The sequence below is a fragment of the Macaca thibetana genome, chromosome 2 (genome assembly GCF_024542745.1).
Source record: "Macaca thibetana thibetana isolate TM-01 chromosome 2, ASM2454274v1, whole genome shotgun sequence".
Lineage (NCBI taxonomy): Eukaryota > Metazoa > Chordata > Mammalia > Primates > Cercopithecidae > Macaca > Macaca thibetana.
In genome coordinates, this window is record NC_065579.1 from 14,920,765 (window position 1) to 15,034,642 (window position 113,878).

General features: G+C 42.8%; 2 protein-coding genes across 2 annotated transcripts; one reads left to right on the forward strand and one right to left on the reverse strand.

Moving 5' to 3' along the window:
* The first annotated feature begins 5,931 nt into the window (after positions 1-5,931).
* On the forward strand, positions 5,932-74,518 carry SUSD5 (sushi domain containing 5). Its single transcript, XM_050779417.1, has 5 exons — positions 5,932-6,138; positions 10,670-10,847; positions 16,939-17,057; positions 48,210-48,398; positions 70,514-74,518. Exons 1-5 carry the CDS (start codon positions 6,027-6,029, stop codon positions 71,803-71,805), a joined length of 1,890 nt encoding a protein of 629 aa, XP_050635374.1. The 5' UTR covers positions 5,932-6,026; the 3' UTR covers positions 71,806-74,518.
* A 2,232-nt stretch (positions 74,519-76,750) lies between these two features.
* CRTAP (cartilage associated protein) lies at positions 76,751-108,624 on the reverse strand. The gene is given in 8 exon segments (XM_050779405.1): positions 76,751-82,101; positions 88,774-88,857; positions 90,339-90,484; positions 92,919-93,047; positions 99,016-99,187; positions 101,809-101,828; positions 101,831-101,957; positions 108,042-108,624. Coding segments are annotated over 8 exon segments (1,203 nt in total). The 5' UTR covers positions 108,513-108,624; the 3' UTR covers positions 76,751-82,047.
* Positions 108,625-113,878: the final 5,254 nt, after the last annotated feature.

Sequence of the window (113,878 nt, forward strand, 5' to 3'; positions counted from 1 at the left end):
TAAATGAAAATGGTACATACAAGAGTAGGCTTGGAATGAACATGTAAATTGCATGAGCAGGAGGCTTAGACTCTGTGGCACTTGCTTCCACTGCTTTTCTGCCTTTCCCTCAACCCACACCTATGGCCTCATGGGGAGCTTTACTTAATGGAAGAGAAAAAACTTGAACCTGCTTTATGCTTGGGTGTCCATGGGGTAGCACTAGTTAGTCTCACACTGGTATAGCACTAAAAACAGTGGCATGAAAAGACAAATATTATGTGATTCCACATATAAGAGGTACCTAGAATAGTCAAATTCATAGAGGCAAAAAGTAGAACAGTGCTTACTAGCCACTAGAGGGAGGAGGGAATAGGGAGTTATTGTTTAACGGGTACAGAATTTCCGTTTGAGATGATGAAAAACTTTTGGAGGTGGCCGGTGGTGATGGTTGCACAACAATGTAAGTGTTCTTAAGGCCACTGATCTGTATACTTAAAATGATTACAATAATAAATGTTATGCATATTTTATTAGAGTAACATTTTTCTGTTGAAAAGTAAAAACTAGCAAAAGAGAATCCTCCCAATGGGTGGAGCTTTGTTCCACATGAAAGGAGAGATGGCCTCATTTATGGATCTTCACTGATGTATGGACAATGCCTAATCATCAGTCAGTGACTTGAAAAGTTCAGAACTAGGAGACCGATAGCAAGGATGTCAGTGTGGTTCTCTTGGGATGGGCACAGCCTGTGTGTGTGTGTGTCTGTGTGTAGAGAGAAAGAGAGAGAGAGAGGGAGAAAGAGCGAGCACACACCGTGAGTCTTCACATGGCATTGTTCCCCAGCCAGCCTCTCCTGGTGGCTACGTAGAGAAAGGTTATTTAAATTGGATCTTTTTTTTTCCACAGAGACTGCAGTTATTTGTCCTTATTGGAATAAATTATTTTATTTTCTTGCTTTATTTGTTGAAATAAATTCTTATCCTAGATCTGATGTTGCCTTCCTTGTCTGGCTTTCTTCTACTAGCACCACTATATGTAGATGTATATAGAACGTCTTCTCACCTGTGGCCATAGCAGCACACATTACAGCATCTCTAATCAAGAAGCTGATTGTGTAGAAATCAGTGGGACAATAGACTCATTTCATGATATTTACCTAGAAGCAGGTGGCTTGATAGAAAGATAAGTCATAGTTAGGATACCAGCTAGAATACAGCACTGTGGGAGTTTGGGGCACTCACTCAAGTTACAAGATATGCCTTAAACCAGTAGCCAATATGTAGTCTAATTTTTCTTACAGACATAATAGACTGGTTTAAGGACCAAGGTCGAAGTAGGACCTCTCTATTACATATAATAACCCACCTATCAAAGTTTTGCATAATATCCCTACATCCTTTAGATTGGTGAGCTGGGATACAACTCTTAGTGGTGGATGAAACAAGAAAAAAAAGTTGGTGAGTTGGGAGGTTTGGGTGCCCATGACAGAAATGCTTCCACCAGTAAACAACAGGAATGGCCCTTGTAAATTGGAAGCTGAGACCGCTCTCTGGCAATTTTGTAGTCCTCATGTGGAAGAACAAAGACGCAGAAAAGAAGGTTAGTTTGCTGACTGGGTGATTGATCCTGATTACCAAGGGGAAATTGGATTCCTGCTTCATAATGGGATGACTATGTCTAGACCTCAGAGGACTCCCATATCCAATAATTATGGTCAGTGGCAAACTAATAAAGATAAGTCTTTGGCGAGAATGAAATTTTAGGCCCCTCTCATCAGTTAAAAAAAAAAAACTATTCATGCAGGCCAACATGCTCAGAGAGTAGAGGAGAACATTGGAATGATTGTCAAATAAGGCCTCATGACTAGTTACAGAAGTGGGGACAGTAGAATCTATATTTTGTGACAACTGTTTACTTCTCCCCTTTTCTGTTTATGTGAAACAGTATTTATGTGAACGTAACCGCTGAAGGTTAATTTCACAGTTTAGCTCCAAGTGGAAATTTGATTGAGTTGACATTATTCCCAGGTAATACAAGAGAGGACTGACAGGATTTTGTGTTTCTCCTGTTTTATTTCTAGTTATTCTTATTCAAATGAAAGAAAAAAGTAGATGAGCTGTGCTGATTGTTTCTCATTTGCCATTCCAGATCCACTCTTTATCCTTCTTTGGCCAACTCTGCACCCTAACAGGGTGACTTCTAAGGACCACTGCACCTGTGCTTCTCTACCCTTTAGCTTTTAAACGGTTCCGCCAATGGAAGGCATAAAGAGGAAGATGAAGGATAGAAGGAGAGAGAAGTCAGGGTCTTTCTTCCTCACTCCCTCCCTACCAGACCAGTGGCAGCATCTTGATTCTTCTACCTCTTTCACGGCCACAGCTATTGCTGGTTTGGTAACACCTCAATCTTCCCTCACACCTTCAGGCCTCAGCGTGGCTATAGCTTCCAGCTGTTGCTAGACCCAGGAGTTACACCATCCCTTATCGGTTCTCTTAGTCCTGTCCACATCACTGTAAGTGGTCCTTTCATCAAACTCTCCTCTGTTAAACCTTTTTTTTTTTTTTAAAGACAGAATCTCGCTCTGTCACCCAGGCTGGAGTGCAGTGGAATGATCTTGGCTCCCTGCAATGTCTGCCTCCCAGGTTCAAGCGATTCTCCTGCCTCAGCCTCCCGAGTAGCTGGGACTACAGGCGCGTGCCACCACGCCTGGCTAATGTTTTGTACTTTTAGTAGAGATGGGGTTTCACCATGTTAGCCAGGATGGTCTCAATCTCCTGACCTCTTGATCCACCCACCTCCCAAAGTGCTGGGATTAAAGGTGTGAGCCACCACACTCGGCCTTCTATTAAACCTTTTTTATTTTTTAGGGCAAGGACTGAAATTCCAATTTTTAAAGTATTTGTTACTGAAGTATAAGTATTCAACGAAATGCAAAGATTTCAAGTGTACAGTTTAGGGATGTTTGACAAACATATACACTCACGTGACCACCATCCCCAACAGGATACAGAACATTTTCATCACTTCAGCTGTTCCCTTGTGTTCCCTTTCCGTCAAAGGCAACCACTGTGTTGACTGTTGTCACCACAGATTAGTTTTGTCCTTCTTGAACTTCATATAAATGGAATTACACAGTATGAATTGTTTTGTGTAAGGCTTCTTTCACTCTGTATGCTATCCTTGAGATTAACTCATGTGTTCAGTAGTTCATTCAGTAGTTCATTCCTGTTATTGTTGAACAGTATTCCATTGTGTGAATATGACAGTTTTTCTATTCATCTGTTGATATCTGACTTGCTTCCAGTTTTTGATCATTGCAAATAAAGCTGCTACGAACAGTTGTACACAAATATTTTTGTAAATATAGGTTCTCATTCTTTCGGATATACTCCTAGGAGAGGAATTTCTGGGTCCTAAGGCAGGTATATGTTCAGATGAAACAGCCGGTCTTCTAAAGTAACCATACCAATTACCCTTAGAGCATGCCATCTCCTCACATCAGAACAGGCCAAGACAATTGTGAATAAACATACTCTTTAAAATGTCAGTAGAATTAAGTAGTAATACTCAATTGACTTTTTAAAATGTTATGGTCTGGAGCGGTGGCTCACGCCTGTAATCCCAGCACTTTGGGAGGCTGAGGCGGGCGGATCACGAGGTCAGGAGATCGAGACCATCCTGCCTAACACGGTGAAACCCTGTCTCTACTAAAAATACAAAAAATTAGCCAGGCGTGGTGGGGGGCACCTGTAGTCCCAGCTACTTGGGAGGCTGAGGCAGGAGAATGGTGTGAACCCGGGAGGTGGAGCTTGCACTGAGCCGAGATTGCACCACTGCACTCCAGCCTGGGCGACAGAGTGAGACTCTGTCTCAAAAAAAAATAAAAATAAAAATAAAAATAAAAATAAAAATAAAAATGTTACTAGGCAAAGCTCCTGAGTGAGTTGGTAGCTCTGGCAGGTACCTTCTGATCCCTCCCCTCTGTTCTCAGCACTAACCAGGCTTTAAAATGTCCCCTGCAGTCCAGACATGTAAAGTCTCACTCCTTAGGTTACCAGCTAACTGTTAAAAGGGAAGGAGCTGGCCAGGCGTGGTGGCTCCTGCCTGTAATCCCAGTACTTTGGGAGGCCGAGGTCAGTGGATCACGAGGTCAAGAGATAGAGACCATCTGGCCAACATGGTGAAACCCCATCTCTACTAAAACTACAAAAATTAGCTGGGCATGGTGGTGCACACCTGTAGTCCCAGCTACTTGGGAGGCTGAGACAGGAGAATCGCTTGAACCTGGGAGGCAGAGGTTGCAGTGAGCCAAGATCGAGCCACTGCACTCCAGCCTGGCCACAGAGTGAGACTCCGTGTCAAAAAAAAAAAAGAGGGAAGAAGCTAAGTAAATTCATTTATACTTGTCAGGCCTCACTGCATTTAATGCCTCATTGCATTAATAGCTACCACGCCCGGCTAATTTTTGTATTTTTGTAAAGATGGAAATTTCACCATGTTGGCCAGGCCAATCTCCAACTCCTGACCTCAGGTGACTGGTCGGTCTCCGCCTCCCAAAGTGCTGGGATTACAGGCGTGGGCTACCGTGTCCGGCCAGTATTTGTATTTTGAAAGCAAAGTTTAATTATCCAAAAGAATTACTCACTAATAGTAGCCCTTGTAGTTGATGGGAAGTAATAAGGAGAGAAGAAATCTTTTCAGTACATTTTGACAATTAATGTAAGCTGAAAAATGACACCTGTAGTAAATCAAATGTGGATTCAAATCCAAGTTCTTACCGTGAAAAGAAAGTAAATTCTTTCAATGTCTATGTCCTGGTTCGTTAAATGAGGATAATCATCTGCGCCTTTAGCATCAATCACTTGTTCAATTGTAAGTATGTTTTACTTAAGTGTGAACATTTTTAGGACAGATTGCAGCCACATTCAGGGTCTAGCACAGGGGCAGGCATGTTGTGGACACTCAATAGATGTTTGTTGACCCATACATGAATATAAAAGGGATTTGCAAATTGTAGAGCACCACGCATGCCTCAGTTATAACAATACTTATCTTTATTACTCCACCTATGAAGAAAGCAAGTTCTTCTCTCACTGGAAGTGCTGGTGGTGGGGAGACAGGCTGGGGGCAGCAGGAAGAAGGAATGAAGTCAAACTGGGACCCCTGCAGCAGAATCCACTGGGACACTTACTTAGAATGTAGATTCCCAGACCAGACCGATAAGAGTCCGAATCTCAGACCCTTTCGAGGTCAAACAGCCCTGATTTGGGAGGTGGGTGATAATGGTGACAACCTCATTAGCGCTCTTACTGCTCCTTGAGAAATACTAGTACCAGGCAAAGTGGTGAAGGAAGCCTTCCTGAAGCTGTCCTTTCCTCAGTGACTCTCAAACTACGCTTTTACGAAAGAGGAATTTCGCTCTTCCACGCGTTTCATACCTTAGAGTGAGGGTGGTAGGTAAGTTAAGATTTTCCTCTCTTCATTAAAAAAAAAAAAAAAAAAAAAAAGTGATGGTGGGGAGGGGGAGAAGGCCAGCTGAAAAGTAGAGGCTGAGGACAGAGTTAGACACCCGTTTTCTAACGGTCCTGCTGGAGGGGCTCGGCCTCTCAGACTGCGTCACCCTTTCGCCAAGGGTCCCCAAGACGGGCGGGGGCTCCTTGCGGCCGGCTCGCTACTCTCCCCGCCTCCCTGCGCCCTCACCCTCCGCCCCGCTGTGCCCGCGGAGAGCGCGGTCCGGCGCAGCCCCTTTTGGCACCGAGGTTTCCAGGTGCCCAGCGCGAAGGCGGAGCCGGGTTACAGCCGCCTCCTCGGCGCCACAGAGAAGACCCCCGGGAGTTCGGCGGCCCAGGCGCTCCGGCTCCGCGTCCCGAGCCTCCCCCGGCTCTCCGCGCTCCTCCCTCTCGGCGCGCCCGGCGCGAAGCCTGCGATTCGCGAGCCGAGCGCAGAGCGCAGAGCCGAGTGGCGCACGCTGGGCAGTGGCCTGGGCAACCCCAAGCGCAGCCAGAGCCCTCACCCGAGCCCGCTGGCCCGCGCACTCCCGGACCATGACTGCCGAGGAACCCAGCCCGCCTGCCCGTTGGCACAGCCGCCTGCCCGGGCTCTGGGCGGCGGCGCTGCTCCTGCTCGGTCTGCCGCGCCTTTCGGTGCGGGCGGATGGTGAGTGTGCGGGAGGCGGCGGGGCGGGGGGTGGAGCGTGGGTTCCGGGCAGGGAAGGCGTAGCTCGCCGGGGCTGCTCCGTCTGACCAGCCTGGCAAGCGGCAAGCGCAAGTCTGAGAGGAACGAGCAAGCGGCGGTCCTGGGACCCGGCATCCCTCTCCTGGCCCACCAAGTCTCCTCGTGCCCGTGCGCCCAAACGCCCGCCTGGTGCCTGGACCTCCCTTAGTGCGGAGCGCGCAGGTCCCGCAGTCCCGCCGCTGGCTTTCCTAAGGTCTCCAAGAAAGCTCGAATGAAATCACCTCTAAGGTACCCTGGAACCTCCTCTGCTAAGGAGTGATTTTCCGCAGTCCCTCAGTTTCTCAACGTCTATTTAATGTGCCCCCGAGGACACCGCCGATGGTTAGAAAACTCCCTCGGATATTTTGGCTTGGTCCAGGAAGACGTGAAAGAAGTGGGAATCAACGAGGCAAAGAGAGAGAGAGAAGAATAGCCTGGGCAGAGGGAATAGCACGTGCAAAGGCTGTGACAGGAAAAACGGGACAAATGATAAAGCAAAGTACCTGGAGGAGAGGGGACGCCTTGAGACATGAGGTAGAGAAATGGGCAAGGGCCAGATTATGGCAGGTTCTCTGAGAATTTATCCACTTTTTGTTTGTTCGCTTGTTTTTTGAGCCTGAATTTAGCTTTTAATACCTGCCCTAGAATGAGCAGGATTGGAACTCTGTATCCATTCCGTTTTGAAAAGCTAATTCAGCTGTGTTTTCCTATTGGAACAAAATCCCGCTGACATGGTACAGGAGCATCTGAAGGAAGCAAGCTTAAAACCAGCAGTTCACACACCCATGAGGGAGTTCTAGCTTAGGACGAATTAGATTGATAAAAGAGAAAAGCCCTCCGTCGATTTAGGATGCGTTGTGTATTTTAAAATGTGATTCTTGTTTAGCCAACGATATTGGGTGCAACTAGAAGACACGAAAAAGAAAAGAAAAGAAAAGAAAAGAAAAGAAAAGAAAAGAAAAAAAAAGCATGGTTGTCAGGGAAAGGGGAAAGCCAAGGAAAAAACCCTCTAGGTCTTAATTTTTAGTGCTCTCTGGTGTAAGTGCAGGCTTGAAAAGCTCTTCGTTCCTAATTAAGGATGAATGTCTTATTTCTCCATATCCTCAGAGACTGTTAGAGACAAAACAGTGTTAACTTTGAAGGCTGTTAGTAACCACTGTTAATTTTTTAAATTGACATGTATTTCACATAAAATTCGTCATTTAAAAATGTACAGTTAAGTGGGTTTTAGTACATTCATTATGTTGTGAAAACCATGGTTTGCATGCATCTCATTCTGGAACGTTTCCATCACCCCCAAAAGAATCCCATACCTACTAGCAGTCTGCTGATAATTCTTCACTGTAGTGTTTTTTGACTGACATTGAACCATGAAAATTAAGCTGATTTTAAAGAATGCAAGTAGAATAAATTGGAGCTCATATTAACCTTTGAACAAGATATATTGTGCCAATTTTAATTCCTTTTAAGTAAATATTTTTGTCATCCGTAAGGTTTTAGAGTTTCACCCCATTATAACTGTTTAAGTGGAATGCCATGTGGATAAGGATCAATATTTTGTGCCTCTCTAGCTTGATACGGGTCATAGAAAATTAAAGGCAGAAATGTCACTGGTCAAAGAGAAAGTAAGGACAACACCAGAGGACATGATTCTTTGTCTCCTTCCTTTTCTTTCCCCGCTTCCTCAATGGACAATTATAGGTATATTTCCTTTAAAGAAACTCAATTTTCTGAGCCCCAACATTTATACTAAAACCAGGAAGAGTTATAAGCTATATTATCAAAGGATTCTTTTTGGTACTAAATTCTTAACTACCACCAGTTCCTACATTTAGTTATTTGTGTGCTGTGGTGATGGGAGGAAGAAGAAGAAATGCTCAGCTCAAGTATGATGAATTACAGATATTTGAAGAGAGAGATTTGGAGAGAAACTATTTCTAAAAACATGTCATCTGTATAAGGATGATCTGTGAAATTGTATGCGTGGGCAGAATCCTAAGGAAAAATTTTACAGCAAGAAGACATAGAACTGAGCCTGGAGTGAGGGAAGCTGGTTTGGGATTATTGAATCTATGTTCATGAAATATATTGGCCTATAATTTTCATTTTCTATAATATCTTTGCCAAGTGTTGATATCAAACTTATGATGGTTCCTAAACCAAATTGGAAAGTTGTTCCCTCTTTAACTCTCTGAAAGGGTTTCTGCCGGTGAGGGCTTTTGTTTGTTTGTTTTGGTGTGAGATCATCTGTGTCTGAAGGTTTTCTTGTAGGAAGATTTTAAATAATAAATTTAATTTCTTTAGTAGATAAAGAAATATTCAGATTTTAAAATTAATTTTGTGTCAATATTGCTAAGTTTTGTTTTTTAAAGTTTTTTCCCCACTTCATCTAGATTGTCTAATGTGGCATATGCAATGTAATAATTTCTAATTATCATTTCGGGGTCCACGGGATCTGTAGTGATGTTCCCTTTCATTCTTGATATTGGTAATTTGTGTTTTTGCTATTGGTAATTTGTGTTTTCTTTTTTTGTCTTGATCAGTCATACTAGGGGTTTATCCATTTTATTTTCTCGATTGTATGTCTGCTTTCCATTTTATTGATTGCTGCTCTATCTGTATTATTTCCTCTTCCTACTTTAGAAGATTTGATTTTGTGGGACTTTTGTGTTAGTTTTTTGAGCTAGAAACTTAGATCATTGATTCTCAACCATACTTTTTTTTGTATTAATAATATGAGTTCTGAGGCTATAAATTTCTCTTAAACTACTTTAGTTTCTCCATAAGTTTTTGGCCCTTGAATTGACATGTTTTATTTCAGTTGTGATTTCTTCTTTGAACACAGTTTATTTAGAAGTATATTTTGTAATTTCGCACAAGGAGATTTTCCTAGTTATTGCTTTGTTATTGATAGGCAGTATAACCAAGTGATTGAAATCACTAACAGGGAGCCATACTGCCTGATTTTGTATCTCTGCTGTGTGATCTTGGACAAGTATTAATACTAAACCTTAACTATAAAATGAGGATGATAATACCACATATATCATGGAGTTGTCATAAGGATTAATATAATGAGTATTTGTAAAGCAATTTGAACAACATCTGGCTCATAGTAAATACTATGTAAGTGTGTCATATATAAAATCAGTGATTTTAGCTTTGTTGTAGTCTAAAAGGCATGGTTGGTATGATTTTTGTCTTTCAAGGTTTTTTTAGATTTGCTTTATAGCTCAGTATTTAATCAGTGTTACAAATATTCTGTGTGTGCCTAAAATGAATGTGTATTCTGTAGTTTGGTATGCAGTACTGCACGTAGGTTCTTACATCAAGAGTGCTAATTTTGTTTTCTGTTTTAACAATTACTGAGAGGGACAGTAGTTTAAAATTTCCTCAAGGATTGAATTTTTTTGTTTTTCCTTGTAGTTTTGTTGATATTACCTTTTTATAGTTAAATGTAGGAGTACCAGTCACCTATGGATATGTTTGTTTAATTTTTTGTATTATTATAACTTGTGGTTCCAAAGCTGGGGAATTATTATATTTATTATAATAATTTTGCAAGTAGATGGCTTGTCTTAGTCTTTTGCAAGCAGATGACTTGTGTCTTAGCTGTGTCTTAGTCTAATAACTGATGTATTATGAAAAAGTTGGTGACGTAAAGATGTAAGTAAATGGTCTCATTCTAAGTAGGTGTTTTCTCCCCCTGCCTTTACCTTAACTTGATAGGGCCACCCAAGGCATTGCTTCATTCCTCCAGGAGGCTCCTGGGGACCTCAGCGCTCCCTCCGGTACCATGGTTTTCTTGCCTAAAATTCTCATCTGCTTTCAGCCTGGGCTTTCACCTCTGCCTGAATTCATGTTCCCATCCCCCCATTGATCACACATTCTTTAAGGCTCACTACATGTCCATACATTATTGTGCTTAGGAAGCCAAGGTGTACCAGACATCATCTCTGTTTTCTTGTCCAGTAGGAGAGAAGTACAGCAGACACAAATGAATGAATTGTGAAAGGGGCCTGGTAGTATACTAAGGCAAGGGACAGAGAGAAGGGAAGCAACCTGTTGTATAGGGGGTCATCCTAGGGCTGAGGGAGGCAGAAGAAAGCAGAGCTGAGGCCTAAATCAGTGCCTTAGACATCAAGTGACCTAACTTAGGGAAGCCCAGGACACTGAGCCTTGACACATGATATTTGTAAAACACCATTTTAAAAGAAAGATTTGAAGGGCTTTTCCAGATCGACACGCCGGAGCAGATGGTTAATTTTGGGAAAAAAAAAAAAAAGAGGGTGAAAATGCTAGTGTAATTGTCATCACCTGATCCCAGGGATGGTGTGCAATGTGGTAGCTGCTGCACTTTGAACTTCAGGGAAGGCTTGCAGTTCTAACTGGCGTCTGCCAGAGGATGAGTTTGCTGAGACTAACTTCCCGTGGATCCTGAAATCCACATGTGTTTGTGCTTGTCCCCACACAGGAAAGCTCTTTGTGCTGGAGTCTCAGAATGGCTCTCAGGGCCTAGAACTGGAGGCTGCTCGGCTTTCCTGCAAGAGCAGGGGCGCTCACCTGGTGTCTGCAGACGAGCTGCGGAGAGTGGTACAGGATTGCTCCTTTGCGGTGTGTGCCACTGGCTGGTTAGCAGATGGCACTCTTGGGTAAGTCAGGCGAGCGCTCCTTTTCCAACTCACCCTAATTGCACCACCAAGGCTTATATAGGGCTCAGTGATTGTTCTGTTGAGATACCAGTACAGGGAGAGTACAGTGGGCAGTAGCCTCCAGTGTGTTCATGTTTTGCTTTCTTTTGTGTGAGATGGAGTCTAGCTCTGTTGCCCAGGTTGGAGTGCAATGGTGCAATTCTAGGCTCACTGCCACCTCTGCCTCCCAGGTTCAAGTGATTCTCCTGCCTCAGCCTCCCGACTAGCTGGGATTACAGGCATCTGCCACCATGCCCAGCTAATTTTTGTGTTTTTAGTAGAGGTGGGGTTTTACCATATTGGCCAGGCTGGTCTCAAACTTCTTACCTCAGGTGATCCACCTGCCTCGGCCTCCCAAAGTGTGAGCCACCGCGCCTGGCGTGTGTTCATGTTTTGAGTTTGCTTATAAAAGCATTTTTCTGGAGTTCTGTCAGAATTCTTTTATCCTCTTACTTCGTTATGTTGAATTTTCTTTTTTTGTTTTAGACATAGGGTCTCACTCTGTCAACCAGGCTGGAGTGCTGTGGCATGGTTACAGCTCACTGCAGCCTCAACCTCCTGGGCTCTAATGTTTCTCCTGCCTCAGCCTTCTGTAGCTAAGACTACAGGCATGTGCCACCACACCTAGCTAACTGTTTATTTTTATTTTTTATAGAGATAGAAAATGCTTGCTATGTTGCCCAGGCTGGTCTCGAACTCTGACCTCAAGCAATCCTGCTTTGGCTTCCCAAAGTGCTGGGATTACAAGCATGAGCCACCCTGCTTAGCCTTGAATTTTTTTAAGTAATAAAAATAATACATGCTTATTGCAAAAATTTCAAATAATGCATATATATACATAAAGTACAAAGTAAGTTTCTCTCTTCTTCTCCATCTCAGAGATAATGACTATTAACTGTTTGGTATGCATTCTTTATCCCTTTTTTTCTGTGGACACTCATCTGCATATATATATATATATATATATATATAGAAACATGGCATGGAGGTTTTAAAATATGGCCACAATTTTTTTCACACCACTGGCATCAACAGGTGTGTTCACCTCTACAGCGAAAGTGAAATTACTTGACTTCTGAAGTTAGGCTGGAAAAATCCATGCTGCATCTGTCTAGATTTCTGGGGACACTCACTTTTGTAGCCTTGAGATGCCATGAGGAGTCTGACTGTGCTGAGATGGGTGTGCTGTGAGGAAGGCCAGATCACATGGAGATATCTCCGTTAGGGGCTCTTGCCAACAGCCGTAACCAATGTCCTAGCCCGTGGCCAGCATTGACTGCCAAAAATGTGAATGAAGATGCCTCTAGGTGATTCTAGTCCCCAGCCATTGAGTTATTGTCAGCCTATGAGTCTTGCCAGCTCAGCCCCTAGACCTTAGATGCAAGACAAGCCATTCCTACTGTGGCTATCTGAGTTCCTGACCCGTGGAATCCTTTAGAGAAATAATTGTTATGGCCAGCTAGGAGAAATCTTTCCAATAGTGCTGAAACCTGCTTGGTTTTACATTTTTATTTATTTATTAATTTATTAATTTTTTTGTAGAAACGAAGTCTTGCCATATTGCTCAGGTTGGTCTCAAACTCCTGGGCTCAAGCAGTCCTCTGGCTTTCATCTCCCAAAGTGATGGGTTTACAGGTGTGAGCCACCATGCTTGGCTTAATTTTATTTTTTAAATTGACAGATAATCATTGTATATATTCATGGAGTACGTAGTGATGTTTTGACACACATAATGGAGAGTGATCAGATCAGGGTAATTAGCATGTCTGTCATCTCAAATATTTAGCATTTCTTTTTTGCTGGGAACATTCAATATCCTCTTCTAACTGTTTGAAATGATGTTATTGTTAACTACAGCCATCCTACAGTCGTATAGAACACTAGAACTTAGAACTCTCATTGGGGAAAGGATAGTATCTTCAATAAATGGTGCTGGGAAAACTGCATATCTATATGCAGAAGAATAAAACTAGACCCCCACCTCTCACCTCATATAAAAATCAACTCAAAATAGATTATAGACCGAAATGTAAGACCCAAAACTGTAAAACTACTAGAAGAAAACATAGGAGGAATGCTTCTGGATATTGGTCTGGGAAAATATTTTAATAAGATCTCAGAAACACAGGCAACAAAAGCAGAAATAAACAAACACTTCTTTAGTCATGCTCAGAGAAGGCAGGAGCCACTTCACTTTTTCCTTCGTGCCACAGGAAATGTGAAAGCAAACAAGGCACCAGGAACTACTTTGGTAGATGATTATCCTAAGATGTCTGGCTGGCAAGTGGCCATGGAAAACATAGACAGCCATGCTGACTCATGTCTCCAAATGTGCCTAGTATGAAGCAGCAACTGAATAAAGGGACAACTGAGGCTACATCCAAAGCCTTTTGGTGAATCTGGAACTGTGGTCCTCTCTGCCTTACGTTTTATATCCATGCTCTTGAATAGACAAAATATACCCTGTGCATGCATTTCCATAATGTAGTCAAGCAGGAATATTTTTTCATAATTCTGTTACTATAAAATTTCATCAGATAACCAGAGTATTCGCAGATTCTGAAGAGACAGCTTGCAACTAGGCTTAGGTCTCTCAGGCATTGTATGCCAGGACTGGACAATTACAAAGGTCCATCTTCTGTGGGTTTACTATAAGGTGTTAAGGCATATTAGTGGATCTCTGCAGGCTGAAATGATATTACCTTACAAAGAAAACATACAGCTGGGTGCAGTGGCTCATGCCTGTAATCCTAGCATTTTGGGAGGCCACGGCAGGCAGATTAGTTGTGGTCAGGCGTTCAAGACCAGCCCGGCCAATTTGGCGAAACCCAGTCTGTACTAAAAATACAAAACTTAGCTGGGCATGGTGGCGGGCGCCTGTAATCCCAGCTACTCGGGAGGCTGAGGCAGGAGAATCGCTTGAACCAGGGAGACAGAGGTTGCAGTGAGCCGAGATGGCGCCATTGAACTCCAGCCTGTGCAACAGAGCTAGACTCCGTCTCAAAATAAATAATGAAAGAAAGAAAATAAAGAAAATATACTTGTTATATTTACTACAAAATGTATTAAAAATCGTTTTTCTATCCCTTTTTTATTTTTTAAAATATATTACTCTCTTTTCACCATTCCTATTCAATATCCTTTCATTTTAATTTTCTGGAAACAAGCATCTGACCATTAGTATGTCCATTCCACTGTGGGCCTTTCCTGCATAATTCTCCACTCCCTCACCACACACTGAAAAGCAATAATTAAATGTGTGGTGCATCTTGTAATTGATGGCATAGTAGACATCTAGCACATCTGCCCTATATCTCTATGAATTTATGTTGAGTGTACACGTAAATCCAGAGAATGATAAAGGCCTAGAGTGATGAATTTAGACTTTTGGGCCACTTGTCTCCTGGAAACTTTTGCAGATTCCCTAAAGGGTGACTAAAAAGCTGAACAGCAGTTTTAATAGCCACATGGGACTAGGAGGATGGAGATTTGAATTCACCTTCTGTGTAGGAGAGGACCCAGTGAGCCGTTTTGTTTTGGGTTGGGACCTTGCAGGGCTATGCCCTAAGGGTAAGCTGGACACAGTACACTGTACAGTGAACTGGACGCAGCCCCTCCTGGGAGAAGCAGCACATCTTCAAATACTCTATAGCCATGAATTTGGATTGAGATGACCCTGAATTTCCAGTGCTCCAGATATCTAGGAGAATCAAATAAAAATTATCTTTTGAGGGAGATAGTATCCTAGACCTCAATTTATTTTAACAAACAATTTAGCCAATGTAGGATTTGTCTCACAATATAAAATAACTAGTTGCGTGAGGAGACAAGGCAAGTAGAATAAAATTCAGAAGAAACAATAGGTAATAGAAACTCCAGACATTAGGATTAGTAGGTGCAGACTTTAAAATAACTATCCTTGACATGTTCAAAGATATAAAAGATGAGAAGGAGAATTTTGGCAGAGGGTGGAAACTGTAAAAATAACTAAATGGAAACTCTAGACATGAAAAATTCAGTAGCTAAAATTAAGAAATTAATGGATAGACCTAATAGCTGATTAAAAAGAGCCAAAGAGGGCTGGGCATGGTGGTGCATGCCTGTAGTCCCAGCCACTTGGGAGGCTGAGGCAGGAGGATCACTTGAGCCAAGGAGTTCAAAGTTTAAATACAGTCTAGACAACATAGTGAGACCTTGTCTCAAAAAGAAAGAAAAGAAAAGAAAAAAAAAGAAAACAAAGAAAGAAGAGAGAGAAAGAGAAAGAAAAGAAGGAAGGAAGGAAGGAGAAAGAAGAAGAAAGAAAGAGAAAGAAAAGAAAGAAAGAAAAAGAAAGAAAGAAAAAGAAAGAAAGAAAGAAAGAAAGAGGAAGGGAGGAAGGGAGGGAAGGAGGGAGGAAGGGAGGGAAGGAGGGAGGGAGGGAGGGAAAGAAAGACTTTAAAAAAAAGAGCCAAAGAGAAGATTAGTGAACTGGAAAATATTTCAGAGGAGGATATCCAGAATCAATAACGGAGGGAAAAGGATGAAAAATTATACAACAAAGGGTAAAAGACAAAGAGGATGCAATATAATTTGAATTATAAAAGGGGAAGAGAAAGAAAAAAGAAAATAGAATAAAAGTAATATGAAAATGATCCACAATTGAAGAAAAACATCCAGACACAGACTCAAGAATCACTGCAAAGCTCAAGTAAGACAAATACAAAGAAGTTCACAGCTAGGCACATCATGGTAAGACTGGAAGAATCATATATGAAGAAAAGAATATTTTTAAAAATTAAAAATGCTGAGATTGTCTTTAAAGGAGGAACAATAAACTGACAATGAAACCCCAAAGACTTTTGATATTTTGAAGGTACAGGAAGAAAATTACTGCTAACCTAGAATTTTATCCCCCAATGAAAAATATCTCCCAATAATAAAGGTGAGATAAAGAAATTTTCAGACAGATGAAAGGTGAGAGAATTCATTGCATCCAATCTGCACTTAAACAAGTGCTCTTCAGGCAGGAGGAAAATATTGCATGAGGAAGACTGGAAAGGCAAAAAGGAATAAATGGAAGGAGTAAATATGTGGACCAATTGAAATTATGTAATTTTCTGAAGCAGTAATAGTAACACTGGATGCTAAAAAATGATTTATATAAGTGGGAAGTGTTTTAAGTGTATTCATATGTAGTGTTTTAAGTATTCAAGTTGTATTATTAGGGGCAATGATAAAAGTAATATTACATTTCAATAAGTAAAAGAAGTTGTAACTTCTGGGTACCACTGAAGAAAATAGTAAAAGGATATTTAACTTCCAAATCAATACAGAGAAAAAAGAGAATACTGCCTCCAAAAATGAAGAAGAAGAATTCAGATAATCCAAAGTGGGAAAAAAGAAAGAAGAGGAAAGGAAGAGAGAATGGGCAGAACTAATAAAAAGCAGATTTCAATTAATTGATGATTAAATTAAGTATAAATAGACAAGAGGCTCCAATTAGAAAACAGAGATTGTGAGATGAACTTTTAAAAATTCAAGTATTTGCTGTTTAGAAAAAATATTCTTAAATAAATTATGGGAAAAAATTATAATGGAAATTATCATGTATTTAGAACTCAGTGATATTAAAAATATACATAACCAAACTCATGGGGTGCTGCCAAAACTATAGAAGGAAATCTAAAACATTAAATGTTTGTTAGAAAAGGAAAAAAGCTGAAGGTTCATGAACTAAAGATCTAAAGAAATTTGAAGAACAGCAAAATAAGAGAAAAAGAAAAGAGCAGAATTTTATGAAATAAAAACCAACATAATCTAGAAGAAATCAACAATATATTGCCTTTGAAACTCGAATTGATACCTATTGCTTCAACTGAAGCATCACCTGTATTTCTGAATTTAGACTTTTTTGCAGAGAATGTGTCCAGATTTATGCTTTTAGACAGAGCTCATGAATTCGGAGCTCATGAATTCAGAGCTCACGATTCGGAGCTGACAACAGAAGAGAATTATTCCTTATTATTTTCAACCCAGAGTTCTCCTCATTCAGTGCCTTTTTTGTCTGTTTCAGAACAACCGTGTGTAGCAAAGGAAGTGGAGAACAGCAAATCATGAGAGCTGTCGATGTGAGAATTGAGAGCAACCCAGTTCCTGGTGGCACATACGGTGCCCTTTGTATTAAGGATGAAGGTCAGTGCCAGAGTCTTCTTGAAGGTGCTGGAGGGTGTGCTCTTGGGGGTTGCTATATTAGGTTGATTTCTCTAAAAGAAAACCTTGAAGTGAGGATTTACTGGACATGGTTTATCAGGAAGTCTTCCAAAGAAAAGCCAGTAGTATGGTGGGGAAGTGGACAAGACAGGGAAGGGGGTCAAGCATCGGTGCAATATTGAGTGAAATTCACAGTGGTGGTGAGGCACTGGGTAACTTTGGCTCAATCTCTCAGGAAACCCCTGGAGATAGTGTATGTATGTAACCCCCGTTTTTCCAATTGGGGTGAGGGAGCTGCAGTAGTTATACCACACCTGTCAGGCATGAGTGAAGGCTTGCTTTAGGAGATATAAATTCCGAGGTTCTTCTGTTTTTTGCGTGTGCACAGGCAAAAGGTTCCAGTAGCCTGAGTGCCACCTTCCAAAAAGAGGCGAAGATGCCTACCAGGAGTCCCTGTGCATGGGAATGGTAAAGGTGTCTAGAGAATATGGGTAGAGCCCTAGCAGCATCTGATACAGCGGCTGATGTTCAAAGCTTGCCCTCCAGTCTCTCTTCGTATTGGACAGTACGCTGAAAAGAAAACAATATGTTTTTCCCAAAAAGGAAATGTATAGGATTTAGGAAACTGTTCACAGGAAGGAAAATTCAAATTCCTATTGGGAAATCAGCTGAGTGGTGAGGAGAAAATCATAAAGAAGCCTCAAGGGCAGCATTTTGTATGCACCAAATAAGTACACCTCTGTTATCAGAAACATGTGTGGTTGAAAAAGGAATATTCGTGTGAATGGGGAAGGGGAAGCAAGCTTCTTACTGATCAGTCATAGCAAGGAGCACAGGTTCTTCTTGGCTGCACACTGGACTCATGGGGGGGGTGTTAAAAAATACTGATGCCTCAGTGCTAGCGCTAAAGATTCTGATTTAAATGTTCTGGGTTTTTTTAAACTCCCCTGTGATTTTAATGTGCAGCCCAGGTTGAGAACTCCTTCTGTAATGTAGTGTTTCCCAGACTCCCCTGATAGTGTGAAATACCAGAAGGACTTGTTGAAAATACAGATCATCTGACTGCATCCCAGAGGCACCAAATCCTTATCTCCAGGAAAGGGGTCAGAAGAGTTGGTAAAAGTAAGAGTCATGGTGATCCCTAAGGGCCTTCTGCTCTGGGGTCCCTCTCTAGGAAGGGCTCTGCAGCTGCTGGTTTCTATGGAAGGGTGTTGGGAGAGTCTCCTGTCATCATTGATCCAATCAAGCAACTGAGAGATGTGACTTGGTTTTCAAAAAATCCAGGGAGAGCAGTATCTGTGGTTTATTTTTTTTCTTAAAACACCCACCCACACACACACACACACACACAGACACTCACACATTAGTAAATTTTTTATTTTTATTTATTTATTTATTTTGAGACGCAGTCTTACTCTTGTCACCCAGGCTGTAGTGCAATGGTGTGATCTCAGCACACTGCAACCTCTGCCTTCCAGGTTCATGCGATTCTCCTGCCTCAGCCTCCTGAGTAGCTGGGATTACAGGTGCGTGCACCACCATGCCTGGCTAATTTTTTTTGAATTTTTATTAGAGACGGGGTTTCACCGTGTTGGTCAGGCTGGTCTTGAACTCCTAACCTCAGGCGATCCGCCCGCCTCGGCTTCCCGACATGCTGGGAGTACTGCGCCTGGCTCACATTAGTAAATTTAAATAATCTTTTAAATTCTAAACATAAACAGAGGGTCATATCCCTGAGGGAGACAGGACAGAGCCAGAAGAAAAACAGGACAACATTTTTTCTTCAGTAATGTCAAAGAAATACGTAGGGTTTCTGAGTCTTATTTCTTTCTCCAATAAACAAGATGTATTGGTTAGCTTTTGCTAGCTAACATATCACCCCAAAATGTAGTGGCTTAAAACAGCAACTATTTATTTAGCTTACAATTTTGTGAACCACCGATTTGGCTGTTTTTCTGCCGGTCTTGGTGGGACTTCTTCATAAGTCTGTGGTCAGCTGCTGTTAGCTAGGTACCCTTGCTTCTAGGAGTTGGCTGGCCTTTGGCTTGGGTGACAAGGGCAACTGAACCATGTGTTTCTCCTCACCCAACAGGCCAACCTGGGCTTTCTACCTCACAGACCATCGAGCAAGTTATGTGTATGCAAGTGTGTGCCCCTTTTGCCCACAACTGTAGTGCATGAAGTCAGAGGTTGAGAACATCCATTCATGTCCTATAGGACACCAAAGTCAGCATCATGATAGTGACTCCAGATTAGTCATGGGTAACTCAATATATATGATACATTGCACTCAGAGGAACACATTGATTCAGTGATTCATTTTTTGCATATTCCTTCCAAAAATGTGTAACTGAATCTAATCACAAGGAAACATTAACCGAACTCAAATTGAAGAACATCCTACTCTTTTAAAAAAAATGTCAAGAATAAGAAAGGCTAAGCAACTGTTCTAGATTAAGATAGACCAAAAAGACTTGTCAATGAAATGCAATTCATGATCCTGGATTGTATCCTGAACTAGGAAAAAATAGTTATAATTGATGAAGTTTGAATATGGATCATGAATTAAATAATAGTATTGTATCAACGTTTAAATTTTCTGATTTGGATAACTGTACTGTAGTTATATAAGAGAATATCCTTGTTTTTAGAAATGCACACCAAGGTTTTTAGGGACGAAGGGACATCCTATCTACAACTTACTCTCCAATGGTTCAAAAAAGAATTATAGATACACATATATACATATTCACATATATATGTATACACACATGTATGCGTGTGTGTGTGTGTGGTATGGAGAGAGGAAGAGAGAGAAGAGAATGATAAAGCAAATGGGAAGATGAAAACACATTGGTGAACCTGCAAGAAGGGTGGGTTCCTTGCTTTTATAATGTTTATATAACTTTGAAATTATATAAAAATTTAAAATCTCGAAAAGCTCAGGCTGTAGCCAGATGTAGTGGCGCATGCCTGTAATCCGAGCCACTCAGGAGGTTGAGGCATGAAAATCACTTTAACCCGGGAGATGGAGGTTGCGGTGAGCCGAGATCACATCACTGCACTCCATCTTGGGCGACAGGGCAAGACTGTCTGAAGAAAGAAAAAAAAAAAAAAAAGAAAACCGAACAAACAAACAAAAAAAGCAAAAAGCTCAGGCCGGCATGGTGGCTTATGCTTGTAGTCCCAACACTTTGGAGGATAACTTGAGCCCACAAGTTTGAGACCAGCCTGGGCAACATAGCAAGATACGTATATATACATATGTGAATATGTATATATGTGTGTATCTATAATTTTTTTTGAACCATTGGAGAGTAAGTTGTACATATGATACCCTTTGTCCCTAAAAACCATCCCTTTGAAAAGTAAAAAAATTCGCCGGGCATGGTGGCACGCCCTGTATTCCCAGCTACTCTGGAGGCTGAGACGAGAGGATCTCTGCAATTCAGGGGTTTGAGGCTGCAGTGAGCTATGATCATGCCACTGCACTCCAGCCTGAGCAACAGAGTGAGTCCCTATGTCTCTCTCAAACAACAACAACAACAACAACAACAACAACAACAACAAATGGTCTACATACTCCTCCAAAAACAGCAAAAACAACAGCAGCAGACAAAAATAAACCTAAGACACAAAATAACACTGAGTCATGGGGAGCCGGTTGGAGAGAGCCAGTGGAATGGGAGGGTGTGGAGACCCGGGCACAACGAGAGCACGCTGCCAGAAAGCTCGGCAGCGAACTGTCCGGATGTGTTCCAGAGGCAGAGTATCCATGTTGCTGTCGGCTTTTGGGCTTCCTGAGCTCATCATGGCCATGCATGAGCCTAGCAGAACGGCAGGCTTTAGATGAGGCATGTGCTGAGGCTCCCGTGACACCTGTTGGCATGTGTGTGAAGACTGGATGCCATTTGAAAGGAGCGGGCATTATGTGTGGTTCATCGCTGTTACAGTGCTCGAGGGCCCTGTATCCCAGAGCAGCTCGCCCTAGCCTAGCCTGGGCAAGAGCTGCAAAGGGCAGGGGTTACAGGGAAGACAGGAGCCTTGGTCCTGCTGGGCCTACTTGGTGAGGAAGCTTCAGGTGAGCCATGAAGAGGACGCAGGAATGCATGCGGAGATGGCACGAGGACCACAGGACTGTTCTCCTGGGGCCTAACAGAAAAGCAGGATGGATTCCCACAGTTACTCAGAGAGAGTTCTATCCCTGCCCCTCTGCCTTTTCTCCTTTAGAAAGAGCTTGTAAACGGCTCCTGCAGGGCCCTCCGCCCTTCTCAGCAGAGTTGCTGCTTTTCCTCAGTAGAGCCTTTGTTGACAGCACAGTCAACAAGGGAAATCTGTTTGCCCAAGGAAGGTGCAGTGCCTTGGCGGAAGCAGAGGAGAACAGGCTGTGCTGTGAGGTTCCCGTGTGAGTGTAGGTGAGGTCCAGCTCAGCAGATGCCCCCGTGCAGCGTTCCTCCAAAGCTTGCCTTTTTCCCCGTGATGCTGCGTGGCGCTAAGCTGCTTCTCTCTGGCAAGACTGGAAGAATGAAGAGTGCTAATTCCAAAAACGGCAGACATGTGCCTCATAAAGAGCCCAGAAGGAAAACAGAGCCTGTGGAATGTTGAGGCAGCTTCCTCCTGTGTTTCTTTATAGAAATAAAGTTCATCGTGAATGTAGACTTTTCTCAGTTTCCTTTCAGTATTTTTGTTTCAGTGACAGTGAATTTCCAACCCTGTGGTGATCTCACTTAAACTAATAAGTGAAGTTATTTTTAACCGACTGGATTCTGATGAAATAAGCTGCCTCCTCTTGGGTCTTCTGGCGTTGCTGCTCTTGGCAGCTTGTCTGTGGGGTCTGCAGCTTGGGGTCTGGAGGCTTTGATTTTCCTCTGACCCTCTGTTGCCCTGATAAGCCTCCACTGAGTATATGCTTCTGTTTCTCCTGATCTAAGACAGGTCTGGCCTTGCTTCCCTCTTCCTAGCCCACTTCACCTTCTTAGTACTGCATTCCTCCTCCCCTGCATACTTTATGATTGCCTCTATTGCCCTTGAAAACAGGAGTGAAATTATTCCCGTCCTTTATGTCATTAAGAAGACAGCTGGATGCTCCCCTGTCTTGGTGAGTGATCAGGAATTTTTGAAAGGAGCTAATTTCCGGGACTGCCTGGAGAAGGCCCGGTGTCTCAGGAATAACTTTGGGGAAATTCTCCAGCTGTAATACCAGATTGGAACCAGTTAATTGCATTGGTTGGTACAGCTGATAGAGAACACTTAGTTCAGGGTCTCCCAGGGAAGTGTGAAAGCCTCTGAGCTCATTACCATGGACCTGCTGTCAGTCATTTATGTGTTCATTTATTTGTCCAGGGTCAGGCAAAGTTCAATGCTGAGACTTGTGGGTGCTTCAGATAGATGATAGATAGATGATTAGATAGATAGATAGATAGATAGATAGATAGATAGATAGATAGATAGATAGACAGACAGACAGACAGACAGACAGACAGATAGATAACTCCTCCCCCCTCTCAAGGAGTTAACAGTGTGTCGGGATAGGTAAGAGAGGAATATTTTTCCATGACACAAAGGAGAAAGTTTATTAGGGAGACTTCCTAAGCAGTGGCATTTGAGATGGATAAGTTGAGGGGATAATAGGTAGGGAAGAGAGGACAGGACATTGAGGACAGGAAGAACAGGGGTAGCAAGGGCTAGGAGTCTAAAGATCCCAATGGCTTTGGGAGACTAGCTGTGGGTGAGCCATTGTACTGGAGCTCTGGGAGAGTGGGCTGGGTCAGCACATCCTTGGGGGCTTGAGTAGTTGTTGGCCAAGGCTGAGGTGGCTGCAGAGGGCAGCCCAAATAATTCCCACACAGTAAGCAGTGATGCCCTTTCTCCTGCCACCCACACACCCAGGCCTGGGTGGGCATCAGGTCTTGTTTTCTCAGACCTGAGGTCTTCTGCTCCAAAAATGTGGGCTAGACCAGTCCTGATGCACCAACAGCCAGTTTCCATGAATGCCAGGTGTCTGGGCAGCCAGAGAAATGTTGCCAATGGGTCTTTTGGCCCCAAAGGCAGATACCTCTGTGGTGTCTTTGTGGCCTGGGGCCGTGGGCACCAGCAACCCAGACAGACTTCTCCACTTCTGTGCTACTCAGAAGAACTGGGGCTGTACATCTGGACCTGTCGGTGTGGTCAGGGACTTGTGGTTTGGTTTTCTGGCGTGTGGTAAATGTGAGGAGTTCAAAGCCCTTCCTTGCAGACACATACATGTGTGCCCAGGGCTAGATGCGCCCGGGGACAGCTTTATTTTTAAGCCTCTGCTGATCCAGTGAGGGTCCACATGATCTGTGAGCATGGACTTGGAGATATCTGCCTACATGCTGTTCTACGGCAGCCTCTGGACCTGCAAGCACCACTTAGTAACAGTCTGTTATTTGCCTTTTTAGAAAGGGCCTTGATGCTGTTCTTTCCAAGACAGGCTTTCTCATTGTTTTCAATAACGATAAGCTAAGAATTTTCCAAATGTTTTAGTTCTGGTTCCTTTTTGCTTAACAATTCCATCTTTAAGTCATTTATTTCTTCTCAAATTTTACTGTAAGCAACAGTAAAGGAGCCAGGCCAGTCCTTCAAAACTTTGCTTAGAGATTTCCTCAACCAAATATTCAATTTCGTGGCTTGCAAGTTCTACCTTCCGTAAAACCCTAGGACACAAACACAACTCAGCCAAGTTCTTTGCCATTTTATAACAAGCATTCCTTTTCTGCTGATATTCACCAACATGTTCCTCATTTCCATCTGAGACCTCAGCAAAATGGCCTTTATTGTCCATCTTCCTATCAGCATTCTGTCCAGAGTTATTTAGGTATTGTATAAGAAGATGAAGACTTTCTCTACAGCTCTCTTTTCCTTCTGGGCCCTCACCAGAATTGCCCTCAATGGTCCATTCATGGCAATGTAGTCTTCTTCTAGCATGCTTGACATTGACATGGCTACCCAGCCTGGTCTTATCTCCTAGACCCGTAACACTAAGGCTGGAGGACTGGAAAATCCACAAGAGATGTGATGCACTGCAGAAGAAGCACCTAAAACATTCTAGCACCTCAAAACTTTTCTAGCTTCTACCTGTTAATTCCAAAGCTGAATCCACATTTTTAGGTATTTGTTACAGCAAACCCCCCACTTCTTGTTACCAATTTCTGTTTAGGCTGCTATTTAAAAATAACATAAATGGGGTAGCTACAAATGACAGAAATATATGTCTCACGGCTCTGGAGGCTGGGAAGTCCAAGATAAGGTACTGGAAGGTTCAGTGTCTGTGAGAACCCACTTCCCAATTCACAGATAACTCTCTTCTTGTGGAGCCTTCACATGGTAGAAGGGGTGAGGCAGTTCTCTGAGGTCTCTTTCATAAGGGCACTAGTCCCATTCACGAAGTTTCTACCCTCATGGTCTGTCTTGTACTGCTATAACAGAATGCCTGAGACTAGCTGATTTATAATAAACAGAAACTTATTGGCTCAAAGTTCTGGAGGTTGATGAGTCCAATATCAAGGTGGCAGCATCTAGCAAGAGCCTTCTTTACGTGGCAGAAGGTGAGAGGAACCGAACTCACCCTTTTATAATGGTACCAGTTCCACCTAGGAGGGTGGAGCCCTCCTGGCTTAACCACCTATTAAAGGTCCACCTCTTCATACTGTTACAATGGCTATTAAATTTCAACAATGAAGTTTGGAGGAGTCAAACATTCGAACCATAGCATGGCCTAATCGCCTCCCAAAAGTTCCACTTCCAAATAGCATCACACTGGGGATTAGGTTTCAACATATGAATTTTGGGAGGACACAGACATTCAGTCTATGGCAGAGTGACAGCTATGACATGAAAAATCTTCTAAGACATATTATGCAGATCTCAGAATATGTGTAGTATAATCCAATTTATTCTTTAAAAAACTTATTTTTATGTATATGTGTAAACGTGTGTGTGTGTTTGTGTATGTGAAATTTCCCCCCAAGAAAAAAAGACATCTGAAGGAGAAACACCCTAGAAAGGGAGTAGCAATGAGACTGAAGGGAGATGTTTATAGTTCATGCTCTATATTTTGTATATTTTGATTTTTTTTAATAGTGCACATGCATTATTGCATTTCTTATGTAGCTTTAAAATATCTCCCTTCTATGTGTCTGTTCTCAGCCTGTCTTTTATCTTTTACGTGGGCATTCTTGAGGCCAGGGTCTGTGCTTAGAACAGGGCCTTCTTCAATATTTTGGGTGTGCCATGTTCACACTCCTGTGTCTGCTGACTCCAGTGTCCCAGCAGTGGGTAAAATATGGGTGATTCTTCCTAACTCTCTTTCCCCCAAGTAAAAGGTTTCCTCTGCAGTGCACCACATCTCTTGTGGATTTCCCAGTCCTCTGGCCCTGTTGTGGGTCTAGGAGATGAGACCAGGCTGCATAGCCATGTCAGACAGCAGGCAGGAAAGAGCTTGGTGTGTTTGAGAAAACAGTGAGCCTAGATGGTTTCAGGTGAGAGAGAGCGGTCCAAGACCGGGCTGAACAGGTTGGGATAACAGCTGGATATGCAGGGGTGAGAATATTGGATTGAATTTTTAGGAGAAACAGGAAACCATTGTAGAACCGGTTCTCAGCTAGGATGCACGCTTTGAACATTTTCTGAAAATCGTTGTGGCTGCTAGTGGTGCAGTCCAGTAGATCAGGAACCCCCAAGCTTGTCCTTTATGCAAATTCCTCCAAGCCCCATGTTTATGACAAGAAAGTGAATCAGAGCTAAACCAAGGTGTTCTCAAAGGAAACACCTGGAACACAATAGGTTAGAACCATGGGCTCTATACCCAGAATACCTGGGCTTGAATCTTGGCTCTACCATTTACTTGCCTTGGGAATAGTATTAGAACCCATGCCATAGAGTTGTCAAGAGGACAGAATAGGATAATACAAGTGAGCCACTTAGCCTAGTGCATAGCACAGAGTAACACGTCAATAAGTACGAGCTATGACTGTGATTAGTATCTAGCACCACATAACTCTAACAACATAAAGTGATACTAATAGTACAGTTTATTCACCTTGATGTTATACTGTTTTCAATAAATCAACCCATAATTTCTTTCAAAATAATTCAGCGAAGTTTAATATGCATATATATATTTATAATGCATACAGCTAATATGCATACAACCAAGTAATTCCATGCCTGGGTATTGATCCAAGAGAAGTGTATGACCACACAAAAATGCGTACACAAATGTTCATAGCAATTTTATCATAAAAGCCCAAAACGGGAAGTGACTCAAATGTTCATCAACTGATGAATGGATCAAAATATGTGGTATATCTATAGCATGGATTAGTATTTGGAAATAAAAAGAATGAAATATTAATACGTGCAAAAACATGGATGAAGCTCTATAACATTAAGCTAAATGAAAAAAGTCAAACACGAAATATACATACTATATTATTCCATTTGAATGAAATTCTAGAAAAGGTAAAACTACCAGTGAGAGAAAGTAGCTTAATAGTTGCTTGGGGTAGTATGGAGTAGGGGAGGGTGTCTAGGGCCAAAGGCAAGTAGAATATGGTTTATGAGAATTGTTCTATACCTTGATTGTGGTGGTGGTGGTGGTTATACAATTGGATACATTTAGCAAAATTGACTAAGCTGTACAGTTAAAACTGATGAATTTTATTTATATAAATAATACCTTAAAACACACAAAAAACGAGAAAAAAATTATTGAGCAGCTTTACAGTTACATAACTCCAAAATTGTATTTTTTCAGTGTTCCCACAAATGTTATCTCATTTAATCAGCGAGGCAATACTGTAGGCAGGGTGTTATCATTCTCTCTATCCAGATGAGGAAACTGAAGAACAGAGAGATTTGGTGCTTTGTCTCAAGTGACACAGCTCCTGGGAGATGCAGATGAGACCTCTCACCCACGCACCTTCCTATTCCTGTCCCCACCCATCCCAATCCTGTGCAGCAAGTCTCAAGATCCAGCTAAACCTGATGCAAACATCTCCACCACTTTTTTTTGACCCTGAGGCTGCAGCTCTAACTGTGGGCTTTGCTTCAGATTCTCAACCTCAGGAGGAAAATAGTAATAGCTAACACCTGCTATAGTACCCAGTGTTCACTCATTTAATCCTCACAACAACACTGCAGGAATTTACTATTATCCAAATTTTACAGATGAGTAACTGAGGCACAACAAAGTTAAGTAATTTATCCAAAGTAAGCAGGGGAGCAAGGACTCAAACCCAGACTCTATAGGCTTTTTGTTTTCTGAGATGCTCCTTTCTTCTTACTCTTGAATATCTTACCTTCACAGGCACTGCTGTTTGGGCCGGGATGGACGATGCTCATATTAGGGTGCCCTGCCTTCCAATTTGCTCAGCATTGTTCTTTCTTGTGCTGGTAATTATTAACCAGGGTGCTACTCATTTTCAAAAGTGTCCTTATATGGGTGATAAACTATACGGTCAGCCTACCCTGTTGCTTAGAAGAAAACTTTCCCAGGGAGCCCTGCTTACCAAAAGTAGAGCGTGTGAGAATGGTAGCATAGTTACATGTGGATCTGTGCTTTCCCCTGCTCTCTACAGAAGTTCTTTTTTGTTACAACGAAGATATCCTTACAGATCCAGAGACGCAGCCATTGTCTGTGTTAGGGCAAGGGGAACCTTTGTCTGTGTCAGGGAAAGGAGAACCTTCCAGCAAATCACCATTGCAAATTAAACTGATTCTTTGCTGCATTCATGGACCAGAGCCCAACCCTGAGAATCCGTCAGTAATCCTCTGTGTTCCCAATTCTACTGGCTTCTTCTCACCTTGAACCAAGCCTCCATCATTGACCATTATTGCTCTGTCAATAGTGGGCAAATACAGGTTCATATCTGGTTTTATCTTTTTATGAGCATTTTCTTTTTCCCCTTTTCATGGCCCCAGGTGGCATTCAATTCCAATTTAGCCATGGTGTGGTTGGCTTTATTTGGTTTAAGGACAATGGGTATTCAATTACCATCATTACTTGAAGATCTATTCAGGGCCATTCAAAAGACCATCAGTCTCCAACTATTTATATGGGAAATGGAGCTTGTTTTTATTCAGGACCTTATTAAGTTCCAGGCATGTGGTAGGCACTGGGAAAGGCATACGTTCATTTAATTCTAGTAACAACCCTATGAGATAAATGTCATTAGCTCCATTTTTACAGTTATAATAGATTTTTCTATTATAAATATGAATATGTGGTCATTTTAGTGGAAAGTATAAAGAAAATTAAGGTCTCTCATAATCAGTCTTCCCTAATATAAGTATTTTAGCATCAGTCTTTTGTGTTCCGGACATGGTTTATTTAGTTTACTAAATTGGGATTATATGAACAACATAAAAGATTGCATTCTGTTTATTTCTCATTTATATAGATATAGATTTATATCTCCCCATGACATTGAATATGCTTCAAAGGGTGACTCTTAATGGCTATAATAATCCATTATATGAATGTACTATAAATTAAACATTCCCTGTTATTAGACGTTTTGGTAATTCCATGGATTTCACTGTAATAAATACCACAATTGAACATCTTCATGCATGTATCTTTTTACTCATCTTCAATTACTTCAGGCTCTTTTTTTAGTTTCAATTTATCTAGAACTGTGAGCCAGCAATTACATTAAGACCTTGTCTATTGTGCACTGCCTCAGACCTTGTCAATTACCTGCACAACAGCCATTCCCTCCCCCATCCCCAAGCAATTTCTCCCCTCCCCAAGAGAGCTGGTTGTTAATATTTAACATTTATCAGCACATCACTGATCAATTGGGGACTAAGCAAGCAGAGAAGAATTATAGGACAAGTGAAAGGAGTTTGCATTTCAGAAAGGAGGGAATTATTTTAAGGACTCAGAACAGATAACACCACTTGCAGGTGTTTAGAAAATGATTATTTATTGGTTTGTTTGTTTGTTTGTTTGTTTGTTTTGAGACAGAGTCTCACTCTGTCCCCCAGGCTGGAGTGCAGTGGCACAGTCTTGGGTCACTGCAACCTCCGCCTCCTGGGTTCAAGCGATTCTCCCTGCCTCAGCCTCCCGGGTAGCTAGGACTACAGGTGCGCACCACCAGGCCCAGCTAATTTTTAAATTTTTAGTAGAGATGGGGTTTTGCCATGTTGGCCAGACTGGTCTTGAATTTGTGACCTCAGGTGATCCACCCACCTCGGCCTCCCTAAGTGCTGGGATTACAGACGTGAGCCACAGCGCCCAGCTGAAAGTGACTATTTATTCTTGCCTCTGAGCTAAACAAAGAAAGTGATTATTTATTCATAATCCATATTTTCATCAAATATGAATTATTTAATTTATTAGATTATTATATTATTTATTTTTTATCATATTAAATAAATTAAATTTATTTTATTTAATTATTTAATTATTAATATATAATTCATATTTCCGTATCCCTTTAGCTACCATTCCATCTCTCTCCTCCCTTTCATAGCCCTCAAAATCCTCTGCACTCACGGTCTCCATTATCTCACCTTCCATCATTCATTCTTCCATCCACTGCCTTCTGGTTTCCGCCTTATCACCTAAGTGGAACTACTGTCACCAAGGCTACTGGTAGTTTCTCTGTGGCTAAATATCATGGCCGTTTCTCAGCCTGCCCTTTGCTTATTGTTTCTGAAGTTTTAAGTACTTGACCACACACTTCCTTGAAATATGTTCTGCCTTGTCTTGCTCCAGGTTTTCTTTGTATATGTCTGGCTACAATAATGTCCTTTGTGAACTCTTCTTTCTCTGCTGACTTCCTCTGGGCTCTGACCTGGCCCTCATCTCCCCTTGTAACCAACCAACCAGTGGGTTCCTCTTGCCTGCTGCTCAGAAAAAGCCAATTTGTCAAGACAGAGGAAATGCAATAGAGAAAGAGTTTAATACCCATAGAGCCAGCTAAATGGGAGACCAGAGTTTTATTATTACTCAAATCAGCCTCCGAAAATTCAGAGGCTAGGATTTTTAAAAGATAATTTGACGGGTAGGGGGCAGGCAAGAGAATGAGAAGTGTGGGTTGATTGGGTCAGGGATGGAATCATAGGGAGTTGAAGCTGTCCTCTTGCTCTGTCAGTTCTTGGGTTGGTGCCACAAGATCAGATGAGCCAGTTTAGTGGTCTGGGTGGCACCAGCTGGTCCATCAGAATACAGAGTCTGAGAAATATCTCAAACACCAATCTTAGGTTTTACAATACTGATATTATTCATAGGAGCAATGGGGGAGGATAGGAACCTTGAGGCCTCTGACCACATGTCTCCTGGGCCATAATTTCTAATCTTGTGGCTACTTTGTTAGTTTTGCAAAGGCAGTCTGGTCCCCAGGCAAGTGGCAGGGGTGGGGGTGGGGTGTTGCTTCAGGGAGGGGCTGTTACCGTTTTTGTTTCAACGTTACACTATAAATCCTTCGCAGTTAGTTTGGCCTATACCCAGCAGTGAACAAGGGCAGTTTGTAGGTTAGAAGCAAGATGGAGTCGGTTAGATCAGATTTCTTTCACTGTCATAATTTTCCTATGGCAGATTTTTCTCATTGTCATAATTTTTGCAAAGGTGGTTTCACCCTCATCTCCCCTCACTCGCTCAACACTTCAAAGGCTTCAGTTTCATCTAAATGCCCATTAATTTCAAATCATTTCTCAAGCCTAATCTCCTCCCCAGATCCCTGAATTCCATATATGCAGCTACTTATGGACATTGCTCGTGGCCCATCAAAATCCACAAGTCCCAAACTTATACTCATATCCCTCAGCTTCCTATGCCCTGATCCTCGTCTCACCCCTAACATGTTTCAGTTAAATGTTCTGTAAAAACTTCCCTTCTCAGTATCTCCCAGATCCACCTAGTTCCTGCCCTCTGCACCTCATTTGGCTCCTGTGCTGCTATCCTGGACAGCTCAAATGGCCTCCTCACTGGTCCTCCAGTCTCCAGGCATGTTTCCTCAGTGCATCCTCTACACTGCAAATAGTGTTTCTATACCGCCAAGGGGATCATGTTATTTTCTGTGTTAAACTCCTTAATGGTTCCTTGTTCTCCTCTGGACGAATTCCAGACTTTTTACCTTGCTTGTGAGGCCCGTCATGAACTCATGCCTGCCTCCCTGCAGCTTCATCACTTGCAACTCCCCCATTGCTTGCTTCAGTCTTATCAACTTATTGCCATTATTTCAATGATGTAAGAGGCTCAGATAGCAAAAAAGGTTGTTTGGCACTGAGACACAGACAGACAAGTACTTCAATGCAAAAGACTGGAAACACCAAAATAGACCCAATATACATAAGTATATGGTAAGAATAGTGAAACTTCAAGATAGTGGGAAAAGGGTGGACAGATTATTTGATAGTACTAGGCTAATTGGTTATGAATATGGGAAAATAAGGCAATGGATTATTAGATATATTTTTTTTCTTTTTTTTCTTTTTGACAGAGTCTCGCTCTGTCACCCAGGTTGGAGTGCATTGGTGTAATTTTGGCCCATCACAACCTTCACCTTCTGGGTTCAAGTGATTCTCATGGCTCAGCCTCCCAAGTAGCTGGGACTACAGGCATGCACCACCACATCTGGCTAATTTTTTATGTTTTTAGTAGAGACGGAGTTTCGCCATGTTGGTCAGGCTGATCTTGAACTCCTGACCTCAGGTGATCCACCTGCCTTGGCCTCCCAAAGTGCTGGGATTACAGGCATGAGTCACCGCACCTAGCCTGGGTTATTATATAGATATATGTAGATATCTTACTAGATTGAAAGGAAAAGATAAAGACCACAATAGAGAAGTATTTTGAAGCAATACGATTGGTCAATAAATATTCAACTCTCTTGCCAATCAAAGATATGTGCATTAGGCCGGGCAGGGTGGCTCACGCCTGTAATCCCAGCACTTTGGGAGGCCAAGGTGGGCAGATCATTTGAGGCCAGGAGTTCAAAACCAGCCTGAGCACCATGGTGAAATCCCCATCTCTACTAAAAACACACACACACACAAAAAAAAGAAAAAAAAAATAGCTGGGTGTGGTGGTGCATGCCTGTAGTCCTAGGTACTCAGGAGGCTGAGGCAGGAGAATTGCTTGAACCCAGGACATGGAGGTTGCAGTAAGCTGAGATAAGGCCACTGTACTCCAGTCCAAGCAATAGAGCAAGGCTCTGTCTCAAAAAAAAAAAAAAAAAAAAAAAATGCACATTAATATGAGAAATCACTTTGTCAGCCTGTAAAATTGTCAGAGTTTACAAAGAATGATAGCACTCAGTGTTCTGAAAGGAAACGGTCAAATTTATATGCCACTTGTAGGTATATAAATTCTTTTGGTTTTTTAGAGACAGGATCTTACTCTGTCACCAAGGATAGAATACAGTGGTTTGATCAAAGCTCACTACAGCTCCTGGACTCAACAGATCCTCCCACCTCAGCTGCCTCAGTAGCTAGGACTACAGGCACACACCACCGTGCCTGGCTATTTTTTATTTTTTAGTTGAGATGGGATCTCGCTATATTGCCCAAGCTGCTCTCAAAACTCCTGGCCTGAAGCAATCCTGCTGCCTGAGCCTCCCAAAGTGCTGGGATTACAGGAGTGAGCCACTGCACCCAGCCAGCCTGAGTGTAAATTCTTAAACACTCATATTCAGCTTGGCAGAACCTATCAGAAGCTTAAAAACTACATATTCCCTTTCATCCATCAATAGTACTTTGAGTATTTTATTCTAAGGATATTAGCATGGCTAGTACTGTAGGGGAAGGAAGCCTTTCCTACGCTGTGAGGGCTCAGTAACTGAGTCTATGAACATTGACAACAGACAGATCAATAGGAAGAAAAAAGGTGTACTGATTTATTATATGCACAGGGCATCACAGGAAAGAAAAGTGAATACCCAAAACCCAGTAAGATTTAGGAGCTTATGTACACTCTATGAAGAGGGTGGAGAGGGTACATAATAAGCTCTATGAAGAAGGTATATAAGCTCCTAAATCTTACTGGATTTTGGGTATTCACAGTGGAGTCTGATGGGCCAGGGGTGGGGGAATGTAGACAATTTAGGGGAGATTAAATGATTTTGGGGAGAGATGAATGAGCCCTCAGAAAAGTAGGTGTAACAAAGTCTGTCTAGGTCCTCTGCTGTGATAGGAGTAAATCTTCTCTGGTTAATGAAATTCCTGGGGAGGGGATTAATGACAGCTGTGTTCCTTTTGAAGGATCTGTCATTAGGCAGAAAAGGGAAGCCCAGGGAAAGCCTCTGCCTGTGTCTTCTATCCCCCATGTGCCCTCGGTTTGAAGTAATCAGCTTGCCAAACAGAGTTGCATATTTTTGGGTGGCATTTCCTGAACTCCCTCAGTATAAAGGTATGTTACAATGTTCATTATTTAGTAAGGAAGAAATGGAAACAGAGTTAGTGTCCCACCATAGGGGACCCATTATGGTAAATCCATACAAATGGAATAATATGTAGTCATTTACAATAAAATTTTAAAATACAAATATTTGTTGATAAGGGGAAGATTTCACAATATAATGTTAAATTAACAAGCTACAAACCAAAATGGTTATATCGTATTACAGCATAATGCTGTGTGTATGTATTTGTGTGTATGTGTGTAAAACTGAAAGAGTAAAAACCATGTTAGAAGTATATCCCTGGAACAAAAATGATCTTCGCCAGCATTAAGAAGGCAGAAAGGGCAGACTTGATAGCTTATCTCAAAAAAACTACTAACAAGTACTAATTGGCCATTGCTTATTTATTACAAAACAGAAACGTCTTACGAATTTTTAATGTGTACCATAATTTAATAAATCTCATATACCAGAATATGAGTGACTGACGAATATTTTTGTTGGGCAGTCCTGATTTAACTAAGACTGGCTGTGGTTAAATGAGTATGTTCAGTTTTTTGAATTTGAATAGTAATTCCAATCCAGTAAATGCTATCACTATTCCACTTTTAAAATATGATTGTACTTCACTAGTAATGGTCAACTTTTCACAAAGATGGTGAATGTCATCTTAAAATCTAATGGAGATTGGTTTTACATATAGATTTATATAACTGGTTATGTGAATATGTTTAAATATTGGGGAAATTCCTTCATTGTCTCAGAACCAAGCAAGACTCACTTGTGTTTTGTATTCATTTGCATCTTAAAGGCAAGGGCTGAAGATAAAGTAGCAATGTATACTTTATATTTTTGGTCTTAACTATGCCAATCTAATTAGAATTCCCTGTATCTAAAATGGTTCTTTTTACTTATCGAAAGGCATTTTAATGTGATTTATATGTAATATCAAATAAAGAACATTTAACACTTCTCAAAACAAAAACAGTGGTTGTCATTGATGAGGCTAAAGGAAAAATTTAATTTTTTTTCCTAAAGCTTTCTTCTCCCATTGAGATATTTTAAAGCAAATCCAGGGCATTATATCATTTCATTCTAGAATTTTTTTTTTTTTTTTTTTTTTTTTTTGAGAAGGAGTCTCACTCTGTCACCCAGGCTGGAGTGCAGTAGCATGACTTCAGCTCACTGCAACCTCCGCCTCCCCGGTTCAAGTGATTCTCCTACCTCAGTCCCTGAGTAGCTGGGACTACAGGCATGTGCTGCCACATCTGCCTAATTTTTGTTTTTTTAGTAGAGACTGGGTTTCACCATATTGGTCAGGCTGGTCTTGAACTCCTGACCTCGTGATCCACCCACCTCGGCCTCCCAAAGTGCTGAGATTACAGGTGTGAGCCACAGCGCCCAGCCGGCTAGAAGATTTTTTAAACAAGTTTTTAGGAGGAGAAACTCAAGGAGTAGTATCATGTAGATTTCCATGTGTTAGTAATTGATTTAGAGTTATTGATTGATTGACACAGGGTTTATTTGCATATGAACTTGCCTACATCTTGCAAATACCATATTGCTTCCCTGGTAGAATCCCTACAAGTTGGAAATCACTATCTTAAGTTATGAAGTATCCCTTGGGAGAGGTTGTGAATAATTTTCAACCACTTAAACCTCATGCTGAATAAATTACAGATTTTTCTAAGGGGAGGTATTTTTTAAATTAACTTAGTTCATTAAGGCATAATTTACATCAGCAAAATGCACAGATCTAAAGCTGACAAGTTTTGACAAATGTATACACCTGTGTAATCAACACCCAGTCATGATATAGAACATTTCCTTCACCCCAGAAAGTTCCCTGGAGCCCTTTTCCAATAATCTTCTGCCCCTCCCTACTCCAGCAGAGCCAGAGGCCCATCTCTATTCTGATTCTTATCACCATATATAGGTTTTGCCTGTTTTTGAGGATAGGTTTTTGATCTAGAGCAGCCGTTCTCCAAGGGTGGTCCTTGTACCAGCAGTCTCAACATTACCTAGGAACTTTCAAGAAATACAAATTTTGGGGCCTCAGCTGCAGTCGGAAACTCAAAACGAAGTCCAGATGTATTTTTACAAACCTTCCAGGTGATTCTGACGCATGTTCATCTTTGAGAACCTCTGATGTAGAGGAATGTAAGAACTAACTATTCTTGGGTAGGACAATGCTGGTTGTGTGTTGTGGAGTGGGTGGGAGGGAGCTAGCAGGGGGCCCTAAAGACACATACCTTAGGTAACACCAAAAGGAAGGAGGAAAGATCAAGCATTTGTTTCAGAATTTTTACATTTTTGGCTTGCAAAGTAATAATTGAGTTTTGCAGGCTCTTATTTAAAATTTCAAAGGTCAAGATGAAAGTCAACAATTTCTCAGAATAAAAGCATCAACTTTCATATGAGTTCTAAACTCTGTGGAAACACTGGTTATCAGAAGCTCTGATTGGCAGGCAAATGTGCCCTTTTAAATTGAAAAATGAGTGAAATAAATGTGCTTATGAATAAACATTTGTTTGATAGATGAAATCTGGTATAAAATCTTCTTTTCCTGGAAGGAAAAATAATAGATATATCTCTTGATGTTGAAATGGTTGAAACCCAGGTCTTAAATCTGTGTTCACAAACCACAATTTCTATCTACAGAATAATCGAGAAACAACATTAAGACTTAGTACACTTACGAAATGTAAGTTTCCCTAGAGAGGAGAAGAGGATCCAGGTATATAGCCGGCTGTTTTCCATAGCTCCCTTGTGAGGTTCAAAATGGGAAGATTAGTGAAAAGAACTAATTCAAGTTGCACTTGGATATGAGTGGTGTTTCTGGCATGCGCTTGGTTGTGTTAACGCATAGCACTGTTGTGCTGGAGCTTCCGAATCACACCAGCTCAGAAGTGTGTTTCCTGTCTTGAATGTTTGCAGGAAATCCAGAAACATATGGTATATGTACCTAGACTCTCAGCAGCATTATTGCGGTTTTCCTGAGCCACATTCTAGCCTGTATCGTTTTGAACATTAATTCTGAAGGAGAAGATCTCATGAGTCTGGTGGGATCTGAGTTTAGCCTGAAGTCCCTCCTTCTCTACTTCCAAAGCAGTTTCCCTGTGTTCCTTAGGTAGATTTATGTGAGACTGAAAGTATTAATCAGTCCTTTCATAGTGTTTGCTGAAAAGCCTTCCAGTAGATCCTGGTAAGAAAACAGTGGGGCATCTAGCGTGAGTCATGGGCAGCTGAGGAAGGTGGAAAGTCCAAGCCTTTTGCCTTTGAGATACCAGCTGGAAGGTGGTCCAGCCTGACATAACTGAGGTGGATGACTTTGGTTCATTCTTCACCTACATGATTTTCCTCTACTCACCCTGTGGAGGGTACATCTGAATTTGTGGCAAGGGTTTCAGATGACTGCCTGTCCTGACTGGCCATATAGGTGAAATAAGCACTTGATCTCCTAGGCTCCTTGACTCAGAGAGCCAAGGTAGTTTTGGTCAAAATATGTCACTCTGTGCTGTCTTCCTGGAGTACAGCCACACACTTCATTCAAAATCTCTCTCATTTGAAAGGATATGTATAGCAATAAGTGTCTTTAAGAGAGTGCTGACGGGGTGCGGTGGGTCACACCTGTAATCCCAGGACTTTGGGAGGCCGACGCGGACAGATCATGAGGTCAAGAGATCAAGACCATCCTGGCCAACATGGTGAAACCCCGTCTCTACTAAAAATACAAAAATTAGCTGGGCATGGTGGCAGGAGAATCACTTGAACCCAGAAGGCAGAGGTTACAGTGAGCAAAGATCATGCCACTGCACTCCATCCAGCCTGGCGACAGAATGAGACTCCGTCTCAAAAAAAAAAAAAAAAAAAAAAAGTGCTACCAAACTACAAGCTGTGAAGCCAGTCAGGGTGGCTTAAAGCACAAGTCGTATTTTTTTATTTTCATCATTTCTCAGTCTATCTTCTTTTAAGCAATATGCTTCTTAGGTAACTTGACTGCATATGGACTAAAGGAAAACAATCTGTAAAATTAGAAGAGGAAATTTGAATTTGAATTTTTTTTAATTGTGACATTACTTTGATGCAGAGTTCTTCTTCTAGAGGTTTATTCTAAAGAAATAAGATAGGTACAAAAATGTGCATGTGAGACTGTTCATTGAAGCATTGTTTATAATCGTGAAAAATTGGAATCAACGTAAATATCTAATGATTAAATAATGTGTGCTACCAAAGATTGAAGTAGATTATAGTATTAATGTGGAAAGAAGTGTAGTATTAAAAAAAAAAAAAAAAAAAGACTTCTGGTTTCTGGCCCAGCATGTCAAGAGCTTAGAAGTTACTGCTCCATCATAATAAGTAAAAAACTAAACAACTGACACATCCATAGCTCTTCTTAGATCCATCAGCAAAGTGAGGTCACAGGGCAAACTGCTGTCCCTAGAATTGCAGACACAGGTGAAAACAGATAATCACAAGTTACCTAAGCAGAACAATCGGAAGAAACCAATGCCAGGGTAGGAAAACTTAAACTGTTTAATTGATGAATTGCTGGAAGCTCAGGGTGGACAAGTTTGTGAGTTAAAAACTCCAGGGGGACCCAGTCATCAAGGGGCCCCCATGCTTTTGAAAGTTTTACCTCCAGGAGCTCTATGAGGTCCTTACTGAAAATATCAGAGAAAAATCTCGTGCTTTCAACGAAGAGAGAGGAAAAATAACCATTTTAAAATACCCCAGAATATTCTGTTCTTAACAAGGCCTGTGGTTAGGAACGAAATATTTTTTCAGAGCCTAACCTACTGCGGGGAGGGAAATTCCCAACTCCAGCTCCCTGTAGCCATCCTCTCTCACCTAGATGGGAGGGGAAAAAATGAGAAGCACTGATGAAGTTCACAGTCCTGGGGCACAGGCTCACAAAAGACCAAGACCTAGTCACAGGACTCTAGAACACTTCCTCTCCCCTCCACACCTTCCCACCACATTCCCAGAGACCTGTTTACCACAGTTGCTTTTGCTCAGAACATCATGTCCACTTTTCAACAAAAATTACAAGGCATTCTAAAAGACAAAAGATACAGTTTGAAGAGACTGAAAACAAGCATCAGAACTAGACTCAGATATGGCAGGGACGTTGAATTTATCAGACCAGGAATTTAAAAATGCTATGGTGACTATGCTCAGGGCATTAATGGGAGAATTGGATGACATACAAGAACAGATGGGTAATAGAAACAGAGAGGTGGCAATTCTAAGAAAGAATCAAAAAGAAATATGAGAAATCAAGAGCACTATAACAGAAATGAAGACTTCCTTTGATGGGCTCATCAGTAGACTGGACACAGCTGAGGAGATAATCTCTGGTTGAAGATATGGCAATAGAAACTTCCAAAAACTGAAAAACAAAGAGAAATAAAGACAAAAAAAGAGAATAGAATATTCAAGAACTATGGGATACTAAAAAATTATAACATACACATAATGGAAGTATCAGAAGGAGAAAGAAGGAAGGAACAGAAGCAATATTTGAAACCATAATGACTAAGAACTTCCTCAAATTAACATCAGACAACCAACCACATATCCGGGGAACTCAGAGAACACCAAGTAGGATAAATACCCAAAAAACTATACCTTGGCATATCATTAAAAAACACAAAACAATTAAAGATAAATTTAAAATCTTGAAAGAATCTAGAGGGAAAAAAAACTACCTTATCTACAGAGGAGCGAAAGTAAGAATTATTTGCAATTTCACCTCTGAAACCATGCAAGAAAGAAGAGAGTGTAAGGCCAGGCGTGGTGGCTCAAGCCTTTAATCCTAGCACTTTGGGAGGCTGAGGTGGGCAGATCACCTGGGGCAAGAGTTCGAGACCAGCCTGGCCAACATGGTGAAACGCCATCTCTACTAAAAATACAAAAAAATTACCTGGGTGTGGTGACGCATGCCTGTAGTCCCAGCTACTCAGGAGACTGATGCAGGAGAATTGCTTGAACCCGGGAGGTGGAGGTTGCAATGAGCTGAGATCACGCCCCTGCACTCCAGCCTAGGAGACAGAGCGAGACTCCATCTCCAAAAAAAAAAAAAAAAAAAAAAAAAAAGGGTAGTAAAATATTTAAAGTGTTAACAGGAAGAAAACTCCACCAACCTAAATTGTATGCCCTAAGAAATCGTCCTTCAAAAGTGAAAGAGAAATAAAGACTTTCTCAAACAAAAAATGAGAGAATTTGTTGCCAGTAGACCTGTCTTGCAAGAAATGTTAAAAGAAGTTCTTTAGGAAGCAGGGAAATTATATAGGTCAGAAACTCAGACCTATGTAAATAAGGGAAGAACATCAGAGAATAAATAAGTGAAGGTAAAGTAAAAACTTATTTTTTTATATTCTTAATGATTAGAGAGATAATAGCAGCAATTCAGTAGTGAACTGAATGACATCAATGATACGGGGACAGGTGGGAGGAATTAGGCATATTTTGTTATTATAAGGTACTTGCACTACCTGTGAAGTGTAGTATAGTGTTATTTGAAAGTGAAGTTGGACTTGCAAATGTATATTGCAACCACCAGGGCAACAACTAAAAAAGATAAAAAATAAAAAATAAAAAGTAAAGGTATAATTGATATGCTAAGAAAGGAAAGAAAATGGAATTATATAAAATGCTCAATTAAAACCATAAAAGACTTAAAAAACGGAAGACAAAAATAGAAACAGAAAATAGGGTAACAGATAGAAAACAATAACAATTATAGTGGTTATCCAATTATATCAATGATGACTTTAAACATCAATGGTCTAGATACACTAATTAAAAGACAGGTATTATAACAGTGCATTAAAAAACAAGACCCAACTATATGTTGTCTATAAGAAACCCACTATAAGTATAAAGACACATATAGATAAAAAGTAAAGGGGGTTGGGCATGGTGGCTCACACCTGTAATCCCAGCACTTTGGGAGGCCAAGGCAGGTGGATCATGAGGTCAGGAGATCGAGACCATTCTGGCTAACACGGTGAAATCCCATCTCTACTAAAAAAAAAAGTACAAAAAATTAGCCAAGCATGGTGGCGGGCACCTGTAGTCCCAGCTACTCAGGAGGCTGAGGCAGGAGAATGGTGTGAACCCAGGAGGCGGAGCTTGCAGTGAGTCAAGATCATGCCACTGCACTCCAGCCTGGGCAACAGAGCGAGACTCCTTCTCAAAAAAAAAAAAAAAAAAGGAAAGGGATGGAGAAAGATATACCATGCTAACACTAATCAAAGTAAAGTGGGAGTAGCTATACTAGTTTTAGACAGAGCAGACTTTAGATCAAGAAAAGTTATCAGGGATAAAGAGAAGAATTACGTAATGGTAAAAAGGGCAATATTCTAAGAAGACATAACCATCTTTAATGTATATGTGCCTAACAACAGGATACCAAAATACATGAGGAAAAACTGATAGAACTACAAGGAGAAATAGATGAATCCACTGTTGTAGTTGGAGATTTAAACACACTTCTGTCAGAAATGGACAGATCTGGCAGGCAGATCAGCAATCACATAGTTGAACTTGACAGCCCCATTAGTTAAGTAGATATAATTGACATATTTAGACCACTTCATCCAACGACAGCTGATTACACATTCTTCTCAGGCTCATATGGAACATTTGCTATGATCGACCACATCCTGGGCCATAAAACACAAATTAACAAATTTTAAAGAATAGGAATATGACATCTGCTCTCAGACCACGGTGGAATTAAGGTAGAAAACAATAACCGAACAATAGCTGGAAAATCCCAAAGTCCTTGGAGATTGAACAACACATTTTTAAATAATGCGTGGGTCAAAGAAGATATCTCAAGAGAATTTTAAAATATTTTTAACCACATGAGAATGAAAATACTTTTCAAAAGTTGTGAGAAGCAGTGCTTAGAGGCAAACTTATAGCAGTGAATACATATATTAGAAAAAAAGAAAAATCTAAAATCAGTAGTCTTAGCCTCCACTTTAGAAAACTCAAAAAAGAAGAGCAAGTTATATCTAAATTAAACAAAAGAAAAAAATACAGTATTCATTGCCTAACAGCAGGGATACATTCTGAGAAATGCATTGTAGATGATTTTGTCATTGTGTGAACATCATAGAGTGCACTTACACAAACCTAGACAGTATAGCCTACTGTGCACCTAGGCAATGGTACAGCCTATTGTTCCTTGGCTATAAACCTGTAAGTGTGTTACTGTACCGAATACTGTAGGCAGTTGTAACACAATAGTAGGTATTTGTGTATCTAAACAGAAAATGTACAGTAAAAAATATAGTGTAAAAGGTAAAACAAACAAAAAAAATGGGCCAGGCACAGTAACTCATGCCCGTGATCCCAGCACTTTGGGAAGCCTAGAGGGAGGATCATTTGAGCCCAAGAGTTTGAGACCAGCCTGGGCAACATAAGGAGCTCCCGTCTTTCCAAAGGGGGAAAATATATCTAGGCCGGGTGGCATATGCTCTTGGTCTCAGCTACACAGGAGGATTGCTTGAGAGTCCAAGAGTTCAGGGCTGCAGTAAGACATGATCATGTCACTGCATTCCAGCCTGGGCAACAGAGTGAGATTTTATCTCAAATCTCCCCACCCCCAAAACAAAAACCAAACAAATGCAAGAAAAAAAACAAAAGATGAAAATGATACATCTATATGGGGCACTTACCACGCATGGTGCTTGCAGCACTGGATGTTGCCATGGGTGAGTCAGTGAATGAATGGTCAGTGCATGTGAAGGCCTAGGACATTACTGTATACTACTGCAGACTTTATAAATGCTGTACACTTAGACTACACTAAATTTATGAAAATATTTTTTCATCAGTAATAAATTAGCTTTAGTTTACTGTAACTTTTTTACTTTATAATTTTTAATTTTTTAAAACTTGACTTTTTTGTAATAACAGAGCTTAAAACAAAAACACATTGTACAATTGTACAAACATATTTTCTTTATATACTTAGTCTATAAGATTTTTATTTTTTTAATTTATGATTATTATTATGATTATTATTTTTATTATTTACTGGGTGTGCTGGCTCATGCCTGCAACCCCAGCACTTTGGGAGGCCTGAGGCAGGAGGATCTCTTGAGGCCAGGAGTTAAAGAACAACCTGGGCAACATAGTAAGACCCCATGTCTACAAAAAGAAAAAATTTTTTTTGAGGCAAAGTCTTGCTCCATCACTGAGGCAACCTCAGCTCATTGCAACCTCTGCCTCCTGGGTTCAAGCTATTCTTAGCCTCCTGAGTAAGTGAGATTACAGGCATGCACCACCACGCCCGGATAATTTTTTTTGTATTTTTAGTATAAAAAGTTATTTTAGGGTTTCACCATGTTGGCCAGGCTGGTCTTTGACTCCTGACCTTAAGTGATCCATCTGCTTTGGCCTCCCAAAGTGTTGAGATTACAGGTGTGAGCCACTGCGCCTGGCCAAAAAGAATTTTTTTAATTAGCTGGGCACAGTTGCATGTGCCTATAGTCCCAGCTACTCAGGAAACTGGGGCAAGAGGATCACTTGAGCCCAGGAGTTCAAGGTTACAGTGAGCCGTGATCATGCCACTGCACTCCAACCTGAGTGACAGAGCAAGACCATGTCTCAAAAAAAATTTTTTTTAACTTTTTAAACTTTATTGTTAAAAACTAAGACACAAACATGCACATTAGCCTAGGCTTACACAGGGTTAGGATCACCATCATCACTGTTTGACACCTTCACATCTTGTCCCAGTAGAAAGTCTTCAGGGGCAGTAACACACATGGAGCTGTCATCTCCTATTATAACAATGCCTTCTCTGGAATATCTCTTGAAGGACCTGCCTGAGGCTGCTTTAGTTAACTTTTTAGAAATAAGTAGTAGTACACTCTAAAATAATGACTAAAGTATAGAATAGTAAATATGTAAACCAGTAACATAGTCATTTAGTATCATTATTATTTTGTACTGTACATAATTTTATGTGCTATCTTTTATACAGTTGGCAGTGCAATAGGTTTGTTTACACTGGCATCACCACAAACACATAAATAATACATTGCTCTATGGTTTTACAATGGCTACATCATTAGGTGTTAAAAATTTTTCGGCTCCATTATAATCTTACGAGACTACCCTCATATATTCAGTTCCTCCTTGACCAAAATGTCGTTATGTGGTGCATGACTGTAATAAAAATTAGAAATCAGTAAAATTACAAACATAAAATCAATAAAATCAATGGAACAAAAAGTTGGTTTTTTGAAAGCATAACCGTTTTGAAACTGATAAGCCTCTAGCCAGACTATAAGAGAAGATGCAAATTACTAATATTGAAAATGAAACCCCAAAGCAAGCTGTAAAACCTAGAAATATTATTCTAACTTTCTCCCACCTTTCTGTGTAGCACCTAGCCAGAAAGAAATAACTTGACCTACCTTTTGGTAATAGGTCATAAGACCTATTTTCCAGAGGAGTTCTGCCTGTATCTCGGAGAAAAGAATGCTACACAGAGAGGCCAACAAGAAGCCCAACAAACAAACCTGGCTGGGTTTCCCCCTTTAGTATATTACCATTTGATCATACACCTTTTGTCCAATCACATTTCTACACAGCTGTCCATTCTTCATTGAATCTAAACATAAAAATCAGTTTTCCCTGGTTCTTTGGGTATTTATTTCTGAAGGCTCAGAGGTCACATAAAACTTTGATTAAACAATTAGTTATGCTTTTTAAAAAAAATTAGAGGGGACATCATTACAGATCCTATGGACATTAAGAGGAAAATAAAGGAGTATTATGAACAACTCTATGCCCACAAATTTGATAACCTAGATTAAATCGTCCATTACAGAGAAGAAATGGACAATCTGAACAGGCCTATAGCTATTAAATAAATAAATTGAATCAATAACTAATCACCTTCCAAGGAAAGCACCAAGCCCAGAGGGTTCACTAGTGGATTCTGCCAAACATTTAAGGCAGAAATTATGCCAATTCTCTACAATCTTTTCCAGAAGTTAGCAGAAGAAATACTTTCTAAACCGTTCTATGAGGCTAGTATTACCCTGACACCAAAACCAAAGACATTACAAAAAAAAACTACAGACCGGGCCAGGCATAGTGGCTCACACCTGTAATCCCAGCACTTTGGGAGGCTGAGGCAGGCAAGTCACGAGATCGAGACCATCGTGGCTAACACGGTGAAACCCTGTCTCTACTAAAAATACAAAACCTAGCCGGGCGTGATGGCAGGCGCCAGTAGTCCCAGCTACTTGGGAGGCCGAGGCAGAGAAATGGCATGAACCCGGGAGCTGGAGCTTGGAGTGAGTTGAGATCGTGCCACTGCACTCCAGCCTGGGTGACAGAGACTCTATCTCAAAAACAAACAAACAAACAAAAAAACAAACTACAGACCAATGTATCTCACGAACATAGATGCAAATATCTTCAACAAAATATTAGCAAATAAAATTCAACAATGTACACAAAGATGTGTACACCAAAACCAAGTGGTATTTATCCCAGGTGTGCAAGGCTAGTCTTCAAAATTAATATGGTCCATCACATCAAGAGGCTATGGAAGAAAAATCACATAATTATATTGATCGATGCAGAAAAAGCATTTGACAAAATCCAACACCCATTCATGATAAAAACTCCTAACAAATCAGGACTAGAGGGGAACTTCTTCAACTCAATAGAGAACATCTAAAAACAAAAACAAAAAAACTACAGCTAAAATCATGATTAAGGGTGAGAAATTTGAGGCTTTCTTGCTAAGATCAGAAACAAGGCAAGCTGTTTCTTTTCACCACTGCTTTTTGGCATTGTACTGGGAATCCCAGCTCATACAATAAAACAAGAAAAGAAAATATAGATTGCAAAGGAACAACTGCAACTGTATTTGTCTGCAGATAACATGATTGTCTATATAGAAAATCTGAAAGAATCAACAAAAAAAACCTGGAACTAATAAGGAGTTATAGTAACAAACCTGCACATTCTGCACATGTATTCCAGAACTTAAAGTATAATTTTTTTTTAAAAGAAGCAATTATAGCAGGATTGCAGGATACAAGGTTAATGTACAAAAGTTAATCACTTTCTTGTGGACCAGCAATTAAATAGTGAAATTTTAAATTAAAAACACATTACCGGTTGGGTGCAGTGGCTCATGCCTATAATCCCAAGACTTTAGGAGGCCAAGGTGGGAGGATCACTTAAACCCAGGAAGTCAAGGCTGCACAGAGAGCCATGATCGCACCACTGCACTCTAGCCTGGGCGACAGAGTGAGACCCTATCTCAAAAAAACAAAAAAGTCAAAAACACCACGTTACCATTTATATTAGCACCCCAAGAAAAAATGAAATTCTTAGGTGTAAATCTAACAAATTATGTGCAAGATCTATATATCTAGATGAAGAAAACTGTAAAACGCTGATGAAATATATCAAAGAAGAACTAAATAAATGGAGAAATAGTCTATGTTCATGGATTGTGAAATGTCTGTTTTTCCCAACTTGATCTATAGATTGACACATCCCAATAAAAATCCCAGCAAGTTACTTTTACGGATATTAACCCATTTACGCCTCGTGTTCCATTGTTGGAATGCTAAGCTTGTGGCAGTTATTTATATTCTACTGCTCCAGGTCATTGCCAAGGTCTGATTTTTCACACAAAAAAATTTGCAACCTCTGGCATAAACGGGTTAACAAACAAAGTCTGTAGTTTATGTGGAGAGGTAATAGACCCAGAATAACCAACTAAATATTGAAGAAGAAAAACAAAGTCAAAGGGCTGAACCTGTTGGACTTGAAGACGTCTATAAAGCTACAGCAATCAAGATAGTGTGTTATTGGTAAAAGAGCTGAGAAATATCAAGGGATCAGAGTAGAGAGCCCAGAAATAGACCCACATAAATACAATTGATTGATCTTTGACTAAGGAGAAAAGGCAATATAATGAAGCAAAGATAGTCTCTTTTACATAACTGCTGGAACAATTGGACATCCACATACAAAAACCATTACCTAGACACAGACCTTACACCCTTCACAAAAATTAACTCGAGAGGGACCATAGACCTAAATGTAAAACCCAAAACTGTAAGACTGCTAGAAGTTATCATAGGAGAAAACCTAAATGACCTTGGGTATGGCAATGGCTTCTTAGACTAAAGGCAAGATGCATGAAAGAAACAGTTGATAAGCTGGGATTCATTACAAGTTAAAACTTCTGGTCTGTAAGAGACAATGTCTAGAGAATAAGATGGGTCACAGACTTGGGAAAATATTTGCAATCCAGAACACAAACCAACAAATGCTAGCAAGGATGTGGAGCAACAGGAACACTCATTCATTGCTGGCGGGAATGCAAAATGGTACAGCCATTTTGGAAGACAGTTTGACAGTTCTTACAAAACTAAACATACTCTTCCCATACAATCCAGCAGTCATGCTCTTTGGTATTTACCCAAATGAACCAGAAACTAACGTTCACACAAAAACCTGTAAATGGATGTGTATAGCAGCTTTATTCATAGTTGCCAAAACTCGGAAGCAACCAAGATGTACTTCAGTAGGTGAATAGATAAATAAACTGTGATACTTCCAGATAATGGAATATATTCAGTGCTAAAAAGAAATGAGCTCTCAAGCCATAAGAAGACATGGGGGAGCTTTCATTGCATGTTACTAAGTTGTAGAAGCCAATCTGAAAAGGCTACATACTATGATGCCAACTATGTGAATTCTGGAAAAGGCAAACTACGGAGACAGCAAAAGGATCAACTGTTGCAATCTTTAGGGAGGAGGAAGGTATAAATAAGCAGAGCACAGAGGACTTTGGGGCAGTGAAACTATTCTGTATGGTACAATAATGGTGGACACATGTCATTGTGCATTTGTCAAAGCCCATAGAATGTACAAGACCAAGGTTACCATAACCACTCAACGTTATGGACTTTGGGTGATAATGAGGTATCAGTGGAGTTTCATCAGTTGTCACAAATGGACCGCGCTGGTGCGGAATGCTAATAGTGGGAGAAGTTGTGTGCATGGAAGGGTCGGGGGTATGGGGAGCTCTCTGTACTGTCTGCTCAGCTTTGATGTGAACCTAAAAAATAGTTTGTCAACTTTTTTAAAGCAGGGTACTCAGTAATGCATATGATATAAATCCCATTTATGTTTAACAAACAGAAATATGTATGTATTTATATATGTGTGTGTACATATATATTTGTATATACAGGGTATGTGAGTGTCTGCATGCGTGTATGTCACTTTTATATTTACCAAACTGATGACGTTGTTGCCGTTGGTGTTGAGGTTGTGAGCAGGGTGGTGGGGGGAAGGTACCCTCTGCTGTGCTCTGTAGTCTGTACCATTTAGCCTTTGTCAGAGTTCCTATTCACTTATCGAAATATGGCAAAAGGGAGCTTGCTGCTAGGTATGTATCTCCAGACACTCCTTTCAAGGAGACATCAGAAGGTAACATTGTTTGGCAGCTTAAAAATGCAAAGTTGTAGCACTTTCTGTCGCATTTATTCATGCAACAATTATTTTTGAGTGCCTCTTCTATTCCAGGCATTCTGCCAGGCCTTGGAGTTGCCAGGGTGACCAAGAAACAGCCCCTGTGATCACAGTTGAGGGTGCGGTGGGCGGCAGGGGAGAGCTGTGTTTTAAGTCTGTTTTCTCACAGGCTGAAAAAGTTCCGCACAGTTTGGAAAAGCTGACTGTGATTCCTTCTCCTCAGAGAAGCCGTGTGGAGACCCGCCTTCGTTCCCACACACCATCCTGCAGGGCCGCACCGGCTTGGAGATGGGGGATGAACTGCTGTACGTGTGCGCCCCAGGCCACATCACGGGCCACCGGGAGACCGCCTTCACCTTGCTATGTAACAGCTGTGGGGAGTGGTACGGCCTGGTGCAGGCCTGCGGGAAAGGTAAGCAGCCCAGGGATGGGCCACCTTCGCGTACCCACACAGTGCTGGCAGAGGGCTCCGCGGCTGCTGGCTGCATGCCGTGGGCTCTTCTCCACCAAGGTGCCTTTGAAAAGAGGCTTTCAGACCTTTCTGCTGAGCTCTGGACCTAGCAACATCTCCACTTGGGGATTCCTGTAGCATTTCAAATGTGCAACTGAGCTCTTCATCTTCCGTGCTGGGAGTAAAGGGTTAACAAGTTAAAATCCCCGCTTCTTCTCTAAGTACACAGTTGACCTTGAGGTAACTTTCTAGTTTATTTCCCTGGAAATCTGGTCAAGATGGAACATCAGCTGTGGTACAAAGCAGCATTTTTCTGGGGAAAATGACCCCCGGTTGGTAAACTGGGCTGGGAAGACTATAATGCGCACATGTTAGGAAGCCCAGCTCTGTGCTGCTCTGAGGGTGGTGATTCTTGTATCTGAGCATGGCCTGTGTGGGGACCCTGAGAACTATTCTGTGGGTTGTTGCAAGACATTTGAACTCTTATGGGGCATGGGACTTCCAAGCATCATCGATCCACACCACACATATGAGTTCTGATCCACCTGAGCAATCTTGGGAGGAAGGCTGGGGTGGTGAGGGGTGGAGCAAGGAGACGAACTCCAGGACAGCTGTATGGAACTGATACAAGGGCTCTTCCCACGGATGAAACTTGCTTGCTGTTTCCTGGCGGCCTTGCTCTGCTCCCTGGCCTGGAGCCTTCTGAATGCCAGGTGTGACCTGTGGAGTCTGAATAGTTAGTTGAAACTAAAAAGAGTCCTAGTGGACAGAGTCCCCCAAACCGGATCTGATTTCCGCAGATGTCCCCATTCCATCAACATCACATTTCTAGGAGTCCTAGTTTACTGCAGCCTCCTTAACCCCTGCTGCCCAGCCCCTGGGGAATTTTTCCAGCAGCAGAAATCACTGTGTCCAGCCACACCCAGTCCTGGCCTCCCCACCCCCACAGGGACACAGCAGCCAGCAGGCGGCTGGGACAGCCCCATGGCTGACCTGGCTTGTGACTCCTATACCTTGGACCTCATGCCAAACCCTGAATTGTTCCCTGATCTCACAGTGCTCCTCTCACTCCAAGACTTTTTCAAGAACCCCCGCCCTGGCCTCCCATGACATCCAGGTAACAAGCGGAGGCTGGTCCTGCGGAGGGAAATAACTCCACACCATGATGTTACCGAACTGATAGGACAGTTTGTCCCTGGAATGTCCTGCAGATCCCATGAGGGAACTCAGATGAGACCTAGGGCACTGTCACGACTGTGAGAGTCATTCACGTTGTTGCCTGAAGCTGTGGTTTCACTGCTACTATAGTCTTCACTGGTATTTACTATCCACAATGTGAATACGCCACTATTTATTTATTCAGTCAGCTGTTGGTGGACATTTTGCGGCTGTCACAAACTATGCTGCTATAATTGTCCTCAGCCTCCTTTGGTTCCCATGTGAACACATTTCAGTTGGTTCCTAGCAGTAGAATTGATGCCCATGGAGTATGTGTGTGTTCAGCTGCAGCTGATGCTGCCAAAGTGTTCTCTAAAGTATTTGACCAGTCTGCTTTCCCATCAGCTGTGTCTGAGAGTCCTTGTCGTTCAGCACCTCATCAGCTTTAGGACTGCCAGTCTGGTGATGGCTCTGTGGTGACTTGTAGTTGTAATATTCATTTCTCTAATAATAGTGAGGTCAAGCACTTATCACATGTTAATAGGGCATTAGAATTTCTTTGTGTAAAATGTCCAGATACTTTTCCCATTTTTCTAATTGATTTGAGTTTGATGATTTAAATATTATAGAATTTTTTACATGAAATATTCATAATTAATGTGTTGCAAGCATTTCCTCTCATTCTGTGGCTTATCTTTTCACACTTGCACTGTCTTTTAATGAGTTGGTTTTGTTGTTTTCTATTTCACTACTTTTCAAAGTCTTTGTGGACTCTTTTTTTTTTTTTTTTGAGATGGAGTCTCGCTCTGTCGCCCAGGCTGGAGTGCAGTGGCACAATCTCAGCTCACTGCAAGCTCCGCCTCCCAGGTTCACGCCATTCTGCCTCAGCCTCCCGAGTAGCTGGGACTACAGGCGCCCACCACCATGCCCGGCTAATTTTTTGGATTTTTAGTAGAGACGGGGTTTCACCATGTTAGCCAGGATGGTCTCGATCTCCTGACCTCGTGATCTGCCTGCCTCGGCCTCCCAAAGTGCTGGGATTACAGGTGTGAGCCACGACGCCCGGCCTCTTTGTGGACTCTTACCCATTTTTTCTAGTCATTAGCTGATTAATACTTTAGTAAAATGCAATAAAAATGAATTAATGTAAAATAAAATAGATTCCAAATATAAATGCAATTTTTGTTGAATTAAATAGACATACCATTCCCCTGTCAAATTGTTGCAAAAGTGTTTAAAAACTTTCTGGGTGTTTCTGCTTGCCTTGTTGCATACCTAATAACAAGTTACAGACTGGGACAAGTGCTGAAAGCACAATTCGAGCAATCTTCTAGAACTTTCCTTATCTTTCTTCTGTTGCTGTTGCTGTTGCTTTGTGCCAGGCGGGAGCTACTTGCCAATTCTGATCATTCACCTGCCCAAGAAAATCAAGCATAAGCACCAAGCTTTGCCTTGAAGCAGACCCATACTCACCCTGAGTTGTTAATGTTCCGATGAGGTGCTGAAGTTGCACCATCTCATGAGCCACGCCCACAGCCAAATGGGTTGTTTGCTAGCTCTAGTCGAATGAGCACTAAATGCGGGTTTTGTGAGTCTAAAATGATTATTCCCACTGCAATGCAGTTGTTAAAGCTTTAAGCTGCTGGGCAGGAATTCTGGTTTATACGCTTGGGCTGGATATACAGATTGTTACAGTGTCTGTGGATTTAACATTTAAGCTATCTGTGTTATTGTAAGAAGAGTGTGTGTGTGTGTGTGTGTGTGTGTGTGTGTGTGTGTGTGTATTTCAAGAATACCTTCACCAGATGAATTGCTTCAGATTGGAGAAAAGTCGACTTGGGGGAGTGGGTCAAACAAGGATTTTGGAATTGGACCCATCTGGGTTTGGATAATCACTCTTTGTTGTACTGGCTGATTGGACATTGATCCATTCATTCATTCCACATCCCAGCATTTGGCAGGATCCTAGGTGCTGTCTATACAAGTTGAGTAAATACTGTCTCAACCCTAAAGGAAACGCTAGTAAACTAGGTTCCTCAAAGACACAGAAAAGCAGTAGATGATGAGATAGAGATTGGAAAGTGAGGTGTCACAGAAGGTGACATTTTAGAGGAAGTGTGTTTCCAGATAGAGGAAGTGCTCAGTAAATCCAGAGGCTATAGAAAACAAGTAAATGAAAGCTCACATGTATGCATTGGCTTCACTGTGTGAAGGAGGTTCTGGCAGCCTTGTGTTTTCAGTGTATATGTCGGGGGTGGGGAATGTACCTTAGCCACACTGCAGTGCATACAGGAATGAGATGCAGGGAGGAACAAGGCCAAGGACAGACAACTCAGGTTCAAATTTCTGCTGCTCATGAAGAGGAATAGGGAAGACACAAAGGATAGAGCTGGAAGAAGATCAGAGGTCCAAAGAGGTTGTGGGGGTTTGTTTTGTTTGCTTGCTTGCTGTTGTTATTTTTAAGGTGATTTCTTTTAAGATACTTTTTAAAAAATTTTCCTACAACAAGTGATGTGAGCTTATTTAAACAATGACAGAAAGGATGAGAAGAGAAAACTATTTTCTTTACTTTCCTGAGCCTTAATTTGCCCATAATACCCTTTTTTTCCCTTTTTTTTTTTTTTTTTTTTTTTAAAGACAGTCTCTCTCTATTGCCCAGGCTGGAGTGCAGTGGCACAATCTCGGCTCACTGCAACCTCTGCCTCCCGGGTTCAAGCAATTCTCTTGCCTCAGCCTCCCGAGTAGCTGGGATTACAGGCATGTGCCACCACGCCTGGCTAATTTTGTATTTTTAGTAGAGATGGGGTTTCACCATGTTGGCCAGGCTGGTCTTGAACTCCTGAGCTTAGGCAGTCCATCCGCCTCAGCCTCCCAAAGTGCTGGGATTACAGGTGTGAGCCACTGCCCATAGTACCCATGATTTAAAAATAGGTACTAGTTATCACAGAGCTACCTTAGAGGTGAGGTTCTTGTGAATACATCATTTAGAACAGGACCTACAATATAGTATGGGGGTCAGTAAATGTTCATTCTCTTTCACCTGTATGCTGATCAATGAGACCATTCAGACCCTTTCACCTAAGGTAACCGAAGGGATTTGTGCATGGCACCATGACACTGGCTGCTCGCTTCCTTGTGTATTAACTCTAGCCCCTGTTACCATGAATAACTAACAGCAGCCTGTGACTTCAACCGTCTGTTACTTGGGTGAGAAGTTAATCTCTGCCAGCAGGCTTCTCAGATCCTGGAGACCGGCAGCTGGTCTTTTTTTTTTTTTTTGAGACGGAGTCTCGCTCTGTCGCCCAGGCTGGAGTGCAGTGGCGCAATCTTGGCTCACTGCAACCTCCGCCTCCTGGGTTCACGCCATTCTCCTGCCTCAGCCTCCCGAGTACCTGGGACTACAGGTGCCCGCCACCACGCCTGGCTAATTTTTTATATTATTTAGTAGAGACGGGGTTTCACTGTGTTAGCCAGGATGGTCTCAATCTCCTGACCTCGTAATCTGCCTGCCTCAGCCTCCCAAAGTGCTGGGATTACAGGCGTGAGCCACCACGCCCGGCCTCAGCTGGTCTTTCCAGAAAGGCATGGCCAGTGTGACTTTCGGACTTGATAGAGACCCACGCAGCTGGTAGCTTCCTAGTGTGTGGCGTGCATACCTGGTGGGTAGCAAAAGGTGAGGGAGTGGATGGTGTAGGAGGGTCCCTCAGCCACACGCCGCCCAGGCTGTGTGTTCACAAGCAACATTCCAGGCTTAAGTGGTGGGGATGCAGTCTCTCACTTAAGCACAGGGACTTTCGTCTTGACCATTCACTGAAATGGATGAGGACTTATTTAACTGCCACTTCCTCCCCTCTGTGTGTTGGTACTTCTCTAGCCCTGGTCCCTAGAGTTCAGGTCTGGTTCTGGCCATTTAGTCTTCCATACTCCTGTCAAAATCCACACATGTTCTTCTTGGTTTCCATTCCCAGTCTGGCAGCAGGAAATGTCTGTCATGCCCTCTCTAATGTACTCATAATCTGAATAAAATTGGTTGTTGCCCTAATTACAGAAAAGTCCTGATGCGGCAGGGCGCGGTGGCTCACGCCTGTAATCCCAGCACTTTGGGAGGCCAAGGCCGGTGGATCACCTGAGGTTGGAAGTTTGAGACCAGCCTGACCAACATGGAGAAACCCCATCTCTACTAAAAATACAAAATTACCCAGGCGTGGTGGTGCATGCCTGTAATCCCAGCTACTTGGGAGGCTGAGGCAGGAAAATTGCTTGAACCCGGGAGGCAGAGGTTGCGGTGAGCTGAGATTGTGCCATTGCACTCCAGCCTAGGCAACAAGAGTAAAATTCCGTCTCAAAAAGAAAAGAAAAGAAAAGTCCTCATGCTTTGCTCCTTAAGCATGAATGCAGCAGATTGTCATGCTAGGTGTGTTTTCCTTCGGGCCTCTTATTTCTTATTATGCCAAGTCCCGTATCTATCTTCAAGGCCATGTTTTCTCCTTGGACAATTGCATCCTAACAACAGTCTCTGACCTCCCAGCACTCCAAATTACCACCCCTGGCCACATGCTCCCAGTGTTGGCCTTCCTAAGAAGCCCTCATGGTCCCCTGGACATGCTGACCCTTTTCCCAGCCTGGCCTCGCCTTGCCTTCAACACCTCTGCTCTCTCCTAACTTCAGGACTCAGGGGTTCCATGGCCTCTGCTACTGGTTCCAGATGAGGCCATTTATCCTCTTTCTGTGACTGAGGTGGGAGAGAACAGCTGCTGGCAACAGTAGCCTAACACAGAGAACCCAGGAAGTGAGAGTCATAGACTTTATCTATAATTTGCCCCTTGTTACACCTTGAAAACATGCCACTGGGGCCGGACACGATGGCTCCTGCCTGTAATCTCAGCGCTTTGGGAAGCTGAGGCGGGAGGATTACTTGAGGTCAGGAGTTCAAGACCACCCTGGCCAACATGGCAAAACCCCATCTCTACTAAAAATACAAAAATTAGCTGGGCGTGGTGGCATGTGCCTGTAATCCCAGCTACTCAGGAGGCTAAGGCAGGGGTATTGCTTGAACCTGGGAGTCAGAGATTGCAGCAAGTCGAGATCATACCACTGCACTCCAGCCTGGGCGATAGAGCAAGACTCTGTCTCAAAAAAAAAAAAAAAAGAAAGAAAGAAGGAAGGAAAAGAAAAGATGCCGCAGGGCTATCTGCCGCCACGCGTAAAGACAGGCTCAGAAAGGCCTACCCCTACTCCCAGTTCCATTGGTTCTGTTTATTGCTTTCTGGGCTGCAGTATCAGGAAAGTGCTTGACCCTAAGCTGCACCTCCCTCCACCAGCCTCGCCACCTCTGAGTCCAGTAGCAAATGCACAACTTTTCTTTTTCCCTTCTCTGATCTGACACAGCCATGGAAACAAAACACATTCCCCAGTTAGGCATTGAGAACAAAGCTGTTATAAACCACTCACTCACTCCATGCTGTCTCTTTCCTGGGAGTTGTTTTTTGGGCCTGCTTTTTTAACAACTCTATTGGGTTTAATTTGCATACTGTAAACTGTACTCATTTAAAGTATGCATTTATCTGAACTGTCAGCCGGGCGCGGTGGCTCACGCCTGTAATCCCAGCAGTTTGGGAGGCTGAGGCGGGTGGATCACGAGGTCGGGAGATTGAGACCATCCTGGCTAACACAGTGAAACCCTGTCTCTACTAAAAATATAAAAAAATTATCCGGGCATAGTGGTGGGTGCCTGGAGTCCCAGCTACTCGGGAGGCTGAGGCAGGAGAATGGCGTGAACCCGGGAGGCAAAGCTTGCAGTGAGCTGAGATCGCGCCACTGCACTCCAGCCTGGGTGACAGAACAAGACTCCATCTCAAAAAATAAATAAATAAATAAATTTATCTGAACTGTCGCAAGTGTATACACTCATGAAACCACCATTATAACTAAAATATAGAACACTTCCATCATTCCCAAGTTTCCTTGTGCCCCTTTCTACACACTTCATCTCATTTAATCTTCACAAGTCTGGAAGTAGAAATGGCGAGTTCTAATTTACAGATGGGAACACTGAGGTACAGGAAAGTTCAGTGACTTGCCTGTGTCAGACACCAGAAAGAAGCAGAGCCAGGGTTTAAAACCAGGCACGTCTGGCCGGGCGCAGTGGCTCATGCCTGTAAACTTTGGGAGGCTGAAGCAAGCTGATTACTTGAGGCCAGGAGTTTGAGACCAGCCTGGCCAACATGGCAAAACCCTGTCTCTACTAAAAATACAAAAATTAGCCAGGTGTGGTGGCACATGCTTGTAGTCCTAGCTTCTTGGGAAGCTGAGGCATGAAATTCACTTGAACTCAGGAGGCGGAGGTTGCAGTGAACCAAGATCACCCCACTGCACTCCAGCCTGGGCAACAGAGTGAGATTCTGTCTCAAAACCACAAAAATAAAAAATAAAACCAGGCATGTCCTATCCTGATATCTGCATCATGCAATGTGCTGCCTCCAGGGGCTCTGAGATGGGGAGGAGAGCGAGGCCTCGGGGCAGCACACCTGCCCACTTGCAAACTAGCTGTCCCCTCAGTCAGTTCCTTTGCTCTTTTCTGATTTCTGCAGGTATTATTTTGTTTTCTTAAATTAACTTCTCTTTCTGTTTTTCTCTGTCTTTTAGACTTAATTTCCTTCATAGAAGAATGCATGAGACTGAAACTGAATTTAGAATTTCCTTGTCAGGAACAAAAATTGCCATATTTGTTCAGAGGTTCATTGAACCAGTGGTTATTTCTGGCTTGTCTGGTTGTCTTTTTTTAAAATTACTATTTTTAAAGGCTGTGTAGCCAAGAACAGAGGGGGAAAAAAAAGAGGGTACGTGTGGGGCTTCCAGAAAGGCAGCAAAGTGAAAAAAGATGGAAAGTAGCAGCCCTGGGAGAACCCTGGATTTTGGGCTCTGGCCTGTCTCCTGCAGCCCCCAGCCACATCCCACTCTGATAAGAGACACAAGCAGCGCGCAAGCCAGCCTGCGCTTTTCAGTCCTGACGTGTGCTTTTCTTTGCTCTTCTGTTTTCCAAAAGTAGCAGTTAAATATAAATGCACAGTGAATGACCTGGGTTTTGCCAGGAGAAGCCACAAAGCTTACATTTCCTAGACTTGTTTGTCTAAATCAGAAAGCCCCGTGTTGTGTTAGCACAGGTTTTCACAGAGAGGGTCGGGTGAGGGCAGGGCTAGAAGGATAGCTGAATGATCTGAGTCAGAGCGCAGATTCAGGAAAGCAGAGCGGAGGTGAGAGATACAGCACCTCCACGGGCAGGGAGCTGGGCTTCTCCATCTTGTGGGCAGAATGTGCTTGTTGGTTGAACTCTGATGAATAACAAATGTTACTGTTCCCCATGGGGAGAAAAATAAGCTTTGGATACTTCTTCATAAGTAGGCTATTTGTAAACACTCATTCTTGTCTTCATTTGAGGTTTTGGGGAAACTGTGATATACTGACAACCTGTTTTTAAGTCAGGACCTTGACCTGCGAACCCGGGGAGACAGGAAGAACTTAGTTCGGGGCCCTGGGCTTCTGCCCAGGGTTGCTGTAGCCTGAGGGAGCTCTGGAGGCAGAACCTTAGACACACATACAGACACAATCACGTGCAAATCCATGCATGCACACATACCCACACATGCATGCGCACACACAAACACACAGCTCAGACTGTAAGTGTCCAGGTCAAGGCCACAGCCAGGGTGAGCTGACCTTTCCCAAATCCTCGCTCTAACATTAAACACTAGGCCAGTGTTTCCTGCACAAAAAAGGTGAGAGAGGAGAACATACTCATCTTCTGCCCATGTTCCAGGTACCTTTTAACTTTATGTTTTTTATATATACATATATATATATATATCTTTTTTTTTTTTTTTTTTTTGAGTTGGAGTCTCACTCTTGTTGCCCAGGCTGGAGTGTGGTGGCGTGATCTCGGCTCACTGCAACCTCTGCCTCCCGGGTTCAAGCTATTCTCCTGCCTAGCCTCCTGAGTACCTGGGATTACAGGCGCACACCACCACGCCCAGCTAATTGTTGTACTTTAGTAGAGACAGGGTTTCGCCATGTTGGCCAGGCTGGTCTCGCATTCCTGACCTCAGGTGATCCACCTGCCTTGGCCTCCCAAAGTGCCAGGATTACAGGCATGAGCCACCAGTATTTAAGCTCATGGGATGGGTAACACAGGAGGTGGAAGTTAGCGGACACTGATTATCCCCAATACTGGAACTCAAAAGTCATTTATCATTCTTTGCCTCTCTCACGAATCAAATGATGCCTTGGCTGATGGACTTCCAGAATGCATCAAGCTTTATAAAAATGGAATTCACATCCACTAATTCATTTCTTCACTAATTTATTTATTCAACAAACATTTGTGGAGTGCCTACTATATGCCATACACCATGCTGTGTGTGTGTGGGATACAAAGGCAGGGGGGACATGCCCTTGTTCTCAGGAAGTGCCTGGGCTAGTGGGGAGTTGGGCAGGCTGTGCAGCGAGGGCAGGATGGTGCGATCCGCGCAGGGTGACAGCGGCGAACTCTGTTCTGGATGGATGCTGTTCCCCACGTTCTGGTGAGTAACACATTAGTCCCAAAATGAGACCTTTTAGGGTTCAAGTGTCAAGCACCATCAAGATCTAAATTGGTTTTACCCTGTCCGTATAAGGGCATGAAGTATTTCTAAGGTATCTTTACCCAATCCCCATATCATATATACCTTTCATTTTACTAGTGAAAACCCATTTCTAATGTTTATCATTGGTAGTTAATAGGTCACTAGTTTTTTTTTTGTTTTTTTTTTTTGTTTTTTTTTTTTTGAGACGGAGTCTCACTCTGTCGCCCAGGCTGGAGTGCAGTGGCCAGATCTCAGCTCACTGCAAGCTCCGCCTCCCGGGTTCCCGCCATTCTCCTGCCTCAGCCTCCCGAGTAGCTGGGACCACAGGGGCCGCCACCTCGCCCGGCTAATTTTTTGTGTTTTTAGTAGAGACGGGGTTTCGCCGTGTTAGCCAGGATGGTCTCGATCTCCTGACCTTGTGATCCGCCCGTCTCAGCCTCCCAAAGTGCTGGGATTACAGGCTTGAGCCACCGCGCCCGGCCTAGGTCACTAGTTTTACCAATAGAAAGCCATTTCAGATATTCAGGGTACTAATTGGCAAAGCAATGTTTTTGGTCAAGGTACAAATAAAGAAGTACTTGTATTAGCCACATATGGAGGATGAATTTTTCTAGTGGGAATGCTAACTGTCCATCCCAGAGTGAATTCTTAATTGGAATACCAGCAGCAGCTGGCTTACAGGGTGACATAAGTAACACATGCGTAATATTACACCGTGTGTTTTCTTTTTCTTTTTTTTTCTTCTTTTGGAGATGGGGGTCTCACTGTCTCACCCAGGCTGCAATGCAGTGGGTCTCACTATGTTGTCCAGGCTAGTCTTGAACTCCTGGATTCAAGTGATCCTCCTATCTCGGGCTCCCAAAGTGCCAGGATTGTAGGCATGAGCCACTGCACCTGGTCACACAGTATATTATTCTTGAGATAGCACAGACATCTTAAGATGAATGAATGCCTACTGTTAATATAAAATCGAATGACATCTTAACAAAGTACAATATTGTTGAATTACATTTTCTTTCCCTCAAAGATTATAGTCATTGTTCTTTTCTATCACTGAACATGATGAGGTTAAATTTTAGGCAAGCCTGATTTAATTTTGTTCTTGCATGGGATTTGCCTTTTCTTCCTGAATATCAGTTAAATTGTTTCTTCATCCTTGGCATTCAGCAGCCAAATACTGGGCCAGTTTTTCCTGGTACGTGGTGTCCACTTTTGATTGTCTATTCATATTTTTACTTAAGAGTAAGATAAATACAGAACATTTCAAAATTAAAGATTATAGAGTTCAGTGAATTATCATACCATAAACACACCCATGTAATCAGCACCCAGGTCAAGAAATAGACCTTCACCAGCCACCCAGAAACACTCCTGGTGCTCCCTTTCAGTCCCAGCGTCCCTTAGAGTAACCACTATCCACACTACTTAAACTATAAATTACATTCACCCCCCTCGCTTGAATTTTATTTAAGTGGAAGCATACATTATGTACTCTTGTATACAGCTTCCTTTACCCAACGTTATATCTGTGAGACACATACATGTTGCTCTGTGAGCTGTTCATTCTTTTTCTTTGCTGTGGGCTATTCCATTCTACCGTTAGGATTATTTTTCATTGTTTCATGTTTGGAGCTATTATAAGGACATTCTTGCACAGGTCTTTTGGTGACCATGTTACACGTATTCCTCTAGAGTTTTGCGTTTTCTAGAATTTTGTCTATATAATAATTTACAGTTGAATTGCTGGATCATACAGGGGTATGTGTGTGTGTGTGTGTTCACGCACATATGCGTGTTCAACTTTAGTAGATAATACTCAACAAGATAATGCCCAAATGGTTGTAACAATTTACCCTCTGAAGAGCAATGTATAAGAGTTCTAGGAGCCTTACCTCCCTACCAACAATTGGTATTGACAGTCTTGTAAATTTTTAGCCATTTTGATGGGTATGTTGTGATATCACTTAATTTGAGTTTCCCTGATTAATGATGTTAAGCACCTTATCATATGTTTTCTGGCTATTAGAATACCTCATTTGTGAAGTGCCTATTCAATTCTCTTGCCCATTTTTCTACTGGGCTGTCTGTTTATTTTATATTTATTTGTAGGAGTCCTTTATATTATTCTGGATACCAGAACTTTCAAGGTTATTTATGTTGCAAATGTCTTCTGTTAGGTAAGTTGCCTTTTCATGTTCTTCATAGTATCTTTCATAAATAGAATTTTAATGCAGTATAACTTACTAATCCTTCCCTTTTTTTGAAAAAACTTGTGATAAAAACCACATAACATAAAATTTACCATCTTAACCATCTTCAAGTGTACAGATCAGTAGTGTTAAGTATATTCACATTGTTATGAAACAGATCTCCCTAACTTCTTCATCTTGTAAATCTGAAACTTTATACCCATTAAGCAAAAACTCTTCTTTTTCTCTTTTCCCTCAGCCCTTGGTAATCACCATTCTACTTTCTGTTTCTATAAATGTGACTACTATCGAAGCCTCATGTAAGTGGAATCACACTGTATTAGGTTCATTTTTGTGACTGGCTTTATATAAAGGAAACTATGTATCTATATTTATATCTTTTTTTTCTTTGAGACAGAGTCTTGCTCTGTCACCCAGGCTGGAGTGCTGTGGGAAGATCTTGGCTCACTGCAATCTCCACCTCCCGGGTTCAAGTGATTCTCCTTCCTCAGCCTCCTGAGTAGCTGGGATTACAGGCAGGTGCAACCATACCTGGGTAATTTTCTGTATTTTTTTAGTAGAGATAGGGTTTCACCATGTTGACCAGGGTGGTCTAGAACTCCTGACGTCAAGTGATCCACTCGCCTTGGCCTCCCAAAATGCTGGGATTATAGGCATGAGCCACCACACCTGGCCCAGCCTATATATATTTAAAAGAAACAAAAAGGTATATTTTTAAAATCAGGTTAAGGAAGTTTCCTCATGTTCCTAATTTCTAAGGGTTTTATCTTGTTGACTTTTGTCAGGTGCTTTTCTGAAACTCCTTTTTTTCAAACGTTAAACCAATGATGAATTCCTGGGATAAATCTAACTAGGTATAAGTATTATTCTTTTAATATATTAACTTTTAACATATACTTAATATATTAAAGCTTACCCCAGCTTACTGACATTAACTTCTTGCTGGATTCAGTTTGCCAACATTTTATATGGGACTTTTGCATCTATGTTCAGTGAGATTGGTCTGCAATAGTTCCTTTTTATCAGATCCTTGCCAGGTTTTGGTACCAAGGTTACACTGTATGTATAAAATACATTGGGAAGTATTTCCTCTTTCTCTGTTGTCTGGAGGAGTTTGTATAAGATTGGAATTATCCTCCTAAACATTTGATGTAATTCATTGGCAAAGCCACCTGCGCCTAGAGTTTTGTGTGTGTGGAGAGATTCAGTTTTGTTAATGGTATATAAAAATTTTCTATTTCCTCTTGTGTCACTTTTGGTAAGTTGTATTTCTCTGGAAATTTTTCTATTTCATCAGAATGTTTAGTTTGCTGGACATAATTTTTTTTTTTTTTTTTGAGATGGAGTTTTGCTATCATTTCCCAGGCTGAAGTACAATGGCAGGATCTCAGCTCACCGCAACCTCTGCCTCCCAGTTTCAGATTACAGGCATGTGCCACCACGCCCTGCTAATTTTGTGTTTTTAGTAGAGATAGGGTTTAACCACGTTGGCCAGCCAACTTCCTGGATATAAATTTTTATCATGAGGTCCTGCTATTGTCTTTTCTAATACCTGAAACATCTGTGATGATGTCCCTTTTATTCCTAATGTTTTTCATTTGCATCTTCTTTAAATTCTTCTTAATTAGCCTTGCTAGGAGTTTATCAATGTTACTAGTCTTTTCAAATAATTAACTTTTGACTATGTTGATTTTCTCTATTGTGTGTTTTTGTATTTATTTCTGTTCTTTTAAAAATCTCCTTCTTCTATTTCTTTGTGTTTAACTTAATTTTATTTACCCAGCTTCCAGAAATCAATTTGATTTTTCAGCCTTTCTTTTTTTCTCACATAGATATTTAAAGATATAACTTCCACCGAGCTCAGCTTTTGCTGTTTCCCACATGTTTTGATATGTCATATTTCCATTATCATTCAGTTAGAATGTTTTCTGATTTCCACTGTAATTTCTCCCTTGACCCATGAGTTATTTAGATGTATTTTGTTTAATTTCCATACATAGGGGGGAATTTTAAAGTAATTTTTTGTCTGAATTAATCTCACTATGACCAGAAAATGTATGTATGATTCAGTCTTTTAAAGTTTGTTGATACTTCTTTTATGGTCAATTTTGTAAAAATTACTCTATGTGCACTTGAAAAGAACATTTATTCTATAGTTGTTGGATGTCATCTATGTATTTCAAAGAAGTCGTATTTATGAAGTGTGTTGTTCAAATCTGTATTCTTACCTTTTTTCTATTTGTTATAATTATTAATGATAGAGATGTTTAAAATATCTCATTATGATCATGGATTTATCAGTGTCTTCTTTTAGTTCATATCTGTTAGATTCCTATATTTTGAGGCTTTATTTTTAAGTACATACAATTTTATAATTTAATATCTTCCAGGTGAATTGAAACATTTATCTTTATGAAAGAACCTTCTTTATCTCTACTAGTATTTTTTGCCTTAAAGTCTTTTTTGCTGGTTAGCCTCTTCATGACTTTTTTTTAAGTCTTTGACTTTCAACTCATCTGTGTGCTTATATTTAAAGTGTGTCTCTTATAAGTACCGTGTACATGGGTTCTGTTTCTTTATCCAAGCTGACAACTTTTGTCTTTTAATAGTAGCATTAATCTATTTTACATTTAACCATCAGTAGATTTGGGTTTAAAATTACTGTTGTTTTTGTTTTCTCTCTTTCTTATTTGTCCTTTGTTCCTTTTCCTCTGCTTTCCTGCCTTCTTTTGAAGCAATTAAGCATTTTTTACTTACTGTATTTACCCCTTCTATTACCTTCTAATCGTCTTTTACTCTCCTTTTAGTGGTTACTCTAGAAATTATAACAGGCACCCTTGACATATACAAGTTTAATATTAATGAATAGTTACACCATTTCCTGGCTAATTTAAAGCCATCAAACACTTTGACTCCATTTACCTCCTCCCAGCTTCTATGCTATTGTCAAATGTTTTGAATGAATATTGTGTGTGTGTGTATATATTGTTGTTTTATGCAGTCAACATTCACTTGGCTCTGCCTCCATATTTACTATTTCATTGTTCTTTCCTTCCTGCATCTCTGAGCTTCCATTTATGACATTTTCAGAGTAAGAAATTCCATATTGGCAGTTCTTTTCTTCTAACATTTTGAAGATTTTATCACATTGTCTTCTGGCTTTTATGGTTTCTTTTGAAAAGTCACCTCTCAATCTTATTGTTGCTTTATCAAACATTATATATTTGCTTTCACAGGTTGCTTTTACATTTTTCTGTCTTTGGTTTTTAGCAGTTTTAATTTGGTATGGCTATAGGCAATTTATGTGAATTTATTCTGCTTGAGGTTTGTAGTGATTCTTGAATATGTCTTCTGTCTTTTTTTTTCTGTTTTATAAAATTCTCAGTCTGCTCTGTTCTTTGAAGTTTCTAACTGATTTTTTAGCTCTGTCATGATGCTACATTGGTCCTCAATTTGATGCCTAACATTCTGTTATTTTACACATTACCTTTGAGCTTTGTTTTGTTGCACTCACTTTCTTATTAAGTTTTGTATTGTGAAACAATCCTTTAATCCAGAAGAGGGAATGGTGGCTGTAAGGGGACAAGTCAACTGAAGTAGTATGTTGCCCAGGCTGGAGTGCAGGGGCACGTCATGGCCCACTGCAGCCTCAATCTCCTGGGCTCAAGTGATCCTCCTGCCTCAGCCTGCCGAATAGCTAGGACTACAGGTGTGTGTCACCACACCCAGTTAATTTTTTTTTAAGAGAAGGAGTCTCGTTTTGTTGCCGAGGCTGTTCTCACTCCTGGCCTCAAATGATCCCCCTGCCTTGGATATTTACTCTTGTTTGTTTGTTTGTTTGTCTTTAAAATATCTGGGCTTGACTGGGCATAGTGGCTCATGCCTGTAATCTCAGCACTTTGGGAGGCTGAGGTGGGAGGATTGCTCAAGACCAGAAGTTCAAGACGAGCCTGGGCAACATAGTGAGATGCTGTCTCTACAAAACATAAAAAAAATTTTATTTAAAACTCTGGGTTCTCCTTTTTCCTCAGAAATGTTTTAAATGTTTTATATCAAAGTTTCCTTCCCCTGAACAATGTGAAGTCTTGGCATTTTTTATTCTGTCAGGAAGAAGCAGCCCTCCTGGTTACTGGTTCTCTCCATCCACTTTGCTTCTCTCTAGGATTTGTTGACTCCCAGTACCATTTCTGAAGGATGAGGGTGGGTGAGGAGCTAAGGCAGGCCATGCTTTTCTACTCTTCTTTAGAATCCTCTGTTTCTCCTCTTGGTAACTAGTGTATGAAATTCATTGCAATATATTATTCCCTTTTCGTGAGGTTGCTATTGGTAAAATGTTTTTACTGATGTTTAGTATAGTTTCCTCATTTTTAGAAATTCACATTCAGTAAGCCTAGTTTTGTGTTTGTGTGTGTGTGTGTGTGTGTGTGTGTGTGTGTGTGTGGTGGTGGTGTTTTCCCATTTTGGTAGGTACAGGGGAGGAAAAATATATGATACAGTTTCAACTGGAACACTTAGATATTTTCAAGCATGGCCTGTAATGCACCCTGTTCATAAGGCAATTTTGGCCTGTGTCCCCAATACATATTCAAGTGGTCTGGAACATAAGTGATGAGGTAGAAGAAGGAGGAAGAAGAGCAGATGGAGGGGCAGTCAGAAGCAAGAACAAAAAAGCAGGGGGCACTGGGGCGGATGGAAGTGAAATGTGGGGTGTGAGCAGAAGAGACAGGGAAGAAGCCGGAACAGAGGTTACAGCGAGACTTATCAGGGCCACAGATATTCTGAGGTGCTGGAAGATTTTGAGTATCCCTACAGTCACACTTCTTTTAGCTGTTGGTTATTTGGGTAGAATTCTGCCTTCCTATGGACCGTATCAGTCTTGGCATCTGCAGAGGTGACAAGATGGCGGTCTGTGAGGACAGTGAGGAAGCACTTAGACTCAGCACCCACATTGGCACCAACAGGCCGCTGGCTTTCCCATCAGCCGGGACTGCCTTTGGTAAAGCTCTGTGCAGATGTTGGTCCCTTTCATCATGCTGACTGAGTTCAGCACAAACAGCTTGTTTACTCCCGACAGTCAGTGAACTGAAAGTCAGTGAGTTGATGACCTGAAAGAAAATTAATGCACTGTCCAGATTCGTGCAAGCAAGAACGGGAAATGACAAAAATACCATGGAATAAAATAGAATCTGGGGTCCTTCACGGTTTGATGTCTTGGGGCTGCAGTGAGGCAACAAAAAATACTCCATAGTAAAATAACATGTGGAAAGAGGCCTGGCATTACAGCTGGTGCATGAAGTGTGACCTATGCTTTCAAGTGGGTGGAAGCTTCTTGAGGAAAAATGATCTTGGAGAGTTACTGCTTCCTACCTTATCCCCTCATGAAAGGGGGCTGGGTTCTGGCTGAGGACAGGGATATTCATCCTCAACAGCAGAACCTCTAGGAGACAACTGGCAAATGTGTATTGTTTCGCAAATATAATTTCTTCTGCAGCACCGCAGAATATATTATTTTCTTTAATTAAAAACAAATTGGTTGGGGCAGATTTGGGGCAAAAATGACCGGTCAGACGTGTGGAATGCCAAGTTTCTATGCATTAGGAGCAAACTTTGATGGAGCAGGATCACCACTCTGCTTGAAACTGACTAGCAATGGGGAGAGAGTTCTACTAGGCCACCGTTTTAAATGGATAAGAATATGGGCACCAAGGAGAGGCTGGGATGAGAAGAGATGCTCTCACCAGCTAGGCTGTGACAGCGATTTGCTCACCAGTATGTGAGGGTGTGTGTTGTGTGCATGTATGTGGTGCACACCCGTGTGTGTTTTTGTATTCAATTGGTCCTTCAACAATGGCGTCTTTTCAGAGGGTCTTTGGGGTGTTATGAGAGACTATGGGTACAAGTAATTCATTCCATGTAATTTAGAAGTGGGCCTATAGTCCTCTTGTGTTTCGGGAGACTGTGCTCCTGGAAATTGATCTCAGTGCAGAACAGTTTTAAGGTAGGGATGAAGAGAAGCTTGGGATCTGAGCTGTTGCAGATTTTCCCCATTTTCCTCCCGGAACCATTTACTTTTTCACTCAGTCAAGAATACCTATAAGAATACCTATAGTAGATAAGCACTGTTGTACTTTAGGGACACAGTGCCTTGGGCCCTGCCCCGCAAGCAGCTCATTACTATTGCTAGTGTGTCAGTTAGCTTTTTCTGCATAATAGACCATCCTCAAAAAGCTTAGTGGCATGAAACAACAATCATTTATTCTGCTCCAGTTCTTTGAGTCAGCAGTTTGGGCTGGGCTCACTCAGGTGAATGTGGTCAGCCAGAGCTGACTGATCTAGGGTGGCCTCAGTTGGGACGTTTGCCTCTCCTTCATGGGGTCTTTTATGTTTCAGCATCCCGGTTTGTTCACATGGCAGCTGGCAGGGCTCCAAGGCAGAGAGCAAAGGCATGCAACACTTTCATTGCATTCAGTAGGTCAAAACAAAGGACGAGGTCAGCCCAGATTCTAGAGATGGAAAAACAGGCCCAAACTTTTCATGGGAAGTCGTGCAAAGGCACATTGCAAAAGGACTTGATGCAGGAAAAAGTGGAGATTTGTGGCCATTACTGCAATCTGTCTTCCACAGCCAGTAAGGACACACATGTGCATAAGCAATCTAATCCCCTTATCCTGAGGTCAAAGATACAAGTCATGACCTTAAATCTCAGTGTGACTTGTCTATATGTTTTGGGTAAATTGTAGAGAAAAGTTCTGTCATAGTGACATTCATTTCATTTTGTTGTTTTTGAAGGAAGGACAGTACTTCAATGCAAAACCTGATGTTCGTTCAGAATATTGGGTGAAAATTTGTGCACACAAAATCATTGAAGTTCAATCCTATAGGATGCAAGAGAGATTCTGTCCCATATGCTCCAAGGGGGAAGGGAGTATTTATCCTATTCACCAGTGATCCCAAGCTCTAGCACATAGTCAGCACTCAGTGAGGTCTGTTGAATGAAGGAGCGGGTCAGTGCAGAATTTGAAATGAGGATATAACAGGGAATGTGAAGGGAGGCGCCTGGTTGAGCACTGGGAGTCTGTATTTGAATTCTACAAGGCTGATAAGAATGGTCCAGCCATCTGATGTGTTTTTTGTGTGAGGTTTTGTGAATAGGACACAATGGGGTATAATCATTGGCCATCCTTTTCTAAGCATAAAACTCACATGCATTTGATATTTATCAGTGATGTTTGCTCTTCATCCACTCTTTCCCTTTTCTGACCGAGGACACATGTAAAGTGAATGGGCTTACATTTCAGGAGCAGATCAGAAAAGATTGTTAAATTTTATGTATAGCTCTGTCAGTCATTAAATAAGCAAGATACAGAGTCTTATTCTCTTAATAGCCTTTAGAAATAAGCCAGATACCCACGAATCTAGTTTCAGAACCCAGGAGTGCACCGCATGACACCTCAGCATTCCATCTAGACCTTGACTCTGGAGCTCTGTGCATTTTGTTCTTCCAAAGTTGAAAGTTAAGTGGGAGAACCAGTCTGTTTTAATAATTTAAGTGTATCTTCCAGCAGGACTTGGCTTTCAAAGACCATTGAGAGAGGGGAAGCTCAAAGGGCTGCTGCTGTCTTCTGAGGACACCAGCTTCTTGAGCTTTCCTGACCAGTTGATTCCCCTCTCGTCGGACTGTCCTTACATTCTGGGCTTCTAGTTGTGGGGCTCTATTGAAACTTATTCAGTTGGATTCAGAATACTTTACAGCATCATCCCATGACTTGGAAGTTTTACAAAGAACAAATCAGTGTTTTAAAAGATGCATTGGGGGCCGGGCGTGGTGACTCATGACTGTAATCCCAGCACTTTGGGAGGCCGAGATGGGCGGATCATGAAGTCAGGAATTTGAGACCAGCCTGACCAACATGGTGAAACCCTGTCTCTACTAAAAATACAAAAATTACCTGGGCGTGGTGGTGTGCGCCTGTAATCCCAGCTACTCGGGAGGCTGAGGCAGGAAAATCGCTTGAACTCGGGAGGTGGAGGTTGCAGTGAGCCAAGATTGCGCCACCGCACTCCAGCCTAGGAGACAGAGAGAGACTCTGTCTTAAAAAAAAAAAAAAAAGATGCATTTTTAACTTAATTATAAAATACATACAAATCATAAGGCAACAAACCAGGTGTTTATCAAGCATAAACACAGATATTTAGGCCTTGACACAGTGAAGAAATCAAATATTGCCAGCACCCTAAAAGTCCTGTTTGTACCAGACCCAATCATCACCCCTTCTCTCTTACCCAAGTGTAACCACCATCCTGAGTTTCGACATCCATAGATCAATTCTGCCTGTTTTTTAGCTTTATATAAATAGAATCAACACAGAGTGTGCTCTTTTGTGCCTGGCTTAACATTATGGCCATGCAATTCATCTGTTTTGTTGTGGGAAGCAGTGGTTGGTTCATGTTTATTGATGTACAGATTTGCATTGTTTGAGTATCCTGTAATTGATGTACCGGTTCTGCAGTTAATGGACACTCGAATTGCTTCCAGTTTTTTACGATTATGAACATTCTTAGGCATGTCTTTTGGTGCCCATATGCACACATTACTGTTAAGTGTATATTTAGGAGTGGAATTGCTGTGTCATGGAGCATCCATATGTTCAATTTTAGTAGAGATGCACAAACAGTTTTCCATCGTGGTTGTTCCAGTTCACACTCCCACTAACAGTGCTGTATATCCTAGTTAACATGTGATATTGTCGATCTGTTTAATTTTAGCCATTCTGGTGCTATGCAATGGTATCTCATTATGACTATCTTACTAGTGAGGTTGAGCTTCTTTCCACGTTTAATGACTAGTCTGATATGTTTCTGATGATGTGCCAATTCAAATATCTTGCCAATTTTTCTATGGTTTGTCTATCTACTTAGTATAGATTTGTGGGAGTCCTTTTTAAATTCTGGATACGAGCCCTTTGGAGTTATATGTGTTGCAGATATCTTCTCTAACTCTGCCTTGCATTGTAACTCTCCTCGTGGTAGCTTTTAATGAACAGAAGATCTTAATTTTAATGTAATCTAATTATCTGTCCTTGTGCCAATACCACAGCCTTAAAAGGTAATTCAGTTTTATAGTAAATCTTGAAATGTTTTGCATATGTCTTCCAGCTTTTTCTTGTTTTTCAATATTGCCTTGTCTATTCTTGGTTCATTGCATTTCCATAAACTTTAGCATTCAGTTAATGTCTGAGATTTTTTATTAGAATTGTATTAGATCTATATAGATCAAATTTGGACAGAATTGCCAACTTAGCAATCTTGAGCCTTCTGCTACATGATCATGATCTATTCCTCCATTCATTTAAGTCTTCTTTAATTTTGCTCAGCAATGTCTTATATCATTCCATGTAGAAGTCTTGCACATCTTTTGTTAGATTTATTCCTATGTGTTTGGTTTTTTTTAATGTTATTGTAAATGGCATCCTTTTAAATTTTAATTTTCTATTTATTGACAAGATTTAGAAATTTAATTGATGTTTATATTTACTGTAGACCTAGTATCCCTAATAAAGTCACATGTTTTTTGTTGTTGTTGTTTTTGAGTTGTTGTTTTTGTTTTTGAGTCTCACTCTGTCACCCAGGCTGGAGTGCAGTAATGTGATCTTGGCTCACTGCAACCTCCACCTTCTCGGTTCAAGCAATTCTCATGTCTCATCCTCCTGAATAGCTGGGATTACAGGCATATGCCACCATGCCTGGCTGTTTTTTTGGTATTTTATTAGAGATGGGGGTTTGCCATGTTGACCAGGCTGGTCTCGAACTCCTGGCTTCAAGTGATCCACCTGCCTGGACCTCCCAAAGTGCTGGGATTACAGGTGTGAGCCATCATGCCCGGTCTAAGCTCAGATGTTAATTGTAATTAATTGTAATGTTCATATGTAGATTCTTTGGGTTTATCTATGATACGCAGTCATATCATCTGTGAATAATAACAGTATTATTTATTCTGTCCCAGCCCTTATGCTTTTAATTTCCTTTTCTTGTGTTCTGTACTGGCTCTGTGCCTTTGGAGCTAATGAGGTTTTTCCCTCTTTCCTTCCAGATGAGACTGAGGCACACATTGACTATGAAGATAACTTCCCTGATGACAGATCTGTGTCATTCAGAGAGCTCATGGAGGATTCCCGGACAGAGGCAGAAGAGGACAGGAGTCAGGGAGACTCGTCTGAGAAGGCTCCAAAACAGGACCATCTGGTCTCCATTTCTGTGGGGAGAGAAAACATAGCCCAGGATAAAGGCTTTGTGCCAACCACAGGCTTGCCTGGCGCTGGGAGCAGTGTCTCTGCAGACTCGCCAGGATCGCGGCTGCTCCAGAAGCACTTGTTCTGGTTTCCTGCTGAGGCTTTCCACAAGCCTGGGTTGGAAAAGGAGGTGGATGATGACACCAAAAAGCAGTTTTCTGCTGGAGACAACCACAGTGGTGTAAAATTGGTCCCAGGTGAACCTGAAACTAAGGTGATCTATGACAACACTGATGGTCCCTTGGGGCCATTTGTGGGCAAGAATGATAGCAAGGCAGGGGATCCAGTGGTGAGCAGCAGTGATGAGTCCTGGTTAGATGGCTACCCTGTGACAGATGGGGCTTGGAGGAAGACAGAGGCAGAAGAGGAAGAAGATGGGGACAGAGGGGATGGGTCAGTAGGACTAGATGAAAACATCCTACTTACTCCTGATCAGCCCATTCTTGTGGAAGTTAAGAAGCCCTGGAGTAGCATCCTCACACCAAGCGAGGGCATGACCCATAGTTCAATTCTTCCATCTCAAATGCTAGATGTGGAAGCTTTGGCGCTCAGACCCGTGAGTGTGTCCGAGACTGAGGGCAATGGGGATGGTGACTTGACCAAGTACCAGTCAACTCTATCCTGGAGATTCACCACAGAGGAGTCTCCGATGGCCACCCTGCCCTATGAGCTTACCAGCTCCACCCTGGAGATATTAACAGCGACCACTGTCAAGCAGACACCTAACCACATCCCCTCAACGATCATGGCAACCACCCAGCCTCCAGGAGAAACCACTGCTCCTGAGATCCAGGACAGCTTCCCATACCTGCTGTCTGAAGACTTCTTCGGACAGGAAGGCCCCAGGCCGGGTACGAGGGAGGAACTTCATCCCACCTTGGAGTCCTGTGTGGGGGGCGGATGTCCTGGCCTCAGTAGAGGCCCTGTGATCGCCACCATTGTCACCGTCCTGTGCCTACTGCTGCTCCTGGCAGGTGTGGGGATGGTGTGGGGCTACCGCAAGTACCAGCACAAGAGCTCCGTGTACAAGCTGAATGTTGGCCAGCGGCAGGCTCGGCACTACCACCAGCAGATCGAGATGGAGAAGGTCTAGGCACCTTCGGAGTGGGTTCTCCCAAAGCCACTGGGGAGGAAAATAACTGTGACACATCACACTGATAATTTACTAGAGCATGACGCAGGTGGACTGGGGCTCATCATGTTTTCCTCAGCCCTTTGTTTTATAGGCTGAGAAGTGTCTCTGGAGCACCTGGGAGGGCAGGGAGGCTTTGGTGGCATCATCACTCACATCAGTGTCTTCACCATCTGCCGTGGAATTGACTACACTAATCCCAGACCTGTGCTTGGGCCCTGTTTCCAGTGTGAGGTTGAAAATCGCCCCTTCTTTCATCACAGTATTATTATTATTATTGTTTTGTTTTTGTTTTTGTTTTTGTTTTTTGAGATGGAGTCTCATGCTGTTGCCCAGGCTGGAGTGCAGTGGCACAATCTGAGCTCACTGCAACCTCTGCCTCCCAAGTTCAAGCAATTCTCCTGCCTCAGCCTCCCAAGTAGTTGGGATTACAGGCATGCACCACCATGCCCGGCTAATTTTTTTTGTATTTTTAGTAGAAATGGAGTTTCACCATGTTGGCCAGACTGGTCAAGAACGCCTGACCTCAAGTGATCCACCCTCCTTTGCCTCCCAAAGTGCTAGGATTCCAGGTGTGGGCCACATGACAGTATTACCTTTTTGAAGAAAGAAGATCACCAGCTTCATGCCCTGAAATTTTATAAATAGCCATGATAAACCAAGTGTATGAGAGCAGTATTATTTAGGACATGGATATTGAATTATTGGGAGAGGAATATGGAAGAATAATGGGTTGTTTCCTTTTAATGTTGTGATGTTGCTGAGGGCAGATGAACCAAGAGCCAGGACACAGTCCAGAAGCTCTGAGGTTTCTTTTTTCATTGTTTCTTGAAATTAGAGGGAATTTAAGACTGACATTTTATTGGGGGAGGTGAGGAATGAAGAAACACACATCCCCCTCTGTTCCCTCCATTTTGTGGGACAGCCTATCATTTATTATATTTTATTTTCAATCTTTCCTGGTTAAGGATTTGCTATTATTTTTTAAAAACAAAGTTAGCTTTGTACCAGTAAGTACCATTTCCTCTCAGAAGCAGTGGCCTAGTTGTCCTTGACCAGTCTGTGCCTAGGAATGTCTTGGAATTTTTGCCAGGACTAACAAAACTCAGTCCTTGGTTTCCTCTCTCAGGATTAACCATTTCTCTGAACTCCAGTAGAGGGAATGACACGGGAGAAAAAAAAAAAAAAAAAGAAATGTTTTCAGAGGGCCGAACACCAGGATATCAAGTATGGGCACATATTTGATGGAGAAGCAGAAGAATCTGTAAAAGAGTATGAAATGATCTGTGCTGATCTGTTCTCTAGTGTGGAAACCGGGAGCTCTGTGGAAACAGAATCCATCCTGTCTGTTGGACAACCCATTTCATGGCATCTAAATCATTTCTTAGGGTGGCTCAGCCAGTATGGTTTATGGCAGTGGTTCTCAAAGTGTGGTCCTCAGACCAGTAGCATCAGCATCACCTGGGAATTTGTTGGAGATGCAAATTCTCTAGTCCCACCCTAGACTCAGGAAACAGGAACCCTGGGAGTAGGGCCCAGTTCTCTGTGTTTTTAACAAGCCCTCCAGGTGATTTTGATGTGCACTCAAGTTTGAGAGCCTATTGGTTTATAATAAGCTCAAATGTGAACTTCAAGGCCAGCTGAACTCCTAAAGGCACAGAAGATGAGTATGTGGTGTGTGTTGTGTGGAAGTCAGGCATGGCTGTGTGCAGCTGAGGTGGCATTTGAAGCTGCCCAAATGCTACCTGCAATAGTCTCCTGTATGTTGGCACAGAAATGAAACATGTTATATTTTTCTAATATGAATCACCTTCTTGGAAATAGTTACCAGTGGTAAAAGGTGAACACAATACATTTATTTTGAGACACCATAGGAGTCTAAGTGTTTTTGTGTGGTAGAGGGAAATCCTGATCTTTTTTATGATTGAAAAATTGTTGGTGGTGTTTTACCTAAGGAAAAAATAATTCACAACATGCTTTCTACCCTGCCACCTCTTTTCAGCAAGCTTTGGAAAAATACTAGGTGAAGTAGCCATAAAGAAAAGCAGCATAATCGAAGATCTTAGTCCCCATAGTTGGGTAAAATAAAGCCTGAAGGCACCAACTAGAATACCTATGCATCAGATGAAGTCAAGAACAATAGGAATAAAATGCTTTCTGCATGTAGCCAAAGCAAAACATAATAGAATAAAAGCCAGAGACTGTATATATTTATAAATTAGATCGTAATCTACTGCAAGATAACTTTTCTATTTTTAACTATATAAAATGACCTCTGTTCCAGCATTGGGACTGTGTTAGTAACTATTATTATGGAATAACCCAAAACATTGAATTTATACCAACAAATAAATAGGCAATATTAATACATGTGTATTAATAAATTTATTACAAATTATCAATACATGTAAATGTTTTATTTGTAGATATGAACTGTGAAATAAACCCAACACATCAGTTTTTAAGATCTTATTGGTGTGGTATCCTCTAAATTAATGTTATAGAATCTAAAACTGCATGTTGAAAGGGAATGATTAAAATACTATAAATCTAAATTGTATGTCATGCATGTTTTGAGAATGGTGAATGTTTAATGCTCATGAAAATTGGGGGAGGGGGTTCTATTAACACAAAGCTTCTGAGATATTTAAAATAAATAATTATTGCCCCAACAGTTGCTGAATGTATTTTATTTCTAGGCTACTGCACCATGGTTTAAAAAAAAAAAAAAATCTCACTGGGCACAGTGGCTCACACTGGTAATCCCAGTACATTGGGAGGCTGAGGCAGGCAGATCACTTGAGGTCAGGAGTTCGAGACCAGCCTGGCCAACATGGTGAAACCTTTTCTGTACTAAAAATACAAAAATTAGCTGGGCGTGGTAGTGCACGCTTGTAGTACCAGCTACTCGGGAGGCTGTGGCAGGAGAACTGCTTGAACGGGGAGGTGGAGGTTGCAGTGAACTGAGATCATGCTACTGCACTCCAGTCTGGGGGGACAGAGCAAGGCTCCATCTAAAAAAAAAAAAAAAAAAAAAATTCTCTAGTAATCTTGAAAATAATGTCTTAATACTTACTATATCTAAGATCTAAGATTGTCCTTTCTAAACCTACCTCTCAGCTGTGTTACCTCCTGCAGCAGGATTTTAGGGACGTTTGTGGCACTCTTGCCCCTCCTCCCTCCCTACTTCCCTCTTCCTTGCCCCAACCAGAGACCACTCACTTCACTGCAACGAAACACCCAGGACCTCACTATTCAAAGTGTGGCTCCTGCCCCGGTAGCCCAGGCACTGCAAGCAAGTACACAATCTCAGGCCGCACCCCAGGACTGCTGAATCAGGATCTGCATCTAACAGGATGCCCAGGTGGCGGGCATGAATGGTAAAGCTTGAGAAGCGCTGGCCTAAGAGAGAACTGATTATCCCCTTTCTCTTCACAGGACACTCAAAGGAGTAATTAGAGGGTTAGCTGAAGGGACTGTTCACAAAGGTGTGGGGAGAGTTAGGGGAACCATCAAGGGATGGTGGGGACCTGTTAGGGAGCCAACAAGAGCTCAGCAATAGGAAAGGCCCTGCAGGACAAGGGCTCTGGCCTCAAAGAGAATGCAGCCAGTGTCCAACTGTGGCCTGGAGGAAGCAAAGATTTTAAGGACCCAGACCTTGTCTCACCCTGCCATCTCTTGCTGGCATGTCCCAGTGGCAACTGGAAATCCGAGGGTGAAGTCGTCCAGGCAATGGAACCATAGAGGTCAGGCTCCTGGGACACCAGGCATGTTGGACGGGCATGTTGGAAGAGATGTGGAAGGGCAACTAGCAAATCCAGCTCAGACACCATCAGCACCAATCCCATCTGCCTTACGTCCATTTTCACGTCCATGACCACCACAGATCCATGCCTCCCAAGCCTTCCAATGTTGTGGACATTGTTGATGCCCCTCCCAGGTCCCCTTTGCTAGGTAGGTGAACCCATCTTCCAGCTGCCCTGAGTGTTGGCTGCTAAAATGCTCATAAGCACATAAGTGTACCCTTCCAGTGCAGAGAAATGCCCTTGGCCTACTGGGAGTTCCCTCACCCAAGAAGTTAGACCACCTTATACTCTGCTAGGGCAGCCTATAACCAATGACCAGCTGTCATGGGAATGCAAAAGGCTGGCCTCCTTGCCTCAAGGTGGGACCAACTCCAATGTGATTCATGCTCCAGAGCTCCCATGAGATCAGGCTGAAGCCAGTCTCCAACTGAAGACACATCCTTACTAGCTCCTTCCTGCTTCCCTCACACCCCTTCTCTTGAGAGCACCGCATCACTTCCCTTGCTTCAAAGGATTCTGACCTAAGACATCCATCAACTCAACTGTTATTCCCTGCACCTCCTCTCCTCCTCAGTCCAGATTTTTTCACCACATCCTCTGGAATTCTTGGGCTCATCTCCATGTCCTCCACCTCTTCTTCAGACAGCTGTTTGAACTCTCCATCACGTGGACTTCTTTTTGTGCTGGCTGGTTCCTCACTCTTTCCACCTGCCTCCTTCTACTATTCTTTCTCCTGCCTGCCCCTTAGTGGCATGCATGGAGCATAGTTGCTGTTGACAGTCACACCTGAAGATGCGTTGGGTCCCTGTCTGAAACAGATTCCAAATGTTTTTCCTAGTGGGATTCCAGATCTCCTCTGAAAGACAATCTTCCTGGGGAGAGGCATGAGCCTCTACTGCCCGACAGGACCTCAGCCAGCTCATGGCTAGCAAGGACCAGTCCTCCTGCATGAGATCCAGGAGTCCCTGGTGTGAAGTTTCTACTTTGTTAGATGAATGTCAGAAATTTCACAGACCTGAGAAAACAGAGCTCATTATAACACAGCTTCTAGAATGTGGTGAAGACATCCCCGTCCAGTGGATAGAACAGAAAATAGAGAATAAGCAAAGTAAAACATTTAATGTGATGTAAAAAAACAAAAAGCTTTTGTTTTCAACTATTTTCTGAGTTCTAATTTTCAACAAGAGTGAGCTTGTACATACCACACTAACCCAAAGAGAGGAGGCAGAGAAAGACATCAGCAGTGGCCTTTGGAGTTTGGCCTACTGACTGCCACCCTAAAGTGGGAGATAAAACTCTGGAATCTTTATCTTGTGTCTGTTGGCCAAATTGCTTACTTCCTTCCTATTCTCTTCTTATAAAATGAGGCACTAATATCTTACCTGCTAGCTCCAAGAGGATATACAGCCAACTCATTCATTCAACAAGCAACGAAAGTCAGCTATTTGTGTGGGGACAATGTCAGGTGCCAGGATATGTGGCCGGCTAAGGATAACCATGGCTGCTCTTGATTCTTATTTCTGGGGTAGGAGTGGGTCAGTCAAGGCAAAGCCGGGCTGTCATGGTGTCTTCTCTTTCAGGGAGATGTCATGGGGACAGGCATGGGGATCGGTCTTGCCCCTGGCTGCAGGCACAGGAAGTCCCATGCATAAAACCTTTGGCTGAGGCTTACTTAAGGTTCCTTTCCGTTTTTTCTTTGCTCCCTTGTACATAGTTTAAACTCTCCACACTAGGTCATTCAGGCCTGGAGTCACCAGAAAAAAAGAAGTCCCTGTTTGGGGGATGGCAGATGATCAAGAGTTCAGACAGCTGCGATGAAGGATTAGTTGTGGGTTTTTCTCAGTGCCTTGCTACAAACTGTGTTGCAGTTCCATGTTCCGACACTATTAAATAATGTTTTCTCTGGCACCGATCCACCTTTTCCCTACAGTTTAAGTATTGATTTTTTTTTTTTAACTGAAGTGGCTTCGGTTTACAGCTCACATTTAAAACTTAGAAACGTTATTTCCATAAATGTTGGCAGAAACCGGTCACTGTTTATTCCACCAGCAGTCATAATAAACCCCTTCGCACTGACAATCTAACAAATCATTTTCTGTTTGCCACTGAGGTGGGTTCAATAAAATTTTTGTGCTCTTAAAATTCCCCTAATAAGAACTGAAAGCACACATTTCCTTCCTAAGGCAGCCCTTGTGGTCAGTGCTCGCAGTGGCTCTCTTTCTGAATTCCAGAGGTGAGCACAACAGGTTAGTTGTAGTAATTAGAAAGTCTCAAAAATCAGGAAGATATTAGTATGTTGCGTATGTTGGTATGTGCTCACTTCGGTCAGTTAGTCACTTTTAATTACATGTGTGTACACAAACCTCCCCTCAGCCCTTCACTTCTCCGCAAGTCAAATGTGAACAGTAGCAGTGGCCACAAGGAGTATCTTTAGACCCTTCCCAGCGGGTGCCTCCTGCTTGGATGCCCTGAGTGGCAATGGGGCTGGACAGATGCCCCACCACGATGGGCGGCCTCCCCACCAGCCTGCAGAACCAAAGAGCAACCACTGAACTCCATGCTGATGGGCCAAAGGACAAGCGAGGCATCTTACAGCGGGCCTGGAAGCTCCCACAAAGCTTACAAATGTGTTTGTTTTTTTCAAGACAGGCCAGACTGAGGCTGAACCAATGGGATCTCAATCCAGGAATCTTCTAGGCTCTTCCAAGAAACACAGGGAGGTGTTGGGTTGAGGTCATTGAGTGCAGCCTGCACATCAGGGTTTCACGGTAGGTTTGGAAGAACCAGCCCACTTTTTTTTTTTTTTTTTTTTTTTTTTAAGGTTTGGTTTCCTTTGAAATAGAAATTTTGGTAACTCAGCTCCACAGCCTTCAATCAAAGCAAAGTACTGACAATATTGACTGTACTATCACCAGGGTCCTCAGGGGACATCGCTAGGGTAGGGGTGGAGGTGCTTTTCAATCCCCAGTGAAAGGAGGCCAACTTCAGAGAGTAAACGAGGACCCCCTACCATGCCAACTCAACCCATATGTGGAACAACATCATGTACAGAAAGCTCACCCCAAGCTCACAAGACAAGGACCCAACGGGACCTCTGCAGGGCACAGAGGTGGAGTAAGTCACAACACCCAACCCAGCCTGGGTCCCTGTGGACGTCGGCTTTCATTGTCTCACACAGCTGGGAAGGACATTGCAGCCCAGGGCTATAAGGGGAGTTCACAGCTGCTGGGCACACTATCTACAGACTCAGGAATCCCGGAACAGGGCGTCCACTCGCTGGGTCCTCCACTACTTTCTAGTCCTGTCTCATCACCCTCTTCCCCACTGAGTTCAAAAGGAAGTTTCTCTGGTAAAGTAGAGGGTGGGGTGAGGAAATAAAGGAGAACCCGGCATCCCGTGGGCAAAGGCCATCTCCCCCAGCAGGAAGCCACATAAGATCTGACGCATCGCTGGGATTGGGGGGCTGCTGTGGACATGGTGCATCCACCAGTAATAACACTGACTCTTCGGGTCAAACACCCCCGCTGGGAGTACAGACTCTGGGGACATGGGCAACTTCAGCCCAAGACAGAAGTGGTAGGGGACTGTCCTGGGTTGGCCACCCTCAAAAGAGAACCTGATGCAGGGATTCTTGTGCAGGTGAGTGAGGACATGGTGTCAGAGGGATGAGGGAAGCAGGATAGAACTGAAGGAGAAACAGAAGGATGCGCCCAAGTTCCCCGAGGTTGGTAGTGTTCTGAGGGATAAGGAAAGCCCAGAAAAAGCACAGTGTGTGAGTGTTCCACCCCAATTAACCACCATTACACAAAAACCCAAACACTCTATCCTTTTATTCCTTCCCAGGCTATTGCAGGAAAAGTCTTGTTTCCCAAATGCTGTGCCTTTCTCCTCTTGCCTTCAACCCTGGAGGGGCCCAACTACGCAAGTGGCTTCTTTGGGGAAGGGAATGAGCCTGAATAAAGAAAGCTCAGCTTCCAGAACACCACACTCTCTTGGTTTTCTCTGACCTTAAGGTAACTCCTTCTCAGTCTCTTTGGCTGATTTCCGATTTCCCAGAGAGCCCAAGGGCTCCATCCATGGCTCTTTTCTGTTGCTTCTCCGTAATACTCAGAGACAATCTCAGTGGCCCCTCCGGCCGCATGGCTTTAAAGGCCACTGACATGCTGATGGTTCAGTAGGGGGCGCTGTGGTGCCCTCCAGATCCCTTCACAGAGCCAGTTCCCAGGACCCCACACCCACCAACACACTACCATGCATGGTAGCCGCCAGATGCCTACAGCCTCTTTTCCAGAGACTTGCCCTCAACTGAAGCCACTTGCCTTCAAATGTACCAGCACTCCCAGAGAACTTCTCACAGCCAATAAATGACTGATAGAGGCTTTCACAGGTTCCGAGAGCACCCCCCACAATAAACCAAGTGCATTAAGATCCCTGTCTCGAGCTCTGCTGCAGACCTGACCTGAGAAAACTCTCCACTTTGATTTGCAGCCAGAACCTCCCATTCCAACCACAGACAGCCTGCTTTGCACCAAATTCCTTACTTACCCAGCCCATCCTTCCGTTTCAGTAACTGGTAACTCCATCTTTCCTGCTATTCAGGCCGAAAACCTTAATGTCATCATTAACTCTTCCTTCTCTTACACTGCACATTCAACCTCTCAGCAAATCCTATTGGCTCTGCTTTCAAAATAAATCTAGAGATTTGGCCACTTCTGTTGCTGTGGCCCAGGCCCAAGACTGGAATCTTGCAGCAGCTTCCTAACAGGTCTTCCCTCTTCCTTCTGCCCTTGTCCACTAAAGTTTTTCACAATATGGCAGCTAGAATGACCCTTGCAAAATATAAATCAATCAAGGCACTCCTCTGTTCAAACCCTCCAGTGGCTCCCATCTCACTCAGCAGAAGCCAAGTCAAGGCCCTCCACCACCTGACCTCCTCCCCAGCCGTCTCTCCTTCCATTCTCCCCTGCCCATGACTCTGCTGGGTCTCCCTGCTCTTCCCTGACCATGCAGAGCAGGGGCACTGCACATCCTGTTCCTCTGCCTTGAATGCCTTGGCCAGGATCCACTTCCCGTCTCTGCTCTAATGTCACTTTCCCAGTGAGGCCCCATTTAAAACTGCAGCCTCATCTCTAGGATTTCTTACTCCCTCCCCTGCTTTATTTTTCTCCATAGCAATTATCACTATATGATACCTTGTATATATTTATTCCTATGTATTGGCTATCTCTTTCTCCCTGTAGAATGTAAGCTCCATGAGCACAGGGAACTTTCCCGTTATTCAGTGAAGTATCTGTAGTTCCCTGGTCAATGCCTAGCACACAGTAGGTACTCAATAAACATTTACTGAAAGAATAAATGAAACTAGACAGCTCTGACTTTCTTCTTTTTCCATCTCGGAGACTTATAACTAAGCATTGTCCTCAAATGGGATTGGCCAACCGTTGTAATTTTGGAGCTGCGAAGTGGGGCAAAAGCCACATTTCTGTACTCTACACTCTCTACTCAACTTGTTTTTCAGTGGGTGCTAGAACTGGTACAAGTCAGACCAAGTGAAGACCACTGTGAGGCTGGAGAAATTTAGCCTTTGTCTTCCACCATCTTTCCTGGATGGGGAGAAAGGAGACTAAAATCTGGAAGAGCAAACAAGCCAAAGGAGGTTTTCACAATTATCATCTTTTAGGAAGGTTTTTCTTATTTAAAAAATAATACTGATTTTCTGGGGAAAAAAAAAAGAAACAAAACAAAAAAACAAGCCAGAGAAGACTGTCCTTCAAACCAAAATGGTGAGAAAGTCAGGCATGAACACAGGGAAGACAAGTGTGAACATGAGAAAGACAGGGGTGAAGGTGTGAAAACAGATGTGAGGATAAGAAGACAGATGTAAAGGTGAGAAAGAGGCCGGGCACGGTGGCTCACACCTGTAATCCCAGCACTGTGGGAGGCCAAGGCAGGTGGATCACCTGAAGTCAAGAGTTCAAGACCAGCCTGGCCAACATGGCGAAACCCCGTCTCTACTGAAAATACAAAATTAGCCAGGCATGGTGGTACATGCCCGTAATCCCAGGTACTTGGGAGGCTGAGGCAGGAGAATCGCTTGAACCCAGGAGGCAGAGGTTGCAGTGAGCCGAGAACGTGCCAAAGGACTCCAGCCTGGGCGACACAGCGAGACTCCATCTCAAAAAGAAGGTAAGGAAGATAGGTGTGAACACGAGGTGGCAGGTGTGAAGACGGGAAAGGCAGGCTCACCCCTGGTGACATGTAGTGAGAGAGACGGGGGCTTCCCGTTCACTTCGGAGAGTAAAGGGAAGGCTCTGAGGTATCAACAGCCTGGGCTGTTGGGAAAAGGACGAAGAATCTGTGTTTCCTGAACGTCAACAGGAAGTCTGGTTGCTGTGGGCTAGCTGGTCTCCTCCAGTTCTAAGAGGTCATCCACGTATTCCACAACTTCTCCCTGTGAGAGACAACAGGACAACTTTGTTAAATGGGCTCATTGGACTTTTAAAAGTGCTGATGAGCAGAAAGAGTATCCCGAGAGGCCATTGCCACTGTCTGCTTTGGCTGAAACAGGTTTCCTCTGCTGGTCTGGGGCCCAGAGGACCTGATTTCTCCCTGTGGAGGGGACCTCGGCTTTCACTCCATTTGAACTTGCTAACAAGTGCTCTGCGAGATCCGCCAACATGCTGTGTGAGGCAGACAGCCCAGCCTGTGAACAGCTCTACCAAGTGCCCCTCCTGTGTGCATCTCTGCCTACTCCTCTTCCTCCCCTCTCACGTGCAGGTCTCCCACAGGAACACTTTCTATCTGTTCCCTTTCTGCCTTGACCACCAGAACACAAACTTCTCAAGGACCAGGGCCTGGCTTGATTCTTCTTCTCCAGAGCCCAGCACACAGAAGGTGCTCAATAAATATGTTGAAGAATGAATGATTGAGTGCATGCATACATATTGCTGGTATGACTGAAGCAATCACCCCTCTTACAGGAGAGACACACAGGGACAGTGGGATCCACTTGCCCAGTGTCGGTACCAGGAGCTCACCTGCTCCCTCCTGCAATCAGCCTTACACTTCAACTTGAAGCAGCCCAGCACCCTTCCCAATTTCTTCTCCGCATTGACTTCTCTCCTATAACCCTCCTGGACCACCAGCTGATGACACCCTTTCTCTTTTCTGCAGAGAATGAGTGAATGACCAAGGCTGAGGCACCTTCCGTAAGAGTCAGCACAGACCGGCCCCACCACCCCTGCTAAAGCTCGACCCCTTCACTGAGCTCACCATCCCAGGCCAGAGTTGGCTCCTTTTGATGTTTTAACACAGAGAAATTTATACAAATCTTGCAGCATTTGGGAATAACTGGAAAACCTATCAAGTACATGAGACACAAATGGGAGTCTTAGTATTATCATCAAATACTTCTACTATGTCATGCCTGAGATTAGAAACTCAAATTGTAACAGTAGAACACTATGGCTTGGAAAAAGTGTTTTTCAGTTGCTTTCTAGACCCCAAAAGGAAAACACAGCATAGTAGAGGGATTATGTGTATAGCCACAACTTCTGCTTAGGGAGTTACTATATCCTGCTGTGTGTCTGTTGTGACTTGTGGGATGATGGTATTACTTGCTTTTAGCTCACTAGTAACGAGTGCCCGAGGCAGCACAGAGGAAAGAACTGCATCCCCTGCATGGCTGTTGTAGTGAATACTGCTGGGGCCTCGCTCAGATCTCCTCCCCAGCGCACCCATCCCCAACTCCGGCGAGGGCTGTTTGCTAATGGCTGGCAGCTGCCCCATCTCTGGGCAATTGCTTTTGGCCAAAAAACAACAACAAAAAAACAACAGCAGTCTTGCCAGAGAGGCTACACACCAGCCCCTCCTGACAACAAAGAATGAATGACAGACTGATAAGGGGGACTACAAAAGGCAGGAACAACTCTGCGGTGCAATTCCTGCTCCAGAGTCCCCCGTGGGAGCAGGCGAAGCTTGACTCCAGCTGAGATCACATCTTTGTTGAGCTCCTTCCTCTGACCCTCATTCTGTTCTTACCTGAGAGCACTCCCTCAATAAATCCTTCCAACAAATTATATTCTGTTTCTTTGGACTTTCCTGAAGCAAACAACCATCAGAACTTGAAACCTGAAGCATCTATTTCAGCCTGTTTTAAAAAGTTTCTGAAACTGTAATAAACCTCTGCAAAATTTTGAACCAGTGTGTAGACTTTCAGGAGTGCTTATACACATTTCAATGCCAGAAAGATAATAAGGAAGAATGCCACACATATCAGCAGGTAAAGTAGTAGTATGTCCTTTGGAAAATGGAAGGATTAAACTAAGAATTTTATGATTTTGGTTATATTTTCATTTCAGAGTATTACTTGCCATAATTTGGTATATAGTAAGAAAATGGTTCATTCTTTAGAGATGGATTAGTTCTTTCACAATTCTAAAGCCTCAATTAATAAGCAAACTACTCCAGAACCTTCAACAAAGTCCTTTTATCTTGAAAGTGCCAAATCCAAGAATCCTAGGAATTTTAAAGCCTGCAATAAGCTTGGTGTGTTCATTAGATGATTACTAACCCTCTGTGTGACTATGAGCAAGGCACTCTATCTTTCTGAGTTTGTTTCCTTATCTGTGACATGACAGAGCTTTACTGAATCCTGTGAAAAATCTCTTCGTGTTCTAATATCTACGATTTGCTTTCTATATATGTTGTTCTTATACATCAGAAGTCTTCAAAGTGTTCACAGCCTTAGACCAGGAATTTCACCACTGGGAATTTTTTCTAAGGAAATGATTAGAGAAGAAGTAAACAATTTAGTCCCTGCTATGCTATTTGTAAAAGCAAAAAAGTTAGAAGCAAACTAAATGCCTACAAAAAGGCTATATTTCTAAAAATTCTATATCATATAATAGTAGTCACAAAAAAGTCATGTTTATAATGAATATTAACTAATAAGGGAAACAAAAATCATGTGACCATCTCAATAGATGCAGAAAAAGCATTTGACAAAATAATGATTTATTTCAAGGGTACCAAGACAATTCAATGGTGAAAAAGTCTTTTCAACAAATAGTGCTGTAACAACTGGCTATTCACGTTCAAGAGAATGAAACTAGACCTCTTCCTAATATCATACATAAAATTAACTCAAATGGGTTGTAAATTTAAATGCAGGAGATAAAACTATAAAAATCATAGCAGTAAAAATCAGGAGTAAATCTTTGTGACCTTGGATTAGGCAATGGTTTCTTAGATATAACACACAAAACAAAAGCAACAAAAGAAAGAACAGATAAATGAATTTCATCAAATTCGAAAACTTGTGCTTCAAGACACCATTTAGAAAGTGAAAAAACCCACAGATTGTGAGAAAATATCTACAATTCATATATCTGATAAGGAACTTATAACTAGAATATCTAAAGAACTTCTACAACACAACAATAAAAAGATAAATAACAATTTTAAAGTGGACAAAAGATTTGAATAGACATTTCTTCAAAGATATACAAATGGCCAATCATGAAAGGATGCTCAACATAATTAGTCACTAAGAAGGTGCAAATCAAGCTGGGCGCAGTGGCTCACACCTGTAATCCCAGCATTTTGGGAGGCTGAGGCGGGTGGATCGCCTAAGGTCAGGAATTCGAGACCAGCCTGGCCAACATAGTGAAACCCCATTTCTACTAACAATACAAAAAATTAGCTGGGCATGGTGGTGCGCACCTGTAATCCCAGCTACAGTGGCTGAGGCAAGAGAATTGCTTGAACCTGGGAGGCAGAGGTTGCAGTGAGCCAAGATCGCACCATTGCACTCCAGCCTGGGCAATAAGAGTGAAACTCTGTCTCAAAACAAACAAACAAACAAAGTGCAAGTTGGAACCACAATGAAATACTACTTACATCCACTGGCATGACTATTAATAAAAAAGACAATATTAAGTTTTGTTGAAGACATTGCAAAGTTGGAACTCTCATACACTGCTGATGGGAATGTAAATGGTACAGCCACTTTGAAAAACAGTTTGGCAGTTTCTCAACAGGTTAAACCGTTACCATATGGCCCAGCAATTCCATTCCTAGGTATGTACCTGATTTGGTTTGGATATTTGTCCCCTCCAAATCTCAAGTTGAAATGTAATCTCCAGTGTTGGAAGTGGGGCCTGGTGGAAGGTATTCAGGTCAGGGGGCAGATGCCTCAAAAATGTCTTGGTGCTCTCCTCAAGATAATAAGTGAGTTCTCACTCTGAGTTCACACGAGATCTAGTTGTTTAAAAGAGTGTGGCACTGCTCTTGCCATGTGACATATGGCAGCTCCCCCTTTGCCATGACCATAAGCTTCCTGAGACGTCACCAGAGGCCGAGCAGATGCCATTGCCACACTTCCTGTGCCACCATGCCCAGCTAATTTTTAAATTTTCTGTAGAGACAGAGTCTCACTATGTTACTCAGGCTAGTCCTGGGCTCAAGCAATCCTCCTGCCTTGGCCTCCCAAAATGCTGGGATTACAGGCATGAGCCACTGCACCCAACCAGGTATTTCTTTACAGTGATGCAAAAATGGCCTAACATGATACCTATGTATATACTCCTACGTATAAAAAAAAAACTGGAAAGCTTATGTTCAAACAAAAATTTGTACACAAATGGTCATAGCATCATTATTCAAAATAGCCAAAAAGTGGAACCAACCCAAACATCCATCAACTGAAGAAAGGAGAAACAGAATGTGATATATCCATACAGAAGAATATTACTTGGTAGTACAAAGGAAATTTTACAGGTAACATGTTCAACATGGCTGAACTTTGAAAACATATGCTCAGTGAAAGAAGCCACTCACAAAAGACCACATACCCTATGATTCCATTTATATGGAATGGCCACAACAGGAGAATCAACAGAAACTGAAAGTAGATTAGGATATTCCAGGGGCTAGAGGTGGAGGCAGGAGTGGGAACGTTGGCCCGGAGGAGAAATGGGAAGTGACTTAGCGATGGAGTTTCTTTTGGGGGCGATAAAAATGTTCTAAAGTTAAATAACAGTGATGGATGCAAAATTTTGTGGATATAGTAAGTACCACTGAATTATATACTTTAAAAAGGAGCACTTTACTGTATGTGAATAACATCTAAATAAAGCTGGTTTAGAAAAATATAACAAGAGAAACTGCTCATATTATAATATCAAGTGAAAAAGTCATGAGACATAATTATAGCTGAGTTTATAATAAATATATAGAAAAACATAAATTTAAAACTATAAATTTTTTTTCTTTAATAATAAAAAACAATGGAAAGATATATACCAAAACATCCATAGTAGCCTGCCTCTAGATAACTGGGAACTCAACTCCTCCTACCTTTTCTAAATATATATATATATATATATATATATATATATATTTTTTTTTTTTTTTTTTTTTTTTTTTTTTTTGAGACGGAGTCTCACTCTGTCGCCCAGGCCGGAGTGCAGTGGCCGGATCTCAGCTCACTGCAAGCTCCGCCTCCCGGGTTTACGCCATTCTCCTGCCTCAGCCTCCCGAGTAGCTGCAACTAAAGGCGCCCGCCACCTCGCCCGGCTAGTTTTTTTGTATTTTTTTAGTAGAGATGGTAGAGATGGGGTTTTACCGTGTTGGCCAGGATGGTCTTGATCTCCTGACCTCATGACCCGCCCGTCTCGGCCTCCCACAGTGCTGGGATTACAGGCTTGAGCCACCGTGCCCTGCCTCTAAATATATTTTTCTATACTTTCCTTTTATTTTTTTTTTTTTTTTTTGAGGCAGGGTCTTACTCCAATTGCCGAGTCTGGAGTGCAATGGCGCAATATCAGCCTCAACCTCCACAGACTCCTTCAGCCTCCCAAGTAGCTGGGACTACAGGTGCACTCCACCACACCTAGTTAATTTTTTTGTATTTTTTGTAGAGACAAGTTTTCGCCATGTTGCCCAGGCTCGTCTTGAACTCCTGGACTCAAGCAATCACCTGCTTTGGCCTCCCAAATGCTGGGATTACAGGCGTGAGCCAGTACACCCAGCCTCTGCTATACTTTCCAAACCACAGTGGCCAATCTTGTTGGTATCTGGCTGGTGTTCCTCCCTTTAGGGAATGGGGGAATGGCCCCGGTGGCATCTTGGGATCCTGTCTCAGGCTCTGCTTCAAGGATACACAACCCAAGACACAGGCATGTGCATCACTTTCCAGTTTAGAAAGCATTTCCACATGCAACATAGTATTTTATTCTCCAACCCTGGGAGGGCAGTATTATTATTCCCATTTTATGGATAAAGAACTGAGGCTCAGTTGTTTAATACCAGTGATGAGTTCATCCCACACATATTTGTAGACAGAAAACAAATTCCATGAAGATGTCTTATTCAGAGGTGCTTCACCTAAAACCAGGGTATAGGAAGAGCAGACCTGGAGGCTCAGGAAACTTGCTGGCCCCATGCTCCTCATCTACAAAACGAAGGATCAGACCAGAGCAAGCTCACAGCTCTCTCAGAGCTCCAATAGCTGACACGTTCCCAGCTTTCTCAGTAAGCATTTTCCTGTTTGTTCCAAACACATCTCTCTAAATACTACCGCTAATGATGGCTTTTCTGTGACCAGGCTGCCCCACCACAAAATGACCACTTCATAACCAGATGAATCGGGGTCAGAAAACGGGTCAGCTGAGTAAGGTGAAATCAGGAATTTCAAGCAATTCTAGAGAATGAGAAAATGCTTACAGTAAAGATGCAATTTAGAAAAAATAATTATAGCAATAGTCTAATAGAAAAATTGGGGTGGGAGTATCCATGTATCTTCAGAGTGCTGAGCAATTAAAAATTCACCGTTTTTATATAAAGTGCAAAGATGAAGAGTGACCACTGTGAATTCCTGGAGCGTCGCCCCACACCCGTTTCACTATCAGGAAATGTGGCACTCCTGCCTGGGTTTCCTAGAAAGCTGCTCTTTCCCATGCCAGCATTCTGGCTGTCATTGAAACACCCACAGTAACTGTTCTTCTCAAGGTCCCCTCTGTTTCTTACTTCAGGGAGGACTCGGCCTTCCAGTGATTTTTAGCAAAGATGTGAGCAATATTTTCTTTTAGCCACCAGACATGTGCTAAGCATGAAAACTCACCTCATCATCATCCATTATATTTTCCTTAGCAAAGTCATACAGCTCCTTCTGGAGTGTGGTCACGTTAAAGAACTGAACCGCTTCCTGTTCAGACACAACAGAGAACAGTTTATAGGACCAACGTTTTCATCTTAGAACTGGGAGGAGGGAGGAACAGGATATGGGGTTTTTCTAAGGTGATGAAAATGTTTAAAATTAGATAGTGGTAATGGCTGTACAACTCTGAATATACTAACAACCACTGAACTGTATGCTTTAAAATGGTGAATTCTATCCTATATAAATTATATCTCGATTTTTTTAAAAAAAAGAGTGGCCAGCCCTCAGTGGAAGACAAATTTATGAAAATCAAGATGGCATATAGAAATCCCAATGAAAATACAAGTAAAGAGCAAAGATCAATTAGGAAAAATCTTTTGAAAGTAATATATGATGAATGGGGTTTGCTAACAACACATGCTAAGTGGTGAGTTTGCCTATCAAGGGAATTAAATGATGGTCCATCCACAAAAGAGACTACCAGGGAGCTGTTAAAGGATAATAATTAAGAAGTTACATGGATGTGACATGGAGAAATATTCACGACTAATTGTTAGAAAGACAAAGAAAGTTGCAAAAAGTTGTAAGACTATGTAAATATGATCTTGTTTTTATAAAAATACACAAATATTTACTATATATATGAGTAAATATATACCTTTAAAGCAGGGGATAAAGAGATGGCACAGGTTGGGCGCAGTGGCTAGCACTTTGAAAGGCTGAGGTGGGTAGATCACCTGAGGTCAGGAGTTCGAGACCAGCCTGGCCAACACGGCGAAACCTCATCTCTACTAAAACTACAAACATTTGCCTGATGTGTTGGTGTATGCCTGTAATCCCAGCTACTCGGGAGGCTACTCGGGAGGCTTGAACTCAGGAGGCGGAGGATGCAGTGAGCCGATATCACGCCACTGCACTCCAGCCTAGGCGACAGAGCAAGAATCTGTCTCAAAAAAAAAGAGAGAGTGAGAAGGTGTAGGATTATGAGAGAATTTTGCTTTCCAAGTAAAATATTTCTGCAATGATCGAAATTTGTAGAGTTTTTACAGATTCAGAAATCGGAATGAAGCAGTAAAATGTTACAACACACACACGCGCAAAACTACAGAAAAAAATGACTTTTCCTTTACTTCCTTTTTTTTTTTTTTTTTTTCAGACAGAGTCTCACTCTATCTCCAGGCTAGAGGGCAGGGGCCCAATCTTGGCTCATTGCAACCTCTGCCTCCCGGGTTCAAGTGATTCTTCTGCCTCACCCTCCCAAGTAGCTGGGACTACAGCCGCGTGCCACCACGCCTGGCTAATTTTTGTATTAGTAGAGACAGGGTTTCACTATGTTGGCCAGGCTGGTCTTGAACTCCTGACATCATGATCTGCCCGCCTCAGCCTCCCAAAGTGCCAGGATTACAGGCGTGACCCACCGTGCCCAGCCCCTTTATTTTCAAAATAACCCTTTCTCTTAAGGTACCAGGTAGTCTCCAGAAGGCGAGAATGAGAGAAAAAGGGAAGGTGTGGTGCACCAGACTTACAGGTCTGGGCTGGAAGTGCTCATCCGAGAGGCCCCAAGTGTCCCTGTGGTACTGGTAATACACCAGGTTCTGCTGCATGACCTTGTCATTCTGATCAAAGAGCAGGTAGCTGACTGCACAGGGGGCTGCATTCTTCAGGTCGTTCACTGGGGTTGGGAAGAAAAGACAAATGAAGACATCAGCAAACCACGCCCTATAATTCCTCTCACTGGTTCTGCTTCTAAACAAAAGGTCATATGAACAAGCCCCTTCTCCACTGTCCTTCCTTCAGAGAGCCTGGGGCCGACTGGCAGCCCTGGGTGGGCACGCCACAGATGGGGTCTCCACAGTAGCCTAGAAGCCAGGCTTGAAACTTAGTTCTAGTTAGGCACATACCTACGGAGAAATGCCTATGTTCCACCTCCAGCTCTGGTGACCCGAGCTGGTCTCAGGTGCCTGGAAGGAGCTGGAAAAAGCTGGATTGTCCTGGGGCTGAGGGAGATAGGGAGGATGTGCTCAGTAAACAGGTTTCTCATTTGGGGCCTAGAGTATCTGGATCCCATCTGGATGGGGCCACAGTCTCCAGATCTAGGTTAGCTCCCCTACGGCTAAACCAGACCTGGAAAACCCAAAGGATGGTGGAGCCTCTGGGCTGGAGGGGATTTGGAAAACCGCCTGGTTTTGACACCTCCTGAGGATAGAACTCCCACCTCCAACCTCTCTGTTTGGTGTTGCCCACCTAAGACAGTACCTTCAGCAGAGAGATTTTGCAGGGCTTGGGATTTGTCTTGGGAGTACAGGATAAGGAGGAAGAGGTGATGAGACACAAAGCCCCTCGTATTTATTCCGGCACATTCCACTCTAATTTACACAACAGTACCTCTGCTAAAGCTGTGGTTGGCCAGAGTAGCCAAAGCTTGGGTATGAATAAATTGTGCCACCCAGTGACTGTTTCCTGTAATGACTACTTTAAAGCCAGCCTTTAGGGGCATTTACTCTTCAAATATAAACACCAGCACCTGCCCTCAAGCAATGTAGTGTGGTAGACGGTCTAGGAAAAATTCAAAACAGGGCAGATTTTCAGGAATCTCATTTCAGGAAGTACATTTCATTCATACTGTTGATCCCCGAAAGCAGATTTCCTGGGAAGCAGCAAGCATGGCTAGAGGCCTCAGTCTACCAGTGTTGATAAGTGTTTGCCAGTTTCCGTTATGCAGGGCGATTTTCAGGGCATGTGAGGATTTCAGAGGGCCAGGGAGCTGCCAGAACCCGGATGTGTCCAGAATACTTCTAAATTCCTAGTGTTCTAGCTTTATACATTTAGAACCAAGCCATGCTCAGTGAGCTAGAAGACCTTATGGCTTTTTATATTTATATAATACATATTCTTTTTCTTTTTCTGACCTTCAGGGTGCAAGGCTTACCCTGTGTTCTGAAGAGGATGGGAGGTGAGATAATGAGGAATCCCAACAAAAAACACAATTATCACAGTGGGAAAGGAGGGCTAAAGCCAAGATCACCTCTCTCACTTTTCCCAGGGCACCGTGAGACCAGCCACTCCCAAAGGGAGTGAAGGGGCAACCCGGGGGATCTATTCTAGCCAGAAAGCTGCCACCACTAGACCCTGGCACTTCATTAGGGCAGAAACATTCCTGCTGCCACTGTCCCTAATAATTCTTCTATGCTTGGAACTGAACTGCCAAGGGACACACTGCTTGAACAAGTGGCACTTGGCAAAGTCAGGTACAGGGAGAGGAGGAAAAGCCGAAACACACAGCCTCTGAAGTCTAACTCTGTACTTCCTTCTCGCCCATGTTTGCCTCCCATTGTCCACTAGAACGTTCTGATTGAGAAACTCCCATTTCAGATCAAGGGAGGGCGATGGGTGCAGTGGCTCACACCTGTAATCCCAGCACTTTGGGAGGCTGAAGTGGGTGGATTACTTGAGGTCAGGAGTTCAAGACCAGCCTGGCCAACACAGTGAAACCACATCTCTACTAAAAATACAAAAAATTAGTTGGGTGTGGTGGTGCACACCTGTAATCCCAGCTACTCGGGAGGCTGAGGAAGGGTAATCACTTGAACCTTGGAGGTGGAGGTTGCAGTAAGTCAAGATCACACCACTGCACTCCAGGCTGGGTAACAGAGCAAGTCTCAAAAGAAAAAAAAAAAGAAAAGAAAAGAAACTCAAACAGTCTGAAAAGTAAAGCCAGTGATGAGGAGGAAGGCAAATAATGGTAACAAAAACAAACACACAGTTTGCTATGTGCCAGTGTGGGGGGCATACCCCAGACATTTCACATCTATGAATTCATTTAGTCCTCATGACAATCCTATAAGGTTAGTACTACAATCTGTATTCACAATGAGGAAACTAAAGCACAGAGAAGCTAGTAAGTGATAAGGCTGAAATCGAACCCAGGCAGTGTGGTTACAGGCTCTGCCCTGAATCACTAAGCCATGCTGCCTTTTTGCACAAAGCATGGCACCAGAGTTGTCAGTGTGACCTCGATGAACTCTCAACAGCCATAGCTAAGAGTTATTACTTCTATTTTACAGTCTTAGAAGGACTCACCCAAGATGACACAGAAGATTACTTACACTTATAATAGGCAAACTGCAAGTAATGATACATGGTAGCCACAAATTTCTCAACTGGATAGCCTCCTATAACTGGGGTAAGGTTCTCTTCACACTGTATTTTGCATTCCAGAACTTCTATATAATGATCTGAAACAAAACGTAAAATTTTCAGAGCAGTGCATCCATTATTTTCTTAATATGCTACTTCTGCCTCCTGCCCAAATGAAAAAGGTAAAAGAAGAATATTTGCAACACCCACAAGGAGCTGAAAATCTTTAATATACAAAGTTGTTTCAAATCAATAAGATGAACATCCACTATATAAATGGCCAAACGGTATTAACAGAAATTATTAAAATGTCTAAAAAACATTGTGAGAGATGCTACACCTCTTTTGTAATTAAGAAATACAATTACCCCCAAAATAATTTAAACTACTAAATTGCAAAATTTTTAAAAATTCATAATGTAGTATTAAGAAGAGAACAGTGAAATTTACACTCTCATATTCTGTTGATGGAAGCAAAACAGGAACAAACTTTTTGGAGAACAATTTGGTAAAATTTATCAAAGGTTAAAATACACATATTTTCCAACCCAGCTGTCTACTTCTAGGAAATTTTCTTTAGACATAGGCATACATAAACACTGTTTAAAACAACAAACAAACAAACAAACTTGAAAGTACCTAAATGCCAGTCAATAGGATGATTAATAAATTACAGTATATAAAAATAATAGAATCTATATAGCCTTTGAAAGAGAGTAAGGTGAACCTAAACATAGTCAAAGACTACATTTCCCATGCAGCTAGGTTGGGGCCATATGACTAGTCATGGCCAATGACATGTTGAGATAACAATTAAGGAATGCTACTTCCAGGCTTAACCCCTAAGACCTCCCACATGATCCCTGGCTCCCTCCCTTTTCTCCCTTTATGCAGCTAGAAGCAAAAGACTCCAGGAGGGTTGCACACATTTTGTAAGTAAGACTGTGGAGGAACAGGTACTTTCAAACATTGCTGGTAGGAAGTACGAAATGATACCTTAAAACACTAAAATTAATTTACAGAAACATTTACTCTTTGAACTATTAATTCCACTTTGGTTGACTTTGAAAACACACCTCCATACTTACTACCACCACCAACAAAAAAGTCTTACATACTTACTACCACCACCAACAAAAAATTAACATCAACAATAAGGGTACAAACAAACATCATACATATCTTGACGTGATATCCTGAGGAGGACATTTATATACCGGTCCAGCCAAAATGACATAACCTGAATGTAACTGTGAAGACACATCATAGAAACCCAAATTGAGGAATGTTTACAAAGTAATTAGCTTATATTTTTTAAAAATATCATTGGCATAAAAAGACAAAGAAAGGCCAAAGGACTGTTTCAGATTAAAGAATTCGAAAGGAAGATGACAAATAAATAGGAAACTGGCCGGGCGCGGTGGCTCAAGCCTGTAATCCCAGCACTTTGGGAGGCCGAGACGGGCGGATCACGAGGTCAGGAGATCGAGACCATCCTGGCTAACATGGTGAAACACCGTCTCTACTAAAAAATACAAACTAGCCGAGCGCTGTGGCGGGCGCCTGTAGTCCTGGCTACTTGGGAGGCTGAGGCAGGAGAATGGTGTAAACCTGGGAGGCGGAGCTTGCAGTGAGCTGAGATCCGGCCACTGCACTCCAGCCTGGGCAACAGAGCGAGACTCCGTCTCAAAATAAATAAATAAATAAATAAATAAAATAAATAAATAAATAGGAAACATGATTCTGAACTGGAAACTATACCAGGAAAAAAAATGGTGCTAGAAAGAACATTATTGTGACAATTAACAAAAGGGGAATATGAACTACAGATTAATACAAGCATTGTATCTAGTATATTAAGTTTCCTGAAATTAATTACTATGGATATTTAGATAGTATTATTGTTCTTAGGAAGTAAACTGAAGCATTATGGGGGGTAAAGAGTAATAATGCATGTGCAACATACTTCCAAATAGTTCTGAAATAAAAATAATTATACACAGCCGGGCACGGTGGCACAAGCCTATAATCCCAGCACTTTGGGAGGGCAAGGCGGGGGGATCACTTGAGGTCAGGAGTTCAAACCCAGCCTGGCCAACACAGCAAAACTCCATCTCTACTAAAAATACAAAAAATTAGCCAGGCGTGGTGGCACTTGCCAGTAGTCCCAGCTACTCAGGAGGCTGAAGCAAGAGAATTGCTTCAACCCAGCAGGCGGAGGTTGCAGTGAGCCAAGACCGCGCCATTGCACCACAGCCTGGGTGATAGAGCGAGACTCTGTCTCGAAAACAAAATAAAATAGGCCGCACGTGGTGGCTCACGCCTGTGATCCTAGCACTCTGGGAGGCTGAGGAGGGTGGATCACCTGGGGTCAGGAGTTCGAGACTAGCCTGGCCAACGTGGCGAAACCCCGTCTCTACTAAAACCATAAAAATTAGCCAGACGTGTTGGTGCACGCCTGTAATCCCAGCTACTCAGGAGGCTAAGGCAGGAGAATTGCTTGAACCTGGGGGGCAGAGGTTGCGGTGAACCGAGATCATGCCACTGCATTCCAGTCTTAGCAACAAGAGGGAAACCCCATGTCAAAAAAAAATAATAAATAAATAAATAAAATAATAACAATAATAATTATACCCACAGCACATACGGAGAGAGCAATAAAGTAAATGTGGGACAATCAATGTTACAAATTGGTGAATCTAGGTAAGGTGTACATGAGAGTTCTTTGTATGATTCTTCCGTCTTCTCTACAAGTTTGAAATTATTTAAAAATAAAAACTAAAGGTCAGACGCGGTGGCTCACGCCTGTAATCCCAGCACTTTGGGAGGCTGAGGGGGGCGGATCACGAGGTCAGGAGATCGAGACCATCCTGGCTAACACGGTGAAACCCCGTCACTACTAAAAATACAAAAAATTAGTCGGGTGTGGTGGTGGGCGCCTGTGCTCCCAGCTACTCAGGAGGCTGAGGCAGGAGAGTGGTGTGAACCCAGGAGGCAGAGCTTGCAGTGAGCCGAGATCGAGCCACTACACTCCAGCCTGGGGGAGAGCGAGACTCCGTCTCAAAAAACAAAACAAACAAACAAAAAAATAAAAACTAAAGAAACTCTAAATATCTATATATCTACACTGTGAGAGGAAAATAAATCTCAGGACCCCAAAATCACTAAGCCAAATGGAAAAGTCAAGCTGGGAACCATGTAGGACAAACCTGTTTCCCATCCTATTCCTAAATAAGATAGCTACAAAGATTTAAAAAAAAAGCCACAAACCTCTCTTATAATTTGCCCACAAGGAAGTTTTGTGGACAAAGGACGGGCAGAACTCAAAGTCATCCATCTGCTCATGTGGAACAAATGTACATATAATTGTTTCCTTTTCTGTGTTGTTTCACTAAGCCAGACTAAAGCATAAATGGCTATTCCTCTAAATTGCATATTCAGTGAAAGGCTAATCAGAAATTCAAAAGAATGCAACCATTTGTTTCTTACCTACCTATGACCTGGAAACCCTCTCCCACTTCAGGTTGTCCTGCCTTTCTGGACTGAACCAATATACATCTCACATATATTAACTGATGTCTCATGTCTCCCTAAAATGTTTAAAACCAAACTGTGCCCTGAGTACCTTAGGCATATGTTGTCAGGACCTCCTGAGGCTATGTCACAAGTACGTCCCTAACTTGGCAAAAATAAACTTTCTAAATTGATTGAGACTTGTCTCAGATACTCTTTGATTTACAATACACATGTATCTTAGCTATATCAAAGATAGATGGAGAGAGACCGCAGCCATTATGTGCCTCCTGATGAAACATCAGCATCAGCTATGAAGCAGTTGACTCCCATCAAAAAAACCCCCAAAACAAAATCAAATTGAGCCTGTTCAAGCCTCTACATCCAATTACCAATTTACAAGAAATACAGAAGACAGAGGAACATGGGGATACACTCAGCAAAACCCAGACCATGGGAATCTCTACAGGACAAAAATGCAGGTTCCTCAACAGCAAGGCGGAAAAGATATGGCCCTACGGATTAAACGAAATGTAAAATGTAACCAGCTTGCTACAATATGGATGAAACTTGAGGACAGTATGCCAAGTGAAATGAGCCAGTCACAAAAAGGCAAAGACTGTATGACTCCACTTATGTAATGTATGTAGAACAGTCAAATTCTTGAAGACAGAAAGTAGAAAGGCCGTTGCCAGTGGCAGGGGGCAAGGGGAAATGGGGAGTTATTGCATACAGAGTTTCAATTTGGAGAAACATAGAAAGTTCTAGAGATGGATGGTGCTGATGGTTGCACAATCACGTGAATGTAGTCAATGCCATGGAGTGTACATTGAATGATGGCTAAAATAATAAAGTTCATATTATGTATATTTTACCACTATAAAAATTTTCAAAAGATAACCGTTGCAATGGATGGACCTTAATTGGATCCTGACTCAAACAAATGGTAAATTAAAGGCACACACATGTATTTATGACATTTCTGAAACGACTGGGATACTGTTTAGGTATTTAATGATGAGATCAAATAATGATTGTTAAAATTCTTACAGGGGTAATAGCTTGGTGTTATGTTTAAAAAACAAAGAGTCCTTACCTTCTAAAGGTATATACTGAAATATTACAAATGAAATAATATGGTATCTGGAATTAGCTTCAAAATAACATGAGAGGAGGCCGGGTGCGGTGGCTCACGCCTGTAATCCCAGCACTTTGGGAGGCCGAGGCGGGCGGATCACAAGGTCAGGAGATCGAGACCATTCTGGCAAACACGGTGAAATCTCGTCTGTACTAAAAACACAAAAAATTAGCCGGGCGTGGTGGCGGGCGCCTGTAGTCCCAGCTACTCAGGAGGCTGAGGCAGGAGAATGGCGGGAACTCGGGAGGCGGAGCTTGCAGTGAGCCGAGATGGCGCCACTGCACTCGAGCCTTGGCGACAGAGCAAGACTGTCTCAAAAAAAAAAAAAAAAAAAATGAGAGGAAAAATAGGTGGGAATTAGATGAAGCCCAAGTGGCCATGAGTTGACAATCATGAAGCTGGGTCATGGGTACATGGTGGTTTATTTACTCTTCTCTCTGATTTTTGTATATGTTTGAAATTTGCCATAATAAAAAGTTTTCTTAAGACAAAACAAAACAAAACAAAAAAAACCCTACTTTGTAGAAAGAGATTAATGAATAAAAAGTGACTGAAAAAAAAACAAAACCGAAAACCCTGGATTCAATAACTTTAAACGGGCTTCTCTACTGCAGGATTTCTAAGGGCCTTTAACCATTAAAGTGCACAATGACTCTTCAAGAAGGAGACACAGTGCTCAGCCCATTCCCAGACTTATTTAACAAGTGCATAGTTACGATGCCTTTATCCAAGGTACAGTCCAGATTTTACTTATCTAGTTGTTTCAGGGAGGCACAGTTCTAGGATCAGTGTTCTCAAACCACTTTGGGAAAGAGCTCCCTTAGCCATTTCCCAGTTTCTGGAGTGATGCTGCCCAGTAAAGGCACTTGGGAAATGTCTAGGCACTATACAGAAATCTGGGTTACCTATGCGTAGAGTTTTATGTTTTCTTCCTTTCTTCATTTTTCCTTTCTGTGTTTTCCAAACTTCCTATAATGAGCACACATTGTTTTATAACCAGAGAAGAAAATTTCAAAAAGCTACCTTAGTGATGGCCACTTAAAGGTTCATTCTACCTTTGTATGTGTTGGAAAATTGCCATCGTCAAAGTTATCTCAGTAATGTAAGTCACTGAGGTGCTCCTGGGCCATTTTTATTTTTCAAAATGCCTGTAGGAAATCTGTAAGTAGGGCAGACACAGAATTCTACCTTGGCAGGCCTGTGCTTGAACCTTCTCTCAGTGATTTCACTAGAAGCCCTTGCCAAGTCAAAGGTTTATCTATGCAGGTGGTGACTACCCTCAGTTACCCATTAATAAATATGCTCAAAAGTTCCTCAGAGGCCACTCCAGGCATCTAGAAGGCATGCAGGCAAAGAGCAGACATCTAAGGAAGACTATTCCATAGGAGTAGCGAGCCTATTGACCTACCACCAACCTGCTATGGAAAGGTAGAAATCCTTGAAGTCCTTGATCTCCCTGGAACCCTCACAGGCCGCGAGACACTCGTAAAAGGCTTTGAAGAAGTCGGGAAGGGCCAGCTCCATGTCTGTGATGGATGTTCTCCAGTTCTCACCGTTGTACGCTCGCACTGCTCGGATGAACAGGCTCTGAAAAGCACGGAGAAGCTAGTGAAGCTCGCTCCTGGTGTGAAGGGAGACAGTCATGAGCTCTCAAAGGGAACCAAGACCACCACCAAGTTTGCTCTCATTAGCTCTGAAGCCACACTGACCCTTAAAGAAGTCAACCAGTGAGTTACTTTATATCTAGATTTTTCTACTCTGCTTATGATAGATACACTTCTTATTTAGTTCAATTCAAAAAGTAGCAGGCCCTTGATAATAATCTGAATCAAGGAAAATGGGAAAACTATGACAGAGATCAGATCAGCGGCTGCCAGGAGTCAGGGGTTACAGCAAAAATTTGACTACAAAAGGACAAGAGGAAATTGTTCAGGGGTGATGAAAATATTCTATGTCATGATTATGGTGGCAGTTACAGGACTGGATGTATTTGTCAACACTTACTGCATTATACACTTAAAAACTGATAAATATATTGTAAATAAATTGTACCTCGATAAAACTCGTTTTTAAAATGGAACGAAAATAAAAATATAAGTTTGAGAGCAGGTATATTAGTCTGTTCTCACACTGCTATAAAGAAATACCTCCAGCCTGGCCAATATAGCAAAACCCCATCTCTACTAAAAATACAGAAATTACCAGGTGTGGTCACACACCTGGAGTCCCAGCTACTGCGGAGGCTGAGGCACAAGAATCACTTGAACCCAGGAGGAAGAGGTGGCAGTAAGCTAAGATCGTGCCACTATACTCCAGCCTGGGTGACAGGGCGAGACTCTGTCAAAAAAAAAAAAAAAAAAAAAACTCGAGACTGGGTAATTTATAAATAAAAGAGGTTGAATTGGTTCATGGTTCTGCAGGCTATACAGGAAGCATAGCAGCTTCTGCTTCTGGGGAGGCCTCGGGAAACTTACAATCATGGCAGAAGGCAAACGGGCAGCCAGCACTTCACATGGCCAGAGAAGAAGGAAGAAAGAGAGGGGGAGGTATTACACACTTTTAAACAACCAGGTCTCATGATAACTCACTCACTCACCATCATGAGAACAGCCCAGAGGCGATGGTGCTAAACCATTCATAAACGATCCACTCCCATGATCCAATCACCTCCCACCAGGTCCCATCTCTAACCCTGGGGATTACAATTCAACATGAGATTTAGGTGGAGACACAGATACAAACCACATGTGCAGTTGTCTGTCACCCCACTTCCTCCAACAATTAATTAGTAGTTAAACAGAAATGCCACCATACCTCAGCACTAGTTACTAGGAAGGGCAACCATGTGCCAGATAGTGGAAACTTCAAGGACTTTCTGCTAATTGTTGATTAGACTCAATTAGAAGAGAAATAAAGGGAGGCTGAGGCAGGAGAATCATTTGAACATGAGAGGTGGAGGCTGCAGTAAGCCGAGATCGTGCCATTGCACTCCAGCCTGGGCAACAGGGCGAGACTTCGTTTCAAAAAAAAAAGAGAGAGAAATAAATAGGACCAAGGAAGCAACTTAGTCTCCAAGAAATAAGTAGAGATCCTGGATATACACAAAACCTGCTAACTTGCAGAGGCCAGGAAAGGCCCTGAATAAGCATGAGACCCTCCATTTGGAGTTCCTTCTCAGCTCTTCCTGAATGGGGGTATCTGAGGGCCCCCCTTGGACCTAGAATTTTCACCAAGCTTAAGGCCTCAGATAAAGAGGGCGGATTTTTTTCTTCTTCTTTTTTTTTTTTTTTGAGAGAGAGTCTCACTCTGTTGCCCAGGCTGGAGTGCAGTGGCGCGATCTCAGCTCACTGCAACCTCCGCCTCCTGGGTTCAAGCAATTCTCTTTGCCTCAGCCTCCCAAGTAGCTGGGATTACAGGTGCCTGCCACCATGCCCGGCTAATTTTTTTGTATTTTTAGTAGAGACAGGGTTTCACCACCTTGCCCAGGCTGGTCTTGAATTCCTGACCTCGTGATCCACCCACTTCAGACTCCCAAAGTGCTGGGATTACAGGTGTGAGCCACTGTGCCCAGCCAAATTCCCATTTTCACCCATGCCCTGCCCTTGCTTGCTACCCAGGCCCCCAGTGCCTGAGTTCCAGAAGACCTTGACAATAGTGAGTGCTCAAAAGGACAAGATCCTTCTTTCTTATTGTTGTTCTTATGACTAATTCTCATCAAAACTCTTCTTCGTAGATGCGCAGGTTTAAGTGTCCTCTACTCTTGTCACATCAGCCTTCCTAACTCGTCTTTATTTTCCACTTTAATATATTTGGGGCATGTTTGTGTGCATGTGTATATAAAAACATATGCCTTCTCATTTCAATCTTCATCAAAACTGGAGATTTATGTTTCTATTTCTTGTGTTCCTGGTCATTTTTAGATGATTTCCAAGATGTCTTTACTCTCTTAAAACTAAATGATTAAATGACCATATTTCTAAAATGTAGCATTTAAAGGGAACATGGCTTTTAAAATCATCACGGAATACAAAATGTCATTGTTAAATGGATCACTTTGTGCTAAAAGTCAATCATTTCTATTGTCATAATATTCAGCAAATGTCACCAAAAATCACTAGAGGTCCTTAGCTATCAGTAGCTGCTTATGGAGAGACATTTCTTTAACAGTCCAGGTTGCCACTAATTGCCACGTAAAAATCCAAATATACCTCATACGACTTGGTTTCCAGTCTTTAATGTAGTCCTCGGCACCAGGCAGGCTCTTATAATACGCCATGTTCCTCTTCATCATTTCGTCATCAGGATGCTTCAGTAGAAAGGTGTGAGCAGCTGCGATGGCTTTGGGGAGATTATTTGCCTAAAAGGACAAAGAATATAAAAGCTACTCCATGGATGCTGAGTGGTAATTTTTGTAAAACAAGAATATCTGCTCAGGCCTTCAGAAACTTTGTGTTGCTATAACTTTTCCAGCTAAAGGTTCCGTGACTTCCAGGGACCCTCAAGACCAAGTCCAGGCATTGCGAGATGAGTGTTGATTTCCTAAAAGCGACTGTCTAGATGGCCTCGGTCTGCCTTTCCCAATCTACTCTGCGCTGGCTATGCCTGTCCATGCCCCAGGAGGCTGGCCTGTGTGGACTCTAACAACAGACTCCCTCGCCCTCTGGCTTCCAAAGAGATTCAGCCATGAGGAGCCCCAACAGCACACTGAGGAAGGGAAGAGAGTAAGGTCATATTATTTCATTTCCTGGTTCCCTCGCTGCACAGTCAACTTGGGCTGCTAAGTCCCCTAATTGAAGGTCACAGCTCTTCTCAAGGTGACCCTCTCCATAGAGTCTCCCTCCTTCCTGGTTTCAATCATTGCTCTCTCCCCTGCCCCTTTTGGCCTAGGGGTGGTCATATCCCACTGCTACCAGCCCTGGGGCACAACACTATCCCTGTGGATTCCCCATGTACCGCACACGCCTTTGTAAATAACCACCTTCTTAAACTTTCCTCCAATTACCCAGTGTGACTGCACCAAATCTTTCCCACTGGAAACTTGACAAATACATTGTTTTCCCAAATCCCCCACAGACCTTCTGCTAACCTCCTCACTTATTCATCCATTCATGCAGCAAATAAATGTCATATTACAAGAGCACCATTTCTAGGATGTGGGTCTATAACAATAAGCAAAACAGGAAAAAGAAAAATCCCCACCTGCATGGACCATATATTCTGTTAAGTTCTCCCTGTCTCCTAGTGGCCTCAATTAAGAGCCCCTCTATTGTATTAGTTCTGGGTTCTGTCTTCCCACGTTTTACGCCACCCTGCAATCTCAGCTGGTATGTCTATCTCCCCCATCAGACTATGATCCTACCCAGCTGTGTGTCATTCATTGTCTGGATTCCCAGGGCCTCACACTGTCCTCAGGACAAGGCAGGACACGATGAGTGTCTGTGATTTGAACATAATGACATTACGACAATAAAATATAATAAAATTAATTTATATTTTCCTCTCTTTTCCCCTCAGTCTTCTCTCCATTGAATGGGGGCCAATGATTCTGAGTTTCACTGCCTCAGGGAAGGTAGGTGTCTGGTCAGAACCAGCAAATTATTCATTTGAAAAAAGCCTGTCCTCAGGAAAGAACCTGGCAGGTTTGAGGAGAGAAAGAAATTAGGGAGGAGCTGCAGGAAGAAGCTGACTGGCCTGGAGGAAGAAGAGGGAGAAAGGGAATCTCCCAGACTAGGAAAAAAGTTTCCCTTGGGATCTGTGGGAGCAGCAGGCCTGTGGGCCCCAGAGCTTCAGGGCTGGCACTTATCGGCAGTGTCCAAGAGAGCAGAAGTCCTCAGGGAGAACAGGTATGTTATGGGGGGGCCTCAGGAGGGCAGGCAAATAGGGATGCAGAGGCCTCCCTGTGGGGACGCATGACCACCAACCAGAGGGCCCCCCACACTGATGGACTCTTGGCACAACCTGGTAGGGAGAAGGGCAGGCACCTGTGCATGTGCACAGAGACTCAGCCAATCCAGAGGGACGCTCCAAGGCAGGAATTAGGGAATTCGTTTAGACAGAGAAAATAAAGGAATATTTGGTATACCCTAGATTTCTAAGAGTCATAGGATGGCATATATCTGTACTGAATTGCCCCAGAATTGGAACCACGTCATTTTGAGACAATAGCAGTGGCCACATCAGAGAAGTGGTGGGTGGTGATGAGGGCAGACTCCCAGATGTCAATGCTGATGTTTTGGGAATGCCAATTAGTGGTCTGTGGCAGGGCTGCCTTTAAAACAGCCCTACAGAAAGCTTCATACTCCTGGCTGGAAAAAGGCTGGTTTTCAGCTAGAAGGAAGGGAGAGGGTATGAATGCTGCCTTTTAAAGCATTTGCCAATGAAATCAGAGTTGCTAATTCTCAGAAGAGCATTTAGAAAGGGGGCACAGAGGCCGGGAGCAGTGGCTCACGCCTGTAATCCCAGCACTTTAGGAGGTCGAGGTGGGTGGATCGCGAGGTCAGGAGTTCAAGATCAGCCTGGCCAAGATGGTGAAACCCCGTCTCTACTAAAAAGACAAAAATTAGCTGGGCGCAATGGCAGGTGCTTGTAATCCCAGCTACTCGGGAGGCTGAGGCAGGAGAATCACTTGAACCCGGGGGGGCAGAGGTTGCAGTGAGCCGAGATCGCGCCACTGCACTTCAGCCTGGGCGACAGAGCAAGACTTTATCACAAAAAAAAAAAAAAAGAAAGAAAAGAAAGACGGGCACAGAGTAGGATTTTAAGGCCTCTAACTTAGGATGTGAGTTTTACAAAACAGAAACTCTTCCTGAAGAGAAAAGTGTGATTTTATTTACTTCAACTCAGGTTCTGCAGCTGGAACATGGAGACACATCTTGGCAGCTAAACCTCTGACAGACCCCAGGCAGATTTTGGAGAAGGCGGTAGAGATGTGGGGAACCACCCTGCCTTAGATTCCTGAGACAGTCACCAGCATGAGCCACCCTAAATCAGCCATGACACAGAGGCAGGCCCTGAGATTAGAGGCCACTGCCAGGCAAGGCCTGGGGTAAGAGGGCCTGTGAGTCAGTGTTCTCTGTCCAGGTCAGAGCTCAACAGTCGTTAAGGATTTGATGAAGTGCTTGGGCCTACTTTTTACTTGGCCTATGGAAAAAATTAGTTTTTCATGGAAGATGGTAGTCATGAAGAGAACCCAAAGAAAGCTAACGACATGGATCTAGAGTAGGCTGGTGATGAGAAACCTATGATGCCCTTGAGGCTGCACACGAGTAGCACGGCCCTTTTCTACAAAAGCACACATGCAAGCCTCCTCGCCTCCCTCTGGCAGTCGGAACCCACCACTGCTATTGCGGTTATCAACTGAGGCATTTCTCCTTAATCACGAAACAGAGAACTGCAACTCCAACAGCAGAGTAGCATTTACCCATGTCCTACCACAGTGCACTAGCTACCTCTGTATCGATCTCCAGCCTTCAGGTGCCAGGTGGAATGTATGTGCCTGCCACCCATCTTTTCCTCTCTATCCATAAACAGAGTTTAAACACGTAAACATCACTTTTTTTTTTTTTTTTTTTTTGATACAAGAGTCTTGTTCTGTCACCCAGGCTGGAATGCAGTGGTAAGATCTCAGCTCACTGCAGCCTTGACCTTCTGGGCTCAAGCGATCCTCCAGCCTCAGCCTCTTGAGTAGCTGAAACTAGAGGGGCACGCCACCATACCCGGCTAATTTTTTAATGTTTTTGTAGAAATGAGATCTCTTTATATTGCCCAGGCTGGTCTTGAACTCTTGGGCTCAAGAGATCCTCCCACCTTGGCCTCCCAAAGTGCTGGGATTACAGGCATGAGCCATCATGACAGGCCATAAACATCATTGAGAAAAAATAAATCATACAATTATCTCCACCAAAAATTACTTTTTCAGTTACATCCTTCCACTGAAATAATTAAGTAACATTCATGTTTATCAATAAAATTCTTAGCTTTTTCCTGCCCTCTAAGAGATCTCAAAATGTTAAGATGGTGGCCAGGCACAGTGGCTCAAATCCCAGTCTGTTATCTCAACATTTTGGGTGGCCGGTGGATCACTTGAGGTTAAGAGTTCGAGACCAGCCTGGCCAACATGGTGAAACCCCATCTCTACTAAAAATACAAAAATTAGCTGGGCGTGGTGGCACATGCCTGTAATCCCAGCTACTCAGGAGGCTGAGATACAAGAATCACTTGCACCCTGGAGGCAGAGGTTGCAGTAAGCCAAGATCGTGTCACTGCACTCTAGTCTGGGTGACAAAGTGAAACTGTGTCTCAAAAAAAGGGGATAGATATTTTACAGACCTTCAACTAAGTGATTGTTACAAGACCTGTAAAGGGTTTTGAAGAGAAGCTATGACCATCCTAACTTTTTGGGGCCACCATCATGAAGGAGAAAACCCATGCCTTATGGTCACATTGAGTAAAATGTTCTTCCCCTCCTCCCTGTATCACGGTTCAAATTCATCTGTATATTAAAGAAATCAGAGCTTCTAGTATTCTCTAGGTTTAAAAATAAAATGTTAAAGGCCGGGCGCGCGGTGGCTCAAGCCTGTAATCCCAGCATTTGGGAGGCCGAAATCACGTTCAGGAGATCGAGACCATCCTGGCGAACACGGTGAAACCCCGTCTCTACTAAAAAAAATACAAAAAACTAGCCGGGCGAGGCAGCGGGCGCCTGTAATCCTAGCTACTCGGGAGGCTGAGGCAGGAGAATGGCGTAAATCCGGGGGGCGGAGCTTGCAGTGAGCTGAGATCCGGCCACTGCACTCTAGCCCGGGCGACAGAGCCAGACTCCGTCTCAAAAAAAAAAAAATAAAAAAAAAAAATAAAAATAAAAATAAAATGTTTTCCTCTTGATTATGTGACCTAAATTTGGTTCAGACCGTATTTGCCAAAAGCTATACAAAAAAAGAATTAGATAAGTCATTTTTAGCTTAAAAAATGATGCTTCGTTTAAACCAGCCCTCATTTTCAACAGTCTGGAATTTTATTATTAATCCCACTCCCTGCTTCTATTTTAAAACTGCTTATTTTTTAATTGCCAGAACAAACATTCACAAAATTGATATTTTATATAAAACTGTAACTAAGCATAGAAGTATAGAAGTAACCCAGCTTTTCTCCTCTTTGGGATTTTGTGTTATTTTATTGCTCATATAAACACAAAATACACGTGGCTCTGTCTCGGTGGAAATATGAAAAACAGATCTTGCAGTCCAGAGACTGAAAACAAAGTTTAAAAACAAGAAAAATCTTCTACCTCAAGAGTCTAGGATATGCCATGAATCTATTTTTGTAGTTATTAAAATAAAAACAATATATTCCTTTTAAAATCTTTCTCAGAGGAAGTAGAACCTGGGCTTTGAGAGGGCTTTTTTAGCCAAACTCTGTGAAGACCCACCAAGCTAGAGCCTCTTTATCTAGTGACAGGGAATTCGACCCATTCTTAAAACTTGTGGGTCCTCAGCGTAAGAACCCATAGGATAGAGAACTGCAATTTGTGGCTATTTTTAGTCAGCAATCACAGAGAGAACTTAAGCAGCCATTAAAAGGAGGCAGTGAACTGTGTTAAATTCTAGATGAAAGAAACAGCGGAGAGGGCCAATCCTGATGACTCACGGTGCAAGAGTTCGCCTTCAAGCAGGGATGTGTCCTTGCAAGGAGTCCCTGCTCTTCCCTGGCCTCAATTTCATTCTCTTTAAAAATAACTAGTCAGCTAGGCGCAATGGCTCACGCCTGTAATCCCAGAACTCTGGGAGGCGAGGTGGGAGGATCACTCGAGTCCGGGAGTTCGAGATCAGCCTGGGCAACGTGGCGAAACTCTGTCTCTACAAAAAATACCAAAAAAATTAGCCAGGTGGGGTTGCATGCGCCTATAATCCCAACTACTCAGGAGGCTGAGGTTGAGGATGACCTGAGCCTGAGGAGGTGAAGGCTGCAGTGAGCCATCCATGATCGTGCCTCTGCACTCCAGCCTGGGCGACAGTGAGACCCCGTCTCAACTAAAAACAAAAATAAAAGGTACTCGTCGGCTCCTCAGGTCTTCTGCTTTATTATCGCAAGTCACCGCTCAGAAAAAAGGCGACTGGCTTTAATGGTATATACAGAAAAGAGGCTTCTGCCCTCAAATAACAGAGAACATTTATCAGGCACTTTGTTGGGTGCCTGGCGCTGTGCTGCGTTCTGTGTACATATGCTCTGCCTTAGAGCTACCGTTCAAGAAAGGCATTTTCATTTTTACTTGAGATGAAGAAGGAGGCAGGATCTGGAGGGAGACTTTTGGCAGGGCTGGGTGGGAGGGAGCCAGGTCTAGAACTGGCGAAGCAACGCGGTCCCGGGCGCAGGGGCGGGGCCAGGGCCTGGGGGCTGGGTCAGGGGCGGGGCCGGGGCCTGGGACGGGGCGAGGCGGACTTGCCTTGAAGTAGGCGAACTGCAGGAACTTGTAGGGCTCGCGGCGCTGGAAGTCAGCCAGCACCTCGCGGCTGGGCTGGGACTGGCGGAAGGCTGGCAGGCCTTGCTTGCAGCGCTTGAGGCAGTGCGCGCGGCGCAGCAGGCCCCCGAAGAGGCGCAGCTCTGGATAGCTGGCGAGGCCGGAGGCGGGCTCGGGCTGCGGCGCGGCGCTGCAGTTGCGGTGGCAGAAGGCCTCGCTGTCGCGCAGCAGGCGGTGCAGCCGCAGGCTGATCTCCAGGTAGCCCACGCTCTCAGCCCAGTGCTCGCCACTATACTTGTCCAGCGCGTGCCGGTAGGCCGACTCGAGCGGCATCAGCTCGTCCCGTGGGAAGCTGCGGAAGCTGTAGCGTTCGTACTGGGCGCGCCCGGCGCGCAGCGCACAGGCCACGCACAGCAGCGCCAGCAGCTCCGCGACCCCCCGACGCCCCGGCTCCATCGCGCCCGGCGAAAGGAAGGAAGGAAGGGACGAAGGAAGGGAAAAGGGGAGGGAGAAGGAAAGGAAAGAGGACGGCTCGACGCGGCGGGCCGAATGCTTTCGGGGCGGGGACGCCAGCTGCCGGCCCGCCCCGTCCGGCCGCCCCTCCCCACCCAGGCGGGGGATCTGGGCGCCAGCTGCCAGCGCCGAGAGGGTGCGCGTGTAAGGCGCGCTGCGCACTGGTTCACGAAGGCTGATGCGTGTGATGGGGCTCCGCCGCTCATGCACTTGGAGACTCGCCTGCAAGGCCGACGCGGCCCTACGATCTATATAATCTACAATCTTTATAGTCGCTTGAAGGTTTGTGAAAACGAAGATTCCCGGGCTGTGCCCCCAGAGTTTCTGATTCAGAAAGTGTGGGGTGGAGGTCTGAGGATTTGTATGTTTAACCAGCACCCTGGTGAGGCTAATGCTGCGGGCTCACGGGCTGCACTTTTAATAGCACTGCCCAACCTTAAATTTTAGTGAGAGAAAAAGACAGTGCAAAAATAAAATTAATAAGGACGTCAGTGGCACTTTGTAAATTGTATAGCTAGTCAGGTTGAAGATGTGCACACCTTGTGAATCTGCGACACCATTCTGTGGAATATGCTGGAGAAGCTTGCGCGTGTGCATCAAAAAATATGGATGGAATGTTAGTGGCAGCACTTTAAGAAAAAAATCTTTAAACTTTTTAATCTTGAAATAATTTACAAGAAAGTTACAAAAATAGTACAAAAAGTTCCTGTATACCCTTCATCAAGATTCACAAGTTGCTAATGTTATACCACATTTCTATGTTTACATTTTTTTCTGACTCATTTGAGATAGGTTGCATATATCATGCCCACTGTCCCTTAGTCGTTTTATTTTGGTTTTTGTTTGTTTGTTTGTTTGTTTGTTTTTTGAGACGGAGTCTCGCCCTGTCATCCAGGCTGGAGTGCGGTTGCACCATCTCGGCTCTCTGCAACCTTTGCCTCCCGGGTTCAAGCAATTCTTCCTGCCTCAGCCTCCCAAGTAGCTAGGATCACAGGCACGTGCCACCACGCCTGGCTAATTTTTCTGTTTTTTACTAGAGATGAGGTTTTGCTGTGTTGGCCAGGCTGTTCCTGAACTCCTGACCTTCGGTGATCTACCTGCCTCGGCCTCCCAAAGTGCTGGGATTAAACAGGCGTGAGCCACCGTGCCCAACCCCTTAGTCTTTCAGTATGTATGTCCTTAGAATGAAACTACCAATCAAATTTAGGAAATTTAATACTGATAGAAGACTTTAATCATGTTCCATTTCCAGTTTTGTCAGCTGTTCCAATTGTGTCTTGCATAGCACTTTTTTCTCTTAGGATGCAGTCCATCCATGATCACTGTCTATTTCATATCATCTAATCTAAACTGGTTCCTCGGCTTTTCTGGTCATGCCATTAGCATTTTTGAAAAATATAGGCCTAAACAGCAATGAAATACCACTACAAAATTCAAAACACTGACATCACATGCTGACAAGGATGTGGAGCAACAGGAACTCTCATTCGTTGATGGTGGCAATGCAAAATGGTACATACACTTTAGAAGACAGTTCGGCAGTTTCTTACAAAACTAGGCATACTCTACTCATACAATCCAGAAATTGCACTTCTTGTTATTTACCCAAATGGGTTAAAACTTATGCACACACCTGCAAATGGATGTTTGTAGCAACTTTATTCACAATTACCATAACTTGGAAGCAACCAAGATGTCCTTCAGTGGGTAAGTGGATACATAAACTGTGGTATATATACACAATGGAATTTTATTCCAAGCCAAAAAGAAATCAGCTATCAAGCCGTGAAAAGACATGGAGAAGTCTTAAATGCATGTTACTAGGTTGAAAGAAGCCAATCTGAAAAGGCTACATAGCCAAATGACATTCTGGAAAAGGCAAAACTATGGAGACAGTAAAAGGATCAGTGGTTGCTGAGGATAAAGGGAGGGATGAACAGGTGGAGGGCAGAGGATTCTTGGAGCAGTGAAGCTATTCTATTTGGTACTAGAATGGTGGATACATGCCATACATTTGTTAAAATCCATAATAAGTACAACACTAAGAGTGAGCCCTAATGTAAACTGTGGACTTTGGGTGATAACGATGTGTTGATGTAGGTTCATTGATTGTAACAAATGTACCATTCCAGTACAAGACATTGACAGTGGGGGAGCTTGCGCATGTTGTAGGGTCATGGAGTATATTTGAACTCTGTACTTTCCGCTCAGTTTCACTATGAATCTTAAACTACTCTAAAAAACAAATTCTGGTTGTTTTTTTTTTTTTGAGATGGAGTCTCGCACTGCCGCAGAGGCTGGAGTGCAATGGCACGATCTCAGCTCCCTGCAACCTCCACTTCTGGGGTTCAAGTGATTCTCCTGCCTCAGCCTCCTGAGTAGCTGAGATTACAGGTCAGTGCCACCACGCCAGGCTAATTTTTGTATTTTTAGTAGAGATAGGTTTCATCATTTTGGTCAGGCTAGACTCGAACTCCTGACCTCATGATCCGCCCGCCTCAGCCTCCTAAAGTGCTGGGATTATAGGCATGAGCCACAGCGCCTGGCCTTTATTTATTTATTTTTTTTAAAGAACACAGGCCAGTTAACTTTATAAAAGCTTCCTCATTTGAGGTTTTCCTGATGTTTCCTCATGACTAGATTCAGAGTAAGCTCTTTGGCTAGAATGCCATAGAAGCAATGTGCCATCTGGCTCAGGGTAAAATCTAAATAGCACAATGCCCACCCCTTGTCTGTGTTAATTTTGATCACTTTATTACGGTGATGTCTATTTTCCCTACTTCATTTGTTTTCTTTTGTAATTAACAAGTGTTTACAGTAAGGTGCTGCAACATTGTTCTTAATGGCAGAAAGCAGAAATAACCTGTCCATACACAGAAGAGTAGATTTTTAAAAAAGAGAGTAAATGCATATAGAAGAATATATTACAGCAGGGAAAATGAAAGAATTAGAGCTACAAATAGTTCAATGTGGGGGCGGGGGGAACCATACAGAATGGTTCCATTTGCCTAAAGTTTTTTTTTGTTTTTTTTTTTTTTTGAGACAGAGTCTCACTCTGTCGCCCAGGCTGGGCTGCAGTGGCACCATCTTGGCTCATTGCAACCTCTGCCACCCAGGTTCAAGCGATTCTCCTGCCTCAGCCTCCCGAGTAGCTGGGATTACAGGCACCTGCCACTGCACCCAGCTAATTTTTGTAGTTTTTAGTAGAGAAGGGGTTTCACCATCTTGGCTAGGCTGGTCTTGAACTCCTGGACCTTGTGATCCACCCACCTCAGCCTCCCAAAGTTCTGGGATTATAGGTGTGAGCCACCGTGCCTGGCCCTAAAGTTTTAAAATATGGAAAAGTACACAGTGTATTATTTAGGAGTACAAATAATATAGTCCTACCTTATACAAACACACAGGGTAAAACTATATTGAAAAGAGGATGATAGGCCGGGTGAAACCCCCGTCTCTACTAAAAATACAAAAAATTAGCTGGGTGTGGAGGCACACACCTGTAATCCCAGCTACTGGGGAGGCTGAGGTAGGAGAATAGCTTGAACCCAGGAGACAGAGGTTGCAGTGAGCCAAGATTGTGACACTGCACTCCAGCCTGGGTGATAGAGTAAGACTGTCTCAAAAAAAAAAAAAAAAAGAAAAGAAAAATCAAGAAAGAAAAGAAAAGCGGATGATAAATGGAAACTTAGGATAGTGGTTTCTTTCCAATAGGAGGAAGAACATGAAATGGCAGAGGGTCAGACGCAGGGGAGGGGTTGGGGAATAAATGGGAGAGTGTTCATTGCAACGTTACTTTTTATGCCATACATATATTTTGTAAATATTATTTTATATATTTATATTTCATGTTTTTGTTTTTTAAAAAACAATTTTTGGAAAAAGAAAAGATTGCAGTAGTGATATGAAGAAAATTAAAAAGCTGAATGAGATGGGGTGGGGGAAGATTGTTTAAGGAGGTGGCATTTGGAAAGAGACGTGAAAGGGGAGGGCACCTGTGGAAAGAGCTGTGCTGGGAGATGGTGCACAATGTGTACCTGATCCTAGAACATCTTACCCTGGAAATCACCAGTGACCATCATTCCCAATAGCAAAGAGATACAATTTGGAATCATCTCACACAATTACTCAATTGAACAAGATGCTAAGCTCTGTCACAGCTTCTTCCTCTGTCTTGCCTTTGCCTTACCAACCCCTTTCAAAGGGCCTTTGCCCAGGGCTGTTGTTTCAGATTTGGGAGGCCGACGTGGGTAGATCACCTGAGAGGTCAGGAGTTTGAGACCAGCCTGGCCAACATTGTGAAACCCCTTCTCTACAAAAAATTAGCTGGGCAGGCACCTGTAACCCCAGCTACTTAGAAGGCTGAGGCAGGAGAATTGCTTGAACCCAGGAGGCAGAGGTTGCAGTGAGCCGAGATTGTGCCACTGCACTCCAGCCTGGGAGACAGATGAGACTCTGTCTCAAAAAGAAAAAAAAAAAGGCCGGGTGAGGTGGCCACACCTGTAACCCCAATCCCATCACTTTGGGAGGCTGAGGTGGGCGGATCACAAGGTCAGGAGATCGAGACCATCCTGGCTAACACAGTGAAACCCCGTCTCTATTGAAAATACAAAAAATTAGCCTGGCATGGTGACATGTGCCTGTAGTCCCAGCTACTCGGGAGGCTGAGGCAGGAGAATCGCTTGAACCCGAGAGGTGGAGGTTGCAGTGAGCCGAGCCCAGGCCACTGCACTCCAGCCTAGGCAACAGAGTGAGATACCGACTCAAAAAAAAAAAAAGTTTTAAATTCCTGCCTTCTCCATCTCCATGCCCCTTGGCAATCTCCACCAAGAGGAGCTTCTCCACCAAGAAGGAGAGTTGGTTTCTCCACCCTTTGGATGGGGTTTGGATATGTGATTTACTTTTGTCAATGAGACAGCAGAAAAGGTCCCAAATGTGCACTGGGACTTGCCTCTTTCATGGTACTGGGAGCCCTTCCTTGATATGCTTATACGTAGGCTAGCCTGCTGAAGGATGAGACATGTGACCCAATTGTCTTTCCATTGTTTCTGCCACTTCTCAATTGTATGCGTGAGGCCATCCTGGATCATTCCACACCAGGAGATTGACCAGCTGTCTGCAGAGACATGGGAAGTCCAGTAGAGCGAAAACCAGAAGAATCACTCAGCTAACCTACAGAATCATGAACTAAATAAACAATTGCTGGCTGGGCGCGGTGTCTCACGCCTGTAATCCCAGCACTTTGGGAGGCCGAGGTGGGCAGATCACCTGAGGTCAGGAGTTCGAGACCAGCCTAACTGACATGGAGAAAC

Excerpts from the sequence above, each read along its gene's own strand:
- SUSD5 (XM_050779417.1), top strand. The coding sequence starts at position 6,027 with ATGACTGCCGAGGAACCCAGCCCGCCTGCCCGTTGGCACAGCCGCCTG. Across the intron at positions 6,139-10,669 it reads CCTTTCGGTGCGGGCGGATG|GAAAGCTCTTTGTGCTGGAG; the intron begins GTGAGTGTGCGG and ends GTCCCCACACAG. Across the intron at positions 17,058-48,209 it reads CCTTTGTATTAAGGATGAAG|AGAAGCCGTGTGGAGACCCG; the intron begins GTCAGTGCCAGA and ends CCTTCTCCTCAG.